The 129,727-nt window shown below is 42.9% G+C and overlaps 2 protein-coding genes across 6 annotated transcripts; both read right to left on the reverse strand.

The window, feature by feature from the left end:
- Positions 1–8,417: 8,417 nt before the first annotated feature.
- Positions 8,418–87,427, reverse strand: CH25H (cholesterol 25-hydroxylase). Of its 4 annotated transcripts, XM_075130947.1 has the most exons (5): positions 85,208–87,427; positions 70,841–70,999; positions 49,644–49,754; positions 9,659–9,829; positions 8,418–9,528 (listed from the first exon to the last, which is right to left on the reverse strand). In XM_075130947.1, the coding sequence occupies exons 4-5, from the start codon at positions 9,794–9,796 to the stop codon at positions 8,842–8,844; spliced, it is 825 nt and encodes a 274-aa protein (XP_074987048.1). In that variant the 5' UTR covers positions 9,797–9,829; positions 49,644–49,754; positions 70,841–70,999; positions 85,208–87,427; the 3' UTR covers positions 8,418–8,841. The 4 variants fall into 4 exon arrangements, with proteins under 4 accessions (XP_074987048.1, XP_074987049.1, XP_048713150.1 ...); XM_075130948.1 differs by lacking the exon at positions 70,841–70,999; XM_048857193.2 differs by lacking the exons at positions 49,644–49,754; positions 70,841–70,999; positions 85,208–87,427 and adding an exon at positions 41,977–42,776.
- Positions 87,428–92,450: 5,023 nt separating this feature from the next.
- Positions 92,451–114,916, reverse strand: LOC125639639 (putative lysosomal acid lipase/cholesteryl ester hydrolase). 2 transcript variants are annotated; one of them, XM_048857184.2, is made up of 10 exons: positions 114,801–114,916; positions 111,003–111,114; positions 108,368–108,488; positions 105,453–105,651; positions 103,721–103,830; positions 103,072–103,208; positions 100,651–100,797; positions 98,193–98,264; positions 96,213–96,284; positions 92,451–94,467 (listed from the first exon to the last, which is right to left on the reverse strand). In XM_048857184.2, exons 2-10 carry the CDS (start codon positions 111,111–111,113, stop codon positions 94,234–94,236), a joined length of 1,203 nt encoding a protein of 400 aa, XP_048713141.2. In that variant the 5' UTR covers position 111,114; positions 114,801–114,916; the 3' UTR covers positions 92,451–94,233. The 2 variants fall into 2 exon arrangements, with proteins under 2 accessions (XP_048713141.2, XP_048713142.2); XM_048857185.2 differs by lacking the exon at positions 114,801–114,916 and adding an exon at positions 114,315–114,406.
- Positions 114,917–129,727: the final 14,811 nt, after the last annotated feature.

A 129,727-nucleotide genomic window follows, 5' to 3' on the forward strand; every position in this document is an offset into this window, starting at 1 on the left:
TCCACCCCCTTTCCTGGGGAGGCTTGAGAATAATATACTAACCAATTGGTTACAATGTGAGCACAGACCAAACCCTTTGATTTTTTAGGACACTGAAAAAAAAATCAATACGTTTCTTAAAAGAAGAATTTTATTTATAAAAAAGTAAGAGAATCACACCTGCAAAAACAGGACAGAAGGTAACTTTATAGGGTAAAAAAAAGATTTAAAACACAGAGGATTCCCCTCTGACACTGCTTCCCAGTTACAAAAGAAGAATGAAACTACCTGTTAGCATAAGGAAAATTCACAAGCTAAAACAAAAGATAATCTAATGCATTTCCTTGCCTTACTGACAATATTTGTAATCTTAGATGAATCATTTCAGGTATGTTTTCAGGAGATGTTTTACCTGACTGGTCTCTCTCTCCATCTGGAGAGGGAACAAAACAAAGAGCACAAACCAACCACCCCCATCCCCCCAGATTTGAAAGTATCTTCTTTCCTTATTGGTCCTTCTGGTCAGGTGCCAACCAAGTTATCTGAACTTCTTAACCCCTTAAGGTAAAGTGATTCAGTACAGCTGCAAGGGGGGATTTTATGCTACCCTTATCTGTATGTTTGTGACAGGTGGTAAGGAGGAAATGGTTTTTTGAATAGCGAGCAATTCACTGTGGATTATTTATGCAATCAAGATCAAGACCAAGACTGAACAAAGCAGTGAACTGAGGCAGACAGATCAATTCAAGCCAGCCGAAGCCATCAGTTGGGGAAGGCAGAATCAGTTGAAAACAGAGGATAGCCCGTTGAGGAATGTAGATGCAAAATACAAAAACACAGCCTGGCAATCAAAAGGAAATGTCAGAGGTAAATATTGACAAGATTACCACAATTGTTCGTGTCATGTTGATTTGTTGGGGGGGGGGAGAGGGAAGGGGGGGGGAGAGAGATACTGTCACATTACAGTCAGACATGAGGAACAATTGTAGGATATCCTGTAATTCAAATCCTCATAGCCTGTATTTCCATAGCCACGAGGAGAAAAGAACTGTAATACATTTCCTTAGTGAAAAGAGTATCTTTGGTTAATTATATCTGTAGACTGTTTGAAGCCTGTGGTGGGGGTTTTCAGGATGATTAAAGAGGTACGCTCAAATGCCTACACAACTCCTTGGGCCCTTCTTGCATTTGAATACACTGCATTGCCAGAAACAATCCTAACTGTCCTGACAATGGATATGAAATCCTTCTATAACTGTTCATATTTATTACAGTGAAAATATATGTTCCCTCTCCTAGTCCAACAAGGCCAATAAAATAAATCTCTTAATGGAATAAATCAGGTAAAAGAATATATTGTATGCACATTGAGAGACTCACAAGTAAAATACAGTGAGGAGTGAACCCTTTAAAAGCAATGCTTGACAATGAGATGGACGGGGAATAATCTTGCAGTGTGCCATGCAACTGGGTGAGAGACCACCGAGTACAGCGGGACAGCTCCTCAGCTGGTGTCAATGTTCATAGCACTATGGACTTCAAAAATGGAGCTATGACATGACTTCAATGGAGCTAAGACAATTTACAGCCGCTGAGGATCTGCCCCAGTGACTTGACAGTGCAGTATTGCATCTGTTCTTCTTTATGTCTTCTAAATGGCATCCCACTGTAATCAGAACATTTGGGGAGACTTTGGGCCACTCTTTGAAGACAGGGAAATGACTAATAAAAGTCAGTTTCAGGTTGCCAGTCCTGGTGCTGGACACTCTATACAGTTCCTATTGACTCTCAGATTGCCACATACAGACTGAGAACCAAACTACACAGGCAAAGGGCCAGATCCACCGCTTAAACCAAGAGGCACAAAACAATCCCGAATCTTGGCCCAGCTGTTTGCCAGGCCACTCAGTCTGCCATCCCTTACAGCACCATGGAGGCTGCACTGAAGTGCAAAATTTGGTCCTCCCACACAAAATGCACCAGGTGGGGTTACTGCAGCATCAGTACTTTGTTATGTAAGAATTCTCCCACAATCTGCCTCAGTAATCACTGGAGCCCAATGTACTTTGCCACAGACTTCAGTACAAAGCATCAAAAGGAGCAGATGGTTCAGTGAGATCGTTGTTAATGGAGTATCAACAGGAAGATGGGTAAAGAATATAATCGACAATTTAAAGATGAACTGAAGTGTGTAAATAAAACCAATTAATGAAGTGGCATTTTGCCTTGCACATATACAGTTTAAACAATTGTTGACAAGCCTCTACAGCAGGACAGTAGAAAGTGCAATTCCTGAGTAGTTGGTGAGGTAAGCAGATGTTGCCAGAGAAATACAAAACAATGAACGCCGGACTTGGCACCTAACTAACTACTGAGTTAATGCTTGACTTTTAAGTGAACAACAAGAGGCCAAAGAGGGGGCATTTGCCAGCCAACATATATATATATATATCCGGAATGCACACAAGAGCTATGCAGACCAAGTCAATACAGGACACAAAGACATCCTGGACTGCCTTGGTGCTGGCCTGCAAAGTATGGTATTTGACTGCTGATGAAAGTACCTCCTGGGGTGTAACACAAGTGCACTGCACCTGGTAAGAGTGGGCTGGACCACTTCATTTTTAACCACCCTACTTCCCACACCACATGACCTGGCCAGATTCAGAGATACATCAGCTTTCAAATCACATTCTTGTCAAGCAGCTGGTGGGATGGGGTGGCTTCTTGATTAAATTGCCTCTCTGCTCCCCCATCAGTTGCAGGAAATGGGGAACCTTTTTATTTAAAAAAAAAAACACCCCACACCATCCCCCATTCTTCATCATAAGCAGCAGGTCAGGTCTACTTCATTTGTTTTGTTTTAAAGTTCTTCCTCAGGCCTGACCTCCACCTTATAAACCTGTAAGGGGAACATAATTCTCAACTGATATTAATGTTCTAAATCATTTAAATTGATTCAATTTAGGCTCCTTTGAAAAATAATCCCAGCCTTACTGCATTTGTTTCATCCTTGATACTATTTCATATTTTTTAATTGAATGAAGTGCTGCTGGGTCATGATCTGATCGGGGAGAAGAATGCATACTCCTGGTGTAGGTGTTCACAGGAAAAACGTCATGAGTTGAAGCCTGTTCAGCTAGTTAAAACATTACTCCCAGCCAAGTTATTTTATTTTATTTACTTTGATTTTTAAAACAGGGCATGAACCCTTAGCTCTAAATACCCTGCCATCACTTAAATCACAAAGTTATACAATGCAATACAGCACCCCAGCCAGACTTAGCAGGATCCAGCTATCACCAAGTAATAAAATAAACTGATCCTCTCTCAGATCCAACCCCATTCTTTTTACATTTTCACCAGCACAAGGCCAGTAAGATAGATGTATATTTATATTGGTGAATTGGCCAACTCCCCTAACCTATTCATTTCCTATCTGCTCACCTGGAATAGCACACTGGCTATTAAAGCATCCCTTCTCTCCACAACTTGTCCACTAATGGTGCAGCCATCATGTTTCACTCACATCTGGGTTTCCTGAGGGCTTGAGTTGGTGAGCCAGGATAGGTCTTATTCTGTCACACCGAAAAAATAAGATTTGTTGGTGATGGCAGTGGGAACACATGTACCAGCAGCAGCCACCACCTGCCAAGTTAAAATTCACTATTTGCTGGGTCAGCACTGCAGTTTTCTGTAGTGCTGAAGCTTTCTTGCAATTTATAATAGTATTTGGATTCTCCCCACCTGAAGCCATCCCAGGTGGAGGTCCAGGTGGTGCAGAAAACAACTACCTACTGATCAATGACATTCACTGTTAGCACCGTATCTCACTTTGATCCAGAGGCAAGAAACTCTGCAGCAGGCAGGTCTCCAATAATCTGCCCACATGGAGAGGTTCTTCCTAATCCATTAATGGTTGTTTTGTGCCCCGAACATGAGGGTTTCCTAATTTCCAAACATTTTCCTTTAGTAAGGATTTAAAAATTAATAATAATGTAACTCTGGGCCTGTAAACCCATTGCTAACTGACCAATCAGCCCTTGGAAACTAGACCTTTATATTCTCTCAACATGACCAAACTAATTGCAGTGCCTAAGGTCTCTCCCCTTCCTATGGGATTACAGGGATGTAGAGATTTTGACATCCTTTATCTGAATAGTAAGAAGTCATCTGGTAAGGCGATAGCCCTCAGTTTCTGTAGGTAAGGAAGAAAGTAAAGTACACTGGAGTGCAGCAGGGACTGCCTAAACACCTTTCCCCACACCCAGGAACCAGAGGAAGTCAGGCTTGGAATCTCAAAAGGTGTTTATGCACCTAACTTCCATTGAAATCAATGGATAGTGCCTCAAAGAATTTTCCAACTGGATTAAAATGGCAGTTGCCAGTTATCTAAAAGATTGCTTAATGATTCACTAATAAGTTATGAGTCTTGGAACACAGAGAAGTTCCAGAAGGGAAGAAAACGAATGTTCTGCAAATATTTTAAAAGGGTATGTGTTGCTGTTATGGGGCCGTCACAGGATAAACAAATGTGCAAATGCCAGATCACAGGACTCTTGTGCCAAATCTGAGATAATGGCTTTTAATAAATTGTTAATAAATTGTGATCAAAAGTGACACCAAGATTAACTGTATGCACTGCTTCCAAGCAAGTTAATCTATGTGGTTTATCAGTCCATACCAGAGGGCTGCAAGAATACAGAACCAGCCTCCTCCCCAAATAGAGACAAAATTTCCTCCTACTATCCCCACTCTGAATCCTAACATGCCACTGCTCTCACTCTGCACCCCTCCCAATCCAACTCCACACACAAGTGTTTTTGCTGAACCTGTACCTCATATTTGCATTACATCATTGAGATCCCGCTCTGATGAGATACTGAATTTCAGCAGAAGGCTTTGTGCTTTAGGAGATCAAACTGTGACAAATTTTGGCACTCCATTTACAAGAAATGCTACACAATTAGTGGCAATTCTCAATTCAATACTGGTACATGTTCTATGGATTCTTGCATAACTCTGTAGTTATTGCTTCTGTCAAGTTAGTAGAGACAGTTACATATTAAACATATATGGATGAGTTTGTTCTAGATATGACAAAGCTCGGTGTAATTCCCAGGTTGGATGATACAGAGATTACTTTAATTTTAAGAATCAGAATACCTGTTTATCTGAGAGTAATACATCAGAAATGGGTTCAAACTCTAAAATGCAGAAGTGGGTCTGTTTGATCAAATTTGGGAGTGTCTGGATCCATGGTTTTACTCTGGCTCATTAGAAAGATCAGAGACACCTGCAAATTTGATTCTAGATATGGATTTTGAACAGCTCCAAAACATGAGGTAGTTTTCAGCTGGGGTTAGAACACAGCTTGAGAAAAGACATTACTTTTCAAATTTGGGTTAAAAACCCTGGCCCTTTAAATCCAGATCAGGGGAGCTGTAGGTATAAATGTCTCATGCACAATCCCCATAAAGTAGGGTCACCTTGCATTCCACTCTGATTTCGCACTATGCATACCAAGAAATTAGGGAGTCAGAACAAAATTCCAACTAAAGAAAACTTTTAATTCATAAAGCCTCAAAATAAATATTTATATACAGAAAGTAACTCTGTATTGAATTTTGTCTGCCAGTTTGTTGCTTTGTCACCCAGTTTTGTGAGATCCCTTTGTAACTCTTTGCAGCCGGCCTTGGGCTTAACTATCTTGACTAATTTAGTATCATCTGCAGACTTTGCCCCCTTACTGGTTACCCATTTCCAGACAATTGATGAACATTTTGAACAGCACGGGTCCCATTACAGCTCCTAGGGGGACCCAGCTATTTACCTCTCGCCACTGTGAAAACTCATTTTATTCCTACCCTTTTTTCCTGTCTTTTAACCAGTTACTTATCCATGAGAGGACCTTCCCTCTTATCCCTTGACTGTTTACTTTGTTTAAGAGCCTTTGGTGTGGGACCCTGTCAGGCTTTCTGAAAATCCAAGAACACTATAACTGGATCAACCTTGTCCACCTGCTGACACCCTCAATTAATTCTAATTTAGACAGTTGAAACAGGATTTCACATTGACTCTTCACTAACATATGTTCAACTGGATGTCCAATAATTCTTTTCTTTACTATTGTTTCAACCAATTTGCCTGGTACTGAAGTTAGACTTACCAACCTGTAATTGCCAGGATCGCCTCTAGAGACTTTTTTTTTAATGGCATTATGTTAGCTATCCTCTAGTCATTTGGTACAGAGGCGGATTTAAGTGACAGGTTACATACCACAGTTGTTAGTTCTGCAATTTCACCCAAGAGTTCTGAAGGAACTCAAATATAAATACCATCTGGTCCTGGTGACTTATGACTGTTTAATATATCAATTTGTTCCAAAACCTCCTCTCTTGACACCTTAAACAATTCCTCAGATTTATCACCTAAAAAGAATGATTTGGGTGTGTGACTCTCCCTCACATACTCTGCAGTGAAGACTGATGCAAAGAATTAATTTAGCACCTGCACAATACCCTTGTTTTTCTTGAATGCTCTTTTAGCACCTTGATCATCCAATGGCCTCACTCATTATTTGCAAAAAGAACAGAAGTACTTGTGGCACCTTAGAGACTAACCAATTTATTTGAGCATAAGCTTTCATGAGTTACAGGTGAGTTGTAGCTCACGAAAGCTTATGCTCAAATAAATTGGTTAGTAGTATAAGGGCCTTACCATCAATCAAACCCTAACCCCGCCCCTTGACCCCTTAGCCCCGCTGGCCTTTGGGTGGCCCCTGGGTGGGCATGTGGCGGGGGGCCTTGGACCACCAGCCCCGTGGGCAGTGGGAGGATCGTGGGCGGGCGGTGTGGGGGACTCGGAGGGCCAGCCCTGCATGTGGGCGGGCAGCTGCGGGGCTCAGACCAGGATGCGGAGGCTGTGGGCTGGCTCGGGCAGGCCCCAGTGGGGAGGGGGACCTCAGGCTGGTCCTGCATGGGCGGGAGGCAGGGAGGGCTTGGGCAGCCCTGCGTGGGGGGTGGGGGGAAGGGCTTGGGCCGGCATAGTGGTGTCCCATTTTCCTTTTCAGTTGTCTCTTTCCTTTTTCTTTTGAGCATTTTTACCCGCTCATGTTTTGACCATGCTGTAAAGCAAACAACATTCTAATAAAACACATGAAACTGTCTAGTAAACTTTAAAATAAAATTAAAAAATATCCATTAGGGTTTTTTTTCTATTTAAAAAAGTCATAGCTTTAAAACAAAATAATCCATTTCAGGCAGTACAACAAACACAGGTTTTGAGTTTATTTCTACCACTTTGAAAACAACCCCCACAAATATTTTTTTTTAAAAATACATCTCATTTTGCAAAGTAAAAACCCTGTTAATTGGAAACACACCATCACCATCAGTTTGTAGACATATACTTTTTAGAAACCACCTATGTTTTACACACACACATAGAGTTTAAAACACTGTTTGCAACAAAATACTTTTCAATAAACCCACATGCTTTTAAAAAGACCCCTGGTTGTTCTGGCCCCCGCCCCGCCCCAGCCATGTGTGCTTGGGGTCTTTGGGGTAAAAAAAACAAGCCAAAATGTTAGTTAGTATTAGCTCCCAAATCGCTGTTCAACCTATGTAATACCTGAAGTTATTAAGCACAACTACAGTTAAAAATGGTTTTTACCTTGGCCTGGTGATGAACTGCAACTTAAAGTTACTGGTTCCATGCTAAACAGATCACACTGCAATAAAGATATGCACCATTATTTACTAAGATAGAATGGCCAAAAAATGGCATTATATAATATATATGTATTTTCAGAGTTAAAAAAAAACAGGGAACATACCTCCACTTGAAGTCCAGCAGCAATTCAAGAGAGTTTCTGTTGAAAGAGACAGTCTCCAAGCTACCTGAGGTTTTGGGGGTTTTTTTTACACCATCCTAACTCTTTTGTTTCAAAATAGTTAGCAGGTTGATTGGATCACCCCTCCCTAGCATTCCCTTTTGTGATCGGGGGTGGGGAATAAGTTTTCTGCACAATTGGGCTGCTTTTCTTTTTTTTCTTTTTTAAATTCAAATACTCCCCTCTCCCTCCCCCGTAGGGCCTTCTTACAGTAACCATTTCAAGTGAGGGGCCCTTTGCAGATATCAATGAATATCTTGGGGCTTGTTTTGTTTCTAAAAACATGTTTCTTTCATGCTTAAAGTTTGGTGGGGCGGGGGGTGATTTCTAGAAAAAAGTGCCCCGTGGCCTTCAACCAACTCCTGGGCCATATTTAAACTGGCCTATAGCATTCCACCAACTCCAGGGGTTATATTTAAACTGCCCAATAGCATCTGCAAACTCCTGAGGTTTTATTTCATTTCATATTAATCAGAACTCACCATCCTCACCCACCCACCTCCCTTACTATGGGTGCACCCCCATCAAAATTAACCCTATGGCAACAAGGGTGAGTAATCACAGTCACCCCTGGCTATTCAGTGAGGGGCGTGATTAAACCCGTTCAGTTCAACAGAATAAGTCAGCTCTATTGTACTCAACCACATGTCTGAACCATCCCTGTTTGTTTTATTGTAAACACATTTTTAGGATATTTTTCCCCCTCCCACAACATACATTTCAGCTTTTTTTTTTTTTTTTGCTGTAAATGGGTCTCTCTTACACAAAAGACACAAGAGCTAGGTTCTCACAAACAATTTTTTTTATTTAAAAGACATACAGCTCCTTGAAAACAAACCAAGATGCTCCATTAAAAAAAGAAAGAAAGAAAAAAAAGACTTTAAGCTCCCTTAAGGGCCAGAGACCTTTTAACAGAAATACAGATAGTCACAAAGCCCTTTTCAATAGATTTTTTTTAAAATTTACAGCTACCAAGTTTTATATCGCATGTTTGGCCCCTCACCATTTTCTAACTTAATCCTTTTAGATTTCTTACAAATAGCCTTTTTCTTAAGCAGGGTTCTGTAACTTTTTGTGCGGACCAGACGGTCAATATAACGCTGTAAGCAGGCATCTTCCGGTTTGGTCATTTTCTTTAAAACGTGGTCAGGGTCTCCACTGAATTGCACAGCATTTATCAAGGTCACCCCTTGTGCTAAATGTTCTTGGGTTAGGCACAGACATTGCATAGCATAACCTACGGCAATAACAGTGTTTAAGAAGCTTTCCAAACACAGCTCAGCACACAGGCCCTGGAGCTTGCAGTTTATATCCGCTGAAGTCCAAGTCACGCAGTCATGGTGCCGCTGGCCTGGTGCATCTATGACACAGCCCTCACAATCTTCAAAAAGCTTTTCCCTAAGACAGTGATTAATAACAGAATAAACAGCAACGCGTACAATAGTCCGCATGACTTTTTTATGCTCATGATGTGGCACTGGCTCAGTCAGTTCCATGCCAAGCCTCCTCCTAAACTCCTCATAGCCGTCATCCTCGGAGTCCTCTTCAACATTTTGTATCGGCGTTGAGCAAAACCAAGGTGGGCCCGGTTCATCTTCGCTGCTTGGTGCAACGCTGTCCAGCATCTCCGGGTCCTCTAGAAAGGCATCATCGAGCTGTTGAGAGATATTTTTCAAAAAAGAAACAGCATAAGCACCCCACTGCTTGGTTTTTGATTTACACAATCCCTGGTTCCTAGCCCCGTTACACCCCACCCCGACCGTCACTTCTTAAGCATTCATTTACCTGAGCGTTCATCTTGTCCACTAGTGACTTCCCCGAGCTGCGATCACCTTCCTCCTCCAGGGGGGTGGACAACAAGAGGCCATCACGCTCATCGCGGGGCCCCACAAGCGGCTGGGTTTCAGGTTCCGGGGTATCCATCAATGGCTGGTCAAATCTCCTCTCTGGGCGGTCCTACAGGGGCAAAACCCATCCTGATTGGTAGAGGGTGGGGGGGAGGAGTTGTTAGAGGGGTCACAAGACCCACTTCCGGAGAGGACACCCCGCCCTAGAACTCGCCCTGATTGGTCAAAGCTCCTCTTGGAGGAAGTCCTACAGGGGCAAAACCCATCCTGATTGGTAGAGGGCTGTGGGAGGAGTTGTTAGAGGGGGTCACATGACATACCTTGCTTCTGGCCACGCGGCAGCCTTGACCCTGGAAGTAATACCCCATGGGGCGGAACTTCCAGTGGAGGGGGCAGAGGTCAAGGGGTGGGGTTAAGGGTCAAGGGGTGGGGTGGGTGTCACATGACACACCTTGCTTCCGGTCACGTGGCAGCCTTGACCCTGGAAGTAATAACTCATGAGGGCGGGACTTCTGGTGGGTGGGGCTAGGGGTCAAGGGGCGGGGTTAGGGTTTGATTGATGGTAGGGCCTGTATACTACTTTGGTTAGTCTCTAAGGTGCCACAAGTACTCCTTTTCTTTTTGCAAATACAAGCTAGGCTGCTACTCTGAAACCACTCATTATTTGGCAGCCTTCCTGTTTCTGACACACTGGGAAAAAAAAGTTTGCTGTTAGCAAAGGCAACAAAAACTAATTGCTCTTCAAAAAAAATTTTGGCCTACCTAATTATATTTTTATACTTGACTTGCCAGAGTTTATAGTCCTATTTTCCTCAGTAGGATTTGACCTCCAATTTTTAAAGGATGTCTCTTTGCCTCTAACCACCTTTTACTCTGTTTGTTTAGCCATGGTAGCATTTTTTGGTCCTCTTACTGCTGTGCTGTTGTTTTTTTTAATTGGGGTATACATTTAGTTAGGGTGACCATGTTTTCCCAAAAGGAAAATGGGACACCACTATGCCGGCCCAAGCCCTTCCCCCCACCCCCCACGCAGGGCTGCCCGAGCCCTCCCTGCCTCCCGCCCATGCAGGACCAGCCTGAGGTCCCCCTCCCCACTGGGGCCTGCCCGAGCCAGCCCACAGCCTCCGCATCCTGGTCTGAGCCCCGCAGCTGCCCGCCCACACGCAGGGTTGGCCCTCCGAGTCCCCCACACCGCCCGCCCACGATCCTCCCACCGCCCACGGGGCTGGTGGTCCAAGGCCCCCCGCCACATGCCCACCCAGGGGCCACCCAAAGGCCAGCCAGCCTGAGCAGCTTTTCCTAGCCCTCCCTCCAGTGCGGGGCTGGCATTGCAAGTCCTCCCCTTTCCTCCGTGCCACACTAGGTCCCACATCCGGTGGGGGGGTCGGCAGCGAGGTGAAATGCTTCCTGCAGACTGCTCCCCCTGCCAGGGGGCCAGCGGAGCCCCTCCACTTGGGGGATCAGGGACCCGCATCCCCACAGGCCGTCCCAAGCGCCAGGCAGCGGGCACAGTAGGTGCCCGGAGGAGGAGGGGGCACGCCCTCCCCTGGCTACTCACCCGGGCAAGGCGGGAGTCTGATGGTGGCGCGGCGGGGTTGCTTCCTGGGAAGCACAGGGGGCGGCAGGGCAGGAGCGGCTGCGGGAGCGGCGGAGCCCCGGCTGCTCCTGTCTGGGCGTGCTCTCGTTGCCCATCCCCAGTACTGCTGCAGCTGCCGCTCCAGGAGGCAGCCCAGGAGACCAGTGCGGAAAGACACTGGGGAGAGAAGATGGGGGCACGGCCGCTTGCTTCCCTCCACTGCCGCCTCTGTGCTGCGATCCCAGAAAATGCGGGACAATTCACTCATATTTAACAAAAAGTCAGGACATCTGGAAGGCGGCTAAAATACAGGACTGTCCCATTAAAAACGGGATGTCCAGTCGTCCTACATTCAGTAGAAGCCTCTATTATGATGGTTTAAAGTAGTTTCCACACAGGTTGCAGGCATTTCACTCTTGTATCTATTCCTTTTACTTTCCATTAAACTTGCATCCTCATCTTTGTGTAGTTCCCCCTTTTGGAAGTTAAATGTTACTGTAATGGGTTTCATGGGTACCCTGGCCGCCCCAGGATGTTAATGTAATTAAGTTATGGTCCCTTTTACTGATCAGTTCAACTATATTCAGCTCATGGACCAGATCCTGTGCGCCCCTTAGGACAAAATCCAGAATTGCCTCTACCCTTGTGGGTTCCAGGACTGTCTGCTGCAAGAAGCAGTCTTTAATGGTGTCTAGAAATTTTCTCTGTTTCCTATCCTGAGGTGACATGTACCTAGTTAATATAGACAGTTGAAATCCCCCATCATCATTGGGTTTGTTTTTGTAGTTTGTCTAATCTCCCTGAGCATTTCACAAACATCACCATGCTGGTCAGGTGGTCAACGGTATATTCCTACTGCTATACTCTTATTATTCAAGTGTGGAATTTCTATCTATAGAGATTCTATGGTACAGTTCACCAGCATCGTTACTGTCACCATCCAAGTGCAAAATATCCTTTTGACCCAGAAAGGCGCACTTGGGAATTCCTTCCTGTGGGGTACCCTCAAGCCCTTTCACCCTCTGGCTCCCTCTTCCCACCCCCCAGGAAGAGCTGATTATAAGTAATCCTCCTCCGGTTCCTTTTGGGGCTCTACTGTGTAGCATAGGAGCATCATATGAAGAGACTAGGATGGTCCCCGTACAGCCAAGACAGGCCATTTTTGCTTATTGGAGGTGTTCTCTTCTTGAGTCAATGTCTTTTGCTAGCAGTAGGATGTGACAGTCTGTACCCTTATGTTCACCCTTTTTACAAGACTGCTAAATTTTGTAAAAAGTATGCCTTTGAAGTATCATTTGAAAACTCATTTGTTGATCATTATTGTCCTGGTAAAATGTGTGACAAGATTGTATGTAAAGTTATAAAATTCTACTAGGACATTGCTGTGACATGCTCCAAGTTTAGAAAAGCAGGCACAAACCAGTTCCTCAGAGACAAAAGGCAAAGTGACATCACCTCAGCCAGGTGTCAACAAAATGAAATAGACCATCAGCTGGAGAGGATTCTCAAAGAAGAGGAAAAGGATAAAAATGAGGAACAGAGGCCCCAAATCATCTCTCTCCCTTCATCTCTACTCATGGCCTCAACAACACTTAAAGAACAAAGAAAGACTGGGGAGAGATCCTCTCTGAAAGGAGTTCAGTCAGTAAGTTTGCTACAGCAAGTGGTGAGAGAAACCTTTGCTTTGAATTCACTTAGGGTATGTCTACACTACGGAATTAGGTCGAATTTATAGAAGTCGTTTTTTTAGAAATTGGTTTTATATATTCGAGTGTGTGTGTCCCCACAGAAAATGCTCTAAGTGCATTAAGTGCATAAACTCGGCAGAGTGCTTCCACAGTACCGAGGCTAGAGTCGACTTCCAGAGCGTTGCACTGTGGGTGGCTATCCCAGAGTTCCCGCAGTCTCCGCTGCCCATTGGAATTCTGGGTTGAGATCCCAATGCCTGATGGGGCTAAAACATTGTCGCGGGTGGTTCTGGGTACATATCGTCAGGCCCCCGTTCCCTCCCTCCCTCCGTGAAAGCAAGGGCAGACAATCGTTTCGCGCCTTTTTTCCTGAGTTACCTGTGCAGACGCCATACCACGGCAAGCATGGAGCCCGCTCAGGTAACCGTCACCGTATGTCTCCTGGGTGCTGGCAGACGTGGTACTGCATTGCTACACAGTAGCAGCAACCCATTGCCTTGTGGCAGCAGACGGTGCAATACGACTGGTAGCCGTCATCATCATGTCCGAGGTGCTCCTGGCCACGTCGGCCAGGAGCGCCTGGGCAGACATGGGCGCAGGGACTAAATTTGGAGTGACTTGACCAGGTCATTCTCTTTAGTCCTGCAGTCAGTCCTATTGAACCATCTTATGGTGAGCAGGCAGGAGATACGGATTGCTAGCAGTCGTACTGTACCATCTTCTGCCGGACAGGCAAGAGATGAGGATGGCTAGCAGTCGTATTGTACCATCTTCTGCCAAGCAGCCATGAGATGTGGATGGCATGCAGTCCTTCTGCACCGTCTGCTGCCAGCCAAAGATGTAAAAGATAGATGGAATGGATCAAAACAAGAAACAGACCAGATTTGTTTTGTACTCATTTGCTTCCCTCCCCTCCCCCATCTAGGGGACTCATTCCTCTAGGTCACACTGCAGTCACTCACTGAGAAGCTGCAGCGAGGTAAATCTAGCCATGTATCAATCAGAGGCCAGACTAATCTACTTGTTCCAATAAGAACGATAACTTAGGTGCATCATTTCTTATTGGAACCCTCTGTGAAGTCCTGCCTGAAATACTCCTGGATGTAATGCCACCCCCTTTGTTGATTTTAGCTCCCTGAAGCCAACCCTGTAAGCCGTGTCGTCAGTCGCCCCTCCCTCCGTCAGAGCAACGGCAGACAATCGTTCCGCGCCTTTTTTCTGTGTGGATGCCATACCAAGGGAAACATGGAGGCCGCTCAGCTCACTTTGGCAATTAGGAGCACATTAAACACCACACGCATTATCCAGCAGTATATGCAGCACCAGAACCTGGCAGAGCGATACTGGGCGAGGAGGCGACGTCAGCGCGGTCATGTGAGTGACCAGGACATGGACACAGATTTCTCTGAAAGCCTGGGCCCTGCCAATGCATGCATCATGGTGCTAATGGGGCAGGTTCATGCTGTGGAACGCCGATTCTGGGCTCGGGAAACAAGCACAGACTGGTGGGACGGCACAGTGTTGCAGGTCTGGGACGATTCCCAGTGTCTGCGAAACTTTCGCATGCGTAAGGGCACTTTCATGGAACTTTGTGACTTGCTTTCCCCTGCCCTGAAGCGCATGAATACCAAGATGAGAGCAGCCCTCACAGTTGAGAAGCGAGTGGCAATAGCCCTGTGGAAGCTTGCAATGCCAGACAGCTACCGGTCAGTTGGGGATCAATTTGGAGTAGGCAAATCTACTGTGGGGGCTGCTGTGATGCAAGTAGCCCATGCAATCAAAGATCTGCTGATATGAAGGGTAGTGACCCTGGGAAATGTGCAGGTCATAGTGGATGGCTTTGCTGCAATGGGATTCCCTAACTGAGGTGGGGCCATAGACGGAACCCATATCCCTATCTTGGCACCAGAGCACCAAGCCGGCGAGTACATAAACCGCAAGGGGTACTTTTCGATAGTGCTGCAAGCTCTGGTGGATCACAAGGGACGTTTCACCAACATCAACGTGGGATGGCTGGGAAAGGTACATGACGCTCGCATCTTCAGGAACTTTGGTCTGTTTCAAAAGTTGCAGGAAGGGACTTTATTCCCAGACCAGAAAATAACTGTTGGGGACGATGAAATGCCTATATGTATCCTTGGGGACCCAGCCTACCCCTTAATGCCATGGCTCATGAAGCCATACACAGGCAGCCTGAACAGTAGTCAGGAGCTGTTCAACTACAGGCTGAGCAAGTGCAGAATGGTGGTAGAATGTGCATTTGGACGTTTAAAGGCGCGCTGGCGCAGTTTACTGACTCGCTTAGACCTCAGCGAAACCAATATTCCCACTGTTATTATTGCTTGCTGTGTGCTCCACAATATCTGTGAGAGTAAGGCGGAGACGTTTATGGCGGGGTGGGAGGTTGAGGCAAATCGTCTGGCTGCTGGTTATGCGCAGCCAGACACCAGGGTGGTTTGAAGAGCACAGGAGGGCGTGGTGCGCATCAGAAAAGCTTTGAAAACCAGTTTCATGACTGGCCAGGCTACGATGTGAAAGTTCTCTTTGTTTCTCCTTGATGAAACCCCCCGCCCCTTCGTTCACTCTACTTCCCTGTAAGCTAACCACCCTCCCCTCCTCCCTTCGATCACCGCTTGCAGAGGCAATAAAGTCATTGTTGCTTCACATTCATGCATTCTTTATTCATTCATTTACACACAAATAGGGGGATGACTACCAAGGTAGCCCAGGAGGAGGGAAGGAAAATGCCACACAGCACTTTAAAAGTTTACAACTTTAAAATTTATTGAATGCCAGCCTTCTGTTTTTTGGGCAATCCTCTGTGGCAGAGTGGCTGGTTGGCCAGTGGCCCCCCCACTGCGTTCTTGGGCGTCTGGGTGAGGAGGCTATGGAACTTGGGGAGGAGGGCGGTTGGTTACAGAGGGGCTGCAGTGGCAGTCTGTGCTCCAGCTGCCTTTGCTGCAGCTCAACCATACACTGGAGCATATTGGTTTGATCCTCCAGCAGCCTCAGCATTGAAGCCTGCCTCCTCTCATCACGCTGCCGCCACATTTGAGCTTCAGCCCTGTCTTCAGCCCGCCACTTACTCTCTTCAGCCCGCCACCTCTCCTCTCGGTCATTTTGTGCTTTCCTGCACTCTGACGTTATTTGCCTCCACGCATTTGTCTGTGCTCTGTCAGTGTGGGAGGACAGCATGAGCTCAGACAACATTTCATCACGAGTGCGGTTTTTTTTCTTTCTAATCTTCACTAGCCTCTGGGAAGGAGAAGATCCTGTGATCATTGAAACACATGCAGCTGGTGGAGGAAAAAAATGGGACAGCGGTATTTAAAAAGACACATTTTATAAAACAGTGACTACACTCTTTCAGGGTAAACCTTGCTGTTAACATTACATACATAGCACATGTGCTTTCGTTACAAGGTCACATTTTACCTCCCCCCACCGCGTGGCTACCCCCTCCCCCCTCCCCGTGGCTAACAGCGGGGAACATTTCTGTTCAGCCACAGGCAAACAGCCCAGCAGGAACGGGCTCCTCTGAGTGTCCCCTGAAGAAAAGCACCCTATTTCAACCAGGTGACCATGAATGGTATCTCACTCTCCTGAGGATAACACATAAAGAACGGATGTTGTTTGAACGCCAGCAAACATACACTGCAATGCTTTGTTGTATAATGATTCCCAAGTAAGTGTTACTGGCCTGGAGTGGTAAAGTGTCCTACCATGAAGGACGCAATAAGGCTGCCCTCCCCAGAAACCTTTTGCAAAGGCTTTGGGAGTACATCCAGGAGAGTCGCGAATGCCAGGGCAAAGTAATCCTTTTACATGCTTGCTTTTAAACCATGTATAGTATTTTAAAAGGTACACTCACCGGAGGTCCCTTCTCCTCCTGCCGGCTCCAGGAGGCAGCCTTGGCTGGGTTCGGGGGGTACTGGCTCCAAGTCCAGGGTGAGAAACAGTTCCTGGCTGTCGGGAAAACCGGTTTCTCCACTTGCTTGCTGTGAACCATCTACAACCTCATCATCATCATCTTCATCCCCAAAACCTGCTTCCGTGTTGCCTCCATCTCCATTGAAGGAGTCAAACAACACGGCTGGGGTAGTGGCGGCTGAACCCCCTAAAATGGCATGCAGCTCATCATAGAAGCGGCATGTTTGGGGCTCTGACCCAGAGCGGCCATTCGCCTCTCTGGTTTTCTGGTAGGCTTGCCTCAGCTCCTTAAGTTTCACACGGCACTGGTTTGGGTCCCTGTTATGGCCTCTGTCCTTCATGCCCTGGGAGATTTTGACAAAGGTTTTGGCATTTCGAAAACTGGAACGGAGTTCTGATAGCACGGATTCCTCTCCCCATACAGCGATCAGATCCCGTACCTCCCGTTCAGTCCATGCTAGAGCTCTTTTGCGATTCTGGGACTCCATCATGGTCAGCTCTGCTGATGAGCTCTGCATGGTCACCTGCAGCTTGCCACGCTGGCCAAACAGGAAATGAGATTCAAAAGTTCGCAGTTCTTTTCCTGTCTACCTGGCCAGTGCATCTGAGTTGAGAGTTCTGTCCAGAGCAGTCACAATGGAGCACTCTGGGATAGCTCCCGGAGGCCAATACCGTCGAATTGTGTCCACAGTACCCCAAATTCGACCCGGCAAGGCCAATTTAAGCGCTAATCCACTTGTCAGGGGTGGAGTAAGGAAATCGATTTTAAGAGTCCTTTAAGTCGAAATAAAGGGCTTCATTGTGTGGACGGGTGCAGGTTTACACTGATTTAACACTGCTAAATTCGACCTAAAGTCCTAGTGTAGACCAGGGCTTAGCTTGTTAAATTAGGTATTAATTTACACTTTACCTTTTAATTCGTTGTAACCAATTTTGACTTTCATGCCTCATTACTTGTAATCACAAAATTTATCTTTCTGTAGTTAAACTGTTTTTTTCTAAACCAGTATGTGTTTGGGGAATTTCATTTGAGATAATGAAATGACAGACTTTTCATAGGAGTGTGTGTTGCCTAGAAGGGTGGTGGGCAGTACAAGATGCACATTTCTGGAAGAAAGGCTAGGACTGGGAGCCTGCTGGTATTACGCTGCATTGTAATTCATGAGTGGTTGACTACAGCACTTATTCACTATAGCGGAGAGTGATTTACATGCCGGAGGCTGTGTGTGAGCAGACTAGGAGTGGTTGCTCTTACAGCAAAGCAGGGTAAGAGGCACCCACTGTTGGTGAATTGAAGGAACACAGCTGTCCATCAATGCAGACAGTACCCTGGGGAATATCACAGGAGGGAGGCATGGTAGAAAAGAGCAGCTGGAGACTGCTGCTCCTACTGTTAAGGTCTTACACTCAGGGGATGAGAGAATAGCTCACCTTCCTTAGTTTAGTGCTTGATTTCATGAAGGTAGCAGGTTCACTCCTCCTCAGACCATTTAGGTAGCAATCCACTCTCTACCACCCCTAATGTTCTTGAGTACTGTACCTTTGGAGCCCAGTCCCTCCTGCAGAAGGAGCTCTGCTTGAGCTAGTGCCTAAAAACAGCAATGTGTCCATAGCACCATGGATGGCCATTCAGGCTAGCCTCCCCCAAGAACAATCCCACCTAATGTCCTGGCTATGTACTCAAGCAGCTACTCCATGCCGGTGTGGACACACTACTAGCCACTAGTTGAGGAGATGTAGTACAGATACATCTACGTGAATCACACCTGACAGCTCAACTGGCAGACATACTCAGAGTAGCCTTGTGACAGATCAAACGTATGTGTATATTACAGAGTCATAGATCCTTTTCTAGATGGTTTGTTGCAAGACTAATTTGTGACTATATCTGATAAACTGAGTTGTCAGACCCACAAGGGCTTCTCCCCTCAGACTGAGGTTCACGAACATATCATTGGCTTCTGCTGATCCACCTGTATAAAAGGATCTCTAGAGTTTTGTCATACTGCAGTGCACTCCGATGAATAAATTCTACAGATCCATTCTTCCCTTTGTTTCAATGAGCCTAAGGGCTGGAGGCAGGCCTCTTAACTGAATTGCGTAAGTCTCAGAAAATGTTTGGTTCACAAACTAGGAACAGGTTTAGGGGGAGAGAGATGTGAGAGTGTATCTGCTATTATAATAAAAGGCTAAGAGTCCATTTCCTACATGTGCCAAGAGAGCCATTGACTTCCAGATCATGCCCTTGGAATTATTCGTTGCAGGTGATCAAAAGTTTCTAAACCTACAGACCTGCAACTCTCTGCATTCTACTAATTACAGGGAGTGGTGCAGAACCAGATCTCTCAGAAAAATCAAATCTCCCAAGGACATGTTTGGTCCTATTTTGGGGAAGTGGTAATAATCAGCCCACTACTACTGAAGTAGTTTTTGCTATAGTGAATGCAATATTATTCCTGTGTTCCACTAAGAGTACTTTTGTACTTGCTCTGGTTCCTTCAGTGGGATAGGCACATAGGACTCAATCACTGCACTGGATACAGCTACTTGCATAATCAGACATAATACACAACTAAAGAGGATTGTTCTGGGTTTTTCCATCCACACAAAGGGGGTTTCTCTGTGTCATCCACCATCTTTAATTAGACAGGTTTCAATGAGTACATAGAATGCATCATTTTGATTTTATCTGAAACAGCGGAAGGCTGGATCCCATTTGGATCTGACATCTGAATCAAAGCATACAGTGTAGTTATAGCCATGTCAGTCCCAGGATATGAGAGAGAAAAGGCGGGTGAGGTAATACCTTCTATTGAACCAACTTCTGTGGCTGAGAGAGACAAGCTTTCGAGCCAAACAGTGCTCTTTTTCAGGTTTGGGAAAGCAGACCATAGCAAAATGCAAGGTGGAACAGATGGTTTAGCATAAGTAATTAGCACATATCGTAAGGGACCAGTCAAGATAGAGTAACCTGTTAAATCCTCAGCAGTCATAAGACAAAAAAAGGCTTAGCGATTACAGATCGTTGCAATAAGTCATAAAACTAGCATCTCTGATCAGTTCATGATTTTTAGCATCTAGCAGAGTAATGAATTGAGCCTCAAAGGCTCATCTTTTGAAAGTGGTGGGCAGGTTTCTTTGAGGATGAGGACTGATCAGAGTGCTCACTTTGTGAAAAGTGTCCACCCACCATGATAGGGTATTTCTGACCGTCTTACCTTACAAAAGTTTTGCAGACAGACTTTTAGCACATACATTTAAATGACATACTGTGACATTTCACAACACATAGGAAGTTGCCCCATGTGTTAATATAATTTCACGGAACTGAAACTAACAAAGGAAAAGCTGGGGGGAATCTGTGGAATCCTCCACCACAATCACATCATTTTTTCCAGTGGCCATCACTTGAGAATCACCTTCTAAGGTCAAATGGATCATTGCTCAGTCAAAAACAGATGGAATCTGAATATGACCCTGAGTTACCAGCACCTTCAGATTTATTAAGTCTATGTTTAGATAAACTAAATTCGAAAGACTAATGGTCCAATCATCAGCCAAGAACTATCAATATGTGAAGGTCTAATTAGCACAATATTTTACTTTTTGGAAGCCAAGTGTTGTCTATGGCTACTTGTTCACAAGAAGGTAAAACATTATCAGAAATTGTGCTTATGTTTTTACAGCAGATATATTCCCTAATTATATCAAGCATTATGCAAAGAAGAACTATAGCAGTAACAATGCCAGCTTCGTTGGACCAATATTGTAGTTTTAAGCAGGGCTCTGCTGTTTTATGAGTTACACACGTCAATTGTCAGAGGCTTGACATGACTCACAAAAGATGTACATGTAAGAGATGCACTGACATCAGTTCAGTTTTCTGTTGGATCTTAGCTTTACATTGGAATGCTGAAATCATGTTAAATTAGGATCCAACCCAACTCCTGTTAAAGTCAAAGTCAGTGGAAAGACTCTGTAAATGTTCTGTAAACAAGAAATGCCTGTTCTATAGCACCCCCTTCTAAATGTCCCTGCTGCAGCCTGTCTCAGTTTCCCCCTCAAAGAGGTAAGGGGTTCACTCTAACAGCCTGCAAAGAGACGCCAAACATTCTCTAATTAACAGCCACATGGGTCTCTTATGACATCTACTCAAAAGAGCACACAAATAATAGCTTAAAGGCTCTTACCTCAGAGCCCAAGTTAGGACTACTCAGAACTTCAAAGTCCCAAAGTAAAAGTCTCTAGGCCTGGTAAAGCCAGTCTTCAGGGAGCTAAAACAGGATCAGTCTCCCTTGCCAGCTGTGCTGCCTCTCTAAACAGAAAGAAAAGGAGTACTTATGGCACCATAGAGAGCTTATGCTCAAATAAATTGGTTAGTCTCTAAGGTGCCACAAGTACTCCTTTTCTTTTTGCGAATACAGACTAACACGGCTGCTACTCTGAAACCTCTCTAAACAGAGATTTTCAGCAGCTTCTTTCCAGTCCACCCTGGCTGTCTTACTAACTCAGCTTCCTCTAGCAACCCCTGCGTCTGCTGTAAGGGCCCAGGCTTCTCCACTGCCTGCAGAGCTCTGCAGTTTCTCCCCCTGCTTGCTTAAGGTCTCTCCCAGATCTTGCAGCCCTTAATCAGTCAGATAAGTCCCACCCCAGGTGCGTGAGGCAGGGCTAATTGGACAGGCTGGCCCTCTCTAGGCCTCTGACCCTCAAGGGTGCAGACCACTGTTTTACAGATTCCCACTGACTTCTTTAGGAGTTGGATCAAACTCTCCATTAGAAATAAGTGTATTGACTGAACTAGGCTGTTCTCTCCTCTGTGCAGAAAGTAAGTGTACCTTTTGAATTTGTGGGTTACATTTTTTATAGTAATTCTATCCACCTTTGCATAATTACTTTTTTTAAAATTTAATTACAGGAATAAACAAAGGAATTATACATGGACTGAATGAATCTGGAAAAATAGATTGACTATGCCATGCAACATCTAGCCAAACTGGTTCTCAGTATTGTTTCGAATTGTTCCTGAAAGTCCCACAACTGAGTGCAACTTCCTGGGGAAGACATTACAGTGTCAAAATGCTCTTTGATTAGTTTCCTTTCCTAGCATGCTTTTCCCTGGAGTAATTGCTACTGAGTAGAGGTCACAATAATGTGGCTCAGTGTAAATGGTGGTTTGGACAAATAAGGTTTGTGGACACCCACCACCCGCAATGACTTAATCTGCTACACACATGGCACACACTCCAACACCAGTTATGCCCCACAAACACCGCTTCAGATTCTGCTGCTGCTGCTCCTCTCTGTGATGAGCTTGGGTTCTGCTCCTTCTACAGCCGCTCTGCTCCTCACTCCCTTTCTGGTGCTGCAGGAGGTTGGGTGGGGGTGGCATCCAGGAGTTTCTAATTGTCCCCCTCCCAAGGCCTGGGGGGGGGGGCAAGAGGGAGTTCCTTTGGCTCCTCCCCCACTCTGCCCTGGGAGGGAGGCAGTGCAGGGAACTGGAAAGGAGGAACCACTCAGGGGATTCTTCCTGTAGCCCCATAAGAGGATCTGAAAACCTGCAGTCCATTAGGAAAATCCATCAGGTTGGCCGCCCTGTGGCAGGGGTGTCAGGCTGATCACTAGCAAGACAGGACAGATATAGTTCTGACAACTGTCAGGGATGGCCTAGGTATACTTAATCTTGAGCTTTTTGGAGGAGGGGAGGGGAGTTTGTGTTACCTTTCATCCCCTCGCTTCCCATAGGTGAGGCAACAAAAGGAATTTTTCACATAATTCCAAAAACTTTGGTGTTTCCCTACCCTTATGGCAAGTGCAGTCAGGCAAGCTATGAGATCCTTCCTGTGCCCCATCTAGAAATGTCCCTGTGCTTTCAGTTCTGGGTCCCACACTTACGTTTAATTCCACTCTAACCCATGATGTTCAGGATTAGTTCAGCTGGTTCTAACCCACTCTGTTCAGAATGGCTGAGCAGTTATTTTTGGCAACTAGAAATTTCAACCAAAAATGCACTTTTGGGCGGGCTCCAAAACTATTTGTGAATTTGGAGTGAATTCAACAAATAGTTCTGGTAAAAAATATATATATATTTTTCATATAATTTTTTTTCAAAAAAGTCAAAACATTCCCAGTTTCAACCACCTTAAAACATTTTGCTCAGACTTCTTCATTTCTAAACATTTTAATTCAAATCAGTATTTCGTCTTCAAATTTGGCCAATTAAAAAAGAAAAAACACAAAAAGGTGAAAAATACCCCAAAACTGTCAAATTGAAATGAAAAACTTGAAAAAAGTTGTTGTGAGGTAATCCAATCGCTTTGGTCAATTTTAAACATTTTTTTCCAAATTTTTTTATTAGACAACAAATTTCAAAAAGATTGATTCTGGTTGGAATAAAATCAGATTTATTTTTATTTGGGAGTTTGGTCCCCCAACCGAAAAATGCATTCTTTGCTCCTCTCTAACCATATACCTCTCGGAACTTTTACACAGGCACTGCTTCAGCCACGTGGCTCAGCTTTTGGTATGAAAAGATAAAAACTAAATTAGAACTGAACTGCTCCAAAAAAAAGGTCTGATCCTGCAGGCAAAATTCCTTTGATTTTATGTCTGAGAATTGCAACATCAAGCAAAGTTATTTGGTTGGGCATGCAGAGGCAAATTGTCAGGAGTAAGGCCCTGCAGCTGGCCTAAAGAGCCAGGGAGGCTGTTTGATGGATCGCCCTGCGTGATTGGCTGAGGAAATTAGCAGGCTGGTTCTTAAACTCAGCAACAGCAGCAGCTTGCTAGTTGCTCAACGCACAGGCCCAGGAACTCTCTGCCTCCCTGTGTTCATCTCTTGCCAAGCCCTGCTCCTCCACAGCACCAGCCCACGTCCTACACTGCACCCGGCCTTGTTCCAGTCCTGTCCCAGCCTTGCACCTGCCTCAGAACCAGCCCTGCTCTGCCTTCCCTGATTCCTGGTAATCTGGCTCGGACTCCTAGCTCTGACTCCGACTCTGTCTTGACCCCGGCTCTGACATTCAGACTCTTGACTCCAGTTCTGACCTTCGGCCCTGATTCTGGCCCTGTCTTGACCTCTGGCTCTGGCATTTGGGCGCCAGCCACTAGACATAACCACCTACGACCCAGTCTCCTGACACAAACGTGTAATGTGGTTGAAGAGGTTTCTATGTACTTTAAACATTTATGTGAAAATTCTTTGAACGCTGCTGCATACAAATAAATATACACCCACAAATCCTATTTACGTTCAATTTACAATTTACATACAAAAAGTGGAAAGCTTAATGAACACTGTTTTATGTACATAAATTCTACTATGTGCATGCACAAGTGATAATGCTCCAAAGTTGCACATGCAAATGGAAGCCACATTTTGAAAGTGTGGTCTGTAATGGTTAAAATGACTTACCACAATACAGTAACTCCTCACTTAAAGTTGTCCCGGTTAACGTTGTTTCATTGTAACGTTGCTGATCAATTAGGGAACATGCTTATTTAAAGTTGCGCAATACTCCCTTATAACTGCCCTTATCCCTTATCCCTTATCCCTGCCCTCTGCCTTGGAGCTGCTCCTGGGAACCTCCTGCTTGCTGTGCAGAGGGGGGGAAAGAAGGGTGCTAATGTCAGGGTGTCCCCATCCCCCCGCTCCTGCCCCCCCAACCTTATCTCCACAGAGCAGGGAGAGGGAAGGGAAGGATGGACATGATAGGACTCAGGACGGAGGCAGCTTGCTGGCAGCAACTGCAGTCTCAACTTGCTGATCTACTTAAAAAGGCAATGTACTTAGAGTGGCATCAGCGTACTTAAAGGGGCAATGCGAGTCTCTCTCTCACACACAGGGGGCGCGTCTCTGTCTCTCTCTGCCATGCTGTCTCCCCTCCCTCCATTCCTCCTGCCTTTTAGAGTGTCAGGCTACATTAACAACAATGTGTTAACCCTTGAGGGCTCAGCCGAGTGCTAGTTCATCATTTAGCAGTAAGGCATTCCCTGGGAAATATCCCATCCTCTTCCACCCTCTGACTCCACCACCTCAACTAAGCTTCACAATCATCATTGCTGTGCACAGTATTAAATTGTTTGTTTAAAACTTATACTATGTATGTGTGTGTGTGTGTGTGTATATATGGAAATATAGTCTTTTGTCTGGTGAAAAAAATTTCCCTGGAACCTAACCCCCCTATTTACATTAATTCTTCTGGGGAAATTGGATTCGCTTAACATCGTTTTGCTTAAAGTAGCATTTTTCAGAAACATAACTACAATGTTAAGCGAGGAGTTACTGTACTAACTAAGGTTTCAGAGTAGCAGCCGTGTTAGTCTGTATTCGCAAAAAGAAAAGGAGTACTTGTGGCACCTTAGAGACTAACAAATTAGCTATGCTCAAATAAATTTGTTAGTCTCTAAGGTGACACAAGTACTCCTTTTCTTTGTACTAACTAAGACAGTTAGCTAAATGGCTTTTCTACAGAATTGTTCCTCTACTTTTATGTACACTAATAATGAAATGTTTATAAGAGTTCAAATTAAGTTTACTCAATGCACAAGACTAGTGGTTAAGGGTAAACACTGACATAACGTGGCGTGGTTTCAATGCATAAACCTTAAAAGGGATTTGCATCACTTAAAATTCATTTCCATGACAATGAATAGAGGTGGATGAAAATAGCCAAAATATTCAAAAATATTCTTGAGAAGTGGTGCTGTAATTTCCTAGCCTTTTTTTAAATGCATGAAAATGAAAGTAAGGTCTTGTCTACACCAAAATTTATTAATTAACTGACAGTTCTTTAGAGCAGCAGTTCTCAAACTTCAGCAACCCGAGGACCTCCGTTTTGATTTAAAATTTTTCAGGGACCCCCAAGCCCTCCCCGCTCAGTCCCAGGCCCTGCCCCCACTCCACCCTTTCCCTCAAGGCCCCATCCTGGCCCCACCTCTTCCTGGCCCCTGCTCACTCCATCCCTCCTCCCTCCCTCGCTCAGTGTCCCCCACCCTCACTCACTTTCACCAGGCTGGGGCAGAGGGTTGGGGTATAGGAGGGGGTGCAGGGTGCGAGATCTGGGAGGGAGTTTGGGTGCGGGAGGGGGCGTGAGGTGCATGTTCTGAGAGGGAGTTTCGGTGTGGGCTCTGGGCTGGGGCAGAGGATTGGGGTGCAGGAAGGGATGAGGGGTGTGGTGCTTACCTCGGGCAGCTCCGAAAGGGACCGACACATCTCTCTTGGAGTGACTCCTAGGCGGAGGGGTCAGGGGGTCTCCACACACTGCCCCTGCCCACAGACACCACCCTCCGCCCAATGGGAGCTGCGGAGTTGTCTCTTGGAGTGGGGGCAGTGTGCGGAGACATAGGGGCTGCAGGGACATGCCGGCTGCTTCCGGGAGCAACACAGAGCGGATCCAGGGCAGACAGGGAGCCTGCCTTAGCCCTACTGAGCCTCCAAAGGGGGAGGAGTTGATCAGCAGGGCCCGTGGACCCCCTGGAGTACCCTGAAGGTCCCCAGTTTGAAAAACACTGCCTTAGAGCATTTTGATTTATTCTGGTTTCAAAGTAGAGTAGATCAAAGTGCAATACAGAACTGTTTGTGCATGTCAGCATGGTCCATGTGGACAGTTAGTGCACAGCAGGCCTGTGAGGGATAGATTTACACCCTAGCTTGCCACAAACTGGATGTTCATGTAGACAAGCCCTAAGAAAGTTTTATGAGGAAAAAATGGTCAGAGTACACAAAAATATATCACAAATAGAATGTGAATAAATATTCATGAGTAGATCTGGCCAAAATTTGAGATTTCTAGTTTACGAGAAATTTTGACATTTCTCAAAATTTCTCAAAAACTGGAATTTCTGAAAAAAAATTGTTTTGGAAAACCAACAGCTGGTATTTCCTTAATGAAATAAGCCTCCCAGACAGGCTGCTGCTGACTGAAATTGACATTGTCAATTTCACGACTGCTAATGGCAATAGTTCAATGGACAAGAATGCCAATTCAGTCAGCAGCAGCTGAGGCTCTCAGGGTCTACAAGGGCAGCCCCACCATGCAGACTGCCCCAGGACCAGGGACCCCAGTGCTTTCCGACTAGCTCTTGCCGTGAGCGTATTTGCATTACACATGCTCTCATGGCCACTTTGAAAATCTTTTTTTTTTATTTGCACAAACATTTAAACAATTACAAATAGCAAACAAATTTACAAAGATCATGACCTGTTTGCAAATCATACAAGATTTCAGAAAGTAACTCCTCCATTTTATAAATCTTAGGGCTTGTCTACATGGTGCATTAGTCCACACCAGTAAATTATTATTCACACCAGTATGTCATGCACTAACTGGTCCATGTAGACCCATGCTGGCTCATGCTAAAATTTACCTAGAGAGTGTTAGTGTAGTACTGTTTGAAATGGGACGATATTAATGTGCATTAGGGAACTTGGTCCAGTCGGTGCATGACAGTTGGTACATGTGGTCCAGTTGGTGCATGACAGACAAATGCACAACAGAATTTACACCCGAGCTGGTTTGGATTAATGCACTGCTGTCGACAAGCCTTTATATCACCCGAGCAGGGAAATATCATGAGACTTAAATGAATCATCACATGGCATGAAGATTGAATGATGAATAATAAATACTCAGCCAGCTTCACAACAAGCCACAGGAGTTGAACTCTGAACTTCCATGTGTGCCTTTGAATGTTTTTGAACAAGTTTTAGTAGGAGGTTTTCAATAAAATAGTTATCAGTAAGCAAATTAGCAAAAATAAAAACCTGACTACAGATAACTTGCAAACACAAAAAAGAACTAAATTAATCAAATAAAGTATTCACAATATATAATTTGACTAGCTGACTTTTTTTTTGCACAGAGGTTAGTCATTTTTTATTATTTCAGTTTGTACTTCTCAACCTCCCAAGTCCAAAATGTAAGCAGATACAATGTGTATTGAAGAGCCAAAAATTAGGAACACAAAAATTATTCATACAGGATACTTAAAATCCCATAGGATTCATTCCTCTAGAGCAGAGGTGGGCAAACTACGGCCCGCGGGACCATCCTGCCCGGCCCCTGAGCTCCCGGCCAGGGAGGCTAGCACCTGCTGTCCCCCCTCCCCCATGCAGGCGATGTGGCTGTCTCCAGTGAGGCTGCAAGCTCCTGCTGCTCTGAGCAGCGTGGTAAAGGGGTGGGGGGCAGGGATGGGGGGTTGGATAAGGGGCAGGGGGTCCTGGGGGGCAGTCAGGGTACAGAGAGCAGGGGGTGGTTGGATGGGGTGGAGGTTCAGTGGGGCAGTCAGGAGTCGGGGAGCAGGGGGGGTTGGATAGGTGTGGGAGTCCTGGGGGGGGCTGTCAGGGGTGGGAGTGTGGACAGGGGTCGGGGCTGTCAGGGGACAGGGAGCAGGGGGGGGTTGGATGGGGGGGGGTCCTGGGGTGGAGTTAGGGGGGGTCCCAGGAGGGGAAGGTCAGGGGACAAGGAGCAGGGGGGGTTGGATGTGTCGGGGGTTCTGAGGGGGTCAGTCAGGGGGCGGAAAGTGGGAGGGCGGGGGCCAGGCTGTTTGGGGAGGCACAGCCTTCCCTACCCGGCCCTCCATACAGTTTCGCAACCCTGATGTGGCCGTTGGGCCAAAAAGTTTGCCCACCCCTGCTCTACAGTAAATAACCCTTTCTATAACCTCAATTTACTTATTCTTTGTTTCTCAAGCAAATAATTCTCAACAATAAAAATGAGGGGACACCAAATTTGTATGGAACATAAGTAACTTTTGGAGTAAAATGAGTGATATCCTCTGAAGCTTACTTTTCAGTTATTGAATATGACAAACTGTTTTCATTCAGATGAGATTTATAAATTGAGGGGTGTGGGAGGAGAGCTACATTTGAAATCAGAATAGCACTGGGGGAGAGGGGGTTGTTTGGTTTGGTTTTTAATTGTGACCTTCCAAATGAGGCCGCTTTGGTTTCAGCTATTACATCTTGATTATTATATGTATTCTATTTTGAGAAATTAAAATCCCTGCAGCCAGAAAAGTGTTATTTCTGTACTAACTTGCAAACCGCCTTTAATAGTTTCCCTTACCCCAGAGATACTGAAGACATCTGTGGTTTATAAATTGAGGAGAAATCTCTAGAGCAGAGAATCTGGAGCTGTTGAAAGGAAGAAACTGTATTTGCAAGACCTAGTAAAACAATTGTAGTGTTAAGACGATGCTGGTATATTTATAAATTATAACTAGGCTTGGGAGGATTACATTTTTATTGGTACATGTATGTAGACACTGATTTCACCATATACACACAAACTGACAAAAATATTCTCATTGATCATTTAAATTTACAGATGAGAAAAGTAAGAAAAATGCTGCTTGAGATCTTACTAGAGTCTGCTTTAAGGGTATTTACTTTATACATTTTGACACGTGGTGTGGACAATTTGTGTTATAATGGTTATAAAGTTTAACTTTTTGAATCTCAACATCTATTGTCATTACATAATTGTCTGACCACCCTCATAATTTCCCACAACTGTGAAAATTTAAATAGACAAAAATAAAAATAAGATGCTTAAAACCCATAATTTAGTACAACTGTAAAAATGCAATTATATAAAAATTAAAAATGCTTAAAAATAAATAGTGATATAAACATCCACAAAATTATATTAAAAAAACTGAATTCTGCCAAGCCTGATTATAACACTGATATGGAAGAGGAAGACAAAAATACAGTAAGACAAATTAAAAAAGAAAGATAATTGAATCCGTGTTCTGTGCCAAGGATTAACATTTATTAATAAATTAACCAGCAGCATGCTTGGACCAAAACTGAGTGATTCTAGCACCCTCTTAATGTGACCAATGAAAGTCTCAATTTGACAAATGATGCCAAAGTATAACAATTTATATTTCTAAAAAAAAACTATTTTTTACATTAAATGAATATTTTTAAAAAATTGATGCATGTGAGGTGCACATGGTCAAAATAGGCAGTTCATGCACATAAAGAAATCTTTGGAGAATGCCTTTTAGATTTCTTATTTAAAACACTGTCTATTATTTCATTCCACAAGATGTGAATTTAAAAACCCATGCAGGCAGCTTATGTTTTCTAGAACCAGATCCCTAAACATTGCCTCCTTGGGTTTTGTAGCAGGTTCTCTCCCTCTCCTGATCATTTTTTGTGCTCTATATCCCCCCACACTCTTCAGGACACTTCCCTCCCCCACTTCCTTGAGCTGAGGCCTATGCTCGCCAATAATATTTGCTCCAAGGTCTCTCTCCTCCAGATTTCCTCTGCTTCAGGCTGTTTAATTCAAACCCTTGTGCTACTCCCAATCCTACCACAAGTTGATTTCATGCTTCCATTCTTCTTTGGCTCATTGGCCTCTTCCTACACTCTGGTTAGGAGGCAGTAAAATGGACAAGTGAAATGTCACTAAAATCTCAATTTCATTTATCCTTCACATCATATGCAGTCACAACCACCAGCAGCACATTGATGAGGAGGAGCTGGCTGAAGATAAACCCAAGTGAGAAGAATGTGGGTGGGGAAAACACTTTGCTGCCACCATGGTACTTCCTTCAGTCAAGGATAGCTGTCTCCAAACTGTCAAGCTAGTCCACACTCAAAGGGCTCCTCTAGATTCCTCACTGACACTGGATTCTCCGATAATATGAAGGGCATAAAATACATTCATTATGTACCTCTAGCTAAGAGACTCTGTGCTTTTCTTTCTGACAATAATCCACTCTGTCATAAATGACTTTGTTACCCCCAAAGTTAATTATTGCAATATACTATATCTTGCCTTGAATACACAAGCCTTGAAAAAGTAGCACCTCCTGCATGAAGTGCTGGAACAAACAATTCAGCCCCACTGACTACCAAGTGGACATCATTCCTGAATGCCACATGCCCTATAGGCTCCCTATTAAATGTGCAGCCATTCCTCTACATAGCAGCAGCAGCATTGCTATGAATGAGCCAGTCCTCCCCTCATCCCTGATTAGTTTAGAGAGGTAATAGGAATCCCACCCTGATTTCCTGTTGCTAGCTCTCCCCCCACTGAAGGATGGGAATGCCACTCAGAAAGAGAAACTGGTGGACGGTGAGCTGGCATACAACTGCGAAAGAGTAGTAATGAAAGGCAGTTTGGACCTCTCGGTTATCAGTTATTCATTTGTTAAGGGCCTGGAGTTTACTGCGTTCCACCCTCACTGTTTAATTGCTGACGGTGATTAAGCATATGTGTGGCTCTCCTTGGTGTCTTTTTTAATGGCTCAGTCAATGGCACAATAGATATATTGAGACATATCTGTCAACTGTAGCTATTCTGGGATAAATTTCTGCCTCCCCTAGACAGATTCTGCACCCCAAAGCAAGTAGGCAATCCAAGCAAAAAGGTGAGCCCTCACTACAACACTGATTTCAAGTTTCAAACACAGAGTCAAGTTTCAGGCCTAGCTCCTTATTTCCAAAAGGTTGAGTGAGCTGGACCCAGGATACTGAAGAACTGCCTCGCCCTTGAGACCTCAAACAACCTCCACAGCTCTGCTCCTCAGGAGCCTTGGTACTGCGCCTGCCTGAAGCATGTGCACAGGAGACAGGATTTTCTCAGCAGCCTGCCCAAGACTATGAAATTCACTCCCACAGATTAAGAATGACCACAGACCTGGCCACTTTGCAGTCAAAATTCAAACCTCACCTCTTTGACCTTGCTTTCCTAGGAACTCTAAATCTACCGCAATTTACATAAAGCAAAACAAACTTAACTACTTAATTTACTCCCCAGGGTGTGGGGCCAGGAAGGAGAGTAAAATGTAATTGGTTGATGTAAGACATTTCCCTGAAATGTGCTCTTGTAAGGGGAGTGTTGCCCCCTTACTAACATTCAGTGGGGGTATTTTAGTTGCTAGCTCCCAGTACTAAAAAGGGGGAAGGGTCGATGGGGAATCAGGACCCTGAGACTGACAGCCCCCAGGAACAATTGGGAGAGGCCAATGCTCCAGGTCAGCCTGAATGACAGGGCGGGCAGGCTAATCAGGGAGTCAGGAGCCCAGGGAGGTCCCGTCCTCTGTGTGAGCTGGAATTGGCTGGGTCAGACAGAGTGGGGCCAAACTGAGCTGTGGAGTAGAGTTGTGTCAGATCCAGAGGGACCAGAAAAGCAGCCCAGAGAGAGCAGACCCTGTTCTGGGAACAGAGCTGCAGCCCCAAAGCTAGAGGCACAGCCCAGAGAGAGCAGACTTGCCCTGGGAGCAGAGCTGCAGCAACCAGAGCTAGAGGGGCCCGAAAAGCAGCTCAGGAAGCAGGTCAGTGCTGGGAGCAGAGTTACAGAAGCAGCCTGCAGAGCAGACCTGTCCTGGGCGCAGAGCTGTAGCAACCAGAGCCAGAGGGGCCAGAGAAGCAGCCCAGGGAGCTGGAGGCAGAGCAGCAGTAGCGCAGAGACAGAGTGGTGGAGCTGGGGCTGGAGCAGTCCGGAGCTGGGTGCGGTGAGCAGCTGGAGAGAGCGAGGGGGACCCTGAGCAACGGGCCCAGCACAGGGAGACGCCTTAGCCAAGAGGTTCTGCAGGCCAGGCTTGGATTGTAACCCCGACAGGTCAGGGGCAACACTGGGAAGAAGGGTCCTACCACTTAGAGCCTGAGAGCGTGTGGCCACCACCAGAGCAAGTGTCCAACCCACAGCATCCCTGCAGCACAGCCAGGGCCTGAGAAGGAGTCTTGGGACTTACAAAGAACAGACTGTGAACTGCCCTGACATTCCAGAGACACTGTTTGTGATGTTCCCTGCCACAGAGCAGGTTGATGTGTTTCCTTTAACCTTTCCCATTTTTCCTTATTCTTTTTAAAATTAATTGTTGATTAAATAACTTGCATTTGTTTTAAATTGTATGTAATGGTCAGTGGGTCAGAGAAGTGCCCAGTGTAGAGAGAGTACCCCGGAGTGGGAACACCCCAGCTCCTGTCCTAGGTGACCACAGCAGGGTTGGGGGTCGAGCCCCCCAGGAATCCTGGGCCCAGCCTTGTTGGGGTTACGAGGACTCTGCCAGACAGGAGTGTGGAAGGGGAGTCCTCAAGGGCAGGGAGGCCACTGGGTAAAGGAAGGACTCAGATCCTTTTGCTAGCCCACTTCACCGGGGTAGTACAGAAGCCAGAAAAGTTCTCCACAATAGCGGGATTATTCCCCCGCTTACACTCTGATATAACAGTGTTAGGAGTCGGCTACAAGAACCTGACTAGAATACTATTTACCCATAAATAGCACATACTGTAAATGGAATTCAACTCTCAAAAGATCCCGTTCTGACTGTTTTATATTGAGTATTGATTCCTCCAGATTAAATGAAATTTTTAAAAGAGGATTTGGTTTTACTGGGAAATTTCAAACAAAATTAAATTTCCTATAACTTGTGCACCTCCATTTGTAGCAGGAAATTTGGACACAGTCAATTTGAAATCTAGTCAATTTGAAAAAAGAAAGAAATGAGTGAAAAAGTAGTTTCAGGTATTATACTTGCTGAAGTCCCCCTGCCAGTTTATGTGGCTTTACAATCATATTTTCCTTTCAAAAATACTCTCTCTTTTTGCTCATCAACAGAACCACACAGTTAACAGAGAAAACTGACTAGCTAGACAGTTAACTGCTAGTACACAAAGTGCTGTCACATGTACAAAATAAATGAAAAAAAGAAAGTTTTGTTATCTAATGTCTTTTATTTCCAGTAACCTGAGTGGTTGCATGTATCAGCAGTAAGTTAAACCACCCTTTTCAGACACCAGGGTGATTTTTGAGTTAATGGTGTCCTGTTACGCTGTTCACTTGTTTTTCAGCTCATCTCTATGGTAGACCGTCTCAGCCACAACTGATTTCAGTGGCGGCTACTTGGTGATCAGCATTCAGAAATCTGCCTGCCTATTTAGGTGTCTAAATATAGAGGTAGGAAGGTAAGGTCAGACTCCCATGTTTTTAAATCTTGGCCTTAACCTCTCTGTGCCTGAGCTCTCTCTCTCTTTTTTCAGTTTTGCTTTTTGCATCGTGCTCAATGGAACTGCTGGGTGCTGAGCATTTTTGAAAATCTGGCCTGTAACATACAATCACTGTCATGTACTTTAATAAGCAGCTACCATTTAATTAGACTGATTAACTCTAAATGTATTGGGCCTGATTCTGATCAGTGGAGAGACTTTGATTGACTCCAGTATATGTGAAATCAGGATCATGCCCACTGTGTTAGATGGGGCTTAACAACAATGCAACACTTGTTAAAACACAACAGATAGGTTTTTTTTAAAATGAAAGTATTAAATACAACAAATATCTTTACATGAAAACTAAGCACTAAAATGTCATTTCTGAATTGCTGGGGGGATATTTTCCAAGTTATTCTAAGCCACCTAAACACAGATTTCCTGTTAGCCTACACAAACTCCCACTTGCCTTCTGTAATGCAGATGTACAGAAGTCTAAGTATGTTTATTCATGGGAAATGTTATAATCCTCTATGAGCAATACTTTACAGTTGCCAAAGAAACTTAGCCTTGGCAGGAGGAGAAGAGGAGAAATGCTATCTTATCTCATTCAGTATCTGTTCCTCTTGATCTACTTAGATTCATATTTGATTTAGGCTGCAAATGAAATGCCTTAGGTATTGTAGTTTTTGGTGCATATCTGTCAGACCAGCAGGACCACATAAAGTTGGAATACAACACATCCGTTGACTGCAAGACAGTTTGCCAAAATTTTAATGGGTTGGCTTTCCCCTCCTCCCTCACATGGCCAAGGGAGTTTCAGGCTTAGTTTCCCTAAGAGATGAGTCAAAACTTTGATCCACTTTATTCCCACAAATATGCTAGTGCTGAGCTATGAAAATAAGATTTGATAGAAGTTAACTCTTATAAACTGTGGTTCCAACTATTTTATTCTTGTAAGTGGTATCTCAGCTGGATGAACAAACAGCAGCCCTGATGTTTGGATTGTATTGGTGATGTACAGAATGAATTGTAATAGCTTTTGTTTGTTTGTTGTCAACACATTTCAATCCAGTTTAAAACATTGACTCTCTGAGGGTCTGAGACTCCTATACTTACAACTCCCACCAACCCTTCTGCAATATTGTCTCTGGCTCCAGACCTTCTCTCTGCTGCTGCTCTTTAGTGGAGAAATGGGATATCCCCAGATTGACTTAAGGAGAAAACCAAAACCATCTGAAAGGAAACTGTCTCCTTCCTACCCCACGGTTTTGACTCAGACACTGACTCTACATGTCCCTATTCCCTCCTAATCTGATCTCTTTTTTGCCTTGCATCACGCTCTCCCTCTTCCCCCCTGCTCAGCCACTCCCTCCCATCTGGCTTCTTTCCCTCTGTGCCCAAACATTATTATGATCACTTATATAGCACCATAAATGTGCGAGGCAATTTAGAGAGATTAGAGAAAAAGTCTGTTCAAAAAGCTTAAAATCTAAATTAGAAAAACAGAAAATTAAGGTAACTTGTAATGGCAAGTGGAGCTGACCGTTCAAACAAAAATTATCAGAAGGCAAATGAATTCTGATCAAAAGAGCAAACAAATAACACCGTTAAACTGAATTACTATAATCTATAAATAAATATTAGACTTTTTAAATTACTCTGTCTAAAAGTGGCATGTTTTCATCCATCCGTGATCGTCCCCCTCTATTCAACATTGGTGAGGCCTCATCTGGAGTACTGTGTCCAGTTTTGGGCCCCACACTACAAGAAGGATGTGGATAAATTGGAAAGAGTCTAGCGAAGGGCAACAAAAATGATTAGGGGTCTGGAACACATGACTTATGAGGAGAGGCTGAGGGAACTGGGATTGTTTAGTCTGCAGAAGAGAAGAATGAGGGGGGATTTGATAGCTGCTTTCAACTACCTGAGAGGTGGTTCCAGAGAGGATGGTTCTAGACTATTCTCAGTGGTGGAAGAGGACAGGACAAGGAGTAATGGTCTCAAGTTGCAGTTGAGAGGTTTAGGTTGGATATTAGGAAAAACTTTTTTCACTAGAAGGGTGGTGAAACACTGGAATGCGTTGCCTAGGGAGGTGGTGGAATCTCCTTCCTTAGAAGTTTTTAAGGTCAGGCTTGACAAAGCCCTGGCTGGGATGATTTAATTGGGGATTGGTCCTGCTTTGAGCAGGGGGTTGGACTAGATGACCTCCTGAGGTCCCTTCCAACCCTGATATTCTATGATTCACATTGAACTTTTAATCTAAGCAAGTCCCCCCACCCCGAAAGGCACCCATTAGAAAATCCCTGTTAGAGCCAGTAGCTACTTCCCCAACTGAATGTGAGAGCCGACGTCAATCAGACAAATCACACCACACGTCTACTGCATGTAAGCTATAAACTAACAGCTCTCAAACCAAAACTCAATTAATGTACTTCTGCTTCTAACAAGAGAGAAAAAAGCCTGAAGGCATCATGTAGAAAAATCTAATTCTGTAGAAAGGTAGTGACAGAAATGTAAGGGAGGTATCGTTTGATTCATAAAAATCTACAGAATCATGTCATTGGTGTCACACTCTGCAAAATGGCAGGGTGAAGTCAGTGCCCCCCCGGCTCCCAGCTCCAAGTCCTCCAGCTCATGGAAATCTTGATAATACAATGTAATCAGAAATGGGTCGAGTTAGGTATCATTCAAAAGCCCTTTCCCTAGGAACACAATGGTAACAAACATGACAAAACTAGGACCATTTTGTGGCTATATATTCAAGAAAATATTTAAAAATCAACTTTTACCTTAACACAGGGATGTCAAACATGCAGCCTTCATAAAGTTAAATTGTAGCCCTCGACTGGCAGTAATGTCAGACTAACATAAGTTAATGCTTAGAACATGATACCTGATTATTTTTTTCAATGTTGCAGATTACTATAAATGGAAGGAGGCTTCAAGTTGATTTGCCATCATTGAGAAAAAGGAACGGTTAAATGGTATTGATTATCAGCTTTGTTTATTATGCCAAAAGAATTGTTATGAGGCACTGGCTACGATGTCCGCATCCAGCCAGAAAATACTGGAATCCATCCACAAATTGTATGCAGATCTGGGGGATTTTGTACAGACACAGTACTGGGAACCAAATTCTTGCAAGGAAAAGGTTACGACATGTAAAAGGAGCACACACCTGAATACTTGTTGCCCTTCAAAAATGCTTCCTACATGTCTTCTTTGAAAAGCACACAGATGTGTTTGAAGTCATTTCTCAAAAGGTACATGACTTGCAAGACTAATTCCACACATCCAATATACATTACACTCTCAATGACCTATTGTGCATGATGGCGAGCTGCAATATCACAGAATGGTACAAGTAATTCAATGAGGTTGAATCAGCAACAAAACAAACTGTTTTTTTTGCTTTAGATTTAACCAACTATTGTGGGATGATTGCCTGGTACCTCGCTGAAATAAGAAGTATAAAAAAGACTGGAACAGACATATGGGAAGAATTTTGAAAAGGAAATTGGGCTGATAAAAGGTCACCTGTTCCCTTCTCTGCACTTAGTTCAGACAAAGCCCTAACACATTAAAACAGAGCAATGAAAGTCACTGGGGGGGTTGATGGGCATAGCACAGCACCCCAATGTCCTTTTCCGTTTTTTCCTGACAACTCCAGAATGACAAATTTGGAACAAAACATTAAGCATGGCTGGGATGACTTCCCAGCAGTAACCAAGCACCATCAAGATTCATTATGTGCAGTTGAAATGCTAAGAAGGTAGAATTTTAAAACTACAGGATGAGCTTATTCACACTGGCAACCCATTTGTGTATGATGGATCAGACCTCATTAATATCATGACAAAAGAAGTCTTTAGTGATGAGATAGCTAAAGGTATCAGCCGAATGGATACTTTGGGTTATGAGTTTTATGAAGCCTTCAAAAACCAAAGAATTATCCAAGGCTCCAACAATCTATGGGCTCCAATCAAGAACAGACTAAAGCTGAGATCGAATGCAAAGAAGAAAGTTGGAGTGAAAGTGGCAGGGACTATTACAGAGTTAACCACAAACAAGTCATTGTTTGCTCCTCTCCTGGTCATGTCCAGATCTCAGCATGATGTTGATCTTTGTCAGACTTTGGGAAAGTACAAGTTTTCCATGGGACCACAATCGATGGTAGAGTGTTGACAGAACAATGTATATGTGTCAGCTGAAAAGCAAACCAATGTAGATCTTGCATGGTCTTCCTAAGCAGCATGACAACATGACCAGTACCTTATGCCAGAAGAATCCTTTCAGCATAGCAGTCACAGATGGTATGGCTGAGGTACAAGCTCGCAATGAACCAGGAACCATTAATACCTATCAAGGTTTGGCTGAACACTTCATAATGAGGCTACAGAGAAAATACTACGACAAAGTCCACCTCGTGTTTGACACATATGCAAAGAAATCAATTAAAAATATTACCAGAAAGAAAAGACTCCATGGTGTGGCACATGTTTAGTACAAAATTATTGAGTCCACAAACATCTCCAAAGTCACAGTCAAGAAGCTACTCTTTCATACTCTCACGCTGGATGTGTTAACTGCATATCTTGCATGAAAAATGCTCCAGCATGCAAAGAATTGCTCAAAGAATTTTGTTGGCGCATAGCATAATGAAGCTGCTGTCTTGCGCTGTTCACTGGAGTTTCTTCGTAGTTCCCATGAGGAACCTGACACTAAAATTATCTTGCATGGCATGAATTCCAGAGAGAGAGGTACTACTGTACTCTGGATTTTTGCACAAGACACAGCTGTTCTGGTGCTCTCTGAGAGATGCTACCCAAGAGACTTCCTCAAGATTCTGTTTTTGGGCCTGCTGCTGGGGAAACAGAATCCCTGTATGTCCCTCACAGATGCATTCCTATCTCTTGGACCATTAAAAGCCATCGCATTGCCAGGTTTCCATGCTCTTCCAGAAGTGTCACATCCTTGAAAAGCTTGCTGGAAAGACCAAATTACCATACTGGAAGGCATTTGATTTAGCCTTCAAAAACTCTCTCCTCATTCTGAAGGTGCTCAGAGCAGCACTCAGAATGGCTGAGACTGTTACTGCCGAGGTCAGAAACTCATATGCTGAGTTTACCATTTGAAAACCAACATTATGATACTTTCAGAGCTAAGTTGGTGGATGTTTTTCAAGAGGCAGACAAATGGAGAAAAATTGCTACCGACAAGGGGTGCATTTATTCCTGCTATCAAGAGGGCAAATTATCAAGCAATGGAATGGCTCTGGGATAGAATCATAGGACTGGAAAGGACCTCGAGAGGTCATCTTCTCCAGTCCCCTGCACTCAGAGCAGGACAAAGTATTATCTAGACCATTCCTGACAGGTATTTGTCTAACCTGCTCTTAAAAATCTCCAATGATGGAGTTTCCACAACCTCCCTAGGCAATTTATTCCAGTGCTTAACCACCCTGACAGGAAGTTTTCCTAATGTCCAACCTAAACCTCCCTTGCTGCAATTTAAGCCCATTGCTTCTTGTCCTATCCTCAGTGGTTAAGAAAAACAATTCTTCTCCCTCCTCCTTGTAACATTTACATACTTGAAAACTGTTATCATGTCCCCTCTCAGTCTTCTCTTTTCCAGACTAAATAAACCCAATTTTTTTCAATTTTCCCTCATTGGCAATGTTTTCTAGACCTTTAATCATTCTTGTTGCTCTTCTCAAAACTCTCTCCAATTTGTCCACATCGTTCCTGAAATGTGGCGCCCAAACTGGACACAATACTCCAGCTGAGGCCTAATCAGCGCAGAGTAGAGCAGAAGAATTATTTCTTGTGTCTTGGTTACAACAATCCTGCTAATACATCCCAGAATGATGTTCGCTTTTTTTGCAACAGTATTACACTGTTGACGCATATGTAGCTTGTGGTCCACTATGACCCCCAGATCCCTTTCTGTAGTACTCCTTCCTAGGCAGTCATTTCCCATTTTGTATGTGTGCAACTGATTGTTCCTTCCTAAATGGAGTACTTCGCATTTGCCCTTATTGAATTTCATTCTATTTACTTCAGACCATTTCTCCAGTTTGTCCAGATCATTCTGAATTTTAATCCTATCCTCCAAAGCACTTGCAACCCCTCACAGCTTGGTATCATCCGCAAACTTTATTAAGTGTACTCTCTATGCCATTATCTAAATAATTGATGAAAATATTGAATAGAACCGGACCCAGAACTGATCCCCACGGGACCCCACTTGTTATGTCCTTCCAGCATGACTTTGAACCACTGATAACTACTCTCTGGGAAAGGTTTTCCAACCAGTTTTGCACCCACCTTCCAGTAGCTCCATCTAGGTTGCATTTCCCTAGTTTACTAAAGCTTTTGATACTATCTTGCATGACCTTCTCATAAAATCAAAATTACCACATCTACCACTTCCTCTCTATCCACAAGGCTTGTTACCCTGTCAAAGAAAGCTATCAGATTGGGTTGACGTGATTTGTTCTTGACAAATCCATGCTGTAACTTATCACCCTCTAGAAGTTTGCAAATTGATCTTTTAATTATTTGCTCCATTATCTTTCAGGGTACAGAATTAAGTTCACTGGTCTGTAATTCCCTGGGTTGTCCTTGTTTCCCTTTTTATAGATGGGCACTATATTTGCCCTTTTCGAGTCTTCTGGAATCTCTCCTGTCTTCCATGACTTTTCAAAGATAATCGCTAATGGCTCAGACATCTCCTGAGTCGGCTCCTTGAGTATTCTAGGATGCATTTCATCAGACCCTGGTGACTTAAAGACATCTAATTTGTCTAAGTAATTTTTAACTTGTTCTTTTCCTATTTTAGCCTCTGATCCAATCTCATTTTCACTGGCATTCACTATGTTAGATGTCCAATAACTACCAGCCTCCTTGGTGAAAACTGAAACAAAGAAGTCATTAAGCACCTCTGCCATTTCCACATTTTCTGTTTTTATTTTTTTCCCCTCATTGAGTAACTGTCCTACCCTGTCCTTGGTCTTCCTCTTGCTTCTAATGTATTTGTAGAATGTTTTCTTGTTACCCTTTATGTCTCTAGCTAGTTTGATCTCGTTTTGTGCCTTGGCCTTTCTAATTTTGTCCCGACATACTTGTGTTCTTTATTTATATTCATCATTTGTAATTTGACCTTGTTTCCACTTTTTGTCGAACTCCTTTTTTATTTTTAAATCATTGAAGATCTCCTGGTTAAGCCAGGATGGTCTCTTGCCATACTTCCTATGCAGGGGATAGTTTGCTCTTGTGCCCTTAACAATGTCTCTTTGAAAAACTGCCAACTGTCTTCAATTGTTTTTCCCCTTAGACTTGCTTCCCAGGGGATCTTACCTATCAATTCCCTGACTTTGCTAAAGTCTGCCTTCTTGAAATCCATTGTCTTTATTTTGCTGTTCTCCCTCCTACCATTCTTTAGAATCATGAACTCCATCATTTCATGATCACTTTCACCCAAGCTGCCTTCCACGTTCAAATTTTAAACCAGTTCCTCCCTCTCCCGTAGTAGCCTTCTCCACTTGCTGAAATAAAAAATTGTCTCCAATACATTCCAATAACTTTTTAGATAATCTGTGCCCTGCTGTGTTATTTTCCTAACAGATGTCTGAGTAGTTGAAGTTCCACATCACCACCAAGTCATATGCTTTGGATGATTTTGTTAGTGGTTTAAAAAAAGCCTTATTCACCTCTTCTTCCTGGTTAGGTGGTCTGTAGTAGACCCCTATTATGACATCACCCTTGTTTTTTACCCCTTTTATCCTTACCCAGAGACTTTCAACAAGTCTGTATCCTATTTCCATCTCAACCTCATTCCAAGTGTATAAATTTTTAATATATAAGGCAACACCTCCTCCCTTTTTTGCCTGCCTGTCCTTCCTGAGTTGTGTTTATTTACTAGCATTTCGAGTACTTCCTGCTTATTCCCCATACTTCTCGCATTCCTAAACAGACATCTAAGATACTGATTCGATTTCCACCCCCCCAGTTCTGTCTTGCGTCTCCTTTATCCTATAACATGCTATAACAGCCCATGCTCCCCACAAATTCTGACCCTTCTCCCAGGTCTCCATGTTTTTGGCTTACCTGTGGGCTTTGGTCACCTGCCCCCTTTGAACCTAGTTTAAAGCCCTCCTCACTAGGTTAGCCAGTCTGAATCCAAATATGCTCTTCCCTTTCCTCGATAGGTGGACCCCATCTCTGTTTAGCAGTCTTCCTTCCTGGAACAGCATCTTGTCATCAAGGAAGCTGAAGCCCTCCTGGTGACACCATCTTCACAGCCAGTCATTCACCTCCAGCATGCATCTGTCTCTGCCTGGGCTCCTACCCTTGACCGGAAATGGCCCACCTTGATTATCACTACAAAAGGTTTTCTCCCCCCGCCACTGCTCTCCTGCTGGTATTAGCCCATTGTTTCATGTTCTGTGTGTATATAAATCTCCTCACTGAATTTTCCACTGAATGCATCCGATGAAGTGAGCTGTAGCTCACGAAAGCTTATGCTCAAATAAATTGGTTAGTCTCTAAGGTGCCACAAGTACTCCTTTTCTTTTTAAGAAAGAAGAGAGATTCAACTAGAAACAAGAGAGCATGATGGAAACAAACAGTTATGATACAAAACAAAATCTTGAAATGCAAAGAGCCTGCACTTCTTAAGTTACTTTCCTATCGAATACAGTAATCCAAACTTTCATGAAAAACACCCCACTCCACAAGATCATGTCTCCTCAGCGAATGGATGAGCTCAAAGCATTTCCCTTTCCCTACCAGCACCATTGACTTCTGACTTCCCTGGACTGTTCTTCAGACAGTTGGATTTTGTCCAGGCATTCATTGCCTGCAGGCAGGCTCTTCTCTGGGATGGCATTGATAATGTTGGCTGAGAAAGAAAGTGCAGACAAGGGTGTACAGCAGTCTGGAGGCTTGCAGTTCTGTCCTTTTAAAGCCCCTTTCACTAGAACCAAAATGGCAACTCTGATTTCTCTATAAGACGTTTTCATCATTAAACAAACAATGATTGCCATTCATTGACATTAGACTGAATTCACATAATAGTACATTATTCATGTGAAACAAGAAGCCATGTCTTTTAAATACCAAAGTTCACATTTATTAATCCTTTTCTCTGAAAAATTAGTCTATGGCTGCCAAGGAAAAACTATGCAATGGCTGGAAGGAGGATAAAGTGACCCAAGATGTTGGTTTCTTATTTATTGTAATGATTTTAAACGTGTCTTAGGACTGGTCTACACTAGAAAATTAGATCAGTTTAACTACCTTGGGCAGGGGTGTGAAAAATCGCCATGACCAACGTCATTAAGTTCCTGTGTAGACAGTGCCAGGTCAATGGAAGAATACTACCATTGATTTAGCGACTGCCTCTTGTGGAGGTGAATTACCCGTGCTGACGGGACCACCCCTCCCATCAGCATAGAGAGTGTCTACACTGAAGTACTGCAGCAGTACAGCTGTGCCTCTGTAGCATTTTAAGCATAGACCTACCTTAGGTTACAAGAGGAATACATTTAATTAGATAAAGTTAACAGTGGACACAGGTACCTAATTTCTGCTACATGTGAAAATACTTTAAAAACAGAAAACAAATATGGTTCATTGTTTGCACTCTGGTTTTAATTTCCCTTCTTTTTAAGGCCAAGCCATAATGCTATTATTATTATTTATTATTATTATTATAATGCTATTATTATTATTTTTAAGGCCAAGCTATTATTTCTGACCATTCAGCACCCACTGAAGGATTTCATTGCTAAATACTACCATATCCTCCCAGTTATCCAGTAATTTACCCCAAACCAAGCCCTCTATGATTCCATCCTCCCTCCCTCTCAGCCAGCCACATTCTACCGATATTCCCCAGATCCCCCTTCTCCTTGCTGCAAACACACAACCCATTCTGATCAACTCCTCACTGTCTTCACAGGCTTCTTGTACCCTACGGTTCAACTTTCTTCCCCACAATTCTCCAGTAGTAATTACTATGTCCCTCCTTTCTTCCCATATTACTCTTCAGGATCCCACAACCTCCACCGAGCCAGTAGCACCTTGTAATCCCCTCTCCTTCTCTACTCCCAAAAAACATTTGATCTGTTTTTTGAGTCAATCAGTGCTACTAAGTCTTCATCCATGGGAAACCAGAAGCCTCTTACTGGTGGGTAGTATTCATTAATGCCGTAATGCTCTTTCCTCCTTTGTTCCCACATCTACTGAAAATCTTGTCTGGAAGTAGTGGGCAAGGAATTTTGGTGTCACTTCTGACCACACACTTTTTTGGGAAGCTATATTATACATCACAGGCATTAATTCATTCTTGGAGTGCTTTCCCGAAATACACACTGTCTTCCCATTACTGGTTCCCAACATGCCACAACCCTCATGCTTCACCTCTCAACATCCAACTCCACACATAAGATTAGTGTGTTTTTTTGCTGAACATTGTTCTATATGTGCATTACATCATTAAGATCTGACTCTGATGAGAGACAAGATTTCAACAAAAAAAGAAAAGGAGTACTTGTTGCACCTTAGAGACTAACCAATTTATTTGAGCATAAGCTTTCGTGAGCTACAGCTCACTTCATCGGATGCATACTGTGGAAAGTGTAGAAGATCTTTTTATATACACACAAAGCATGAAAAAATGGAGGAGGTATTTTTTCATGCTTTGTGTGTATATAAAAAGATCTTCTACACTTTCCACAGTATGCATCCGATGAAGTGAGCTGTAGCTCACGAAAGCTTATGCTCAAATAAATTGGTTAGTCTCTAAGATGCCACAAGTACTCCTTTTCTTTTTGCGAATACAGATTAACACGGCTGTTACTCTGAAACAAAAAAAGAAGAAACTCTGACAAATTTTAGTGCCTCCTTTATGAGGAATGTTAACATGGAGAACTGAAACTAGTTTTTATTCTCAGTCCAACAACATTGCATTTTCTATTGCCTCTTGTAACTAGTTATTTGCCTCTGCTAAATTACTAGAGACGTAATTACAATGGATTAATACAGATGAATGAGTTTCATATATGATTAGAAGACTATGTCAGGAATATGCTCAAGCTCTAAAATGCAGAATTGGATCTGTTTGACCAAATTTGGGGGTGTTTGGAAACAGAGTTTTGCTCTGGCCCATTAGAAAGATCAGAGACACCTGCAAAATTTGATTCTAGGCTTAGATTTTGAACAATCCCAAAGCATTAGAGCCCAGCTTGAGAAATGACATTATTTTTCACACTTGTGTGATCACCTTGACCTTTAAATCCAAATCAGGGTAGCTGTAGGCACAAAAGACTCATGGACAGCACCCATATAGTAGGGCTCACCTTGCATTCCCCTCTGATTCTGCCCTTTACAAACCAAGAAATCAGGGGGTCAGAAAACCTAACACAAATTGTTAATAACCCAACTGAGGAAATCTTTTCATAAATAAAGTTTGAAAATAAATATTTATAGCATTACACAGAAGGTAATTACACACTTTACCATTTCATCTAGCTACTCGCTAGACCAAAAAGCACTGCTGAGACTCATGGATAAGAGGTTCCATTCCAGGTTCTGCAGGACAGAGCTCTCTATAGACCCTTCTGCCCCTATCCTTCCCAGCCTGTCCCCGCCTCCTTCTGCTCCTATGCCCCTTCTCAGCTCCTACCTGTCCCCTCCTCTCCCGCAATCCTCCCACCCTGCCCATCCTCCACCACCACTTAACTCCTGCTCCATCCCTTCCCCCTTCTTATCATCCTCACAGCTCCTGTCCTTGCCACTGCCCCATCCCTCTTCTGCTCGGTCTCCCCCTTCTGCTCCTGCCCATGTTCCTCCTCCTCTCTTCTTCTATCTTCCCCCTCTACAAATCCTGCCCTTACCTGCCTCCCACTCCTATTCTGCCCCCATCACCAGTTTTTGTCTTTCTCCCTCACCTTTATTCCTATCCCCACCCAGTCTTTTTGCCCCATCCCACACTCCCTACTACTGCTCCTAAGCCCCCTCCCCCAGGTTCCTATCCTCCCTACCCCACAATCTCCTGTCTCTGTCCCCACACCTTTGCATCTCTTCCCTTTCCCACAGCATTTCTCACCCCTCTGCATTGGAGTCAGGTTGCTTCCTCTTTCTCCTCCATGCTGCCTGGAGCAAACGAGGGTGGGGTGGGGCTGGAGGGGTGGTGACTGAGAGCACAGAAGATATAGTCTCTCTGCTCTCCTTTCTAGTGCCAAGCACCACCGAAAACCCTGACATCCAGGAGGAGCAATTACAGGTAAATTCTTGGCCAGCCCCGGGATGGAGTATGCTCTCTTGTTCTGTAGTGATGCCACAAACACAGTCCAGTTGACACATAGATGCGATGAAGGGTCACTATAGCATGTTCAGCTCAGATGGAATCTCCAGGGAATTTAACTGCCAACCTCTAACACATCTCTACTGAGCATGTGTGAACGGAGATTTTTCATCTTATAATTTAGCCACATTTGTGCAAATTTCTACGGGGACAACAAAAGGCATCTCCCTGACACCAGGGACACCTGACACCTCTGCCAAATTTCAAGTCCCTGCTCCAAATCTTGTAGGTGCTAGAGTTCTCAACAGAACAGTCGTTAGAATTTTCTTCTCACGGGGAAAACAACTGATTTTTCCCTGACCTTATTCTTGGAAGTGGCTGAACTGTTTTAGCTGAAACGTTCAAAAAAAGTCAGTTTGAGGTAGACACCCAGCATGGAAAATTTCAGTCCAAACGGTTGAAGTTTTACAAAGTTATAACCAACTGAAAATGGGGTCTTTTAGTGGAGAATATCAGGTAACCTTAATTACAGACAAAGCAGAAGGAACCACTGACAAGTTATATAGCCCACTTTATGCTGAGCAAAGGAGATACTTCAGCCATGAATTTGCTGATGTCCCTCTCTTCTGAGATTCTGACTGCACTACTCTTTCCTTGACACTCCAAGAGAGAGAGGGCAGACTATCTGAATCGGTATCATTTGGAAAGGTTTTAGCTACGGAAATAAACATATTGATGACATTATTACGAAGAATCCTGTTGAGCACCTTCTGGCATTTGAGAAGCTCAAGATCAGATAAGAAACATTTGTTCTGCTGGTTTCAGGTTTATAATAAGGGAAATGCATGGAAAATAAAACAAGTTCTAGCCTGCAGAACCACAAAGCCACAGGCTCCAAGCACATTCCAAATATTTATCAGAGACCTTGGACTTAATGCCAAGATAAAAACACAAAATCCCCACTGTACAATGTACATTTAATCGCTTTCTTTTCCCCAGCACTTTCCAAATTATTGCCAATTATTTCCAAGCATAACAGATTCATCCAATGTTACTTTAAATGTTGGAAGGGGGCCAAGCTGGGCAATTCCAGTTTACAAACACTGTCATTTGAAATAACTAAAATAACCATGTGTAATATGAGAAGATCAAATCCTCAACTCTTACTCTGACAAACCTCCCTCTGAACTCAATAGGTGACTTGCCTGAGTGAGGCCTGAATAAGAACTTTAGGAGTTAGCCCAGTTTTAGTACCTATAAATTCAGTTTTATATTTCTACCAATAAGTGTACTACCAGGCCTCTAGCCATACAAACAAGATGGGGGAGGCTAGTGTGTGGCATGATCCCTTTCATAGGGATGTTACATTTAATTATATTATGGTATCTGTAAGATATGGCTCAACTGAAGTTACTTCTTCAACCAGCATTCTTTTTTAGGGCTTGATCCTGCAAATGCTTATGCATATGAATAGCTTTACTAATGTGAGTAGCTTCTTTGACTTCTCAGGTATGTAGCACCATTGAACTCAAAGGAACTACTTAGATATGTGAAGTTATTCATGTGCATACATGCCTGTAGTACCAGGACCTATTAAAAATATGTTTCATAAATTCCAAGGCCTATAGGAACCATTATGATCATCTAGTCTGACCTCCTGTATAACACAGGCCACAGAACTGTTCCCCCCATCTCCCGCCAAAAAAAATTCCTTTTGAACTAAAGCATATCTTTCAAAAAAACATCCAGTCTTGATTTAAAAATTGCCAGGGATGCAGACTCCACCACGACCTTTGCTAAATTGTTCCAGGAATTAATTAGCCTAAATGTTAGAAATTTACACCTTATATATCTAGCTTCAACTTCTTGTCAAGATCTTGTCTGCTAGACTAAAGAGTTCTTTATCAAATATTTGTTCCCCATGTAAGTACTTATAGATTGTGATGAAGTCACTCTAAGCCTTCTCTTTGTTAAGCTAAATAAATCGAGCTCCTGGAGTCTATCACTATAAGGCATGTTTTCCAATCCTTTACTCAATGTGGTCCTTCTCTGAAATGTCACCAATTTATCAATGTCCTTCCTGAATTGTGAACACCAGAACTGGACACAGTATTCCAGCAATAGTCACACCAGCACCGAATACAGAGGTAAAACAACCACTCTACTTCTGCTCAAAAGTCTCCTGTTTACTCATCCTAGGATTGAATTAATCCTTTTGGCTACAGCATTGCACTGGGAGCTCATGTACAGCTGATTATCCACCACAACTCCAAAATCTTTTTCAGAGTCACTGCTTCCCAGGATAGCGCCCTTCATCTTGAAAGGATGGCCTATATTCCTTGTTCCTAGATGTATACATTTACATTTAGCCATATTAAAATGCATGTTGTTTGCTTGCACCCAGCTTACCAGTCAATCCATATCACTCTGTATCAGTGACCTATTCTGTTCATCATTTACTACTCTCCCAGTTTTGGGGTTGTCTGCAAACTGTATTGGTGATGATTTTATGTTCTCTTCGTGGTCATAGATAAAAATGTTAAGTAACAAAGACCAAGAACTGATCCTTGTGGAACACCATTAGAAAAACATCTGCTCAATGATGACTGCCCATTTACAATTACATTTTGAGAACTTAGCCAATTTTTAATCCATTTTATGTGTGCCTTGTTAATTTTGTATCATTTGAATATTTCTGGTCTTTGATCTGAAACTGTACACTGGATGCTTTTCAGTTTCAGGTTTCAGAGTAGCAGCCGTGTTAGTCTTTTTTCAGTTTCAAAGTCCCAAATCACTATCCAGAGTGATGACCCCTATAAAGTTACCATAATTTGGAGGTTTCCCTGGATAGGCTAAAATACATCCTATTCTGAATTAGTTACAAGATTATTTCTACCCACTGCTCTAAATCACCACTGAGCACACCTTTTTCTCTACCTATTTTTGATATCACCAGATTCCACTTACTTTAAAATGTGTGCATGGAACTTTTAAATTATTGCAACATCTCAGTGTACCTCTTGATAAACTGCAATATCCATTTAAGTTTCATTTTGTAGGTCTTCTGAAAGCCACCACTTGTAATCAAAAGACAAGACAAGAAGAGGCCAGTTGTGGTTTTCCTTTTAAAAAATCTTTTATCCAGACTCATATTATTTAGTTATTCTATTCTATTCTAAATCATCAATCTTTCTGCATAATAATCTGAACCCCATTGCCATCAGAACCACCCTACCCAATTTGATTCCGCCATCTCCATTCCACAAAAGGGCGTCTTATAATAACTAAGCTATTAAAATAATAAATAAAAATAATTACAGGAGAAACTTATTCTTAAATGTTCTCAAAGTAGTTAACATATTTAATGTGCATGACTAAAATTCACCATTTATATTCTCCATCAATTCTGCAGAATCTTCCAACTATCGTGAGTTAGAGCAACATGCCATACAAAATGGTAACTCACCCATTCATAAGGGGAAAAAACCCACTCATTTTCAGCGTGCTTGAAATCCTTTTGACTATCAGCCTGCGGCCTTCAACAAGCTAAGAATATGACTCCCACTAATCCTGATAGCTGAAACATAAAGATGAAAGGCATTGGTTAGTGCACTGTCTCCAGTTATTAGTTTGCTTATAATGCATGACAAAATTATATTTTTGATGTTACTTCTAATATTTGATGCTCTTTGAATATTTTGTCTAACAGAAGGACAATAATTTAACTGAGTAAGAGCTTAAAAGATGGTGGTGGTAACACTAGAATTACAGAATGGGAAATGTAGAGCTAGTGAAGAGAGGCAAAGGGCAACTAGGATGGAAAAATAAAGCAGATGTGAGTCAGAATTCTTAGGACTGGAAAGGGCTGCAAGAACGTGAATGTTTCAGACATACCACTTCTATTTCCCAAAATCTTAAATAATGTTTAAGGTCCATAAAAAGGAAGGTGTGAGAGGAAAACAGGCACAGACATTTTTAACCAGGGTTTGTGCTATCCATTTAGACAGCTTCAGCACTTCTCAGGGTCCAATTTAATACTGTGTAAGTAGGTGGAATTTCCTTCACCACAAGAAAAATCCCAGCTTCTCCATCCTACTAGTCTGGTATTCCCCTCATTGCTGTACTTTAAGGTTGCAAAAGCACCTTTTTTTTTGGCCCAAGTTGCTCTTTTTCAAATTTCTTTGCCTCAGAGAGCAGCAATTAGGGAGCATTGCTAAATTCTTCATCAGCACTTCCTCCTTTGGGATTGATTTAAATTAATTATACTGATCTTGCCATGTTAGAACTCCTTTCCCTGGGAGTGTTCATTAACACCTACTCAGTTTTCCTTCATTAAGGGACCTATCCTGTACACAGGCTAAGAGAAGCTGGGCAGCTGCCATGCCCTGGGGTGTGAATGCCAAATACACACTTCCTGGCAAGAAGGGGGGGGGGGGGCTGCTTTCTGGATGTTGACAAGCCAAAACAAGGGTAATAAATTTAAATAATTCTAAAAAGAAAGGAAGTGGTGCTGGAAAAAATAACAATACATTCTAACTAGCAGTTGTTTGCTAAGACTGCACTAAAGTCTTACAAAGGAACTCAGTCTGGAAAGCTTTCATGCTTACTTAATCACAGGTACTGTAAGGAAACTAGAGGGATTTTGAAGAAAAATGGATTTTTCCTGCTTTGCCACAAGAGGAGCGTTGGTTGAAGCAAATTACTGGTGGAAGCAGAGAATTAGCATGTTTAATAATAAAGAAAAGGCCCATATTATACAGACCAAACTAGTTCAACTATAATACCATAGCTATGGACAATGACACACCAGTTAATCCTGCACAATGACACCCCAGTTAATCCTGCACAGTAAGGACAAGTCTGACAAATTAAAGCTGCATGGCAGCTGCCTGACCTTACAGACCCAATTTTAAAGAGGACAATGCATGCAATTTGCAGTGACAATTCTTTCCAGTGATCTCACTTTCATTTCAAGTATGCTATGTTCAGAGTACCCCGGGCTAAACTGATGTCACAAGAGGCTACTTCATTTGATGGCAAAAGTCTCTGCTACATTATTTAATTTTGACTGCATCATTAACATCTGGCCGTGCATCCTAAACTAATCTAAACTGAGTTCCTGTATAAAAACAAACAAACAAACACGATTATTGGATTGTCAAGAAATAGAAGCCAATGATTTTGTAACTGTTTAAAAAAATGGGCAGTGATGATCAAAAACAGAAGGAAGATTTAAAATTCAGTGTAAGTAAAATGGCAGATTTTCTCTCACACACAAAATGTTGCCAAACTGCAGAAAAGTGCACTGACACACCCTACATTAGGGAGTCCTTCCTGCCATTGACTGTAAGGTTCTTTGGATCAAGACCTTAGAGCACAGATTATTTTGTAAAGGTAGAAGCTGCCTGCCACCAACTGCCAACAGGACAAATAGTTATTACTGAAAACCCTGTCATTGTTGCAACCTATTACTGTCCCTCACAGCTAGGCAATGTATAAAGGCTCTGTTTGAGCCCCCTACAGTAAAGGTTCCATTTTGTTCTATTTTTATGTTTTTGTTGCACTTGACTTTGACAGTGGAAATTTGTTATTCCAGTATTCATTTCTATTCACCTTCTCCCATGAGCTTCTTCCCAAGACAGCATATTGTACATTAGCTTTGGAAATAAACAAATGTCAGCGTTACCATAAGTCAACAGCAGCTGCAAAAATTCACTGAAGAGCTTGAACACTATCATTTTATTACATATTTTGAACCTTCTTATCAAAGTGCTCAGATGATAAATCACATAATAAACACAAAAGCACACAGGGATCCACCCTAACAGCACTTGAACTTTGGATAGCTAGACTGCTTATTTAGAGTGATCACTTTAGATAAGCTATTACCAGCAGGAGAGTGGAGTGAGGGGAGAGAAAACCTTTTGTAGTGATAAACACCCATTTTTTCATGGTCTGTGTGTATAAAAACATCTTCTGTATTTTCCACAGTATGCATCCGATGAAGTGAGCTGTAGCTCACGAAAGCTTATGCTCAAATAAATTGGTTAATCTCTAAGGTGCCACAAGTCCTCCTGTTCTTTTTGCGAATACAGACTAACACGGCTGTTACTCTGAAACCTGCTTATTTATTAATTATTATTATTAGTAGTACTATTATCATAGTGCCTAGGAGCCCAGTCATGGATTAGGACCCACTGTGGTAGGTGCTGTACAAACATAGAACAAAAAGATGGACCCTGTCTCAAGGAGCTTTCATGCTAAGTGTAAGACAAGAAACAACAGACAGACAGATAGATGAGGGAGCACAAGGAAAACAATGAGACAAAACTGGTCAGCATGATAAGCAGTGGTCTCAGCACATCTACAGCCTAACCATTTGTAGGTGTCATAGCAAAGGAGAGTTTTGAGATGGGATCTGAGAGCTTGAACAAGAGTTTTAGCTGTGTGGAAAGATAAGAAAGGCTGTTCCTAATACGTTGTAGTGAAGGCGGCAGATAAGAAGGATCCTGCTATAAAAGACTGCTAGTACTATTTCACATCAAAAAGACTTCAGTAAAAAAGTACATGTTGATATCTGAATAAGCACACTGTCATTAAAAAAAAAAGCCTTTTTTAAAAAAATTACCACACCACTATAATATAAGCACTTTAAATATCACACAGCAATAGCTAATGGTAAACACTGACCGTGTTAAAAACTACCTGTTCATGGAGTTCCAATGCTGGACTGTTGTCTAAACTGTTGTGTACCTGCATTTTATGCACCTTCCATCATGAACTCACCTACCTCTGTGATGAAAATGTGACTGTTTTCTGAAAGGCACAGATTTGGGAAGCTGGATGGAACAGTGGTTTAGTGAACTATCTTTCACCTTTTGTGGATCACATTCAAATCCTACTTTTGTTCATTTGCCACAGTTGAGAATTTCCACACAAAAGGGCAGGGCCGTTAACTATGAGCCATGTAAAAGGTGTGTTACTCTAACTCTCCGGGGAACCTTGCACAAAGTTAGTTCCTGTGTGCTGTGTGGCAAGTGAGTCCTAAATTCCATGGCAAGACCTGCTGATCTTTGAGGGTATGTCTACACTGCAATCAGAGTTGTGATTGCAGCATGGATACACATACCCGAGCTAGCTTTGATCTAGCTAATTTGAATAACAGCACCACTGAAACTTTGGCAGCATGGGCTGCAGCAGGAGCTAGTTCCACATGCCCAGGGGATGTTCTCAAGAAGCTAACTTGAGGTATCATGGCTTCACTGCTGTTGTTATTCAAGCTTGTTCAATCAAAGAGTTTGCTTACACATGCTGCAGCGACACCTCCAATTGCTGCGTAGATATACCCTGAGAGACTCTGTTGTGGAAGACGGCAAATCCAGTAGCAGCTTCAGGTAAATAAATAATGGCGTTTTTTATTGAAGTAGGTGTGAAAATGAATAATACCAAACAGTGCACTATTTGTGTTATTTCGATATTAAATTGAATTTATTTTCTGCTACCCGTACATTTTCAATTTAAAATACTGTGACACTTTCTTGGAGTGCCAGAGCTGTAAGTTGCTGTGTTACCCCCCCTGCCTCAGCAAGACAGAGACTTGCTGGTACAAATGTTCATTGTCTGCTTTCTCTCTCTCTAATGGGGCCAGCTCTAACTTCATGTGTGATTCACTAGGGCCTGCCCCAGCCTGGTTTTCTGGCTTTCTATTTACCTTGCTCATCGTTCTACTTGCCTTGTAACCATTTCTTGGTTTCCACTCCCACCACTTGTGAATCTCTCAAAATCTAGTTTATGAGTGCTTGAAGTGTGAACCTCAGCCAGCCAGCAAACTGTGTGTAAATCCTGCCTGACTTCCGAACTGTGATGCTTCCTCAGGGCACTCAAAATTGAGAGTCACCATGTTTCTTCACACACACACACACACACACCCGCGGCCCTGCCTCAGCTGAACCAAACAGGTTGATGTGTAAACGGTGTCTCTGGAGACAGCGAACTTGTTAATTCTATGCATGTCCAGTGACAGTGATTGCATGCTACAGGGGAACACTCTTCAAGGGGGCACAGGGAGTAGGGTGCACCTACAGTTAACCTGCAGGGCAAAGTAAAGGCTGGCAGAACTTCTAAGGAGATTGTTTGGGTGGCTAACAAACTGGAGAGACAGGGAGATGACACCCAGTTTAGCACAAGAATCCCTCTCTCACTGCGGCATGAGAGTAACAAGGTAACTCACAGTCCTGTGAGGAAGCTTCACAATTACACTGCAGAATTTCTGTACGTACACAGTTCATAACTCCATTGTAGGAACTGTCGGGGGGTGAGGAGGGGAAAGGGATCTGAACATGTGGGCAGTTGGATAAGGGACATTTGGGCACCAGGAAAGGCACTGGCAACTGTTTGGGATTCAGGTGTAAGCCCATTAGTGAACATTTATGTTACAAAGATTTGCAGTGAAATAGTGAATGTTGACATTTAAATTGCCCTCATTACATTTCTGAGTTAACAGCCCATTGATATTGTAAGGGGAGTTCTTATATTTCTTACAGCTGTAGTTTTAGGGTCTCTGCAGACTCAGGGAAAAACTGCATTGGTTTACACTTGGCTTGTATTTTGAAGGGTTTTGTTTGTTTGTTTTGCATCTATAAGAGCTACAAACATAATGTATTTTAAATTAATCCTTAGATACAGGACGCAGTTATACAGAAATATATAGAGTCCACTGCTATGGAATACATGGGGTCCTTATGACACCTAACTTAAGTCAGAATTACTACTTCTTTGGGTCAAGGACTATCTTTTTATTCCAGCACCTAACACAATGGGGTCCCGGTCCATGACTGGAACTCCTGGGCACTACATTAATATAAATAATAATAGTATTAGTACCTTACCTTCATTAGCACTAATTACTGTGTCCACAATTAATAGTTTAACTACCATCTATTAATTACATGTGTGGCCTTCTTTTATTAAGAGATACTTAGGATTATTTTCTGAAAGCACTGCATTCCATTTTATTCCATCACATTTCAGAATGATGTTATTTTTCAGTAAACTTGCTGAAGGAAGACAACTAAATTTAGTTATTTAAGAATTCACCTCTTCACATTCTGCACCTTCTATTATTGCCATCACCTGTTGATTTGCTCAGTAGGGATAATTTTTGAACATGATCCTGATACTAGTTTTGGAGCACAAGAAAGTATCCATTAATATAACCCCATAAGTCTTTAAAACTAACATGTTTAGAAACCCAGCAGTGTCTGTTGCTCAATATGCGAAGGAAATAAAATGGGAAGTACAGCTTAAATTTAGACTGGGTTTTACATGCTCTGATCTTTTAGTTATGATGATAAACTGATTAAATGCCTGCATAAGCTATTAAAGACAAATCTGCTTTTTGTACCAAGTGTGGAGTGATTATGAAATACTCTTTAGTGAAAGGAGGGTATATTTCCTCTATGATAAGAAAATGAAGTCTGAGTCATAGGGGAAAGTCAAATGAGTGGGTACAGGAAACAGAAATTCAGGTGAAGTTCCATTAAATGAAAGAACTTTATTGCAGAACTCAAGAAAAAGAAAACAAAACAAGAAACAGAATGGAAGTAGATGAATGTAGTTGCTGGCTTTAGATCACTGCCAGCCTGTGGTAAGCTAATTACTTTGTTTCGAAACCTAGTATGTTACATAATATTAAACCTCAAGAGAAAACAGAGCCAGTACGTCATAAACAGCAAAAAATTCCACCCCGGAAACCACAAGAAGGACCAAACAGTCTGGTGAAAACAGAACAAGTAACTGTCCAGGAAGGGGAAATACTTTGGGTCTGATCCTGCACATCAATGAAATCAATAGCAACTAGCTATTAACAGAGCACCGTGTACCTGTTGTTTGAAGTTTATAGTGTAGTCTGTTGTGGGGCTGTGCACTAAGCCTGGTAGCCTGCTAGGTAGGGTTGCCAACTTTCTATTTGCAGAAAACTGAACACCCTTGCCCTGTCCCCTGCCCCATCCCTTCTCCAAGGCCACGCCCCAGCTCACTCCATTCCCCCCTCCTTCTGTCACTCGCTCTCCCCGACCCTCACTCACTCACTCATTTTCACTGGGCTGGGGCAGGGTGCAAGAGAGAGTGAGGGTTCTGGCTGCGTGCTCCCATCCCTGGGGTGGGGCCAGGGATGAGGAGTTTGGGGTGCAGGAGAGGGCTCCGGAATGGGACAGGGGGTTGAGGTGTGGGAGGGGGTGAGGGCTCTGGCTGGGGGTGCGGGCTCTGGGGTGGGGCCAGAAATGAGGGGTTCAGGGTACAGAAGGGGGATCTAGGCTGGAGCAGGGGGATTGAGAGCTCCAGCTGTGGGTGCGGGCTCTAGGGTGGGGCAGGGGTTTGGGGTGTAGGAGGGGGCTCAGGGCTGGGGCAGGGTGTTGGGGCGTGGGAGGGGGTGAGGGGTGCAGACTCCAGGCAGCATTTACCTCAGGTGGCTCCTGGGAAGCAGTGACATCTCCCTCCAGCTCCGAGGTGGAGACGCAACCACGTGGCTCTGCACGTTGCCTGCAGGCACAACTCCCTCAGCTCCCATTGGCCATGGTTCCTGGTCAATGGGAGCTGCTGAGCTGGTGCTAGGGGTGGGGGCAGTGCACAGGGCCCTTGTGGTCGTCCCTGGTTAAAAAGCCAGCCACTAAGCAACCAGAGGAGCTAGTGAACAGTAGCAGAAAACAGGGAGTTTAGAGAAGGAGCATGAGAGCCAGCTACCCCTAACATTCTCTAAAGATAGGTCAATAAACTCCACTCCCTCTCCAAAACCCCCCCAGCAAGAATAAAAGCAATGCAGGCAGAAGTCTAGGAGCAGAGTGGAGGCTATCCACTTTATTGCACTGAATGCAGCATGTATGATTACATGCCTTGTAGGCAGATGCCATGTGTGCACATTCGGTGCAAGCAGCTTATGGCCCTCAGAGTCCAAGTGCGGGTTCTTGAGACTAGAGGGGCTGAACTGGACGAGCTAACAGAGGCAGAGAAGTACACAGAGAACACTTCGTGGGACACAGTAGAATGGTCCCACCCACAGTCTGACGGCCTCTGTGCTGCTGAGGGGGATGAAAGTCTTTGGGAAGGAGAACATCTCAAACTGGAGCAGAGGGAAATAATTCCATAGTTGGGAAACCGCCTTCCAGATGATGTCATGGAATCCTCTTGCACTGAGGTTACCCCTGCAGGGGAGGGGACCCCAGGTATTAAGAAGAGACCGGCAATAGTACTGGGGGATTCCCTACCCCAGAGAGAGGGTAGGGAAAAGTATTCCCTTTTCATGTCATGATTTTGTTTCTCTTGCTTGACTGATGGGTAACTCCTTGGGCCTACCCTGAGGTCTACTTTGTAAATATCAAAATATAAAGCAGAATGAAGAATAAAGAAAACCTGTCTGAGTCAGACTGTCTTACTCCATGCCCCCAACTCCAAAGGGAGAATTAGGGAGGAGACGAAGTAGGTGCCTTGCCAAAGTACCAGTGACATAAGGAAAGGAGAGAGTTCCTAGAGGCCAAATTTAGGAGGTTAGGTTAGAGATTAAAGTCCAGGACCTGCATGGTAGCATTCTCTGAAATGCTTTCAGTTCCATGCACAGAGCCAGTTAGACAGGCAGAACTGTAGGGGCTCAATGTGTGGATGAGACAATGGTGTCTGGAGGACAGTTTTAGGTTTATTAGGAACTGGGAAACCTTTTGGGAAAAGAGGAGACTATACAGAAAGGATGGGCTCCACCTAAACCAAAATGGAACCAGATTGCTGGCATGTAAAATTAAAACAGCTGTAGAGGAGTTTTTAAAGTAAGGGCTGAGGGAAAGCCGACAGGTGCAGAAACCACACCGTTCAGACAGAAACATCCCCTGGGAGGATCTATTAATGGGGGTTCTCTATATCCTAGTAAAGAGGGGAGGATAAAAGTTACTAAAGTACAGAAGCTGAAGCGAAATAGTCAAATGAAAGAGTCCCATTCAATTACATCACATGAAGGCAGACAACTAAATAAGTGCTTGTATACAAATGCTAGAAGTCTAAATGCTAAGATGGGTAAACTTGAGTGTCTGGTATTAAATGAGGATATTCATTTAATAGGCATCACATACATTTGGTGGAACAATGATAATCAATGGGACATGGTAACACCAGGTTACAAAATATATAGGAATGACAGAATAGGCCACACTGGTGGGGGAGTGGCACTATATGTGAAAGAAAGCAGAGAGTCAAAAATAGGAAAAATCTTAAATGAATCAAACTACACCATAGAATCTGTATGGATAGAAGTTCCATGCTTGAATAAAAAGAGTATAACAGTAGGAATATACTACTGACCACCTGATCAGGATGGTGATGGTGATTGTGAAATCTTCAGGGAGATTAGAGAGCCTGCAAAAATAGAAATCCCAATAATAATGGGGGATTTCAACTATTCTCATATTGACTGGGTACATGTCACTTAAGGGTGGGATGCAGAGATAAAATTTCTAGACACCATTAAAGACTGCTTCTTGGAGAAAACTGTCCTGGAACCCACAAGGGGAGAGGCAATTCTTGATTTAGTCCTCAACGGCACACTGGATCTGATCCAAGAGATGAATATAGCTGAACTGCTCAGTAATAGTGACCATAATGTAATTAAATTTAACATCCTTGGGGTAGGGCAGCAGGGGGAAATAACAAAGAAGCCAACCACAGTAGAACAGTATCATTTAACTTCAAAAAGGGGAACTACAGAAAAATGAGGAAGCTAGTTAAATGGAAATTACAAGGAGCAGTCAAAAAGGTGAAATGCCTGCAAGCTGCATGGAAACATTTTTAAAACACCATAATAGAGGCTCAAATTAAATGTATACCTAAAATAAAACAATAGAAAGAGGACCAAAAAAATTCCACCATGGCTAAACAACAGAGTAAAAGAGGCAATTAGAGGCAAAAAGGGATCCTTGAAAAATTGGAAGTCAAATCTTACAAAGAAAAATAGAAAAGAACATGAACTCTGGCAAGTCAAGTGTAAAAGTATAAGTAAGCAGGCCAAAAAAGAATTTGTAGAGCAACTAGAAAAAGACACAGAAACTAACAAAAAAAAGATGTGTTGTACAGCAGAGGCAGGTAACCTGCCAAACAATCAGTGGGGCCACTGGACAAGCAAGGTGCTAAAAGAGGATTCAAGAAAGACAAGGTCATTGTGAAGAGGACCACCAATGCAGAAGATGTGAGGGAGATTCTCACACCTTAGCCATTCTTTTTAGGTGACAAATCTCAGGAACTATCCCAGATTGACATATCAATAGAAGTAGTTTTGGAACAAATAGGTAAATTAAACAGTACTAAGTCAGCAGGACCAAATGGTATTCACGCAAGAGTTCTGAAGGAACTCAAGCATGAAATAGCAAAACTACTAACTGTGGTATGTAACCTATCACTTAAATCAGCTTCTGTACCCAATGACTGGAGCACAGCTAATGTAATACCAATTTTTGAAAAAGGCTCCAGAGCCGATCCCAGCAATTATAGGCCAGTTAGACTAACTTCAGTGCCAGGCAAATTGATTGAACCAATAGTAAAGAACACAATTATCAGACATATTGATGAACATGATTTATTGGGGGAAAGTCAACGTGGCTTTTGTAAACGGACATCATGCCTCACCAATCTATTAGAATTCTTTGAGGGGGTGAACAAACATGCGATCAAGGGTGATCCAGTGGATATTGCGTATTTGGACTGTCAAAAAGGCTTTGACAAGACTCTTAAGCAAAGTAGGTAGTCATGGGATCAGAGGGAAGTTCCTTTTATGGATCAGTAACTGGTTAAAAGACAGGAAAAAAGGGTAGGAGAAAATGGTCAGTTTTCACAATGGAGAGAGGTAAACAGCAGGGTCCTCCTTCTTTGGGTCAAACTTTTTTATGCTTATTTACAGCAATATGGTGAAGTTTTTAAAAGGAAGTTTTGATAAATTTACTCAGGTCACTATCTTAATTGGAGAGAGTGATGTTTTTTAATAATTCAAGAAAAATGTTTAGAGTTTCTTTTGTTGTTGATTTGTTTCATTCTTTTGAGCTCAAATAACTTGGTTTCCATATATCAGACTTGGCGGAGATAGAAATCCTCTGTCACAGGGCAACTACACCTGTATTCCCCCTCCAGGGTCTGCAAAGGGCACCTACTTTAGGCTTCCAGCTCTCAGCTGTCACCTCTCTTGGGTGGAGACCCATGTCTCACTCCCTCCTGAACAGGGATTTTAAGGATGCACAGTTCCCTGCCTTACACTGTGATATTCCCAGCAAGCCAGACTGCCTAACAAGGCCAGGGCCTGTTCTTTGCTTTCTCTCTGAGAGCTATGGCCGGTGTATTGCCCATATTTATAAGTTACAGCACAGCTCTTTCTAAGCAAGTACATTTATTCTTAAGGTAAAAGCATTACAGAGAAAACATTAAAATCAATAAACATTCCTATGCATATAGGTCTGAACGTGCTCTCACTGAAATCAACAGCAACTTAATATTAACAGGGCTTAATACACTACGGTCTCCCAAAGGTATTGCAGGAAGCTGCCCTGTCTCTCTGTCAATCCCTCCATGAGGCCTGATTTGTTAAGTGTGGAGAACAAAGACGACTGAGAAATAGAGGTGATTGAATGTCCCATTAAAACTAAGGGATGGTGTAGGTTGTGTGTTTAGATTTGCTATGGACCCCAGTAAACTGAACACGCTGCTCTCTTCCAGACACGCAAAACTTTAATACCAAACTGCTAAGCCTTTTCTTCCTAACTGTAGTGAGGCCTGGCCTGTGCTCAAGCCAGGTTATAGGGATTGGATTCCTGCCTTTAGCACACTGGATCCAGCTTTTAAAGAGACCAAACAATCAGAAGAGATGATGCTCCAAATACAGACAGAGTAATTCGCGGCAGTGATTCTGACATTGTCTATTACTTACTACGCACTTACATTGGACCTGATTCATCATTGCTTGCAGCTCCCCCAACACAGACAGCCACTGTGCCAGAGACCTGTGGTCATGTCAAGGTGAGCTGGGGAAATTCCATAGATGGGTAAAGTAGGACTGAGACAGTTCTAGCTATTCCCTGATTACTACAAGGCCCGTAGAAGCTCTGAGCAGCCAGTAATGCCTTAACCAGAGCTGGGAGCTAAACCAGGACCTGAAGCATTAGGACTGGGGAGGCAAAAGCACCCTCCAGAATTGAGCCCTCTAAGACTAGTAGGGATGAAAACATGCAAGGGAAAAAGATTTAGAGAGAAAAATGTCAGAATGAATCTTGCCCTGGGAGGTGTAGCCTCATCTGTAATAATTAAGTTATCTTTGACTGTTTGCTCTCCTGAGGTTAAATATGAATTAGCATGCAATGGTCTGCAAGGGGTCAGCCTCCAGATCAGCTACAGTAGAGAGGTTGTCATTAGTATAAAGACCTGGAGATGCACTGGGACAACAGACTGCTTTTCCCACTTAATTGCTTTTTATTAGCCAACCGAACAAAGATACACACACACACTGCAATCTGGCAAAGGAGAGAGGAATTATACAGAATGGCCAATATTTGCCTTACTCACACCATCCTTTGCAGAGATATCCAAGAGTTGGTATGTGGTCATCATCCTGCTGTCTCCCATGGCTCTCAGGACGAGAAACATCTTTTATAATGTGTTAAACTAATGCTCACTTTATCTTATGCATATTGATAATGGTTTTGATCTCCTTTTCCTCATCTGAACTTCCACACTCCAGTTCTTTTAGTGTCTCCACTTCCTATAAGTTAAATATTCCTCTACTTTACAATCATTAACATTACATCAATTAGTTGCCACAGCAATATTGAGTTAATGCTTGTGAGTTTTGTGTAGACATATTTCTTAAAAATACTTTAAAATATCAATAACTTGTGTTTCCAGTTTCTTGCTTCATACCAGCCAACTGACTTATTACACTTATTGCTACACTTCAACTTGTGATTTACAGTCGCTTGCTTATCAGTTAATTATGTCAAGCTTCAGCCTAAGCCTTGATTACTTTTGCTAAACAAACTACCTTACAGGCCCTGGGCCTGTTGGTCCTCTACTTGGCATTATTGCATCATTCAGTACTTATATCTTACCTACATATACATATGACTGGCTACAGAGGAAAAAAAATTCAAGCATATGTCCTCCCAACATATAGTATATGTGTTCAATGAAAATGTGAGTTTAGTGTATCTCATGTATTGCAAGGTCGGTACTCCTCTTTAAAGTTTAACTACATTATAAAAATATTTATATATGGTCCTTGTAATGATAGGTACTAGCAGTATATTAATTCTTCTAGGCTGCAGAATGCAACCACAGAAAACATCATTCAGACATCAGGGAGCAACTATCCTACTGCTCAAATATAAACAGTGCAGAAGTTGGCAAACTCATTCTTTGAGTTTCAGCCAATTTTCTTTGGAGGAAGTTTTCAACAACAGCTGAAAGGTTTATTGAGGCTCAAAGAAACAAGAGTATGCTGAGGGAGAGTTATGATATAGGAGAAGGGAGGAAAGTTGGACAATATTTGTTCCATCAATAAGTTCAATTGAACAGGCCACCCCTGAGCTTGCAAACTTTCTCAATTTCACAAATCTAGTGTGAGATGGTCAAAATGAAAACACAGCTCCTTAGTGAGCTGGAAAGACCTTTATTGACTACAGTGGACCTTGGATCAGGCCCTATAGCAGGGGTTCTCAAACTGGGGGTTGGAACCCCTCAAGGGGTTGCAAGATTATTACATGGGGGGTCGCGAGCTGTCAGCTTCCACCTCAAACCCTGCTTTGCCTCCAGTGTTGGATCATATTAAAGAAGTTCTGTATTAAAATCACAAATGAGTTTGATTCCCCATAGTTTAAATTCCAGGGTGTTACTAATTAAGAGGTCTCTTGGTTTTTGGTACTGTTTCTCTCCCTCTATGTGTGAAACTTGCAAGCTGCTAATTGCGTTAGTACATTCTAAGACAGAGTCTGTTCTCAAAGCAATTCACGCAGAGAGAGACTCAAAGCAATACTCTGTAACAACAGAAACAGCACCCAGAGACTCCCCGCCCTTTTGTTGTATTAACAATTGTGATTAAAAATAGAGATAGAGGGTGTATGTGGATGGATGCTTGGTGTGGATAATAACTGAATGATCAGGGAGGTGCCAGCCTAAGAATCCAGTGTCCATTGTCTGAAGAAGGCGTCAAGTGGAAATAACCAGAGGACCCCCAGAGGGCAGACTGGAATCCACCCAACAGCCTCAAGAATGGGAGAACCAAAGAACAAGATAACATCTAGCAGCATGGAGCCGTCAGGAATGTGCTATCTGCTGATTGATTCAGCAACAGCATGATGAAGCAATTCCCATAGACTGGCATAGGAAGAAATTCCTATAAAAATGGACTCTAGAAAGTGAGAACTTTGGGGTCTGATTCTGCAAACCAACTTCCAGGAGCATCAGATGAGCATCTGACAAGGCCCTGCTCCCTCCTCATGTCCAGGCCACCTGGCCAGTGGCTTGGCATGAACAACTCTACAGCTGGTAACTATGATAACAACCTTGCAGAACGTGTGTGTGTGTGTGTGTGTGAATGAATGTGTGAATAAATATGAGATTGAATGGAATGTTATAGCTATAACTAAATGCTTACTATGATTCTTTCTGTATTCACAATAAATGTGGTATTTTGCCTTTTTCCCTTTAATAAGATCCTGCTGGTTTTTATTTTATTGGTATTTATAATGGTGTTAAATATTAAAAAATGTGTTTTTAATTTATAAGGGGGAGGTCAAACTCAGAGGCTTGCTACGTGAAAGGGGTCACCAGTACAAAAGTTTGAGAACCACTGCCCTACATTATTGGTTGGCTAACCTTCACAAGGAAAGTTTGGTTGTTTGCTCCTGGAACTTCCCTAGCAGCATAACTTTCTTGGGAAGAGTTAGTTTACCTGTGTCAAGATCCTGGGTGAAAATTGGCAGTAGCTTGGGAGCCGAGCCAGTGATCAGAGCCAATATCAGGGTCAAGAATCAAGCTGAGCTTTAAGCCAGAGTCAGAGTCAGGAGTGAAGCAAAGGGCCAAAGCCAGAGATAAAGTCAGGAATCAGGCCAAGGGTACCATGTTGGGGTTGCAGAGGTCAATTGGGAGTCAGAATCCAAGTCAGAGCCTTGGTCAGTACCAGGAGTTCAGAAGCAGGGCAGTCATGACAGCTAACTAGGAATCCATACTGTGTCCTAGACACTTCCTAGTATGCCCCATGGGATTATGTAGGATCAAGGAGCCAATCAGGGATTGCTAAAACCATTGCCAGTCAGATCACTCAAGGCAGAACTTCTTGTGGTGTAAAACCTTTGTGGATTGCAGGGAGCAGTCAGGTTACAGCTGCAGACGGGTGGCACAGGGGGGATCATTGCCTGGTATCCCTGCAGGCCCAGGTTCAAATCCTTACACTCTGTACCATTCATATTAGCTATGATATTTTTTTCATGAATTTATTTTTTTTTCTATCCAGCTATTTGGTTTGATTCTTCTCTATAAAACTATAGTTCACAAAATCCACATGATATTCATAACAGTTGTAACATAGCTAAATCTAAGGAGGTTTTTTATAAAGTAAATTAAAAGATTTGACCTTATGACTGCTTTTACACAGGTTTCAGAGTAAAAGCCGTGTTAGTCTGTATTCGCAAAAAGAAAAGGAGTACTTGTGGCACCTTAGAGACTAACCAATTTATTTGAGCATAAGCTTTCGTGAGCTACAGCTCACTTCATCGGATGCATACTGTGGAAAATACAGAAGATGTTTGTTTTTATACACACAAATCATGAAAAAATGGGTGTTTATCACTACAAAAGGTTTTCTCTCCCCCCACCCCACATTGTAAGGAGAGTGATCACTTTAGATAAGCTATTACCAACAGGAGAGTGGGTTTGTGTGTATGGGGGAGTGGGGGGGAGAAAACCTGGATTTGTGCTGGAAATGGCCCAACTTGATTATCATACACATTGTAAGGAGAGTGATCACTTTAGATAAGCTATTACCAGCAGGAGAGTGGGGTGGGGGGAGAGAAAACCTTTTGTAGTGATAAACACCCATTTTTTCATGATTTGTGTGTATAAAAACAAACATCTTCTGTATTTTCCACAGTATGCATCCGATGAAGTGAGCTGTAGCTCACGAAAGCTTATGCTCAAATAAATTGATTAGTCTCTAAGGTGCCACAAGTCCTCCTTTTCTTTTTGCTTTTACACAGAACCTCTATCCCAGAAATCGTAGGCTCTGCCAGTTCAAGTTTAAAGTCCATAAGAACATATGTAATCAATTTCAGAAATGTTAAAACCTTTATATGATGTTTTAATACCAGTTCTTGAACCCATGCCAAAAGGGTTGCTCATCTAGCAAGCATTTGGTGAAAGCAGCCTCTTTGTTTCAGCTGGGATTATTTGCTAAGCTTTTGTACTTTATTACTAACTATCATACCACGCAGACTCCAGAATTGTTAAAGATTTGAGGTAACATTTTTCAAAAGCACCTAAGTGACTTACGAGCCTGCCTCATTGAAAGTCAGTGGAATTTAGGCCCTTAAAGGTAAGTTTACACTGCAATTAAAAACTCACAGCTGGCCTGTGCCAGCTGACTCAGGCTGTGGGGCTAAAAATAAGGGCCTGTTTAATTGCTGTGTAGATATTTGGGGTCAGACTGGAGCCTGGGCTCTATAGGGTGACCAGATGTCCTGATTTTATAGGAACAGTCCCGATATTTGGGGCTTTTTCTTATATGCTCCTATTAGTGCCCACCCCCGTCCCGATTTTTCACACTTGCTGTCTGGTCACCTTAGGGCTCTAGGACCCTGTGAGATGAGAGGGTCCCAGAGCTCAGGCTGCAACCCAAACCCAAACATCTATACCATAATTAAACAGCCCTTTAGCCTGAGCCGTGTGAGCCCAAGTCAGCTGGCACAGGCCAGCCGTGGGTATATAACTGCAGTTTAGACATCCCTTAGTGCCTAAGTCAGTTTTGAAAATGGGATTTAGGCTCCTAAGTTTCTAAGACACCTTTAAAAATAGAACTTAGGCACATATGAAAAATGTTAACCTTTGTCCATGTCTGATTCTACCATAGCTTTATAAAAGTTTCAAAATAATAAATAATAAATAAATAAAAATAATAATCCTCCCAAGAAATAGAAACAAAACAAGAAAACCCCTCAAATGTAAAACCTTCAAAAAAGCAGGCTTTGAAATTTCAGTTGTAAATTTGAATGGGTATATTTTTGTACATATATTTTTTCCTGTGTTAAGAATTTGCATATGCAAAATCTCAGTTGTGAATGTAAATCAGTAACATAGCCATCTAACTAGCTGCTCTGTAGGAGCAAACAGTGTGCGTACACAAGTGAGATTGTTCATGTGAAAGTTGAAAAGCATATGTACAATAAAGTTTACACATACTCAACATGGTGCTGGCAATTTTAGAGGCTAAATTGAGAACCTCTCCCCTTTGAAAATTTTACCAGCAGGATTTAAACTAGTGTCTAATCACTAGTGGTGGAATCAGACTCCAATTTTAAAGTGTTGTTATTTCTATGTTGCATTTACTATTCTGATAGTTGATTTGCAGAGGTGGGTCTAAGCAACAAATTTCGGATTTTGAACTCCCAAAGTGCAGATGTGTACAGATTAAGCTTTTGGCTCAGTATAGAGGTGGAACCACGTCATTAAATTTGGTACTGGATTGAGTTTAGTACTGTTATGGAAATTGACCATATCCTAAATAACAAATGCTTGGGCTTAATAGAAGCACATTAAATGTGCTTCAGACTGGCTATAAAAATATTAAGAGACTCTGCTGGCCTTCTATGCCATAAAGAAACGGGTGGATAACTACAGTCCATATAGTAATATCTCCACAGTATATCTATATCGCCAGTAAAACCACTGTTAACATTATTTGACAGTATAATTCAATTCACTCTGCTCTACAGGAGTGAGGTCTAGGTTCAAATTCCAACAAGTAACACCAGCATACCCCGGAGAAACCCTAGAGTGCTGCAGCTACAGGAGCTCCAGCAACAATGCTTACAGTGCAGTACGGGGTCAATTCCCCCTCCTCAGAAAGAACAGGACATTTTTTCTCCTGTCTCAACAATAGCATCAAATAGTCCCTTTACCGTAAAATCACAGAGGATTAAAAAGTAAATGCTAATGAAATCATGATCCACTCCTGTAGATCATCACTTCCATATCTCAACAATAGTGTAACTCCCAATTAGCCAAATAAACAACTCCTCCCAAAGCTGAAAAACAGTCAGCATACTTAACTATTGTTTGTGTATTATTTGTGTTGCAGTAGCACCACAGGGACTTCAGACATGAGGGAGGGACCTCTTCTAGTAGGCACTGTACAGACAAATAACACAAAAAGTCCCTCCAGTCCAACATTTAAGGCTTGTCTACACTGGCACTTTACAGCGCTGCAACTTTCTTGCTCGGGTGTGAAAAAAACACACCCCCCCCCGAGCGCTGCAAGTTTCAGCGCTATAATGTGTCAGTAGAGACAGCGCATCTTGTAGAGGTGGGGGTTTTATAGCGCTGGGAGAGGGAGTAAGATGCCAATAGGGAGTGAGATGCCCTTCCCAGGGAGCTCAGGAAAGCGGAGACGCCATTTTTGAGGCAGTCTGGAGCCAGCCAGGGCAAAGGCAGGACTGGCTGTGTGGGAGCTGGTGAGTCCCAGGCCTGCATGCAGGGTTCCCCCTGAGAACTGGCCTCTAGGGACCTGAAAGCAAGATCCCTCAGCTGGGCTTTTCCTTTTCCACTGATGATTCCCAGTTTGTAGAGTTTTGCTGGGAAACTTCCTCAGCCAGGCTGAGTTAGCCCTCCAGTTCCCTAGATGAGACCAGCCACCACATGGTCAGCTCTGCTCTGGCTGCTAGTCCAGAGCTGCTGCCTGCTGTGAGTGTGTCTGGACGCTGGGCTAGGAAACTACAGTTTGATTTTTAGTATAGTTGTGTAATCTGCACCTTGAGCCCTGCACCCCTTTGTGGTGAGGGGAAATCCTGGGACCAGAAGCAGCCTGACTCCTGCTTGAAGAGGATCCCTGCCAGCAGAGATCAGCCCCTCTGCAGTGACCGAGGAGTCCAGAGTCATCTCTGAACCTGAGGATCATTCATGGAGTTTGTGAGTGCACCATCTTTTAGGCAGTCAGGGAAATTGTTTTGGGGACCCCCTACTCCCTGAACTGTGTCCTCAAGCCAAGAAGTAAGGGTTTGGGGATTTTATAGCCTGCTGCGTATCAAACCTGTGGAGGGACTTACCACCTCCTCCCACTGGTGAGTCCTTTGGACTCTATTGAACCCAGTCAGCCACACTGCTAAACCACTGCAAAGATGGCCATAAGTCATCAAGGACCCAACAAAGTACGTGTACCAACGGGACACTGATCTTACATTTGCTACATCAGGTCACGTGACTGGGGAAAGTCACAGGTATTATCAGCGTGGGCACCGGTGACCCAAAGAATAGTGTTTTACCCTGTTATGTTATATTTGTCTCCTGTTTAATATAATTACTGTGTTGAATATATTGTATGTATTTGTGTTATTTCTTGGGAGCCTCCAACTATGTGGCAAGTAAGTGGGGGTTACCCCGTGGTTAGAATTTTCCTCCCAAGCTGCCCTGGTGACCCTGCCAGGAAGGAGTGACGGGGTGGAGGCACTGCCCTATAAATTCATAGGGAAAAATAAAGAAGACACACCCTGCTGAGCTGGTGGTGGGATCCAGAAGAACCCAGACCTGTCCAGCAACACCTGTAAGCAGATTGTCATTAAAGAAGGTAACTGGGTGGAGAGAGCGAGCAATACTACTTTTACTGTCTTTTATGGGGGGGAGGGGGGGGGCAAAGAAACAAAAAATGAAATGTCAGCTTTGGAAAAATGAAATGAAATTATCAATTTGAAATTAAACACATTTTCATTTCAATTCTTTCATCAAAAATTGAAGTTTCTAAAAAAAAGAAAGTCAAAATGGAACTGTGTTTGCAAAATATTTTCATTTTGATGAAACTGTGTTTTTTATTTAAAAAAAAACTGATCAGCTTTACATTTTCCCAACTCAATGACGACTAACGGAAGGAGCTTGCCAAACACAAATCCACTTACTGCAACATGATTTCACATGTACAGAAACTCTGTAACTGGCTAAGTTTTGTTCAGTAAAACACGTGCTGTATTTTCAGTTTTAGTCACTACTTCCTTGATCTGGAACTTCTGCCCAAACTTGAGATATTTCCTGAGGTCCTTATATGGAATGTGGAAGCTGAAGAAAAAATGTTCATGGACCAGAATGTGTGAATACACTGTACACTTAGAAGAATTCTCATCAGGTGACAGAAACGTCTTTTTGGTGAAGGAGATAAAGGCAGTGAACTACGTTTATGGAAATATGATTTCCTGCATACATGGCTAGCTGCATAAGTCTGAAGCTTGGCACACATCTAATTTTGGCTTAGTAAAATGAATACTCCTTCCACTTTTTAAGTTATTATAATTGTAGGGAAGGTGACTCACCCAGATGACATAACAAGCAGGCATTAAGGGGACAATGTACATGCCATCGACTGAGCAGGATTCTCACAAATTCTCTTCAGGATTCTCTTCAGTCAGAATTCTGACTGAAACCCAGTTTAGGAGCCTTAAAATGCAAAGGCAGTGAAACAAGTGGACACTTTGTATATGCATTGTGGTGTTGCTGCATGATATGTCAGCATTTTTATTCAACTTCCATATTCCACGTAAAGATCTCAGGAAACATCTCAAATCTGGGGAGACTTTCCGGATCAAGAAAGTAGTGACGGATGCTGAAAATACAGCACGTGTTGTACTGAACAAAAATTACCCAGGCGCAGAGTTTCTGTACATGTGAAATCATGGTGCATTAATTGGATTTGTATTTTGTAAGTGAAAATAAACAGCTTCTTCAGAGGTGGGAAAATGTAGACCCGAGCCAATTTTTTTTTTATATAAAAATGCAGTTTCATCCAAATCAAAATATTTTGTAAACAATTCCATTTTAGAAGCTTCTATTTTGGTTAAAAAAAATTCAATGAAAATACTTGCTTAATTTCAAATTGACGTTTCATTTCAAGTTTTGAAAGCTGACCAAAATTTAATATTTTATTTTTTGTTCCTTTTCTCACCTCTCCCCCCCTACTTTTTTCCTCTTTGTAAAAGAGAGTAAAAACAGAAGAGGGAGAGAAAGTGGAGTGGGGGAGGAAGTTTTCTTCATTTCCCCCCTGCACCCCTCCACACATTTTCTCCCTTTTTAATTTTCTTCCACCTTTTCTAGTGACTTCCACCATATATCACCAAAATCATCAATATTTTTCTGCTAGCTGATTTTATGGTCCCGGGACAGTGACCCCAAGCTAGGCTAGGCTTTGCTAAATGTGAGGATCATTTTAAATTTTTTGATCTCTATAAGGGAAACCCAAAATTGTACCAGAGCATAAATAATATAATAATGAACTGTATGTTACCAGAAGCTTGTAACACACTACTTCGCAGGCTTGTACACACTACTTGTACACACTACTCTTCCTTACTTTGTGCAGTTAACACCAAAGGCATCATTACTAACAAGAACAAAAGAAATTACTCAAGTTATCCATTATCTCTTCAGAGAAGAATCAACTCTTGGTCTCCTTGGTTGTAAGTCCAGCTCCATTCTTGCTGTTCTAGTCTTTGCTCCTCTTTGACTTGATGTGATCCTTAGATTCAGTGTTCCTGTGGCTCTCTCTTTCTTCACCAAGTTTCTCTACAAGTAGAGTTAAGAACATAAGAATGGCCATACTGGGTCAGACCAATGGTCCATCTAGCCCAGTAACCCATCTTCCGACAGTGGCCAATGCCAGGTGCTTCAGAGGGAATGAACAGAGAACAGGCAATCATCAAGTGATCCATCCCCAGTCATCCACATCCAGCTTCTGGCAAACAGAGGCTAAGAACACTCAGAGCATAGTGTTGCGTACCTGCCCATCCTGACTACTAGCCATTGATGGACCAGGAACTTATCTAGTCTTTTTTTAAACCCTGTTATAGTTTTGGCCTTCACAACATCCTCTGGCAAAGAGTTCCACAAGTTGACTGTGCATTGTGTGAAGAAGTACTTCCTTTTGTTTGTTTTAAACCTACTGCCTATTAATTTAATTGGGTGACCCCTAGTTCTTGTGTTATGTGAAGGAGTAAATAACATTTCCTTATTTACTTTCTCCACACCAGTCAAGATTTTATAAACCTCTATCATATCCCCCATTAGTCATCTCTTTTCCAAGCTGAACAGTCCCCGTCTTTTTAATCTCTCCTTATATGGAAGCTGTTCCATACCCCTAATTATTTTTCTTGCCCCTCTCTGTACCTTTTCCAATTCCAATATATCATTTTGAAATGGGGTGACCAGATCTGAACGCAAGATGTGGGCATACCCTGGATTTATAAAAAGGCATTATGATATTTTCTGTCTTATTATCTATCCCTTTCCTAATGGTTTCTAACATTCTGTTAGTTTCTTCACCTTGTGATCCCCACTTGGCTATTAAGAACTTTAAAACTGTATTGCATCAACAGATATTCACACAGTCATTTTCTCTGTTCATTTACTGTAGGTTGTTGGCAGTTGGACTTTTCATTTACTGTTTTCAGGATCTATTTTAATCTAACACAGCTTTTCAATCAATTCCCTTTTTCACCAATTTTTTTTTTCAGTTGTTTTTTCCCTTGATACTCTATCTCCGGTACGTCTATAGATTTTATTTCCCTCTACTACTTCCCTTCTCCAATAGTGTCTGCTCACATGCCCGGTTCTATTTTTTTTTACTGCTTCTTCTTTCCTCTTTCTCACTTCCCTGTCCCCTACTCTTATTCTCCTCCTCTTCTTCTTTCATTTTTCACCTCAGCTTTTACCTCTGCTCCAGTTCATCCACTAGCTCAGCATCTAAATCCTTCTTCTCTCACAGCTTCTTCCAACTGCCTCCCTCTCCTTCTCTGCTGACGTCTTCAGAACCACTCTCTCAGCGTAAGCTACTCTCCCATTGGCTGTTCCTTTCCCAGGACAGCATTCCATACTGCTTAATCACAGCTGCAGTTCCTAATAGCATCTCAATAACTCACCGCTACAGCAGGAGTTAGTGCTGGAGCCAGGGTTACTACACTCGTAGTATACCTTCAGTATAAGCTATCATAAAATCTATGAAGCAAGTTGCATGAACTGAACTTAGAAAAGACTAAACCAGCAGACAAAGGGGGTAGCATCATAGTTCTCAACCATGATGACTATGTTAATGAGGCCAACCAACAACTCTCCAACACCACCTATTATAAAGAACTCAAAGACCCAACATGCCAGTTCTTCCAAGAATTTAAGGATGTCATCAAATCCTTCCCCAAACAACTACAAGAAAAACTCTACAACCTCATCCCCCACAAGCCCACCCCAGGGACCTTCTACATGCTTCCCAAGATACACAAACAAGGTAACCCAGGAAGACCCATCATATTTGGCCATGGCACTCTTACTGAAGGAACAGCAGGACTCATAGAAGCCATCCTCAAACCACTCACCACACAAAGGGCCAGCTTTCTCCAGGACACAACCAACTTCCTCCAGAAACTCCTTAACATTAACAACCTCCCTATACATCAGCATCCCTCAGAATGACTGCATCACTCCCTGACTCAAATATCTACAAGACAATGGACAGCACTCAGATATCCACTACAAACACATCACCAAATGGATCCATTTAATCTTCACCCATAAAAATTTTACATTCAGCAACAAATACTTTGTACAAATTATGGGAACAGCCGTGGGTACTGGGATGGCTCCCCAGTATGCCAACCTCTTCATGTGCCATCTTGAGGAAGAATTTCTGGACAAAAGCATCATAAAACCAATGATAAACCTAAGAAACATCAATGATATATTCATCCTCTGGACAGAAAACCCAGACTTCTCAGATTTCCACCACAACTTCAACAACCAGCACCTATCCATCAAACTCTCTTTAGAACACTCCCATACCAGCATCAACTTCCTGGATCAGCTTCAACAATAGTACCCTACAGACAACTATATAGAAGAAACGCCAAATTCACCACCCTTACCTTCACAAATTTAAACACACTAAGAAATCTGTTATCTACAGCCAGTCACTCAGATACCACAAAATATGCTCAGAGGAAAAAATCTGGGATATACACCTTAACACACTTAAAACCACCTTCACCAAACAAGGACACTCCACCAGAGAAGTAGATTGTATCATGGAATGGGCCACTCAAATACCCCAAGAGAACCTGCTTCAATACAGAAAAAAAAGCCCAACAACTGCACACCCCCTAGTTGATACTTACCACCCCACACAGGAACCTATACAAGGTTTCATTAAACAACTACAACCCATACTTGTGATGGGGACCACATCCTGAAAGAACTTTCCTGAACCCCTTGTTCTGGCCTTCAGATAACAACCACACCTTGCCAAGCTCATCATCAGAAGCAAGGTTCCCACAGACCAGACCCTGCCATAAAAACAGATGCAAAACTTCCAGAAATATCTCCATTGCTATGACACACCTTTCAAGATCAATGGGTCCTACATCACTAGTTGTGATAGGCATGTGGACCTCATCTAGTGCACTAAGTGCCCCAATAACAACTATGTGGGTGAAACCAAACAATCACTATGTTCTTGAATGAACTCACGTACAAAAATGATAAAAAGGGAAAAACCACCATATCACCTGTGGGTTAATATTTTTCACAAAACAATCACTATATATTTGACCTCTCAGTCTTCATCCTCAAAGGAAGCCTGCACAAAACCCTCAAAAGATGAGCCTAGGAGCTTAAATTCATAACTTTGCTAGACACTAAAAATCATGGTTTTAATAAAGACACTGGATTTATGGCTTATTATAACAATCTATAACCCACTAACCCACCTTTTTTGTTCTATGACTGCAAAGATGTTAACTGGGTACTTCACCTTAAATGGTCTCTTGCAATATGTGTTAATTTATGCTAAACAATTTGTTCCACCTTGTAGCTAATGGTGACACTCTGAGTACTTTTCCCAGACCTGGAGATCTTGGTGTAGCTCAAAAGCATGTCTTTCACCAACAGAAGTAGGTCCAATAAAATATATTACTTCTCCCACATTGTCTCTCTAATATGTATGCATCTATTTTTAGCTATGGTCTAGCTTTTACCCTGTTTATTCAGTGTCTTCATTTTTGTAAGTGTCCTGTGTTGGGACAGAGGAAGCATGCAGAGATGTCTCCCATGTTGTCATAGGATAATTCAGAGTTCTAGATTCTGACATTCAGGTTTATGGTCATTGTAGACTGGTATATCAACTGACAGATGCCTTTGCATGGCTTTAGGGAAAGGAAGGGTGAATCCAAACTGTTATTTCTGCCCTGTTTTGTCTGTTTTTTGTTAATATAACAACAGGCTCATAGGAAAACAAAATGTAATCAGTCTTTGTGTCAAGGAAAACCAAGTGGAGGTAAAAGGTTAACGTGCAACCAAATGCATTCTTTTTTCTCCATATATCCATTCAGTGAATTAGTGAATGATTCTTCTCAATTTCCATCTTTTACATTTTGGGACTATACAACTGGGCTCAGGTTGTCCCACCTACCATTTATGTAGCAACCGATATCTGCTGTACTCAAAGACCCACACCTGAAAAGGTGGCTATTTTCTAAAGGTAATAATTCTTTTCTTATTAATTGTGTGTTTAATATATACTTACTTATAGACATGCTGGCCAGAATAGGTGTACCTCAGGGGACTCGATTGGGACTGAGATCCTAGCCCCATTGAATTCAGTGTGAGTTTTGCCATTGACCAGCAAGCCAGGACTTCACCTGGGAATTCTGGAGACCTGAGTTATATTTTTATCAATATCACCAATCTCCACTGTGACCTTGGGCAAATACTTTCATTTCTCCCCATCTCTAAAGAGGATGATGATACTTATGCACCCTGGCATAGGTTTTGAAATCTATTTAATAAAAGCAATAATAAATATTTGTTACAACTAAAGTGAATTCCATGAGACTACTCTGTTTGTGCATGTGTTCTGTATTACCTGTGCAGCTTCTTAGTAATTAATATATTTCTTTCCCTTCTCATTTAATGAGTAACTATTTTCTCCCCACTTCTGTCTATAATTTACTGCGTTCTTTTGCAGTTAAAATGAGTTTCCTGTAGGAAATCTACTCCCTTGTTGTTATATAAAACTTCTTTGTCTGAACATTTATTCTGGATATTAATATTGAACCCTTGTATATTTCAAGACCATTTTAAAAATGTCTCTGACTATCCTTATTATCTACCATTATTGGGTAATAGAGTTTTCCTCTCAAACCAGGTGAAGTCTCATGAGCTGCTGCATCTACCTCAGCATGCATCATTTTGGACTGCTCCAATACAGCGGACTTAGGGAATCAGGATCTCACTAGTCAGGGCTGTAAGGTCTTCTCTCTTTCTTGCTTTGCACAAGTAGTTCTTTTTGAGAAGGATAGGTCTTGAAGGCATTCACCTCACCCAACCAGGTGAGAAGAGCGGTCAATAGGACCTAGCCACTGCTACTGTCTGTAATACCCCCAGAGAGAAGTAGGAATACAGCTCTGGATGGGGGCTCTGACCATATTTTTATTTATTTGAGTAAAAGGACACCTACCCAGATGGAATCTAGCCCTTGTTGCTGCCATTGGCACTTGGCAAAAGGGTTACTTAAGGAAAAGGAAAGCAGGCAAAAGCATTAACTTTTTTAATTTGACGCTGCAGGAATTTGTATTTCACTTGGGGCAAAAATACAACTTTAGTTTGTATTCTTACCCCACCTCAGAGACTGGGACTGGGCTTGATTAGCGGGTGTAAGGCCTCCAAAAAATTCCAACAGCTGCTACAGGAAGTGGTATTGACTATTCAGGATGTGGCACTTTTCCCTCACAGGGTATGTCTGCAGTGCAATCAAGGATTGCTGTTCCTTAGACACACTGAAGACAGTAACTGCAGTATAGCTGCAACAGCTGGGTGGCAGCATGGGCTAACCTTCCAAGTATGTACCCTAGGCAGGATTGTATTTGGGAGGTTACCAGGTGACACTGCCCCTGCTGCTGGTACAAGGGCTAGTGCTCTCTTTGGTGTGCCTAAGGAGCAGCAAGCCTTGATTGCATTGTAGATGTACCCTGAGAGGGAAAAGTACAATATCGTCAATAGTCAGCATGGGCTGCAATCACACCTCTTGACTCCAGTGTTGACATACCTTGAGTCTGTGACAATACCTTGGCATAGTGCTGAAGGCAACACCAACAGCACAGTGCCCTCTTTTGCGGGGGAGAGAGATAGTTAAAAGCCTGACATCTGTAGCTCTTAAATATTCCATGGCACGTTTTGCCAGAGTTAGGAGGGTTAGCTCCAGGGTCCTGGACAAATTTCAGTTGAATTAACACACTTGCCTTACATAAGTTACCTGTAATTCCAATTGTATGTGTATTCTTCACTGCCTGGGCTGCACTGCTGTGTAATGGTGCCACTAACTGCTTGGTTCTGGGGTGGAGAGAGTGATTCCTGTTTGATTGCTTAATGGATCTGTGAATGGATGAACAGGCCCTTTATGTTTTAAGGGGCAAGTCATCTGAGATCAAGTCACCTCTCCATGATGTTCATGGGAGAAAAAAAAACATTGACCCTGTAAAAACAACAAGAAGTCCGGTGGCACCTTGAAGACTAACATTTATTTGGGCATAAGCTTTTGTGAGTAAAAAACCCACTTCTTCAGATGCATGGAGTGAAAATTACAGATACAGGCATAAATATATATTGACACATGAAGAGAAGGGAGTTACCTTACAAGTGGAGAACCAATGTTGAAGGCCAATTTAGTCAGGGTGGACGTAGTCCACTCCCAATAATAGATGAGGAGGCGTCAATACTGAGAGAGGAAAAATTGCTTTTGTAGTGAGCCAACCACTCCCAGTCCCTATTCAAGCCCAAATTGATGGTGTTAAGTTTGCAAATGAATTGTAGCTCAGCAGTTTCTTAGAAGTCTGTTTTTGGAGTTTTTTTTGTTGAAGTATGGCTACTTTTAAATCTGTTATTGAGCGTCCAGGAACATTGAAGTGTTATCCTACTGGCTTTTGTATGTTACCATTCCTGATGTCTGATTTGCATCCATTTATCCTTTAACATAGAGACTGTCCAGTTTGGCCAATGTACATGGCAGAGGGGCATTGCTGGCACATGATGGCATATATAACATTAATAGATGTGCAAGTGAATGAGCCTCTGATGGTGTAGCTGGTGTGCTTGGGTCCTATGATGGTGTCATTAGAGTAGACATGGGGACAGAGAAGACAACGGGGTTTGTTGCAGGGATTGGTTCCTGGGTTAGTGTTTCTGTGGTGTGATGTGTAGTTGCTGGTGAGTATTTGCTTCAGGTTGGGTGGCTGCCTGAGGATTAGCCTGCCTCCCAAGGCTTGTGAGAGTGGGGGATCATTTTCCAGGATAGGTTGTAGATTGTTGATGATATGCTGGAGAAGTTTTAGCTGGGGGCTGTATGTGATAGCCAGTGGTGTTCTGTTATTTTCCTTGTTGGGCCTGCCCTGTAGTAGGTGATTTTTGGGTACCAGTCTTGCTCTGTCAATCTGTTTCCTCACTTCCCCAGGTGAGTATTGTACTTTTAAGAATGCTTGATAGAGATCTTCTAGGTGTTTGTCTCTGTCTGAGGAATTGGAGCAAATGCGGTTGTATCTTAAGGCTTGGCTGTAGACAATGGATCGTGTGATGTGTCCTGGATGGAAGCTGGAGGCATGTAGGTAAGTATAGCGGTCAGTAGGTTTCCGGTATAGCGTGGTGTTTATGTGACCATTGCTTATTTGCACTGTAGTGTCCAGGAAGTGGATCTCTTGTGTGGACTGGTCCAGGCTGAGGTTGATGGTGGGGTGGAAATCGTTGAAATCCAGGTGGAATTCTTCAAGGGCCTCCTTCCCGTTGGTTCACATGATGAAGATGTCATCAGTGTAGCATAAGTAGAGGATGGGTGCTAGGGGATGGGAGCTGAGGAAGCATTGTTCTAAGTCAGCCATAAAAACGTTGGCATACTGTGGGGCCATGCGGGTACCCATAGCAATGCCGCTGACTTGAAGGTATAGGTTGTCCCCAAATCTGAAATGGTTGTAGGTGAGGACAAAGTCACAAAGCTCAGCCACCAGTCACAAGTGCAAACAGATGGATTTTAAAAATAAAATGTAGAAGCTATTTGAAGTTGCTCTGAGGTTTGGAATTGTGAAGATGGCTCAACAGACAGAGGCCCAGTGGGGTGTGAGAAATGACTATCCGATGGCCATCCTCTCCACTGGTGGTAGCAGAAAGGCTGATCACTTAGCATTTGCCTAGAATACTTTGCTTAACACCCCTACTCTTGCAGCTCATTAATAGGGTTGCCAACTTTATAATCCCTGAAAACCAAACACCCCGGCCCCCTGCCCCACCTGCCTTCCCCGTCCATTGCTCACTTTCTACCCCTACCCCTGTCACTCGCTCTCCCATCCCCCAGGATTCACCTGCTGCCTGCAGAGCTGGGCTGGGAGGAACTGATGCAGAGCCTGCCTCCCTGCCCAATCAGGGCACAGCAGGAGTCAGTCCCCTGAGTGAGGGGCTGGGGTGGGGAAATCAGGGCACAGTGGGGGGTCCCCGTAGCGAGGGGCTGGGAGGCACAGCAAGCCAGGGGGGCAGACAGGATCCCCCCTTGTCCCCCTCTAGACGGCACCAGTACCTACTCTGGAGCCCGGTCCACGAGCCAGTCAGCTCTCTTCATCAGAATGGGGAATGGGAAGAGCAGCGGCTACTAAACAGAGCTGCTCCTCCAAGCTCCAGCAGCAACTGCTGCTCTTCCCATCCCCCAGTAGCAGAGGCCGGTTACAGCTTTTAGCAGCTGACTGGATACTGCCAGGTTCCCTATTTGACCAGATGTTCCACTCAAAAACCAGACACCTGGCAACCCTAACCTAGTGGGCAAAACACAGCACCTCCACTAGCAGAGACCTCACTGAACTCTAGCATTAACTCAGTATTAATTCAAAGAGAGCACTTACAGAATTACCAGTCTCATTTCCTGTAGCATCTGTTCATAGGTTTTTGTTTTTATTTTTAAACAGAGATACTATCCAAGTATTGGCTTGGCTTAACCTTGTTTAGCACGGAGATCTGACAAGATCACATCATCATATGTCAAGTATAATACCGAACTCCCATTGAAGCCACTGAACACCACCACTAGAAGTTAAGAATTTGGCCATCTGAAGTCAGTGGAAATTTTTCCTGAGTTTAAGGGTTGAGTTTTGAGCCTTGCATTACTTCAAAGCTGATATACTGGTTAAAGAGAAATCAGAGATTATAATTTGTCTCTCATTTGCCATAAAAGAGAACACTTCCTTTCCTTGCCCTGCATCCCACAATATTTAAGATTATTATAATCAGGCAGATTAGATGGGTCTTTATTTCTGCTTAGTCAGTGAACACATCAGCTGGTTATATTCTTTTAAAAAAATCTAAGCTTATTTAGTCCCTTTTAAAAACAAAAATGTGATTTTGGGTTAACATCTTTTAAGGGTAACAAAACTGTCATGTTTCATAGATTTTTATATGGAGATATTTCATGAGCAAAACAATCGCCCCAAGCAGCTACTAAGAATGTCATATGGCTTCCCTCCAAGCCTTCTGCCCCTCCCGCAAATATTTCCAAAAGTGTGCTGCCACCTTTACCATACAACCTGACAGTCTCAAACAGCAACAAAGGCCTTTATTCCAGGTTGGGTTTACTAGAAATCCAGAGCAGGAGCTTTTCAGGATTTGCAGTCAGAGGACCAATGCTCTCCTACTTCACTAATAGAACTCCCAGTGAAGTCACTAGGGATTTTGCTGAGAGAGGAGCATGGGATCTGCCCCAGACTTGTATGTTTACATTCTTCTATGAGCCTTTTATTTCCGGACTATCCTGACAATGTTATCGATAACTATGTTCTGTGACAGGGTCAGGCCAGACTGCTACAGGGGAGTGCCGGAGGGAAGGTATATTAGCCTCAGGATAAGCAGGTCCCTCTTCCCCAGTAACTGAGCTGGGGTTATTCCAGGTTAATTAGGACACCTGGAGCCAATTAAGAATCTTCCAGAACAGGTTAAAAGCCTTCCCCAGACAGTCGTGGGGTGATAGACGTTGTGGGGGCGAGCTGAGCAGTGCAGAAGCTGACAAGGATCAGGGAAGAACCCCACAGGTATAGAGATTGGGGAGAAACCCTACCCTAAACAGGAGCTAGGGATCCTTCCAGGTCCCAAGACCTGAAGAAAAGGACCCTTCTAGAGGGGAGAGACTGAGCTGTGCATTTGCTGTGGTGCTGTCACGCCCAGAAGGGTTACCAGAGACTAGGGGTTATTCTTTCCCCGGCAGGAGGGTCGGGAGGAACCCCGCTCAGGCAAAGTGGGGACAATAAGCCAAGGGGTGTGGGGAAGTAACCCAGGGAAGCTAGCAGCTTTTCCTGGGAACTGGCAGCATGAGGCTGCTACTTGTAGGGTCCCTGGTTTGGGGCCCGGAGTAGAGGGTGGGACCACCCCCTCCTGCCTTTTCTTCTCACTGGATGTCCGCCAAGGAGGCCAGAAGCCTCAGTGAAGCAGTGAGAGCCTAGCAGGCCCAGAAACGGGAAGGCTGCTTGGAGAAAGAATTTCCCCACCAACTATAAACTGGGGGAAAATTCTGAGACACAAGACCTGATCCTGACCCACCACTAGAAGGAAGCGCGGGACCCACCAAGGCAGAGAAGAAGCCCTGTTACAGCTCTAACAAGCCTTAAAGCTTGTTGTGCTTCAACCAATGCCCTCCGAGATTCATGAAAATAATGAAAAAATTCCTCAGTTTTGTGGGAATTCCAGTCTGATTCCTAGCCAGGTTTTTGCAAGTCAACAACAAGTAATTTGGTTGGAGGACAGTTACAGGAATTTCAAGTCAGACGCCTATGAAAGGGTCATTCTACTCTCACGTACATCATAATACAGTGGAAATTATTCAAACTCAAAATCAATATGAGTGGAATTTGGCCCAGATTTTTAGACCAAATTCTACCTTTCTTTGTATCATCAAAAACTGAAAATTATTTAATAAACTCTCTTGACTAGTGCTTTATTTTGGAGGACAAGCAAACGGTCCTATTCTGATATTCAGCATATGTATTTGTCTACATGAACCTAAATATTTTAATAAGAAAACTCCTGCCTCTGAAATCGAAACAAACCCCAAACTGTGCAGACAGAATCAGAGAGACAAGGTGGGTGAGGTAATATCTTTTCCTGGACCAACTTCCGCTGGTGAGAGAGACAAGCTTTCAAGCTCTTCAACAGGACATTGTACCAATAGAAGATATTACCTCGGCCCCTCTTGTCTCTCTAAGATCCTCGGACCAACAACAATACTGCATATAGACAGAATCATACATTTTCTGAGGACTAAGGACCAAAATATAAGAAAGCAAAACGTAGTTTTAAACAAATATAAAGATTTATTTTCCACTTAAAAAAATAGAGTATACTGGGGTATGCAATATAAGGATCCAAATTATTGCAAAGAACAAACAGAATCAGATTAGACATTTAATGCCATCCAGCAGCAACCTTTTTTAAATAAGATATTTTCTTGGAATTCTTAATGCACACTATGTGCATTGGTTCTATTCATATCACAAGTCATCCTATAACAGTAAGAAAATATTTGTCTCTGTATGTATAAAACACAGTAACACAATATGCTTTATAAAAGCTGGCATAGTCAAAGGAAAGAAGGCAGTGAGTGTTTCTTAATGCTTTCCTTATAATGTGACATTGTTTCCAAACACGTAGTAACAGACCTTACATATGCAATTCCATAAATATATATACAAACATTAAATTAGATTTGTTATAAATGATTTCACATTTTATATCTGTGGCTCGGGAAAAAATTATACTCTTCTTTTAATTTATTAGCTGTACAAAATTAGCTAGGTAACAGACGAATTCCCTGTTATTGTTGTGAATGTGCGTGAGCAAGTGATCCAAATAGTCTGTCCCAGTGGGTGAAGTAAGGAGCATAGTTACATCTGAACTTCAGGTGATGGAGATCGTGATGCGGAGCTCCTCCATACAGGCCAAATGGTATCAGTCTGTTTGTTGACCATGGAAGTTCATAGCCTGAATGATCCTCCACTGACAGCCAGATATTAACAAGGAAGAAAATCATTTCTGTCAAAGGATGGCATTTCAGCAACACTGGATTTATGGCAGCAAAAAATCCCAGTGAAAGTAACTCCCAAACACTTGAGTACTGTGTGGTAAGAGCAAACGTAGATACATGCTTATGATGAACCTTGTGAAAAGTCTTGTAGAGCCAAGGCACCTTATGATGAAGCAAATGCCACAGAAAATACTGGAAGTCAAAGAGAAGCAGGCAAACAGTTACATCCAGCAGGACCCTCGGCAACTCTGGAGCCATTGCTGGTAAATCCACTGGTCTCCAGTACCAATGAGCAACTGTCACTGGGAAGATAAAGACAACGTGATGATAGACACATTGAACCATACAAGGTACCATCATTCCCAGAGTTGGATAAATCAGAGGCTGGATTTTGTATTTTCTCACGGCTGGTACTTTAGTGCTTAAGAAGTCCAGTGCAATGTAAGGAAGACAGAAAGTCATGTAAGCTGTAAACGAAAACAGCACTGGAAAGTAAGGTGACTGGATCAGTGGCTCCTTTGCTTTAACGAAGTCCCAGAAAGGCTGCAGAGTGACTGGGTCTAGCCTCTTTTCCATTCCGTAGCTGGGCAGCTCTCTGTGAAGCACGCTGCAGTTCATGTTGATGCTGGCTGAGGCTGCTGTGGTTGTGCTGCTTTTGTAAGATTTTACCCCACCCATTTAGTGACATCACACCAAACATGGTCACAAGCACTCCAGAAGGAAATCCCTCTCAATCCAGAAGCAACGAAGTGCACTACAGAGTCAGAGCAGGTAGATCTGTATCATTAGCCCACCTATACTGGAGACTAATTTTGTAAATTGATGACTAGTTACAGGGCAAGGCAATCATTAATATACTAAAAAACCCGCACTGTATTATATGAATGGTAAGTAGAAACAAACTAGTGTGATATCCCTGAACACTAGAAACAGGAGAAAAGGTTGGAGTAGGATTTTCTGTGCTGCTTCACCCCGTACATTTTCAAGAATTGTCATTTTACCATTTTGTAAATCAAAGCAATGGTAGCTCTGCCTCGACACCCGTAGCTACACATTAATCAGGTCAAAGTGTTGTATTTTTCTATAATTCATACTAAAAGATTTACCTGAATTTAAACCCCACATATGACCCCCAAACTCTTTTGAGATGAGAAGGGTAGAAATTGGAACCCAGGTCCACACATATTTTGCAAACAGCCGTTATAGGGAAGGGTTCCCTCACCCTGGATCCTTCTCTGTAAACAGTCCTTACACACTCCCCTGCCAAGGACACCACCATGAGCTTTATTTTTACCATATGCTATACAAGTCCTTGTCCCTATCAATATGAGGCTTTTACCTTCTGCCCAGACAAAGGGCTTGGTTTTCCTGGCCTTTCCTTCCAGCCTTGCCTACCCCACCCCCTTCCCTTTTCACTGTCCTCTGCTGACAAGCTGAATCACTTTAACTGGTTAATCACCTTGTGCTCAATCAATTATCTTCTCAATTTGTCCCATGTGGGGATGTTTAAAAAGTGCACAAAGCGGTGAGTCTGACTTAGGCTACTCACTCCTAATCCCCATAATGGGCACAATCAACCCCCTAAATCAGAACAGCACCAAGCTGTGGAGCTGAATTTCTGCCTTTGGCCCACATCTGTCTAGTTCACAGCGCATATTCAGGTTGTGATCCTGGACCCACTGAAGTAAGTGACATTGACTTAGGCTGGGTGCAAAATTGGGCCCTTGGTTATTTTATTTTATTTAAATACATCATCTCACATCAAACTGAGGTGTTTTTGTCAGTCCACATCAAATAGTACAACATTAACGCACACTAGGGAACTTTTAGTGCACACCAGCAGGGTTCACACGGGCCAGTTAGCACACAACACATTAGTGCACACTAGAATTTACACCCCTCTGGTGTAGTCTAATGCACCATGTGGACAAGCCCCAAGGTTTCGGTGTCCATGTAAAGCAAACTGAAAAACATTTCAGTTACTGAGCACACTATTGAAATAAATACTTTCATACCCTCTCTGTATTTAACTCATCATTATACACCTAGCTTTTTTCACTCAGTTCATGATGCTGCCAAAGCTTCCATATGCTACAGGATTGCAAATTGGTACCTCACAAAAATCAGAGGGTCTTGCGTAGAAAAACCCATATATTGGAATGAGGCCCTGCAGATGAATACCCACAGAATGCCACAAGTGCATGACTCCAAAACTCTGTCCCAGTCCCAGCTGCCAGCAGGGATTCTCACAATGTGGAGCTCCTCTGCACAACCCTAACAGCTTGATGAGGGAAATTCAGACCCTGAAAGATCCGCCATCAAGAACAAAATGTTAACAATGAAGAAAATTCTGTATTTGATTTTTTCCCCCAGAATATTTTGATAGGGACCCAAGATCAGCTTTCAAAGCAGAGTGGGTCAAAATTCCATCCAACTGTCCTCAGTTATGGGGATACATCAGAGGGCAGGTCCCAATGAACATTAAGCCCCTTACCGGAAAAGGGAGTTGGGGAGCAGGGTAGGCAAGCTCTGTAGGAAAGCAGCTGGAGAGGAGAGTCATTCAAGGCTTGCCTAAGCTACAGATACTACAACAAAGGAGGGGAAAGGCTTCCCTGTCTTTTATTTTAGAACAAGCCACTAAGCAAGATGCAAAAAGGGAAGATAACTGGGGTCCTTACATAAAGACTCACCTCCAAGAAGCTGTGTGAAACAAGCTGTATAATCCCTGTGGTTGAGGTCTGTAAAAACAGCATGTGCTAATAGCTGATAGGTTTGTTCTGAGGTTGTTCAGAAAGCCCCTTTGAGATAACAAGAACTAAATACAGAGTATTATTTATGAGTGCAGCTGCACCACCTTGTGGCCAAAACCAGATTTCAAATGGCTTTATCAATGACATAAGATTAAGTGGTTTTAAGATAAAAGCTTGTATCAAACAGACTTAGTTATAATGGCTATTTTGGAAGTAAAGATTTGCTTTATGCTGTTATTGGTGAATAATAAAACATTAAAAGTAGTTTCTAATTCAGATGAATTTTCATGAACTGCTGGGACTCAAAGCTGCCAGCAAAATAAATTGTTTCCTCAAAGTTTAACTTAGTCCCAATAACTAATTAAAAAACAAACAAACAAACCCACACATTGATGTAACTTTGATCACAATCCAGGATTTACTTAGTCCTTCAATTTACTTAGTCCTTCAATTCAGTAATGGCAAAATTGTTTACGCGGTCTATGGCTGAAACTAACAGCTTTAATATCAGATAAGTATTTATGTTTTGCAAGGTGCTGAGTATAGGACATACCTTTTTTATTTCTGTTTTTTTTTTTTAAATACACTCCTACATGCCTTCAGAGGACCAGGAGAAGAAGATAAATCCAAATTCATCTCCCAGACAGCTTCATTGAAAACTCTAGCCCACAATTCTAATCAGAAGCTTTTTGGCCCAGATGTTTTAAAGTGTGTGGACAAAACACATCCTTTTGTATACACAAAACACTTGATGTGGGCACACACATTGGAGTCTGCAAATACTGGACTTATGCATATGCTTCACGTTGCATGTCTATTTTTTTAAATGTAGGCCTGGGTATCTATTGATTGATTAACTGTGTCTCTAGTCTCTTGCTTTCTTGATCCTGATCACCTCATTAGACTATAAGCCTAACTCAGACTTGGTCTACACGTAAAAGTTTTACCAGTATGACTATTTCAGTTGTGGGAGGGGGGAGGAGTTGACTTTTACTAAAACAGGTACACTGATACAAGCCCTAATGTGGATGCACTTATACCAGTTGAGTTATTCTCCTGCACATACAGGAATCAACTTTATAACAGATATTACTGCATCCACATTAGGAAGGGTTGCACCACTTCAACTATACTAGTATAGCTGAAATGGCACAACTTTCTACCGTCTTCAAGTTCTCAATAGAAGGAATACCATGTTCCCTTTGCTCTCATACTGGTGCATTTTTATGCTGTTCCAAGTTGTTTTATACCCCCAACCCTCAAGCGTCCTAATATTATACAAGTAGTATATGAAAAACAACCTTCCATTTCCAATGGAAAAAGTTTCTTGCAACATCAGAAATTCTTTGTAGAAGAAACTCACCTAAAGCGTCAAACATGGTAAGATGACACTGATGGACGTATAAGGACACTCTTTATGGATGCCTGTAATATGACTTCCGCTGCAAGTGATAATGTGGACACTACCTGGAAAGTGAAAAGGAGGGTGACCCAGAAAAACATCATGCAGAACAACAGAGAAAAGTGAAATCCATCAACATGACACTCAGAAGCCCGAACATATCAGCAGAAGACTGAAATAAATGGTGGAAACTAGTGGATGCCCTATGCACCTCAGGGTGCAGGATGCTAAAGAAAGAAGTGTAATAACCCAGCAGATGGCAGCTATGAGAATCAACAGTTGGGAGGAGCACCATCTTGGCAGGAATGTGTGTATAGGGGGTGGGGGGAAGAGCCGTGGTGGAAGGACTGTGTTATTCTGGCTGCGAGTGTGTGTGAACCCAAGGAACAGGACTGTGATGGACACTGCAAGACTGGGGCTGGAGGTGAACACCAGGCCCACCAACGGGGGGCAGGGAAGGGGGGGCAATTGAGCACCTCCAGAGGTGGAGAAAGAAATTATGCCATTGGGATTTTTTTTTCCTTTTACTGTTTCACTGTTGCTGTTGAATTCTCTTAAGTCCCCCATACCCGTTTAGTCTGTTGCTCTGAACCCATTTCCATGCCGAATAGTCTTTTATATAAATGGTCTTAGAACTTGTTTAGGTTTTTGTGTCGGGGCTTCAGGCTCCATGCAAGCAAAGGGGGGTCCCCTGCACAACCCAAAGAGAAACAGGTGCAGGCACATGCTACCTTAGGACAGGAGTTCCCAGACATTTGCTTTATCCAAAGGGGCAATAAGGTAGTAGTGCAAGAGCAAGCTAATCTTGCTAACCCTTGGAAGGACACGGATACAGCCTTTTGCTCAAAGATGGACAACACAAGCAGTAATTCTTCAAAAACAAAATAATATTTATTTAGAAGAAATGAGTAGTTAACAGTGTATCTAATAAAGCAAGAAAGAATACATAAAACATAGTAAAACACAATAGAATTACATTTGAAGAGTCATATAATAAAGCAGAGAAACAAAATTAAAAAAACAACACCACAGAATACACAGGACATACAGACCATATAGCAGTTACACTGTAATAGGCATATACAGACCCTGCATACACAAAGGCCTTAGTGTTAATGTTATAATCCGATAGTGTTGTTTAATTTAATGTAGTATGCATGACCTTTACATGCATGTAAAAGAGACTATTTCAATGTTCGCAAAAAGAAAAGGAGTACTTGTGGCACCTTAGAGACTAACCAATTTATTTGAGCATGAGCTTTCGTGAGCTACAGCTCACTTCATCAGATGTATACTGTGGAAACTGCAGCAGACTTTATATACACACAGAGAATATGAAACAATACCTCCTCCCACCCCACTGTCCTGCTGGTAATAGCTTATCTAAAGTGATCAACAGGTGGGCCATTTCCAGCACAAATCCAGGTTTTCTCACCCTCCACCCCCCCACACAAATTCACTCTCCTGCTGGTGCTAGCCCATCCAAAGTGGCCCAACTTGATGATCACTTTAGATAAGCTATTACCAGCAGGACAGTGGGGTGGGAGGAGGTATTGTTTCATATTCTCTGTGTGTATATATAGTCTGCTGCAGTTTCCACGGTATACATCTGATGAAGTGAGCTGTGGCTCACGAAAGCTCATGCTCAAATAAATTGGTTAGTCTCTAAGGTGCCACAAGTACTCCTTTTCTTTTTGCGAATACAGACTAACACGGCTGTTCCTCTGAAACCTGTCATATTTCAATGTTACAGATTTAATTAAATCATTTGCTTAACACTAACATCCTGTGAGCGGTGATCAGCCAGTCATGCGGGATGGGTGGGGTGGATCTCACTCAGACACAGGCATCCAGCTTTACTGACAGGCATGCCCAATCATTCATTTTTACGAGAGACAAAAATCACACTTACTTCTACTTTTTGTAAAGCCCTCTGATATGGTCCCTAAAGGTCATCCTGCTCTGTCACAAAAGGAAGGAGATGCTGTTGGGGCTGCAGCGATGTCTTCTTCAGGCTGTCTCGGTAGCCTTGGTTTCTGCTGCCTTAGAGGCTTCTGTAGCTACTGAATTCTAAAGCTGCTGCCCTCTGGAAGATTCTGCTGCCGCTGCTTCTGCAGGTAGCTGCTTTCTGCAATCTTCTCAAGATGCTGTTGCAGTTGTCTCAGCTGCTGTTCTCACTGCTTCTTGAGGCTTCTGATCTTCACAAACCGCCAAAACTCCATGACTAAGCCTGCTGTCAGCCTTACCTCCAGGAACTCCTCACTTAAAGTCAATGTTAAGTTGCTGATCAATTAAGGAACATGCTCGTTTAATTTTGCGAAATGCTCCCTTCTAACGTCGCTTGGCTGCCGCCTGCTTTGTCCACTGCTTGCAGGAAGAGCAGCCCATTGCAGCTAGCTGGTCGGTGGTTGGAACCAGGGTGGACCACCAGCCCCCCATCAGCTCCCCGCTCCCCTAAATTCTCTGTGCAGCAGCGGTCCCTCCCCCCACTGCCATGTGCTGCTCCTGCCCTCTTTGCCTTGGAGCCACTCCCAGAGACTCCTTCTTACTATGGGGGGGGAGGAGGGAAGAGCGGGGCTAATGCCAGGGTGTCTCCCTCTTCCCCCTGATCACCCCATCTCCATAGAGCAGGGGGGACACACAATGGAGGGAGCTTCTAGGCAGAAGCTGTGGTCTCAGCAAGCTGATTTAATTAACAAGGCAGTGTACTGAAGCCTGGGGTCAGCTACTTGAAGGGGAAATGTGCATTTTTTTCACTCACACACAGGGTGTGTTTCTGTCTCTGTCTCCCCTCTCTCCTCTGCTGCCTTGTAGAGTGTGAGAGTTAACCATTGAGGGCTCAGTCAATTGCTAGTTCATTTAGCAGTAAGGCGTTCCCTGGGAAATGTCCCACCCTCTTGACTCCACCACCTCAACCAAGCTTGACAATCATTGTCGCTATGTACCAGTATTAAATTGTTTGTTTAAAACTTATACTGTGTGTGTGTTTGTATATATATAATATAGACTTTTGTCTGGTGAAAAAAATTTCCCTAGAACCTAACCCCCTCATTTATTTTAATTCTTATGGGGAAATTGGATTCGCTTAACGTCACATTTTTCAGGAACATAACTACAACGTTAAGTGAGGAGCTCCTGTACTGGCTGCTCTTGCAAGGTCTGCTCATTAACATAATGTATTAGCCTGGCTCAGCCAATCAGCTTCCTGTACTTATCATATTTCTAGATCATTCCTATTACATCATACCTATAGATAGCTAAGCTCCTCCCTTTGATGCCATCTTGGGTAGAGCTCCTCCCTCTGATCTATTTTTAGATAGCAAAGCTCTTCTCTAGGAATTGTGGGAACTTTCCATACCCTAATCCTGTGTCTTTCACAGAGGATTATTGTGTCCCCTATTTTGAATTTCTAACTTTAAACTATCACTAATTACTGTTTATCTAAAGCCTTAATCTTAAAACTAACTACTGTTTTGTGCAAGTCAGTGTCCTGATACTGTCACCACCTTAATTTTTTCAATAGGGAGAGGTGAAATTTCCACAATATTTAAACTCCTTTTTTTCAGTTTTTCTCTGCCAGTCTCTATCAAGGTGCTGCAAGGTTTTTCAAAACAGCTAAAAGCAAAATCATGTTACAAGACCAGACTAGAATGAAGGTGCAGTGTCAAAAATTACACAGAAAATTTAATGATGTCTTTTCAGCCATCAGGTGCTATTTGAGCTATCTATTGTGGTACACTACAACTGGCTGAAACCCTCTGTGAATGCCCAGTGCACAGACCCTGATCCTACACTGGAACCCTGGGTAACCACCCAATCTCAGCTGAGATACTCACAAGGGTCCTGTATTATAGTCTCCCCCAGTTCCAACACACAACCCCTAAACCATGTTCCTTGGTCAGAAAGCCCAACATGACTGTGGCTTGACGAAGATGGGGATAGTGAGCATGAGTAAATGCTTGATGTGGCATCAGGGAGGGCTCAGCAGGAGAGCATTCCTGTGACTCACACCTGGCTCCAGTCTCAACCCTAAGAGCAGATAACAGCAGGTGCAGACTGATCAGATGGCTTAAAGACTATTTGAAAAAGCTGCAGCAGGATGCAGGGATGCATCCTTTTAAGGGGGGCGGGGGCGGCAAGTGAGGGGATGGGAATAATGTAAGGCAGCAGATGGTACCTAAGGGCATTCAGCCAAGTCCTGGAGGAGCAACAGCCTAGAGGGGCAGGAAGCTGGAGGATTTCAGGACAGTTGAGAGCAGCTGGGGGTGAGTGTACCACATTAGCAGGCTTGTATGCATAGGTGGGCATCGGTGAAGAGGAGGAAGGACTGTGTTGCCCTGGATGAGTGTGTCTAAGCTCGGGGAAAAGGACTGTGATAGACACTGCTAGACTGGGGCTGGTGATAAACATTTTGGCCACAGGCTTCCTGAGGAAAGGTGAAGGTTGAGTAGCTGTGCGCCCCACCAGGCCACAAGTCCAAACTGAGAAGCCACCTCACCAGGTTAGCATATCTCAATTCTATGTGCACCACTGGTGGGATTAGAGGCCTCAAGTGGGGAAGACTGTTTTGGGCACCTCCAGAGACGGGTGGAAGGACTGTGCTATTGTTTCATTCTTGCTGTTAAATTCCTTTAAGTCCCCCATCCCCTTTTGGCCCATTTATCTGTACCCATTCCCTCTAATATTCTTTTATATAAATGGCCTCAGAACCTCTGTATGAGCTATTGGTTTTTTGTCAGGGGCTTCCAGCTCCATGTAAACAAAGGGGGGGTCTATGCCCAATCCAAAGAGAAATAGGTGCAGGCATGTGCTACCTTAGGACATTTATCAGCACCTGTGTCCAGCACGAAGAAGGAGGGGGTGGTACGGAAGTTTTTATATAATTTTAAATACAGCACACTCCAGTAGAATCATTTTCCTGCCTCCACCCAGCATATACGGCATGCTTTTTTCCCATTCCATGTATTCAAGCACATCCTGCTGCCAGCAGATATACCTCCACAGGAACAGAGGCAGTTGTGGAGTTTATAATCCCTAGCCCAGTCCCTGCAAAGAACAGAAACTTTGCAGAGGCTCCTGTGGAACATGGGATGCTGCTTTTGTGCTGCCTCCACTCATGCTGGGACAGCCCAAGGCAGCAACCTAGGGAAAGTTGATAGTTTGTGGACCCAGCTACCCAAATGCTCATTCTCTACTGTACTCACAACATGAACTTGCTGAGTTTAAGATCAAACATGTTCCAAAGGGGGAAACCCTAATGTTCAAATGCAATTTGCAGCTCGTGTTCAGCGTATGGAGACAATAAATGAAATTCATGTTCTCTATCTCAGAGAGTCTTGAGACTAGGCCACTGCATAGCAACATTGTTATTCACTGTATATCAGATTAACAGACAACGGGGTAATGGGATTGTGACTACGAGTGTGAAGAAGGAAGCCTTTTCCCCAGGTCACTGGTGTGAGGAGAAGTCATAACCTACTGTATGGAGGCTTAAAAGCCATGTGTTGGGGTCTCAGTCTGGTTCCTGTGAACACGTTATCAAAACTGGCACCCTTCTTGAAAGTCTCACATGAGAAGCCAGAGACTAAATGAACGATCTATTAGCTCTAGAGAGTGACCCTTTCACGACTGGGGAGAAGTGTGCATGGGCGTTTAGTCTGCTACCTTATCCCTACATTGTATCCGTCCTGGACACCTATGTCAATGAAATATTTTTGACAAACATTATATATGCATATGTAAAACTACATGCAACGTAACAGAAAACACCATTCCAAGCTCTGACAGATCATCCTGATTTATTGAAAAATATTTAAAGCATTTATGATCATGCACTGCGATGACAGCTGTCCAAATCACTTCACTCTCTTTCAGAGACTTCCTTTTTAAAGCAACTGAAAGTAATTTAAAGCAAATGCCAATACCAGGAATATAGAGCATAGGGCTCTGTTAGGAGTCACAACTAGGATATTAAGAGCAATTTTTTAAAAAAAAAATTAAAGTACCAGAACTTATAAATGCAAGGGACTCCCTGGGCCTCGATAAGGAGTAAAAAACTCCAAAATTATGGCTTTTTTCTAGTTTATTTACAAAGAATTCGCCACCAAGAGTTTAACATCTAATATTTTCTATATCAAATAGAGGAGGAAGCCAACGGACAAAGGATGGCTTTGTGGTTAGGATTACAGACTGGGACTCTGGAGACCTTGGGTTTAATGCCTGCTCTGCTCTAGAAATCCTATGATCTCCTAGCTCTTCATTGAAGCCGCTGATTATGGATAGAGTTCAAGTGAAAATGGAGGCACAATATACCTGAATTACAGAATTGTTACCTTTGGCCCCTCCTCTGCCAGTACTACATATTTGAGCCTTTTTTTCTAGTGGTTATTAGTGCAAAAAAATAAATTACATACATCTTCCACCCTTTTCACTGCAACTCATAACAAGTAACTGTTACAGAAAGCATTGTTTTCTTTTAACCTGTTTGCTTCTCCCAGCAATTTGCAAGGTCAAACAATAAGTAATAATTCTCATCAGTACAGTGCATTTTAAACAAAGGGTCTTTGTGTAGTTTTACATCAGTGTAACTCCAGTGAAGTCTGGAATAATGCAATAGTGAATCAGACCCAGAATGTGTGACTCCAACTGGCACTGAAAGCATGCAGTGTCAGCATGGATTCTTCTTGGAGTAATATTAGGAAGAAAGTAAACTGACAGGTTTAGCTGTTAAAATATGGCTAAGTTATGATTAAAGCACAGGAGAAAATAGCTAGGTGTCTTTGGTTCCTGTGCTGCCAGTGTTAAACTGTCACTGTATGAGCAAGAGCACTACTAAAAGGTTTGGAAAGATCTACAGTAGAACCTCAGAGTTATGAACACCAGATTTATGAACTGACCAGTCAACCACACACCTCATTTGGAACCAGAATTACCCAGTCAGGCAGCAGCAGAGACCAAAAAAAAAAAAAAAAAAAAAAAGTACAGTACTGTGTTAAACAAACTACTAAAAAAAATAAAGGGAAAGCAGCATTTTTCTTCTGCATAGTAAAGTTTCAAGCTGTATTGAATCAATGTATAGTTATAAACTTTTGAAATAACAACCATAACGTTTTGTTCAGAGTTACAAACAATGTCCAATCCCAAGGTATTGGTAACTGAGGTTCTACTGTATTTGATTTTCAAACCCATGTTAATATTTTATTCAGGGGCAAGTGCTTATCTTTTGAACTTTCAGGCTGCTGACATGCAAAGTGGGTTAATTTGTCTTTTTAAAACCTATTTTAAATCCATGTAGATTTATTGATATTTCCTCTAGGCAAAGGCACATTATTGTTTTCTGACAGTATTACCACATTGCATGAAGCCAGCAAGATAGGAAAGGGACTGTAAGAATGAAAGAAATAACACTGTTTACATTGAAAATAGATATTAATCCAAACCAGTAGTCATTATTGGCATTTTTAAAGGCATTATAAATAAAGATGTGGTGCTATTGCCATGACAACACCACACATTCCAAGAGAGGCATTTAGCAAGATTTTAACCCCACACTCCCCGGACAGTTTTACAGATATGTGCTCATCTCGTTAATGATTTCTTTATACATGCGATGGGGTGCGTCGAGACCCCAGATGAAATCCAGATGTTCCCATTCAGGAATGTGTTTGTGGTAAACCAGATTAGTGACTTGAGTGAGCAACATGCCAACATCCTTCCAGTCTGCAAGCCAGTCATGTCCACCAGTCCACAGTACAGTTGGCACAGTCATATCTTTTATTTTGTAGAATGGAGGGGTAGACTATGGGAGGGGACGGGGAGAAAAAGATTGCAATCTTTTAAAAATGAAAGCATATATACAAAAAAAACAACTCTGGCTTTAGAAAGAGCCCATCTGCTAAATGGGTTGTCTAGCAGTACTGCAATGTATTAGCAAATGCAAGAGGATAGAAGAAGTCAGAATCCTAGCCCTTCCCTTTCTTTGCTCTGGAGCAGCAGTCAATTCAAGAGAAGCCCTGACTAACTCCATGTTAAAACCTGCTCAGTAGGAAGAATGAGGTTTTTGGACATTGCAAGGTAATGTTGGATGAGTTATGTGTGCAAAGAGTCTACCATGTAAAATTTTAATCCCAAACCGGCTTTTATAGGTCACTATTACACTGAAAGTAAAATTACACCTACCAACGAGCCTGCATGTTTCTAGTCTGTATTGCACTGCTCAAGCTAGGATTACTGCAAGAGATTACAGTCACAGTAAAGCAAAAGAGGGGTAAACTTTTAATGCTATGCACAGAGATCTAGAAAACAATTTGATATCCAAATGAAGCTACAGGGGGGGATTTAAGTAGGCTGAAGTTTGGCCAGGGCAGCATAATTAACCCTATACAACTCTAATGATCTCACAGCACTTCTCACTAATAATCTAAAAACAGTCAGGCCTAAAGATGAGCAAATAAGTGATTTTTCAACTGAAGGGCCACACCAAAAACTCTGGGGAGGGCAGGGGGGATTGGTTTATTTCTAACTACAGATTATTTTTTTCACATTTTCACTAAAGTGAAAGAAGTTTAAAAACAAAATTGTTTCAGACTAAAACACACCCTAAAACTAAAATGCTAAAATGAAATTTTTGTATTTTTTTTGTTTTATCCTTTTTTAAAATATGTAGATATATTTCAAAACGAAAAAAGTCAAAACATTTCAGAATGGCCAAAATGAATGGGTTTGACATTTTCAAAATAAATTCTCTCCTTTTGGCCGAAAATATTTCCAAATTTATGAATACTTTCAGTGCCCCCTAAGTGCATTTTTTTTTTTTTTTTTTGGTGAATATACTATTCACTGAAAAACCTGCACCCAACTCCAGACAAGACCTTGGTTAAGATTTATTTACTGCACCTCTTGCAACAAAGTATCACCCCATGTCATATCTGAAGCACTGACTCTGTACTCGGAGACAACAGTGCCACCTTATGTCTAATAATTTCCTAGCGCCTATATCAGGGGTGGCCAAAGCCAGAGCCACATACAGCTCTTCAGAAGTTAATATGCAGCTCCTTGTACAGGCACCGATTTCAGGGCTGGAGCTATAGGCACCAACTTTCTAATGTGCAGGGAAGTGCTCACTGCTCAACCCCTTCCTGCCCCCTCCCCTGAGCCTACCATGCCCTCGCTCCTCCCACTCCCCCTGCGAGCCTCTTGCACGCCACAAAACAGCTGATTGGGAGGTGTGGGGAGGGAGCAGGAGGTGCTGATCGGCGGGGCTGCTGGTGGGTGGGAGGTGCTTGGAGCAGGGGTGGGAGCCAATGTGGGGGATGCTGACGTATTACTGACGCTCTTTGGCAATGTACATTCGTAAATTCTGGCTCCTTCTCAGCTCAGGTTGGCCACCCCTGCCTGGCCTGTATGTTTGCATCCCAGCTGCAGGTCCCTGCTTAATTTGCAAGGCCTCACTAGATCACAGCCTGACATGGTCTCCGGGCAGTTTTTGAAGTTTTCTTTTTTTGTTTCTCAAGGATTGTAAGACTTCCATTAAAATTTCTTTACCTGGTTATAGTGAGCCAAATTTGCAGCCTTGCTTCCCCAGTCATAAGCTTTGAGTTCCCCAGATTTAACGGCCTAAAACATAAATATTCACACAAAAACATGAAGGTCAGTGTCTGCACTCAGGAATTGTAAAGAAAGAACAAGACGGTTAGTTGGAGAACTGCCTTAATCCTGTGTGATTAAATTCAAAACCAAAGAACACACCACAGGGAGAGGAGGTACTGTTTTACCTATACAATGAGACAAAGATAACTGGAGCAAAGGAAAGCCAAATTGATTATAGCCTTTGTTCTTCTACAATATTCATTCTACTATTCCCACACCCTCTTCCCTCTACCATTCCCATGCCCACTTCTTCTCCACAAGGTGTCTTAGATCTCACATTTTCACCTACAGATTATGGCCAGAAGCAGGAGCAGACACCATGTACTGAAATGGAATAAAGAATTTTATTAAGTAATACACAGGTGGCCACATTTTTAAAAAGGTAAACATCCAATTGTGCTGGATTTAATCCAAACTGGGGGTTGCACATGCATATTGGTCTGTATATTTCAGAAAATCTGGCTCAGTGCCTGCAGGTCACTATTTAAGCAGTAAAGATTTGTTCCTCCAAAGCTGTTGTTTTGGTGCATTTGCATTGCAGCAAAGCAACAATGAATTCATGTCACACAAAGCCATCTTAGCCATTTTGGGAACAAGAAAACTTAGCCAGTTCTGGGAACAAGAATGGATCATAGCACAAAAAAAAAAAAAAAAAAAAAAAATCTAGGCCAACCACTCAGGCGCTTGTCAAAAGCCCTTGTTGGAGTTGGGGGGGTCGGGGGAAGGGGAAGGGAGATGATCTCTGGTAAGCTTTTTGGCATGCATGCTAGGTTCTTTTAATTGTTTTCAGTATGTTTTATCTGTAATGCTCTCACCTTAAGAATAAATATGCTTGCTTAGACAGGGCTGCATGGTAACTTAGAACTGGGGCAATTAATCTGTTCAAAGCCTTCGGAGAGAAAGCAGCACACATGCAGGCCTGTTAAGGCAGTCTGTCTTGCTGTGGAATTCACAGTGTAGCAGCGTTGAAGTACCCCAGTCAGCACGGAAAGAGATGTGGGTCTCTGCCAGAGGTGGACAGTTGAGCAGCCGGGAGCCTAGAAGGGGTGCCCTTACTGGACCATGGAGGACAAATACAGGTGCAGTTGCCCTGAACTCTGACAACCACATCAATGGAGTTTTCCTTTAAAACTTACTTAGTACTGTTTACAGTCCAAAAGTTTTCAGAAACAGCAGTCTAAGAAACATGAATCTTTAAAACCAGCTTTCTGTATGAGTCTCTCCCCACTTCATTCCAGGCCCGATACCTAACCCATGGAAGCTCAAAGTACACTCCCAGACCAACACACACTTTGTGTAGACAACCAGGTTGACTCTAAGATTGTATCTTACTTTCAAGCACCTATGCAGGGACCAGCAGATGCTGATTCCACGAGAAATCTCTTCCCGCAGCATAGGAGTACAGCACCTGCTTTATACCACTGAGATACAGCCACTAAATTAATTGCAAGTATGTGGACTGCAAAGTGTAAAAAAAACCCTACTGTAACTATCCACAATTTGTCCACTGGCCCTGCTACAGTATGTAGCTCATGGTCAGAAACCAAGGTTACTGAAGGAGAATCAAATGTTTGTTATAGCAACTTGATCTCTGATATGGTAGTTTAAAACGCAGGCAGAAATACTGTCTGCTGATCTGAAGCACCTATTATTTTGCACTCATGCAAAAATATATGCTGCATCAAAGGGAAATTTTAAAAAGTTTCCCTTGCAGTGATTAATACCTGCTGTTCTGACTTTCTCCTTAGTAGTCCCAGAGTCTTCTCAAAGTTGTGCTACCATGGGATCATTTTGACATTTTTACCCCTATTTCACTGACAGCAGTATTTTATAAACAAGTTAGGTCAACAGGCACTTTAGATTCAGAAGCTCTACCTGGGTCCAATGGATCATGTTTTGTACAGATGTCCCAGCAGGGCAGTGTGTTGAATACACGTCGACTCGGCTCTGCAACAGCATCATAGTTAATCACAATTTTCATCTATTAATATGCATCAGTTCCATCCTTTATTGCTTTTTGCACAACTGAATAGAGTAAGTTTAAAAGAAATAAGTTCTGATCAGAAAGTTAAGAGTAGACTAGTATACGCAAACTGGATAGGATGCTTAAGTCTTGCCATTAATTGAATAACATTGTCAACTTAGTTTAAAACTAAAGTTTGATCTAAAGCTGATGTTTTATTTTACCTTAAAATTACACTTTAAAAAAAAAAACACCAAGAAACTGAATCTGACTAGGAATGTTTCAATGTTTTGGTCTGAGTTTTTTCCAAAAAACAAAAACCAAAGCATGGCTGTGAAGGAAGAGATGTAAGCCTTCTCCTAACACATTGAAAAAAACAAGGAGAATAGTATTGCTTAAGTTACTAGAAGCAAAAGTGAAACTAACCAATCTAGCTTTGTTTCCCAGCTAAATGAAAAGCAAACTAAATTTATTAAAACTGAAGTGTTTTTTCTAGTCTATGGTGTCCTTAATACAAGGATTTTGTCATAAATATTGACTTTAAACTGGACAGTGATATGCATGAGTAACTTTTATATCAATTTACAAGTTTAAAAATTTTAAATGTTAGCAAAAGCATTCCAAGCTCTTCTAACTTTTAAATGCCTCCCTACACTATACTAGTTTTGACCTGCTGTTCAACCTACTTCTACTAATGTAGACTGTTGCTCCAAATAAGCTTCATTTATGTTCAGTTTAAAAATACTGTCTCCTGAAAGCTGAATCCTCAGAAAGAGTAAAGTATTACCCAAATTTAGAACTATGCAAAATTGTGTGGGGAGTGGGAAATTCTGCACACAAAAATTAGCATTTTCCCTATTTCATATAAATTATGCCATATTCAGATTTTCAATCAAAAAAATTTTTTTAATTGAAGGTGAAATCCTGGACCTATTGAAGTTAATGACAAGACATCAGTTGGGCCACGTTTCAAATTGTGATTTTGCCCAAATAATTCTTTTGTGACAGAAGAAATGATTTTGAAGATTTTCCCCACAATATTTTAGTGCAGTTGCATGGAAAAGCAAAAACTTAACATTGAAGTTAAAGTTTTGTTGGGAATATTTTGCACAATCTCCCCCATATGAGTGTCCCCATTTCATTGCTCTTTCAGGTGGCTTGATCCCACTAGAATGGCCAGTCAGATTCGCACTCACTCTCTCCATGACCAAACCCAAAGCTCCTTATGTCTATTAGAACATAAAAGTGGCCATACTGGGTCAGACCAAAGTTCCATCTAGATATTGTATCCAGTATCCTGTCTTCTGACAGTGGCCAATGCCAGGTGCCCCAGAGGGAATGAACAGAACAGGTAATCATCAAGTGATCCATCCCCTGTTGCCCATTCCCAGCTTCTGGCAAACAGAGGCTAGACACACCATCCCTGCCCATTGTATTCTTACTATTGTGTCCCGACCACTGCCCCCAGCTTACAGTACTACTCCACAAACCAATTCTAAAAAGTGGCATTGTGGGATTCCATGTTTATTGTCTGTCACAGATGTCCAGAGCAATGTAGAGAGATGTTCTGCTATTTAGTGTTTTTTGTTGGGTTTTTAAACAAAAACCCAACTCTGGAAACTCAACCTTGAGACTGGAAATTTCAAGCTGGATTCTTTCCTTCTGAAGTTTTATCACCAGCAACAAAAGGTTCCACAGGCCAAATTATGCCCTCATCAAAACATACATCCCTTCAGTCTTTAAATTGCATCTTCAGCGACACCTCTGCAACATTTCCTCCAATGCATTTGTACAGGTGTAACCGATTAGGACGTGGTAGACAATTTTTACAAAATTGCTTTTCAGACTAGAAATGCACTTAACCAATTTGTCCACAACACACCTGCACTGTCTCCTGTGCTTCAATCTTCGTTTGGAACACAGAACAGCTACAGACTTTTAAACTGTACAAATTGACTCCTAGAAAAACAACTGCATATGTCCACTATGAGATCTGGAAATCTCAGCAGCTCTTGCACATGGATACATCCCAAGCTGTGAAGTCTAAATTTTACTTCTCCCTTCTCTCCATGTTCTATACCATTAATTCTCTTCACCATCTATCCATCTTGCCCATGTTCTTCCCACAAAGTACAAAAAAATTGTTTCATCTTTTCAATCCATTTTTAAATTTAGTTCTATGTATTTTATCAACTGGACTGTGCAGCTGGACTCCTGTCCACAGCAAGAAAAGATACTCATTCAATCTCTCAAGAACTAGAAGGTATTAAACTTCTTTTAAGGTACATATGGAGTATAAACACTCTTAGATCATAGTCTATACTCTTAAAAGTCACAAGGAGATGATTGCTAGGTGTATACAGAACATACCATGTTTAAGTTTTTCTCATCAAAACCACATATAAGAAAGAAGAAATTGCCACAAAGGTCATCCAGTAATCTGTGGGTACAAACATGAGTGGCAAGCCACTTCAGCAATGAACTCTGGGGAAGGAATTGCTTCTTTCCAAACATATCCTGCAAAATAATAAGCAAATACACATAACAGAAGGCTATTTACTTTTACTCATACTTTAGCTTTCTTGGGATAACTACTTCAATTCATAAAAGAGATTAAGAATGTTTCTCATTACACTCCATGTGTGCCTAGATCAGAGGTGAGCAACCTTTCAGAAGTGGTGTGCCGAGTCTTCATTTATTCACTCTAATTTAAGGTTTTGCGTGCCAGTAATACATTTTAACGTTTTTAGAAGGCCTCTTTCTATAAGTCTATAATATATAACTAAACTATTGTTGTATGTAAAGTAAACAAGGTTTTTAAAATATTTAAGAAGCTTCATTTAAAATTAAATTAAAATGCAGAGCTCCCCGGACTGGTGGCCAGGACCCGGGCAGTGTAAGTGCCACTGAAAATCAGCTTGCATGCCGCCTTTGGCACGCGTGCCATAGGTTGCCTACCCCGGCCTAGAGCATTACTCTGTAGCGAAATATATAATTAGTACCTTTGCTATCAAGTTAAGAACAGAATAAATTATTCATGGCTACCCAAAGAAAATCCATGAAAATTCCAATTTTTTAAAAAGTTTTATATTCATTATGTCAGAGAGGGCATGTCAGATTTCTGCTAAAGGTTAAATATTTTAAGCTACATCTGCTTAAATTGGGATGCTTGATATTTGAAGCTTCCTCAATTCAAACGATGTGAATAAAACCAAGCTTGCATTGTGGTGGCAGTTTCCTCTTGCAAGATATTTTTAAAAAGTCCAAGGGTTTGAACATGATCTACAGAGTGCTTTTTACTCACACTGACACAGCACAAAGTCGATGACTTATCCACTAGTTTATGGTTTATTGGGTGGTTCCACAATAGCTCACTGTGCAAGTCACTGTGACTGGGTCAAGTTTCACAGCACCATGTGAACAGGTGCATTTTTCTATCAAATAAAAGCCTCTTAACTGGGGACACTGATCAGCCTATTATTCTAATGAAGCAGCCACCTTCACTATGAGAAGAGGGACAGAGTGAGCTGGCAGGTGTTATTTGGCCTCATCTCTATCTGTCTGAGGGGAGAAGGAGAGCCAGTGGCAGTTACAATACACAAAAATATCTATTCATGTCCTATGGTTAGAAAAGGTGCATTACGCCTAACAGAGATAAGGTGACACTTCCAATATCTAAAACCTCCTCTGCCAGAACTCACATGGCTCCCCCTCCTTCTCCCACCAAAGGATAGCTGGGTGGATGGAGGTGGGCAGTCCAGCCCCTATACACAGCAGCTAGTGAACATCTTCACTGTATCCTCCTTCTGTTTCTTCTCACTCTTTGTTTGGCAACTTGTGTGAAAAATAAGAATTTAGAATTTCAAGTCTGAAAAAGCACCATAGTATTTTTTACCAGCCCAACTCTCCTTAATGGGATCAGCATTTATGCTAATACTCGCCTGCCCAAGAAGCAGGCATTAGACTAAACAGGGTCTCTAGGAGCCATACCAATTTAACGGAGTGGAGCATGTGAGTTTATCAATGGAAAAATCTATATAAAGACTGAAGTACACAGAGGTGATTGCTAAATAAATCTGCAGAAACTGATGACAAATGGAAAATATTCTATATAAAGGAAGAAAGGATATCACATGACCCTACTGACATTGACTAATTTATATATACCAGTCACGGCTTTTTGGAAACACAAGTCCTAGAACCATGTGCAAATGAGTAAATGGAATACTAATGCTTTCAAGTTAAGCCCTGTTTATAAGATACATTTTAAGTTTTAACTTTCCCCTAGCTTCTCCTGTCATGTATTTAAATTTCTCAGCCTGCTGGTTCAATTCTCCCATTTTGAAGGCTTTCAACATCCTTGTGTATGGTACAAAGATAAACAGTGTTTTCAGATAGCATGTGATCCATCATCATCAAAACAAATGTCTGCTTTTACATTATTACTCACTTTTTTTTTTTTTTTTTTAATGTGGAACATGGAGTGCAGTGGGCAGCATCAAATACATTTTGTGGTCACTGGGGCAAATTCTACTCTCAATTACGCAGTTATCAATACAGAAAACCATCACAGAGCAACTCTAGACATATACTGATACAAAGTCAAAATTTGGCTTAGAACTCATGTTGTGCATGTTAATCTTCTGTACAAGTGTGTATATCGCAAGAGAGGCACATTCATATGCATTAAGTCTACACGCAGTTTTATTTATATTCTCTACTAAAACCATTTTAAATGGGAAAGAAATACTCATTTAGGTTTAAAACAAATATCTTGACTAAAATACATACCTTGAGCAGCAGCTCTGGAAGCACTCCAAGTTTTGTCAGAGGGCTAGTGGAGAACTTGATTGTGGCTACAGGTGCCAATGCAAAAAACATTTTTATTTTCTTAGCCAGCTCCGGCATAGTTGAAAATGCGATGAAAGCTGTAAAAAAAAAAATGACTGCTTAAGACAATATTTGACAGAAACTAAATCAGATTTTTAGCTAGGGCATGTTTTCATTACAGAGTATGTTTTAAGTAGTATGTTTTAAGTTCTGAATTTGGAAATTGTGTATGTGTTTAGAGAACAATTTGAATTAGCATCAGTCCTGTATTTCTTTAAATACTGGTTTGATTAATTAAAGGTTGACCTGAGCATCAAATTCTAGCTGGAGTGATGAATCTATGATTTTTCATATACACTTTCACAACTCTTTAGAATATTTGTTTTTACATAAATTGGATGAATAACATAGTCTATTAGCTTAATTTACTGTTTTATACGTTTTCACTTCAAATAAATAGGTGAAAGTTAATTCTCTAGCCTTTTAGTTCTAATGAGGATACAAGACAAACTGTACTAGTAAATCCGTATTTTATTATTATTTAATCAAAAGTGTGCAAATCTCTCTTTTAAAACAATGTATTAAGTTAAATTAAAATGTCTTAACATACCTATAGTGGTACCCTGTGAATGGCCAATGTAATAGATTTTCTCCTGTCCAGTTTTATTCACAATAAAGTTTATAGTGGCAGGAAGGTCGTATTTAGCCATTTCATCAAAACTATAACATAAAGACAAGAAGATGGCTATATAAATAAAGCTATAAAATTTCCATATCAACATACACAGAGTAGAACTATTGAATGGAACTTTAGTACATTGAAGATCAGTCAGATAAGAATGAACAAAAACTTCCAAAGGTTGATTCCAAACAGCCAAACTCTGACCAAGATTCACTTAGGGCTTGATCCTGCACCACACAAGCCAATGGGAATTTTCTCATTGATTTCAATGAAGGCAGGATCAGGCCATTATAGCAAATTTATAGTTCCCCACACTATTAGCATATTAGCACATATATAACCAAGATAAAAAATTGGAGTGGCACAATCTTGTTTAATCTGTTACTGAAGTGGGGTAGTTGACAGAGCATAAGAACAGCCATACTGGGTCAGATCAAAGGTCCATCTAGCCCAGTTTCCTTGTCTTCCGACAGTGGCCGATGCCAGGTGCCCCAGAGGGAATGAACAGAACAGGTAATCAAGTGATCCATCCAGTCACCCATTTCTAGCTTTTGGCAAACAGAGGCTAGGGACACCATCCCTGCCCATCCTGACTAATAGCCATTGATGGACCTACCCTCCATGAACCTATCTAGTTCTTTTTTTAACCTGTTATAGTCTTGGCCTTCACAACATCCTCTGGCAAGGAGTTCCACAGGTTGACTGTGCACTGTGTGAAGAAATACTTCCTTTTGTTTGTTTTAAATCTGCTGCCTATTAATTTCATTTGGTGATCCCTAGTTCTTGTGTTATGAGGAGTAAATAACACTTCCTTATTTACTTTCTCCACACCAGTCATGACTTTTAGACCTCTTTTATATGCCCCCTTAGTTGTCTCTTTCCCAAGTTGAAAAGTCCCAGTTTTATTAATCTCTCCTTATATGCCAGCCATTCCATCCCCTAATCATTTTTTGTTGCCCTTTTCCAATTCCAATATATCTTCTTTGAGATTGGGTGAGAGCAGGGTGAAGTTTTTCAGATGAACAGTTTATTTGCCAAAAAAATGCAGATTTGGCCAAAGAAATTTCAAGGGAAGGGATGGGAGGGAGTCCTGGCTATGGGGTATTCAGGGTGGGGGGTGTCTCAATCTCCTCTCTTGAAGCTGTCTCACTTTGTATAAAAAAGTGCATGAATAGTCATTGGGCCAGACAGAGAGCAGGAGAGAGAACGACTATATCCCCAGTGGTTGAAGGAAAAGACCTGGGTTCCAGTCCCTGCTCCCCAGCAGGAATTCAAACCTGAGTCTCCCACATACAAAAACAATGTCTTGACCACTGGGCTAAGGGGGAAACCCTACTGCCTTGGCTGTGAATTGAAACCTTCGTTTCCTTTTATTTTTTAAAAATGCCTGGAAACAAATCGTTTCATTCAACCCAAAAGGAAATTTTTCCTATTTTTTCAATTCACCAAAAATTCAAAAAGTGTTTCAGTTTGACCCAAACCAACCTCTACTCTCTCGGCTCCAAGAACTTCCAGGAAACCAAAAATTCAGTGATCGGCACAGCGCTAATAGTGGGGGCATGGTATCATGGAGGAAATGAGGGAAGGAAAGGAGTGGTTCCTGTTGACAGCATGTATAACATGTAATAAACAGCACTCCTCAGAAATGAGATCCAGCTACCTGAAAACCCAGAATTCCTCTTGCTTCACTGTATAGTGTTTATGCTTTCTGGACCAAGTGTTCCCCCTGCTGTTTCCCATCCAAACATCATAGCCAGCATCTGCCAGCATAAAGCCCAGGCTGTTGTTGTCCAAATTTGTGATCCAGTTACTACCATCTGCAAGAAAACCATGCTGCAGAAAAACAGCAGGCTTGGGACCTGAAAGATAAAGCATGTTATGTAGTTAAAAATCAAAGCTTCATGTTCTCCTGGCACTGAACTCCTGACACAAATTCTAGTGAGTATTCAATATTTGCTTCATATCTATATTTGAGTGGTTAAGCTATAGGACTGTAAGATGAGCAGCCTTTATGATACTCATGTCTTAAATTCATGCACTGTAATCTTCCACAATAGCAGGTTTTTAAAGAAAAAGTTATTTTATTCTTGTTATGGGTTTAAAAACATTACATTAGGTTCTTAAGCAAAAGCAAGAGCAAAAGACCCTAGTATTTCACACACACCCAAAAGCAGAGAGAAAAGCAGGAACGACAGCAAGAACATAGAGTGCTATTTATAAGAGGTCTGATCCTGAAGGCATGCTAGCTTTTCTTCATTGTCCTTACTCCCATCCTCTTCCCACAAGGCAGTAGAAGGCATTCTTATAGGTGAACTCCAGGGATCAGGCTTTTCAGGCTAAGACAATGACAAACTAAGATGGTGTACCACTGTCTTTAGCATCAGATCCCCTTCCACTTTGTATCAACATTAACATCTGCTGCAGGTTCTCAGAATGCGTAGGAGCATGGGAATGGAAACTGGGAATGGAAGGTGAACTTACTTTAATACCTTCCATTCATGTACTGATGTTGATTTTTAGCACTCATTAACAAACTGAAAGTCATTGCCATTTTTCTTTTTAACTCAACAAAATTTCCCTTACAGTTTTTGCAGCTGTGAAACTGTAGACTGTTGTGGACTTTCACTTCAAAAGATAATGTCATACATAACAGCAATTAATCCCATTCACATTTCTCAGATATTGCAACAGAAACATTATGAAATATGTGCCCTATGAATTCTGTCAGCAGTAAATATACACTGTTTGGGAAAAGATACCAGGTCCATAACAGCTTGAAGTCAACATGAACTTTGAAGTCTTCATTCTTCTTCTAGGGGATCCTACTTGACAAAAGTTGCTCAGTAATCCTTGTTTTTAAAAAATTAAAAGTATTTTACAAAACATGAACTTTGATACTGCTTCCTCCTTCACCTCCTCATCACTCTTTTGAGACAGGAAACTTCACTCTATTTGCTTATGTTACAGATGAAAGATTCAATAAAAAAAATCTACAGAAGCATAATCTATCTTCACTTTGTGGATTTCTCAGGATTTTTTAAGCACGAATATAAAACTAGCCAAATTGACTAGCTTGCCTTGTGCACCAAACTGTCTGCCTCTATGCTCTTTGAGATAGTAGTTAGGGCAAACGTGCTTCAGAGAGATCAAATCAACCATTAAGGACAGACAGATTTTTTTGCCTTTGGTAGAAGAGGGTCTTTTGCCATAGTATTTGTTCACACCTGCAATTATAGGATATTAGCTTTTTCCCCCTTCCATAAGATACATATGTATGCATCACACATCTTCACCTTTTTAAACTCCCTGGGTTCAGACTCTACCCTCAGATATAAGCATACAACTCCCACTGAAATAAATGATAGATGCATGCATGCCTCAGAGGGCAGAATTTACCCCAAGGGACATTAAACATAATTTGATTCTGGCCGAATTCATCCAATGCTATTCAGATCTACAAGCATATTAGTTTCCACAGCATAATAGTATAGCAGATCTAAGACTGTTTCCTGCACATGCTTCTCTTCTTCCACATCCATTTTAGTCTTATTTTCAAAACATTCTATAGCTTAGGCCTTGCCAGTACCTTTGGCCTCATTCCCTCCTATACACACTCCCACTCTCTACACTTATCCCAAGCTTCTCTTCTGAAAACTCCCTTTGTCTCCTCTTTTGATTTCCCCTCTCCTAATTTTGTGCCTTCTTTCACGCCACTCTTTACGGCTTGGACATCCTTCTCCTTAGTATATGCTTGTCATTCTCGTTCCCTGTCAAACACTTCTGAAAGGCAACCACTTCTGGCGAGGCAATAAGCAACAACATCCACTTAGTCTTGGCTTGGGTGCAGTACAGCTTAAAATATCCAATTTCTTTAGAAACAAGATTTTTTTTTATTACTACAATATTTTACGTACTGTAAATAGCTATGTACAATATGGTGCTATAGTAATTATTACTTTGCTTTATAGTTTCTTATAACGACAAGGATGCTAGAATCTAAAATCAAATCAACTTAGTCTAATTCCTATTTCCAGGCAGAAATCAGAAGAGCATTGGGATTTTTGTTTGTGTTTTTTTTGTTTGTTTTTTGTTTTTGTTTTGTTGGGGGAGGGGAAGTGTCTTTCTGGTTTGTTTTTCAACAGAAGAGGAATAGGACCTGCCCCTACCTTTAGTGTTAGTCAAAGTTTTTAAAACCAAAAAAAGTTTAAAAAATGATATTTTCGCAGACAGACAGACTTTAATACATTCTTACTTTAAAAAAAGTTACCATTTCTCTTATCATAAAATGAGTTTTTTCAGTAAACATAAAATTTCAACACACACACACACAAAAAGTGTCTGAGATCCTGCAAAATACAAACCACTTACAAATTCTGAATTTTGGGGGGAAATCCCCCCCCAATAATTTAACCACTCTAACATAGTCTGCACTGTTATTTTCCTTTATAAGTAATTGTAAACCACATAGGTTACCAACATTTTATCCTGGTCAGGTTTATTACAAGAGCTAGCACTCTCTAAATCAAAGTGATCTTTTTCAAGGCTTCCCCTTCTTCAGGCAGAAGTAAATCTTACCCTTCTTCCTCCCATGGCTTTTCTTCCCATGAGGAATTCTGTTAATGCTAAGGATATATCCATCTTCAGTCACCACTTCGTGCTCCTCACTAGGGTAGCCTCTGTAGGTAACAATTTCACTCTGCAAAAAGAAAAACAAAAGCTTTTAATTGAAACTTTTGACATTTTTAATTCATTAATGTCTGTAAAGTGCTTGGAAGTCTTTCCACAGACAACAATATAGAAGTGTGATGTCTCCATTGCTGTGGCTATGTCTGGTAGGTGGTAGAGAGAGACCATCAGGGAAAGGTTTGTTACTAGGTGATGATGTGTTCTCTACCGCACGTGTTTCAGTCACCAACGAGAATTAGGCACCCAACTCCCACTGACTTTCAATAGGAGTTCGGCACTAACAATTCTTGGTGCCTTTGAAATCTCTCTCTTATCTGTCTCAATGTCCAAGCCCTACAGAGAGAGAGCTCCAGATTCTAGTTCGTATCCCAGGCTAAAGCTGGTAGTCTATGTCTCCACTATAGAGAAGACACATAGGTCATCTAGTTTGCCACTAACCAGAGGAGACAAGAGTGCTGGAAAAGGGAGCAGGGGAAAGAAGATTGGAACAACAGGATAAAGAAGGGAAAGACTGAAGTGACAGAGAGAAGGACAGACAGACAATGCTCACTGAAAAGAGCAAACATCTGTCAATGACAGACCAGTGATGTCACCAAAAATTGTGCTATCAGTGGCAGATGAGGGGATGCATCTGTCTTCTAAAGGGCAAGATTTTCAAAACATTTCAAATATTAGAGGTATGATCCTTACTCTTATTTATCACTCATGGAACCCTATCACACTTAAATACATCATCTAAATGACCCACAACACAGAAGGTTTGAAACAAAATGTTGTAGAACAGTGGCTTCAATAAAGTCATTTATATTATGACTTAACCATTGCAGCAAGAACAGGAAAGTTTTGCACACTGTTCAGATACGTGGGTTATGGCTTTTAATGTCCGACACTAATGCTATAAAATAGGACTACTAAACACCATCTCTTCGAAAAACTCACTTCTATTCCATCACTTGCAATTGAGTTAGTTCACAAACCTTTAAAAAAAAAAAAAAAAACTCATTTAGCAGAATCATTTAGAAGATGTGTAAATGCCTAACCAGTACACTGCATGATCCTATTGGCAATAACTCTAGTTACTATTTTTTTTTAAAGTGCTCAGAAATATGCTAGGTGTTGTACGGAAAAGGAAAATTCTCTCTTCCCCAAAGAGTTTATAAGCTAGTTTCAGATGTGATGCAACAAGGGAAGGTAACAAAGAGTGTGGGGAAAATGAGAGGAGGGGCAAAGGTGCCGATAAGATCACAAGTAATTAACAGCAAGTCCTTACCCAAGGACAGAAAGAGGGAAAAGCAACAAGAGTGAAAGCAAAGGGGGAGCAAAGCAATTGTCAGGAAAACCTTACTAGGAAAAAGTGGTTTTAATAAGTACGGTTCCTTCTAGCAGTTTTAACTAGAGTGGAGGTAGGGCCACAGAGTATGATCTGGTAAAAGGTGTAAAAAGTGGGGTAGCAGAATTTACAGATGATACAAAATTACTCAAGATAATCGGCTTTGGACCTAACTACCAAGAGTTACAAGATGATCTCACAAAACTGGGCAACAAAATGGCAGATGAAATTCAATGCTGATAAATGCAAAGTAATGCACATTAGAAAACTTAATCCCAACTATACATACAAAATGATGGGGTCTAAAATTAGCTGTTGTCACTCAAGAAAGATCTTGGAGTCATTGTGGATAGTTCTCTGAAAACAACTGCTCAATGTGCAGCAGCAGTCAAAGATGATAACAATGTTAGGAAACATTAAAAAAGGGACAGATAAGACAACATAACATTATCATAATGCCACTATATAAATCCATGGTATGCCTACACCTTGAATACTGCGTGCAGTTCTGGTCACCCTATCTCACGAAAAAATATTAGAACTGGAAAAGGTACGGAGAAGGGAAACAAAAATTATTATGGGTGGGGAACAGCTTCCATATGAGGAGAGATTTAAAAGGTTGGTACTGTTCATCTTGGAAAAAGAAATGACCAAGGGGGAATATGACAGAAGTCCATAAAATCATGACTGATGTGCAGAAAGTGAGAGTGTTATTTACCCTTTTATATAAGACATGAGACAGCATATAGGCCAGAGATACATATTATTTATATATGTTACTTCCTCTACATCTTTCTCACATGCACACCCATACCCACAATCAATCCACAGCTTTTTTCTATTTGCAAGCAAGGAGGGAGATGGAAACAGAATGTCGCTGACAAGATTCCTGCTTACTGTCAGGCGTGTAAACAGGTTAAGCAATTTAAAGAACTAGGTTAGGCACTTTCCCTCTGTTCTTTATTCCAGACCTACAACAAGAGCATTATTCATTAAAGTTTAAATAGGCAAAACACCCTTCCACAGTTAAAGTAATCAGTTTCAAAAGTCAGCATTTTCCCACAGTAAACATACTACAATATCTAACATAACTAGAGTTATTCACTATATATAGTAACCATATGGTAACAGATGACAATCAACAATTTTTTTTAAATGGTAGCTATTGAATGAATTTTACAATACATAACTTACAATATTCATAGATGTTTCAGGATCCACATTTCTTCTTCTTCTGACAAATGCTTCTGAACTTACAATTCCTTGGATCAAACATGCCACAATTATAAAGAGCCACATCTTCATTCTGTAGAAATACATTTCTTTATTTATTTGTGTAAGAAAATAAGGCTTTGCAAAAACTACACTGTATAACAAAGAAAAAAAGATTTATGCTGCAAAAGAAAAAAAAAGCGAGACCCTGAGGTTAAGTTGTATGGCTTCTTCTACAGAAGAAATAAATTGGCTGGGGGAGGAAAGAGGGAAAGGAGTAATATACAAAGAGTCACAGTCTACTATAATTGAGAAACTTTTCTGCAGCATTATTTGTTTTCATGAAGACTTCCAGTGGATTTAATACAAATAAATCAAATATTCTTCCCTTCCAAAAATCAACATTTTCTCAAATGGTGATGTAGTGGACCAGAAACAAAAACCATTATAACAGCACATCAATATTAAACAAAGAATGGAGAAATCTGGGCCAACTGTATTAAGCTGTGCATGTACTTCCCTGGATTTGCTCTTATAAAATAACTAAGAAAATCACTACAGTTTTCTTGTGCAAACTGCCCACAAAAGTGTAACCATCTCACATTAATAATATTCACAATGCTATTCACCTACAGTTATATCCAGCCCTGACTTACGCAACTCACAGCATCCAATGCTATTAAGCTTAACTTGCCAAAAAAAAAAACAACAAAAAACAAACACTCAAAAACAGGTTTCAGAGTAACAGCTATGTTAGTCTGTATTCACAAAAAGAAAAGGAGTACTTGTGGCACCTTAGAGACTAACCAATTTATTTGAGCACAAGCTTTCGTGAGCTACAGTTCACTTCATCGGATGCATGCATGAAGTGAGCTGTACCTCACGAAACCTTATGGTCAAATAAATTGGTTAGTCTCTAAGGTGCCACAAGTACTCAAAAAACAGACTTTGGGGAGGGGAGGGAGATATGTACTCACGGAATAACAAGGAAACAGCAGCTCCTGCCACTGTTAAAAACCTTTCTTTCCCTTTCCCCTTTACACCTCATAAGCACTTCTCAGAGGAGGTAAAGGACCAAAAGGCTCAGGGGCCACTGATGCGACCAGATATTTTTATTACTAGAAAAAAAAAAAAAAAGGTGGCCGTTAATGGTTTATAAACTTTATTTTTTTCCCCTTCCAACTGTCTCATGTTGTTTTTCCCATGGGCAGCATATAACATATAAAAACCTGTGAGAAGGAGCCCCACGAAAGCTTATGCTCAAATAAATCTGTTAGTCTCTAATGTGCCACAAGTACTCATGTTCTTTTTGCGGATACAGACTAACACGACTGCTACTCTGAAAATAGCCTAAGTGGCTCCCACACCAATAACTTCATTGACAAGAAGGAATCAAGGTGACTGAGGTAATATATTTTATTGGACCAACTTCTGTTGGTGAGAGAAAAGCTTTCGAGCTTCCCAGAATTCTTCTTTTGGTCTGGGAAATTTAGAGTGTCACAGCTAAGTACAACGTGGAACAGACTGTGTAGTATAACTAGTTAACACATTTCATGGGACTGTTCATCTTGAAATCTGTTAACTACTCATGCTAAACAGAACAGCAGTACTTGTGGCACCTTAGACACTAACGAATTTATTTGAGCATAAGCTTTAGTGGATGTCATAAATATAAAGGGAAGAGTAAACCCCTTTGAAATCCCTCCTGGCCAGGGGAAAGCTCCTCTCACCTGTAAAGGGTTAAGAAGCTAAAGGTAACCTTGCTGGCACCTGACCAAAATGACCAATGAGGAGACAAGATACTTTCAAAAGCTGGGAGGAGGGAGAGAAACAAAGGGTCTGTGTGTCTGTCTATATGCTGGTTTCTGCCGGGGATAGACCAGGAATGGAGTCTTAGAACTTTTAGTAAATAATCTAGCTAGGTATGTGTTAGATTATGATTTCTTTAAATGGCTGAGAAAAGAATTGTGCTGAATAGAATAACTATTTCTGTCTGTGTATCTTTTTTGTAACTTAAGGTTTTGCCTAGAGGGGTTCTCTATGTTTTTGAATCTAATTACCCTGTAAGATATCTACCATCCTGATTTTACAGGGGGGATTTCTTTATTTCTATTTACTTCTATTTTTATTAAAAGTCTTCTTGTAAGAAAACTGAATGCTTTTTCATTGTTCTCAGATCCAAGGGTTTGGGTCTGTGGTCACCTATGCAAATTGGTGAGGCTTTTTATCACATTTCCCAGGAAAGGGGGGGGGGGGTGCAAGTGTTGGGAGGATTGTTCATTGTTCTTAAGATCCAAGGGTCTGGGTCTGTAGTCACCTAGGCAAATTGGTGAGGCTTTTTACCAAACCTTGTCCAGGAAGTGGGGTGCAAGGTTTTGGGAAGTATTTTGGGGGGAAAGACGCGTCCAAACAGCTCTTCCCCAGTAACCAGTATTAGTTTGGTGGTGGTAGCGGCCAATCCAAGGACAAAGGGTGGAATATTTTGTACCTTGGGGAAGTTTTTGACCTAAGCTGGTAAAGATAAGCTTAGGAGGTTTTTCATGCAGGTCCCCACATCTGTACCCTAGAGTTCAGAGTGGGGGAGGAACCTTGACAGTGGGCTACAGCCCACTTCATTGGATGCATGCAGTGGAAAATACAGTAGGACGATTTTATATACACAGAGAACATGAAACAATGGGTGTTATCATACACCCAATAATATCGTCCTACTGTATGATAACACCCATTGTTTCATGTTCTCTGTGTATATAAAATCATCCTACTGTATTTTCCACTGCATGCATCTGATGAAGTGGCCTGTAGCCCATGAAAGCTTATGCTCAAATAAATTTGTTAGTCTCTAAAGTGCCACAAGTGCTCCTGTTCTTTTTGCAAATAGAGACTAACACAGCTGCTACTCTGAAACCGGTCACGCTAAACAGTTTGTTCCCTTTAGCTGACACGCTCTTCCCAGAGCTGAAGAAGAGCTCTGTGTAAACTCAAAAGCTTTTCTCTCTCACCAACAGAAGCTGGTGCAATAAAATTACCTACCTTGTCTTTCTAATCTCCTAGGACCAACACAGCTACAGCAATACGACATACAAGAATCAAGACAGAATTCACTGCAACACCTTCAAGAGTCAGAGATTTAGCAATATTCATGGCATCTCTAAAGCAGGGGTTGTCAAACTGGGGGTCGGGACCCCTCGGGGTCACAAGGTTATTACATGGGGGTCGCGTGCTGTCAGCCTCCACCCCAAACCCCGCTGTGCATCCAGCTCCCTCATCTATAAAATGGGGATAAATACCTACAAGAAGGGGGGCCCATTTAAGTACTTTCGAGAGGAGGGGGAAGCCACACAACTGTGACCCCAAGAGGAGGCAGGCTGTCCGCTATCAGCATTAATTTATTATTCGCCCTGGGGTAGCACTTGAGGTCGAGGATCAGACATAGTTCAGGCCCCCAGCGTGCTAGGTGCGGTACAAACATCTAAACAACAATCCTACGACACAGCACAGAGAAACAGGAAGCCGCCTCGAGCGCCCCGGCCCTCGGGAAGCGAGGGCACAACTAGAGCTAGGCATTAAAAGAACGGCAGGGGCCAGCGCTGGTTCCCCCGGGGGAGTCAGCTCCAGGCCTCACGGCGCCCTACGAACACGGATCCCGGCGCCCTGCCACCCGCCAAGTCTCTTGCCAGCGTCACCGCCCGCCCCGCTCCGCTCCGCTCCGTGCGGCCGCCGCCGCGGCAGATGTGCAGGGAGGGCGCGCGGGTGGAGCCAGGCTGCGGCCGCACTGACCTGAGCGGAGGCTGCCGCGGAGCGCGCCGGCCGGGCTGCCGGGGACTCGCAAGGGGCCGCGCGGCTGCTGCTGGCGGCGGGGCTGCTGCGCGCGACAGACGGGACGGGGGGAAGCTTCGCTAGCACCGCCCAACCCTGCCGGCCTCCTCACACCACGCCGCGGCGCCAATCAGCGGCTTCGGGAGCAGGGGTCGCCCCGCCTGCCTCCCTCTCTCCCCGCCCCGTCCAGCTCGGCCTTGGGCCTGGGGGGCGGAGGCCGGTTGGGCTGAGAGCTGGAGTGGAGGCTGCTGCAGGGACAGGGGTAGTAACAACAGCCGTGCTCCCGCCACACCTGCCAAACTAATTCCATCCCCCTGCTGCCCAACACCCCCCCACACACACACTGCACCCACCAATCCCATCCCCCTGCAGCCCAGCACCCCCCCACACACACACTGCACCCACCAATCCCATCCCCCTGCAGCCCAGCACCCCCCACACACACACTGCACCCACCAATCCCATCCCCCTGCAGCCCAACACCCCCCCCCACACACACTGCACCCACCAATCCCATCCCCCTGCAGCCCAGCACCCCACACACACACTGCACCCACCAATCCCATCCCCCTGCAGCCCAGCACCCCCCACACACACACTGCACCCACCAATCCCATCCCCCTGCAGCCCAGCACCCCCCCCACACACACACACTGCACCCACCAATCCCATCCCCCTGCAGCCCAACACCCCCCCACACACACACTGCACCCACCAATCCCATCCCCCTGCAGCCCAGCACCCCCCCACACACACACTGCACCCACCAATCCCATCCCCCTGCAGCCCAGCACCCCCCCACACACACACACACTGCACCCACCAATCCCATCCCCCTGCAGCCCAACACCCCCCCCACACACACACACACTGCACCCACCAATCCCATCCCCCTGCAGCCCAACACCCCCCCACACACACACTGCACCCACCAATCCCATCCCCCTGCAGCCCAGCACCCCCACACACACACACTGCACCCACCAATCCCATCCCCCTGCAGCCCAGCACCCCCCCACACACACACACTGCACCCACCAATCCCATCCCCCTGCAGCCCAGCACCCCCCACACACACACTGCACCCACCAATCCCATCCCCCTGCAGCCCAACACCCCCCACACACACACACCTTGCACCCACCAATCCCATCCCCCTGCAGCCCAGCACCCCCCACACACACACTGCACCCACCAATCCCATCCCCCTGCAGCCCAGCACTCCCACACACACACTGCACCCACCAATCCCATCCCCCTGCAGCCCAACACCCTCCCACACACACACACACACACTGCACCCACCAATCCCATCCCCCTGCAGCCCAACACCCTCCCACACACACACACACACTGCACCCACCAATCCCATGCCCCTGCAGCCCAACACCCCCACACACACACATTGCACCCACCAGTCCCATCCCCTTGCAGCCCAACACCCTCCCACACACACACTGCATCCCCCCTTCCATCCCCCTGCTGCCTAGCACCCACACACACACACACTGCATCCCCCCATCCCATCCCCCGGCAGCCCAACACCCCCCTGCACACACACACTGCATCCCCCATCCCCCAGCAGCCCAACACCCCCACACACACACTGCATCCCCCCTTCCCATCTCCCTGCAGCCCAACACCCTCCCAACACACACACACACACACACACTGCATCCCCATCCCATCCCCCTGCAGCCCAACACCCCCTCCACACACACACTGCATCCCCCCATCCCATCCCCCAGCAGCCCAACACCCCCCTGCACACACACACTGCATCCCCATCCCATCCCCCAACAGCCCAACATCCCCACACACACACTGCATCCCCCCATCCCATCTCCCTGCAGCCCAACACCCTCCCAACACACACACACACTGCATCCCCATCCCATCCCCCTGCAGCCCAACACCCCACACACACACACTGCATCCCCCCCAATCCCATCCCCCTGCAGCCCAACACCCCCCCCACACACACACAAAATCCCACTTCAGCCCTGCAATACTGCTCCACATGTGAAAAAACCATATCCTCTCCTAACACACACCCAGAGCACTTCCCTCCAAACCAACGCGCCCCTCGCATGCCAACCCTCCTTTGCCCAAATTTACTATTTTATGGCACCCCAAAATACACTGAGCACTTCCCAGAAAGACAGTCTCTGCCTAGTTTAGTTTAATTTAGCGCAATTTAAGGTGTGAAACAAGTGCAGATGACAAACAGGGAGTAATGATTTTTCATAGATTCCAAGGCCAGAAGGCACCACTGTGATCATCTAGCCTGACTACCTGTATAACTTAGACCAGTGGTTTTCGACCATACCAGATTGCTGTAGCCCTTTCAGGAGTCTGATTTGTCTTGTATACCCCAGTTTTCACCTCCCTTAAAAACTACGGTACTTGCTTACTTAATCAGACAAACATACAAAAGTGGCACAGCACACTATGACTGAAAAATTGCTTACTTCTCAATTTGTCTGTATGAAATTTTAGTTTGTACTGACTTCACTAGTGCTTTTTATGTAGCCTGTTGTTAACTAAGCAAATATCTAGCTGAGTTGATGTACCCCCTGGAAGACCTCTGCATACGTGTACCCCGGTTGAGAACCACTGACAGACCACAGAACATAAAGATTTTGGCACGTTCTCTGCTCACCTATTAATTACAGGTGCCAGCAGCCTACACAGCACTTTATAATGAGTTAATGTGCTGAACATATAAATCCATGCCCTGAAGAGCTGATAATTTGTGAGAAAGAATTAATGTTGCACAACACTTCACAAGTATGAAGCACTATAATTGCTAAGTATTATTCTTGCGCCCACACTTAGCTTAATGACTGTGACTCAGATGCAACAACCCTGTCCCAGGGATGTTTAGATTACACCCAAGGGGATCCATCCTAAAGGATGTAGGCAGTTGCACAGCTACTATCTTCTTTTGAGGCTTTCCATCAAGGATTACGTGGGAGTCCTGCAGTGGAAGTTGCTGAAGGGAGGTGCTGGATCAGAGTATACATCATCAGACATGGTCAAACCTCCTACACACCTAGCAACACCTACTCCCCCAACAGCGGGAGGTTGCAACCAGCTTGCACCTACTGGTACAACTTCAGTTTTAGGAGCCAGGTGACTGCACTTAAGCCTGCACAAGCTTGACCTGAATCTTGTGCATAATACAGATGTAAATGTAAACAGATACTTAGGGTTTGCCTACACAAGGGGTTTAAATCAAGTTAATCTGGTTTGAAAACACATTTGTACATACAATGCAATCACCACAACACACTACATTTAACTCTACATTTATTGCAAACTCTGGAGTCCTCTTGCCAAGTGGACTGTTTGCTACAAATTGAATTAGTTGGGTCTGTGTGTGTGCACGCAATCCTGCTGCACATCACTTTGTATACCTCCAATCACTATCCCACGCTGCTTTGCAGGTGACCGTTATTGGTCTGCCTGTTTATCTGTGTGCCCGCCCCTGCTCTGGTGTCATGTTGCCAAGACCAGGCTGGCTCCAGGCACCAGCGTTCCAAGCAGGTGCTTGGGGCGGCAGTTAGAAAGGGGCGGCAGTGTTTCCTCGGCGGCAGCTTCTCCCTTTTGCCATCCACGGCGGCAGTTTTTTTCACTGCTTGGGGTGGCAAAAACTGTAGAGCCAGCCCTGGCTGAGACATCCCTCCTCCCACCCCCCGCCATTTTAAAGCTGGAGGAGGGCCAGATTTTGCCCATTTGCTCCTGGGTTCCCATGTATCAGTGTAGCTGAAATGCTACTCCAGAAGCCCCACAACAACATGCCTCACACAGCCTCCTGGAGCCATGCTGAGATGGATCTCGTTGCCATCTGGGGTGAAGCGGCAGTGCTAGAAGCTCTTGTGGCCAGCCTCCAGAATTAAGATCTGTTTGTGGACATTGCAAAGCAGATGTCCAGGATTCTGAGCAGTGCCAGATAATATTAAAACCAGGGAAGACGAGGGGGAGAGAATCAGATAGGTGACACACAACCTATCCATTTTTTGAGGAACTGGACAGAATTTTGCACTATACAGCCACCCAATCCAAGGAGGTTGTGAAGCCTGCTGTCCCCTAAGAGCCGGGATCTCTTTGGTACTCAGGACCCTGATGCCAGCCAAGTAGAAAGCCAGCCTGATTCCTGCAGTGCAGCAATGCAGCCCAAGTCCCACCCAGAGGCAGATTCTCTAGCACAGCATTTCTTGCATGTGGCCACCAGGGTTTTTTTGTGCAGCCACAACAGCCTCCTGGGCGGTGATGGGGGGAGGGGGGGGAGAACATTGCCCCCTCCCCCTCCTGGATGTGCTGCTCTGCACCACCTCTGGAAACAGGTGGGGTGCAACACTGCAGGAGCAAGGTGAGTTCTCAACCCACCGGGGGGGCCGGGGAGCTCAGGCTTCAGCCCTATGGTAGTTGGGCAGCAGGACTTCGGGAGCTTGGCCGTGCCACCCCGGCAGGTGCTGATCCCCAGCTCCAGCCACATGGCCCTGGCGTCCAGTGGCTGGGCTTCGGGCTCCAGCCCCTGGTTCCAGCACGCAGTGGCAGGTGCTGGCAGCTGATTTCAGTCCTGGGCTCTGTCTGTGCAGCAGGAGGCACTGGCCCCAAGTGCCAGGCCCCAGCCCCAGCCACATGTCAGTTGCTTCTAACCATGGGGCTTTGGACACCAACCCCTAGTTCCAGTGCATGGCCCTAGCCTCCAGCTGCAGGGATTCAGGTGCCTACCCCCAACTTTGGCTGTACGGCCCCAGCCCTTGGTGCTGATCCTAGCCACAAGGCAGTGGGGGCCAACCCCGGCCACGCAGCAACAAGCACCAGCAGGTGCTGACCCCCAGCTCTGGCCATGCGGCCCCAGGCTCCAGCACCCAGCTCCAGGCTCTGACCACATGGGGCCAGTGCCCACCACCAAGCGTCGACCCACAGCTCCAGCCATATGGCTCCAACCCCTGGCTCCGGCCACACAGCACATGCCGCTAGCTCCAGGCTCTGGCCATGGGCACTGACCCCCCCCAGTCCTGACCGCAAACAGAAACACCTTCCTTTCAACCGGCCAAATGCATGCTCCACTACCCTTCTCCTACTGAGAGAGATAGTTAAGTTTCTTCCTTTTGTCCAAGCAGCCTGTGAATGTCTTCATTATTCAGGGAAACAGAGGATAACCCAGGTCTCCCAGGATAACTGTAGCAACCTCCACACCATTAATGTCCATAGTGATCCTGGGGACAAATGGCCCTTTCTCCATTAATGTACATAGAGCTGAGTTCCATTAATACACATATGGCCACCAAGTAAAAGTGAAATCAGGACATAATGTGCTACAGACAACCATGGCCAAGTCCCTTCTTACTTCTTCTTACTTCTTCAAAGACATTGCAGCACATGTTGATGTATCTCCAGTACTACCAGGTAGAGATCAGATTGTCCAAGATGATTACTGGTGTTACTTGACACCCTGAGCAGGGCGCAGAAACCCAGTATCAGTGAGTTGGAGAAAGGGGAACAAGATATACACCATCATGTAAATGCATTCAGTCTCCCAATTTCAACAGTGAAGCTGCTGAAAATCAAAGAGGCTATGGAAAAGGATGTCCCACTACAGGTAGTCAAGGTAGTGATACCAACAAAGAGGCCAAAAGACAAAAGTCAGGTTCTGGTAGGAGCAGAAAAGGTGGCAGTTTAGCTAATGTCTTGTTTGCAAAACTGATGCTTGTTGTGAAGGTTTATATTTTACTTTTATTCGCCAGGATTATTGAAGAGTATTATTTGTTAGTATTGCCATTTCATTTGTACAAAAATCTATATAACTGAGTTCTTATTGCACTGAAGAAAGGTGTACCAAATCCCCAACCTACAGTAAAAAACACTGGCCACACAATACAAAGTTTTCCATTTCTGGACTTTGTCATTGGGTATCATGTTTTCTTTAGAATGATCTAGTTGGTAAAAATATTGCTCAATATATCATTGGACTTTGGCTTTGCTGTCAAGTTAACTGGAGGAAATATAGGTTTCAGAGTGGTAGCCGTGTTAGTCTGTATCTGCAAAAAGAACGAGGAGTACTTGTGGCACCTTAGAGACTAACAAATTTATTTGAGCATAAGCTTTCGAGGGCTAAAGCCCACTTCATCAGATGCATGCAGTGGAAAATACAGCAGGAAGATGTACATATATGTATATATACACATACACACAGAGAACATGAAAAAATGGCAACTCTAACAAGAGCAATCAATTAAAGTGGGCTATTATCAGCAGGAGAAAAAAAACCTTTTGTAGTGATAATCAGGATGGCCCATTTCAAACAGTTGACAAGAAGCTGTGAGTAACAGTAAGGAGAGTGATCACTTTAGATAAGCTATTACCAGCAGGAGAGTGGGATGGGAGGAGGTATTGTTTCATGGTCTCTGTGTATATAATGTCTTCTGCAGTTTCCACAGTATGCATCCGATGAAGTGAGCTGTAGCTCACGAAAGCTTATGCTCAAATAAATTGGTTAGTGTCTAAGGTACCACAAGTACTCCTTTTCTTTTTGCGAATATAGACTAACACGGCTGTTACTCTGAAACCTGTCAGTAAGGGGAAAATTAGCATGGGGAATTTAGTTTATGTAATGACTCATCCACTCCCAGTCTTTATTCAAGCCTAATTTAATGGTGTCCAGTTTGCAAATTAATTCCAGTTCTGAAGTTTCTCATTCGCGTCTGTCAGACCGAGATCGTGTGGTGTGGTCTGGATAAAAGCTGGAGGCATGTAGGTAAGTATAGCGGTCAATAGGTTTCCAGCATAGGGAACTTACCCACATGCCTTCAGCTTTCATCCAGACCACATCACACGATCCATTGTCTACAGCCAAACTCTAAGATAGAACTGCATTTGCTCCAATCCCTCCGACAGAGACAAATACCTACAAGATCTCTATCAAGTGTTCTTAAAACTACAATACCCATCTGCTGAAGTGAAGAAACAGATTGACAGAGCCAGAAGAGTACCCAGAAGTCACCTACTCCAGGACAGGCCCAACAAAGAAAGTAACAGAACGCCACTAGCCGTCACCTTCAGCCCACAACTAAAACCTCTCCAGCGGATCATCAAGGATCTACAACCTATCCTGAAGGATGATCCCTCACTCTCACAGATCTTGGGAGACAGGCCAGTCCTCGCTTACAGACAGCCCCCTAACCTGAAGCAAATACTCACCAGCAACCACACACCACACAACAAAAACATTAACCTAGGAATCTATCCTTGCAGCAAAGCCCGTTGCCAACTGTGTCGACATATCTATTCAAGGGACACCATCATAGGGCCTAATCACATCAGCCACACTATCAGAGGCTTGTTCACCTGCACATCTACTAATGTGATATACGCCATAATGTGCCAACAATGCCCCTCTGCCATGTACATTCGCCAGACTGGACAGTCTCTATGCAAAAGAATAAATGGACACAAATCAGACATCAAGAATTAGAATATTAAAAAAAACAGTCGGAGAACACTTCAACCTCCCTGAACCTTCAATTACAGACCTAAAAGTCGCAATTATTCAACAAAAAAAGCTTCAAAAACAGACTCTAACAAGAAACTGCAGAACTGGAATTAATTTGCAAACTGGACACTATTAAATTAGGCTTGAATAAAGACTGGGAGTGGATGAGTCATTACATAAACGAAAAACTATTTCCCCATGCTAATTTTCCCCCTGCTGTTATTCATACCTTCTTGTCAACTGTTCGAAATGGACCATCCTGATTATCACTACAAAAGTTTTTTTTTTCCTCCTGCTGATAATAGCCCACCTTAATTGATTACTCTTGTTATAGTTGGTATGGCAACCCCCATTTTTTCATGTTCTCTCTGTGTGTATATCTATATATCTCTTCCTACTGTATTTTCCACTGCATGCATCTGATGAAGTGGGCTTTCGCCCACGAAAGCTTATGCTCAAATAAATTTGTTAGTCTCTAAGGTGCCACAAGTACTCCTCGTTCTTTTTGGAGGAAATATAGTGTCTCCTCTCTCATTGGTTCAGGAGCTGAATCCAGGTTACAAGTGTCACAATTGCTGCTGTCAAACATGGTAATTAAATAGGTGGAACTAGCAGCTGCTAAACCAGGCCGTTTGGAAGCACTACAAGATAGGGCTTTAAAAATGTTAAAAAATGAAAAGCTATAGATAAATGATTCTGACAGGTTAAATATTTTATTGGAGTGATTCGAAATATGGAAAAGAATCTGAACTACATTTCAGGTAGATATCTCTGAGCAGATGATGCCTTGGGAAAAATTCATTGTCAGCAGATATCAGGTTCAGCTCTCAAGTACAATACAGATGTAAGCTTTATCTTGCAAATGTTTAGAGGCCTTTGAAATGTCACCTGAATATGGTAGGGAAGGATGGAGCAGAAATTTTTGTCCCTCTTCCCCCTTCCTCCTCCCCCGCCCACACACACACGAGGATCAGTCAGGAAGCAAACCCTCCTGGCTAACACACCAACTACATGAATATCATCTTTCTTGTTCTAATCCCCTTTTCCTCTCTTCTCCCTTTTCTGCCATTTCCTTTCTTCTTCTTCTTCGTTTAAAAAAAAAGTGTCTCTGAGTGCTTTGGTGTTTAAAATCTGCCTTTTGGTGCTACTTTCTCCAGAGTTCTTGTGCTGACTTCTCTCTTAATCCCAGTAAGCACTTGATCTTACTGCCAGGTTGCTCCAGATGCAGCTGTTTCAAAAGTCAATACACCACTGTGCAGCAAGTGTTGTGGACCTGCCATAGGAGGTCTTTCAAAATCCTTCTCCTTCCTGCATTTGATCTGTTTTATGCATATCTACTGTGCACATCATTGCATTTAGGCACATATCTGAGGCTAAATTTACCTAAATGTAGTTGTTGACATAAATTGCTGTATTTCAGATGGAAAACTCCTTAATTCCCTCATCCCCACACAAATACACTTGAGGGGACACAGTTCATCATTCTGCTTGACACACATATTCTGGTACAATAAGCACGAAGTTAAATAAGTGCCAAAAGCAATAGTCAGATATTGTCAAGCTAATACAGTAGTTATCATACCTGCATGATGGATGATCTCATTAGATAAAGATCCCAGCCAAAGCACTCAGTTTACCTGATAAATAGGAATGACTTGGAGCCAACTTTTTTCACTGCTGCTACAAAGGGACTTTGTGAATACAGTGTAGACTAAATGCCAAGCAACAACGTAATACAAGGAAATAAATAACTGACATGTTTGGTAATGTCATAAGCCACAAGAATGAAGTCCACAGTTGACTGTGGTATCAGGTTAATCTCCAAGTATTCTCCCCACTGTTATTGTTCCTGTATTTAAAATTTTCTTATCAAACCTGAATCCATTCAGACCTCTGCTCTCCCCCTTCATTCTCATGCTACTGCTTCTTCCCTCTGTCTATCAAATGCCTAATTGCTGTGGGCTTCCACAGTACTCTCAGTTTTTTACCTAGACATTTTACCACAGCAATCACAATCTGAATTTTTTTAAACTCAGATTAATCTTTTGAAATAAACAAAAGTCACGTTTAGTTGTATGGATAATCATTGCAGAAACCTCTGGCAATACAGTTCCAACTTAAACTAGCATTCTTTCCTCAGGATTCAGAGCCTGATTTGTACCTAAGCCTATAGTTGGTACTATATTTTGGTCTATTTCCTTGGTGAAATCCCACTTTATTCAGAGGGCCAGCACAGGGTGATTTCCACCCTTAGTCCGTTGCACCATTCCACGGTATGGTCTGTTGAATGCTTTCCAGTTTTTGACAGTCTGACGATTGTATGCTCACTTTTAGCAAGGTTACTTTGTGTGACAACTGGAGACGGACCCAATGTTTTCCAAATATCAAAATCCCCAAACTGGAAACCACAGGACACTTTATATGGTGAGTACTAACAGACAATACCTTTAAATAACCCAGGTATATAAAACGCAAAATATGCACCTTCACAGCAAGCAACGATCAGCATCAGCGTTGCAAATTAGACTGACTGACTGCCTGCCACCTTTTTCTTTCAACCCTCTGCCTCTGTAGAAAGAAATCTGAATTCTTGATAAGTTCACAGCATGGGACTACAAAGTCTTACAAGAAAACCTTCCTAAAATACCCAACACTTCTGAACCTATTCCAGCTGTTAAATTGTTACCAGTTAGATTACTTTGATTAAAATAATTAATAGATATTTTCTCTAAAAGCTCTTCCAGTCCCATCTGCAGCTTTTTCACAGCCTTTCCTTTCCTTTTAAAACTTCATGAAATGGGGGAAGCTGACACTGATCTATGCTGGAGATGTAAAAGCTCTCAAGGTACAATGGTGTATACTTTTGGGGACTGTCCTTTCCTAAAAATACTCTGGGTACATATGGGTACACTAATTCCTCCAGGATGAGTTTTGAAGGGACATTGTCAAATGTAAAACAAAAACAAAACAAAAAAACTCACCACAAATGTTAATGACAATCTTAGATTGTAAAACTGAAAAGACATTACAATTGAAGAACAGGTTATATGGTGCCTGGCAAAAACTGGAGCAAGTCTTACTGAAAGCAGTGGCCTAAAGCCACCGTTGCACCCCCCTCCCCTGCGTTGTGTCACTTGCACTCATATCTGATCATCTGCAAATGAGCAGCATCTCCTTTGTCTCCCTCCATCCCCCACAAACACACCACAGAATCTTCTGACTCTGGATTTAGTTTTCATTTGTAATGCTGTTTGTCTAGGATTTGCATTCAGTTCAGTTTGGGCAATGAAAATAAATGAGTCATTTTTACTGGATTTTAAGCATTAGCAAAAAAACTGCAGAACAATTTTGTCTCATCTTTAAATACAGATCTGTACTGTCTGATAAGAACAGATTTTAAAATTTTATTAAAGCTAATGTTAAAAAATATATAATACATAGGTTGGGAAAAGAGTGTACATCTTGGTATAGTGCTTAGATTATCCACAGATATAAAGTTAGTTTTTAAAAGTCATATGACACAGAGTACATAGTCAGCAATAACCAAATTTAGGTGAATAGATTTAACAATACAGTTTAGATATTAGAATCCAATACTCAGGTACATCACTCATGAAAAGTTGTACAAAGATTTGGTTGTGAAAAGCAAAATGTATCAATGAGTGGAGATTGTCCTTCAGTAATTGAGAATTAGGTTGGTTGTCCATTTAGAAAATACAATCCATGAGGAAAGTATGTGTTACTTTCCTAACTGCGCTTCTCATTCGCACTCCAGCTCATGCCCCCTGGTATTGCTGATGTCCACTGATGTGTTCTATATAGATGTCCCTCGACCATCTGATGCATCTGACACCATGAGTTGCCGCATCAGCCAAGTGTAGCGTTGACCGATTCCACATTCTCTCAGCACTCTCTCGTTACTGGGGTCCCATGCACCTAAGGCTCTGACGATCAGTGCGTGTGTCTGGACCTGATAACCCTATTTCTCAAAGTTTCAGCCAGAGGGGCATATTTCTCTACCTTTCGAGCTTGGGCATTGTAGGGGTTCCACACATGGAGAGAGAGTGGGAAGGTACCAGGGAGAGACACAACAGACAAGCATTCTCTCTCTCTCTCACACACACACACACACACACACACACACACCCTAGTCCCAAACAAGCCACTGGGAATTCTTCATATGCATTAATACTGATGGAGCCCCTCTGCAGATTGGAACCCCGTGTGGGGACTGTGGGAGCAGTGGCCAATGCAGGAGGCCTTAGCAGCACAACTCCAGTGGATGCCTGCTGCTCTGGAGGGGAGGGGTAGGGCAGCAGATCCTGGAGGTAATTCATGGTATGTCTACACTACTGGGGAGTGAGCCTGCCAGCCCAGGTAGACAAACTTAAGCTAGAAGGGCTCGAGTAGCACGCTAATGATAGCAGTGTGGATGTTGCAGCTCTGGCACAGACTCGAGCTAGCCACCCAAAGTAGGAGAGGCCAAGCTGCCGCCCAAGCTGTAACATCCACACTGCAGAACATCCACTATTTTTAGTGCACTAGTTTGAGCCCACCTGGCACAAATCTGTCACTATGGGCTAGGAGCTCGATCCCAGCTACAATATATAGACACTACAATATATAGACATAAAGGCACTTAGGACAGAAGAATCCGATGCACTGCTACAGACTAGGGACTGAGTGGGTAGGCAGCAGTTCTGCAGAAAAGGACCTAGGGGTTACAGTGGAAAAGAAGGTTTATGGCATTACGGGCTGTATAAAGTAGACGCATTGCGAGCAGATCGAGGAACATAATCATTCCCCTCATTCGGCATTGGTGAGGCCTCATCTGGAGTACTGTGGCAAGTTTTGGGCCCCACACTACAGGAAGGATGTGGAAAAATTGGAAAGAGTCCAGCAGAGGGCAAGAAAAATTATTAGGGGGCTGGAGCACATGACTTATGAGGAGAGGCTGAGGGAACTGGGATTATTTAGTCTGCAGAAGAGACGAATGAGGTGGGATTTGATAGCTGCTTTCAACTACCTGAAAGGGGGTTCCAAAGAGGATGGATCTAGACTGAAGACAAACAGCATTACAAGAAGTGGAAGGTTGGACATATGACCAGGGAAGAGTATAAAAATATTGCTCGGGCATGTAGGAATGAAATCAGGAGGGCCAAATCGCACCTGGAGCTGCAGCTAGCGAGAGATGTCAAGAGTAACAAGAAGGGTTTCTTCAGGTATGTTGGCAACAAGAAGAAAGCCAAGGAAAGTGTGGGCCCCTTACTGAATGAGGGAGGCAACCTAGTGACAGAGGATGTGGAAAAAGCTAATGTACTCAATGCTTTTTTTGCCTCTGTCTTCACTAACAAGGTCAGCTCCCAGACTGCTGCGCTGGGCATCACAACATGGGGAATAGATGGCCAGCCCTCTGTGGAGAAAGAGGTGTTTAGGGACTGTTTAGAAAAGCTGGACATGCACAAATCCATGGGGCCAGACGAGTTGCATCCAAGAGTGCTGAAGGAATTGGCGGCTGTGATTGCAGAGCCATTGGCCATTATCTTTGAAAACTCGTGGCGATCGGGGGAAGTCCCGGATGACTGGAAAAAGGCTAATGTAGTGCCAATCTTTAAAAAGGGGAAGAAGGAGGATCCTGGGAACTACAGGCCAGTCAGCCTCACCTCAGTCCCCGGAAAAATCATGGAGCAGGTCCTCAAAGAATCAATCCTGAAGCACTTACATGAGAGGAAAGTGATCAGGAACAGTCAGCATGGATTCACCAAGGGAAGGTCATGCCTGACTAATCTAATCGCCTTCTATGATGAGATTACTGGTTCTGTGGATGAAGGGAAAGCAGTGGATGTATTGTTTCTTGACTTTAGCAAAGCTTTTGACACGGTCTCCCACAGTATTCTTGTCAGCAAGTTAAAGAAGTATGGGCTGGATGAATGCACTATAAGGTGGGTAGAAAGTTGGCTAGATTGTCGGGCTCAACGGGTAGTGATCAATGGCTCCATGTCTAGTTGGCAGCCGGTGTCAAGTGGAGTGCCCCAGGGGTGGGTCCTGAGGCCGGTTTTGTTCAATATCTTCATAAATGATCTGGAGAATGGTGTGGATTGCACTCTCAGCAAATTTGCAGATGATACTAAACTGGGAGGAGTGGTAGATACGCTGGAGGGCAGGGATAGGTTACAGAGGAACCTAGACAAATTGGAGGATTGGGCGAAAAGAAATCTGATGAGGTTCAATAAGGATAAGTGCAGGGTCCTGTACTTAGGACGGAAGAACCCAATGCACCGCTACAGACTAGGGACCGAATGGCTAGGCAGCAGTCCTGCGGAAAAGGACCTAGGGGTGAAAGTGGACGAGAAGCTGGATATGAGTCAGCAGTGTGCCCTTGTTGCCAAGAAGGCCAATGGCATTTTGGGATGTATAAGTAGGGGCATAGCGAGCAGACCGAGGGACGTGATCGTCCCCCTCTATTCGACATTAGTGAGGCCTCATCTAGAGTACTGTGTCCAGTTTTGGACCCCACACTACAAGAAGGATGTGGATAAATTGGAGAGAGTCCAGCGAAGGGCAACAAAAATGATTAGGGGTCTGGAACACATGACTTATGAGGAGAGGCTGAGGGAACTGGGATTGTTTAGTCTGCAGAAGAGAAGAATGAGGGGGGATTTGATAGCTGCTTTCAACTACCTGAGAGGTGGTTTCAGAGAGGATGGTTCTAGACTATTCTCAGTGGTAGAAGAGGACAGGACAAGGAGTAAAGGTCTCAAGTTGCAGTGGGGGAGGTTTAGGTTGGATATTAGGAAAAACTTTTTCACTAGGAGGGTGGTGAAACACTGGAATGCGTTACCTAGGGGGGTGGTAGAATCTCCTTCCTTAGAAGTTTTTAAGGTCAGGCTTGACAAAGCCCTGGCTGGGATGATTTAGTTGGGGATTGGTCCTGCTTTGAGCAGGGGGTTGGACTAGATGACCTCCTGAGATCCCTTCCAACCCTGATATTCTATGATTCTATGTTCTCAGTGGTACCAGATGACAGAACGAGGAGTAAGGGTCTCAAGTTGCAGTGGGGGAGGTTTAGGTTGGATATTAGGAAAAACTTTCACTAGGAGGGTGGTGAAGCACTGGAATGGGTTACCTAGGGAGTTGGTGGAATCTCCTTCCTTTGAGGTTTTTAAGGCCAGGCTTGACAAAGCCCTGGCTGGGATGATTTAGTTGGGGATTGGTCCTGCTTTGAGCAGGGGATTGGACTAGATGACCTCCTGAGGTCTCTTCCAACCCTGATATTCTATGGCTTGCTCCCCCACAACAAAGACACATGGTCTTCCTGCAGATGGCCTCTGCCTCCTGCAGATCTCTGATTGCCTAGTCTGTGGCAAGCAAAGCTTTCCTTTTC

The sequence above is a fragment of the Caretta caretta genome, chromosome 7 (assembly GCF_965140235.1).
Source record: "Caretta caretta isolate rCarCar2 chromosome 7, rCarCar1.hap1, whole genome shotgun sequence".
Classification (NCBI taxonomy): Eukaryota; Metazoa; Chordata; order Testudines; family Cheloniidae; genus Caretta; species Caretta caretta.

Bases quoted from the DNA above. Each gene is read 5' to 3' on its own strand.
- CH25H (XM_048857192.2), bottom strand. From the start codon at position 83,195: ATGGGTGGGGTAAAATCTTACAAAAGCAGCACAACCACAGCAGCCTCA.
- LOC125639639 (XM_048857184.2), bottom strand. From the start codon at position 111,113: ATGAAGATGTGGCTCTTTATAATTGTGGCATGTTTGATCCAAGGAATT. The intron at 105,652-108,367 runs GTAAGATTTACT...TTTATCTTTCAG, and splicing joins AAGCCATGGGAGGAAGAAGG to GTCCCAAGCCTGCTGTTTTT. The intron at 94,468-96,212 runs GTAAAGAAATTT...CCCCTCCCATAG, and splicing joins ATTTGGCTCACTATAACCAG to TCTACCCCTCCATTCTACAA.